At 46.4% G+C, this 110,620-nt stretch overlaps 2 protein-coding genes and 1 non-coding gene across 9 annotated transcripts; 2 read left to right on the top strand and 1 right to left on the bottom strand.

Moving 5' to 3' along the window:
* Nucleotides 1–212: 212 nt before the first annotated feature.
* On the bottom strand, nt 213–54,095 carry GALNT12 (polypeptide N-acetylgalactosaminyltransferase 12). Of its 6 annotated transcripts, XM_049711139.1 has the most exons (11): nt 40,524–40,946; nt 26,763–26,932; nt 21,947–22,136; nt 19,064–19,249; nt 16,200–16,317; nt 14,645–14,821; nt 12,143–12,274; nt 10,111–10,224; nt 4,766–4,912; nt 2,409–2,543; nt 213–973 (listed from the first exon to the last, which is right to left on the bottom strand). In XM_049711139.1, the coding sequence occupies exons 1-11, from the start codon at nt 40,886–40,888 to the stop codon at nt 968–970; spliced, it is 1,740 nt and encodes a 579-aa protein (XP_049567096.1). In that variant the 5' UTR covers nt 40,889–40,946; the 3' UTR covers nt 213–967. The 6 variants fall into 6 exon arrangements, with proteins under 6 accessions (XP_049567096.1, XP_049567097.1, XP_004271523.1 ...); XM_049711140.1 differs by lacking the exons at nt 213–973; nt 40,524–40,946 and adding an exon at nt 54,016–54,095 and having other exon boundaries at nt 2,102–2,543; XM_004271475.3 differs by lacking the exon at nt 213–973 and having other exon boundaries at nt 2,102–2,543; nt 40,524–40,944.
* Nucleotides 29,240–29,312, top strand: TRNAE-UUC (transfer RNA glutamic acid (anticodon UUC)). The gene has a single exon. It is a non-coding gene; the product is annotated as a tRNA-Glu (tRNA).
* Nucleotides 54,096–54,943: 848 nt separating the features above from the next.
* Nucleotides 54,944–110,368, top strand: ANKS6 (ankyrin repeat and sterile alpha motif domain containing 6). Of its 2 annotated transcripts, none has more exons than XM_033431183.2 (15): nt 54,944–55,463; nt 62,750–63,246; nt 67,863–67,907; nt 68,606–68,810; nt 69,814–69,920; nt 71,964–72,112; nt 73,428–73,626; nt 74,413–74,462; nt 77,603–77,806; nt 78,891–79,044; nt 81,123–81,292; nt 90,077–90,260; nt 95,196–95,263; nt 98,401–98,517; nt 108,234–110,368. In XM_033431183.2, exons 1-15 carry the CDS (start codon nt 55,111–55,113, stop codon nt 108,336–108,338), a joined length of 2,607 nt encoding a protein of 868 aa, XP_033287074.1. In that variant the 5' UTR covers nt 54,944–55,110; the 3' UTR covers nt 108,339–110,368. The 2 variants fall into 2 exon arrangements, with proteins under 2 accessions (XP_033287074.1, XP_033287073.1); XM_033431182.2 differs by having other exon boundaries at nt 54,945–55,463; nt 90,074–90,260.
* The last annotated feature ends 252 nt before the right edge of the window (nt 110,369–110,620 follow it).

Below are 110,620 nucleotides of genomic sequence, written 5' to 3'. Positions count from 1 at the left end.
ACTGTGTGTATATTATGTGTGCATATTTTTTCTTTTTCTCTTACTATTTAAAGCAAGACCTAAACCACTCTGTTACTGAGTTTATAACATATAGATATAACATATATGTCCATAATAGCACAGGGGAGGAGACAGGAGCTATACTGATACAAATTTGCTAAATTTTACTCAGATTAACTCAATACTAAGAATGAAGAAGATTGTAATAAATCCAGGAAGCATAATATAATCCCTTAGGGCAAATGCTAAAAAAGTAACTAAAAAATATATCTGAGAATTTAACAGAAGACATTCTTATCCATATCATGCAGATGAGGAAATGAGTGCTAGCAGGTGAAGCAACCTACCCCAGCTGGGGCTGGCCCCCAAGATCCTGACTCCACACAACAGGACTGGAGGCCAATCCATACCTTCCAGTGGGGCAGGTGGAGACCTACCCAGGCTGAGATTCCTCATCCATTAGTGAAGGGAAGATTCCTCAAAATATTGTAAATTGCCTTACAGTCTGAAAATATCTTCCTGGACACCCTGAATATTTTTATTAGTTCTTCCATCCTAAAAATTACCCCGTAGAAACTGCTGGCGAGAGTAAGAGGGATGACTTCTCAAGCAAAGCTAATTACCGGCAGTGTCCAGTGAACACACCCAAAAATGCTTGTGTAGACTCCCAGCACTCATTATGAATTTGATCAGCATTAATTTTCTGTCTGCCTGAACTGTCTTCCTATACCCTGGGAGGGGCTGACACCCCTTCAATGGAGCTCAGACTGACACTGCAGCAAGGGCGGGAGGAGGGGGCAGGGCAGGACTTCTTACCTCCATTACAGGCCGAGGGGGCATCTCACCTGCTTTATAAGTTACCACAATGGAGGAGGGAAGCTTTGGCCTCACAGCATATTACATTTACAGGAGAACTGAGCTGTGCTGGAAGGAGTTCATATCGTATTCCTGCCTGCTGAGGAGCTATTTAATCCTGTAAAGATAAAATAACTAAATTATTTAATATTTATTTTTGAATAAACACCTACTGATGTTTACTGTGCTTCACATTTTATAAAGTGCATTTTTGAAAACAGAAATTTAATGAACCCATACTGTATGCCAGGGACTAAGCTAAGCCCTCACCTGCTCTATGTTATTTAATCCTCACAAGTGCCCCACAAGCTTGGTTTCATTATTCTCATTGCACAGATGAAGAAACTGAAGTTCAGAGTGGTTAAGATGCATCAGATTGATCCAAGCCAGGTGAACTGGATTTGTTCCTGGCTAATTGTTAAACTGCATCCCTCAAAGGGGAATGTGTAAAAAAGAACCTGAGACAAAATTTGATGCTTTTTAATCAATTGAAGTCATGTGTGTCATCTCTCACATCTGACTGACTGCAAAAACAAAGATTGGCAATGTTCTTGCTTTTTTTAAAAAAATCACTCATATTGACTTCATCAAGTTGACAAGATCTCAGAAGTAGATCTGGGATCGTTCACAAATCAGAATTATGAAGAGAAACTGCAGCAGCTGCTGTGGCACAAAATCTATCATGGATTGAAATGACCAAATATTATTAATGAACAGATTTGAAAACTGAATTTCACATACAGCATTACATTTCTCCCTGACACTAATGTGTGATAAAAATTAAAAATGATATAAACATGTTTTAAAGTCATTGTGGTAATTACTAAAAGTAGCCAGCCATCCCACAGCTAGGCATTGTCAGAAGTCTACTCTGTGCAGTTGAAGTTTATATTAGCCCAGTACATCAAATTGTTCCCTTGAAGTTTCAACTTTGGTGAGTCCTCTTCGACTAACATAAAGTTTTGACTATGACAGCAACACATAACCACATAGCATTCTTTATTAAATAAATCTAGATTATCTCAATGACCTGAAGGAATCAATATAATGTTCCAGTGTCCACCTATCTACAATGAGAAAAATCTTAACCCAATGTTTGAGGTATTATCAATTTATGCAAAGTACATTGCATGAGTCTAATTTCCATGCAAACATCTTCATACCTGGGAATCCTTTTAAATACCAAAATAAAATATTTACCTTTTTGCTAAGGGGAATAAAAAGACATGACAGTAGAATATACATCTTGATAGAAAAATAGTTAAAGCTTTTAATTCTCTGAATACCTAGAGTTAACATTTTATGACTACCCTTTGAAAACAGGGTATTTGGGAACAATTTTAAAGTTTTCAAAATCAGTACAAAGCTTATTCACATTTTTATTAAAGCCAACATCACTTTCACAAATCACAGAATGATTTCCTTATGAAAAGAAGAGCAGCCAAGTGTTTGGTGTGTCTGTCTCTGTGCTTAGCTAAGTCTGTTAAACACGGAGTCCAGGGGCTCCCCCCATCTCCTCTAGATGGGCTCCGTAGTACAGTGACACTTCATACCATGTGTTCCTTGAAGAACCATTTCTGATGATCTGAGTTGGTACAGTCTCGTAAGAGTGGTACAAAACCGTCGCTCAATTCCTTCCTCTCAGCCTGAACACATTTCTTGGACTGTACATGAAATAAAGAACCATCCTACAAAAGATAATAGACATTGGGTGTTCAAGATAATTATAAGCAATTCCTCAGAAAGTATCTTTTCCTTAAAATGTGTTGTTAAGTGCTCAGGGTGATTTTTATTATTTCAGAAATATTTATTGAGTAGTGAGTGTCTGCAGGTATGAAGGCAGCCCATGACTGTCTGTGCAGAGAGAGGGCCAGGAGTGTAGAAACGTATGTCATGCTTGTCTCTCCCCGGAGCTCTTCATGGGGTCCGTGACTCTACCGTCAGGGCCGATGGTGCCACCTGCTGGCCATTCTGGGATCGGTCAGACCCTATATCTCACCCTTACTGATGTTCTTTTCCTTCAGGGTAACCAGGACCAAAGATCCTTTATTAATCTCTTCCACTTCTCTTAGGTCAACTAATTCCATCTCTGGTAGTCTCTTTCTCCTATGTATTTAAGTGGAGAATCTGGAAACTTGGCTTTAGTCCCAGCTCAGCCACAGACCGGCTGGGTGAGGGTACAGGTCACCAGAGAGGAAGCTGGTTCTGCAAACAATGCCAATTCCCAAACCCCGAAGGACAATGACCCTCTCTACCGCCTCTCCCATTTCTTCTTTCCCCAACTGTTGTTGAGTTAACTCGGCAAGTCTCTCCCCAAGTTCTGGAGTTTATTTTTTTCCCTCTGTCTCTCTCTGGTGTAAGCTGTACAGCCCCAAGGAACTTCATCATGGTTGAGAAGCAAAAGGGCAGAACAAGTGGCATACCTGTTCCAGGGAAACAGAACCCTTGGAAATAAAATTAGATGCAAAAGAATCTCTATAATATTAATCTGGAAAGCCCTTAAAGGTGCTCATAAGTTGCCTTTAGAATAATGTGAAAGTAAATAATTAAAACTTCCCTCCTCCCACCCTTCTAAAGAAACTTGCTTAAATGGTCACTGAAATTAAAGATTTTTAAGGTAAAATTTTAACGACATTTCAAACCAATTTCATGATTTCTTTTTTTTTTTTTTTACAGTACACAGGCCTCTCACCACTGTGACCTCTCCCGTTGTGGAGCACAGGCTCCGGATGGGCAGGCCCAGCGGCCACGGCTCAGGGGCCCAGCCACTCCACGGCATGTGGGATCTTCCCGGACCGGGGCACGAACCCGTGTCCCCCGCATCGGCAGGCAGACTCTCAACCACTGCGCCACCAGGGAAGCCCCATGATTTCTATCTTGCATTACTCTTCTTTGAGGGCTTACAATGGCTTCCAGTTGGAAGAAAGAAGGGAAAGACAAAACTTTTGGGGTTTACAAAAATATTTTTCCCTATTATTTTTTATATCACATAGACAGCACTATGGTGCCTGGTTTTTCCAGGAAACCTGCAAATTTCGTTGCTAATCATAACACTTTCTACAGGAAAGCATATTCCAACTTCTAATTATACTTAGAATTAATCCATTTATAAGTAGTATAGATGAATCTTTCTATCCCTGGGGCCAGGCTGGGAATGAAAGTTTTCCATTGACATAAAAGTGAACTAATTCTTTCTTCTGAATTATTTTCTTTGGATTTATTCCCTCAAGTGCTTTTTTAGTGAGTCTTTGGAGATGACTGGTGTATGAGTCCCACCACGGGCTTACTGCAAACATGGTAGAGGTAGTGCCTTTCAGGCGTGAAATAACACCCAGTTCCAAATCAACAATGGCTCTTCTGATAGAGAACCAACTCCATCAGAGAGGTTTTCTTGGTTATTATACAAGTAACAATTAATGTCTATAGAGCTTTACAGCTTCCAAAGACTCTTTCTGGCCATACATCTACTCTTCACTAGAGGTAGACAAGGCTGTGATTATTGTCCCCACTTTAGAGCTGGGAAAAATGAGACTTAGACAACGGGAGTGGCTTCTACTTGGATCTAACCTCATGTCCTCACACTTGGCAATTTGTTTCACTCGTTTGAACCCCACATGATCTCTGAACACATTGGCGACAGCGCCTCTTCCCATTCCAGCCAGTCACAGCTTAAAGTGTAAGGAGGACAGGAAGACTGAAAGGGAGTGGACAGTGAGGAAAGAAGGAAAGTGCTATGAGTGCTGGATGCCATGGGATCCCTTGGGGTCACTGTGAAGTTCCTGGTCTCCTGTAGGAGTATGTAGTCTCACATCCCTGAGACTTGCTAGGGACTTGCTTTACTTCTAGACTCCCCTCTGCAGCCCATGGGACCAGGAGTGACAGCAAGGAAGGCATGAGACAGCTCCCTTACCTCCTGCAAGATGAACTTCTGATCCTCTGGGGTGGCTCCCTCGCAAAGATGCATGATGAGAACATCCATTCCGGCCTCCACCGCCACGCAGCCTTCTGGCTGGTGGGTGTTATAGCGTATTTCATTCTGGGACGTGTACTCGAAAAACTAGAAACAGGGCGGCCAACATGTGCCAGTTACCCTCTGATGTGCAAAGAGGGAAGTCTTTAGAAAGAGGGATGAAAACCTGGGGTCACCAGGGCGTGGGTGCTGGGATCCAGCCTTCTCCCCTCACCCACCAACACCAGCCTGTGTCCCCGGAGCACCACGTGCACCTTTGGAGGGGTGCTTAGCAAGCATGAATGGAGGGGCCCTTTCTCATCCTTCTCGTTTGCTAGATTGTGAGGGTGGGGCTGGTTCCTGGGTCACCCCACACCCACTGTGCCTATCCCCAGGCTGTTGCAGAACGGCAGGAAAGAAGATGGACTGGTCCCAGCAGTCAGGGGCTCTCTGTGACCTTGACCAGCCACTTCCTCTCCTTTTCTTCATTCCTTTCCTCCTCCTTCCCCTGAAATATAATGGAGGCAACCATACCTTGGAGACTATAAAAGTTCTGTGCACAAGCAGGCAACAGGACTGCTAACAGGAGGACTTGTTCTTCAGAGCAATGGTTTTCCTACCCTAGTGTGCCTAGGAAAAATGCTGATTCCAGGCCCCACTCCCAAAGAGGGAATGAGGATTCCTTCTGTCTGAGATGGGGCCTAGGAAGCTGCACTTTTACACTTCTAACAAGACACACAGCCACCCATCCACCATGATCCATCCCCTTGCTTCCAGGAGATTCTGACACAGGTGACTGTTCTTAAGGCATATGGAGCACTGCTTCTCAAACAAATCTCCCTGAAAGCTGGTCAAGACAAGAGGTGGGTTAGGGAGGGATGGGGTGGATCTGAGAATCTGCATTTCTAAGCTCTCAGGTGATGCTGATGGTACCACGTGGGGACACCTCTGAGGAGTGCTATTCTAAAGGGGGTTGAAGAACCTGAAAATTTTAAGGCTGTAGGGGTCCGAATTATGAAAGCTTACTGTTGACCATAATGGTGCATAATATTCAAATGGAATCAGGGTGACTCCAGGTTGGAGGAAAACTTGAATGCCCATCCCTCGTCTCCAGTGTCTGACACCTTACTTAGGACAGCAAGGCTTTGAAGGTCCAGAACCAATGCTTTGCTCTCTCCTGCATCCTCCCCTGGGCCCGCCCTGGCGGGTTTGCCTGCTTCCCGGGCAGGGTCCTGTTATGGTCCTCAGAACTTCCAGGTCTTGCTCCCCTGCCCAGCTTGCAGTTCAGCACTTAACCCAGACCGATCTACCTGGGCCCTGACTGATGAAACTGCCCTAAAAACCGCTTTGCAATGTGGCACTACACATCAAATCCTATAATTTCATTTAAGAATTAATTCTGGAGAGACCTTCAAGATGGCGGAAGAGTAAGACGTGGAGATCACCTTCCTCCCCACAAATACATCAGAAATACATCTACACGTGGAACAACTCCTACAGAACACCTACTGAACGCTGGCAGAAGACCTCAGACCTCCCAAAAGGCAAGAAGCTCCCCACGTACCTGGGTAGGGCAAAAAAAAAAGAATAAACAGACAAAAGAATAGGGACGGGACCTGCACTTCTGCGAGGGAGCTGTGAAGGAGGAGAAGTTTCCATGCACTAGGAAGACCCTTTACTGGTGGAGACAGGGGTGGGGTGAGGGAGAAGCTTCAGAGCCGCTGAGGAGAGCGCAGCCACAGGTGTGCGGAGGGCAAAGCGGAGAGATTGCCGCACAGAGGATCGGTGCCGACCGGCACTCACCAGCACGAGAGGCTTGTCCGCTCACCCGCCGGGGCGGGCGGGGCTGGGAGCTGAGGCTCGGGCTTCGGTCGGTCGGAGCGCAGGGAGAGGACTGGGGTTGGCGGCGTGAACACAGCCTGCAGGGGGTTAGTGCACCACGGCTAGCCGGAAGGGAGTGCAGGAAAAGGTCTGAAGCTGCCTAAGAGGCAAGAGACTTTTTCTTGCCTCTTTGTTTCCTGGTGCGCGAGGAGAGGGGATTAAGAGCGCTGCTTAAAGGAGCTCCAGAGACGGGCGCGAGCCACGGCTATCGGTGCGGACCCCAGAGACGGGCATGAGACACTAAGGCTGCTGCTGCCGCCACCAAGAAGCCTGTGTGCAAACACAGGTCACTATCCACACCTCCCCTCCCGGGAGCCTGTGCAGCCCGCCACTGCCAGGGTCCTGTGATCCAGGGACAACTTCCCCGGGAGAACGCACAGCGGGCCTCAGGCTGCTGCAACGTCACACCGGCCTCTGCCGCCTCACGCTCGCCCCGCATCCGTACCCCTCCCTCCCCCTGGCCTAAGTGAGCCAGAGTCCCTGAATCAGCTGCTCCTTTAACCCCGTCCTGTCTGAGGAAGAACAGATGCCCTCAGGCAACCTACACACAGAGGCAGGGCCACATCCAAAGCTGAACCCGGGAGCTGTGCGAACAAAGAAGAGAAAGGGAAATTCCTCCCAGCAGCCTCACGAGCAGCGGATTAAATCTCCACAATCAACTTGATGTACCCTGCATCTCTGGAATACCTGAATACACAATGAATCATCCCAAAAGGGGGTGGACTTTGGGAGCAACTGGAGACTTGGGGTTTGCTTTCTGCATCTAATTTGTTTCTGGTTTTATGTTTATCTTAGTTTAGTATTTAGAGTTTATTATCATTGGTAGATTTGTTTATTGATTTGGTTGCTCACTTCCTTTTTTTTTAATATATATATATTTTTTTCCTTTTTCTTTTTGTGAGTGTATATGTGTATGCTTCTTTGTGTGATTTTGCCTATATAGCTTTGCTTTTACCATTTGTCCTAAGGTTCTGTCTGTCCGTTTTTTGTTTCTTGGTTTTTGTTTTGTTTTGTTTTGTTTTTGTGGTACGCGGGTCTCTCATTGCTGTGGCCTCTCCTGTTGCGGAGCACAGGCTCCGGACGCGCAGGCTCAGTGGCCACGGCTCACGGACCCAGCCGCTCCGCGGCATGTGGGATCTTCCCAGACCGGGGCACGAACCCGTGTACCCTGCATCGGCAGGCAGATTCTCAACCACTGCGCCACCAGGGAAGCCCTGTTTCTTGGGGTTTTTTTGTAGAGTTTTTAGCACTTGTTATCATTGGTGGATTTGTTTTTTGGTTTGGTTGCTCTCTTCTTTCTTTCTTTTTTTAAATTACTCTTTAATTTTTTATTTTTAATAATTTTTATTTTAATAACTTTTTATTTTACCTTATTTTTTTCTTTCTTTCTTTTTGTCTCCCTTTTCTTCTGAGTCATGTGTCTGACAGGGTCTTGGTGCTCTGGCCAGGTGTCAGGCCTGTGCCTCTGAGGTGGGAGAGCCGAGTTCAGGACACTGGTCCACAAGAGACCTCCCAGCTCCACGTAATATCAAATGGCGAAAGCTCTCCCAGAGATCTCCATCTCAATGCTAAGACCCAGCTCCACTCAACGACCAGCAAGCTACAGTGTTGGACACCCCATGCCAAACAACTAGCAAGACAGGAACACAACCCCACCCATTAGCAGAAAGGTTGCCTAAAATCATAATAAGGTCACAGACACCCGAAAACATACCACCGGATGTGGTCCTGCCCACCAGAAAGACAAGATCCAGCCTCATCCTCCAGAACACAGGCACCAGTCCCCTCCACCAGGAAGCCTACGCAACCCACTGAACCAACCTTAGCCACTGGGGGCAGACACCAAAAACAACGGGAACTACAGACCTGCAGCCTGTGAAAAGGAGACCCCAAACACAGTAAGATAAGCAAAATGAAAAGACAGAAAAACACACAGCAGATGAAGGAGCAAGGTAAGCACCCACCAGACGTAACAAATGAAGAGGCAACAGGCAGTCTACTTTCCTGAAAAAACTTTCAAGAAGAAAGTTTTTCTACCTGAAAAATAATTCAGGGTAATGATAGTAAAGATGATCCAAAATTGTGGAAACAGAATGGAGAAAATACAAGAAACAAATACTGTATGCTAACACATATATATAAAAAAAAATATGGTTCTGAAGAACCTAGGGGCAGGACAGGAATAAAGACACAGAGGTAGAGAATGGACTTGAGGACATGGGGAGGGGGAAGGGTAAGCTGGGACGAAGTGAGAGAGTGGCATGGATATATATACACTACCAACTGTAAAACAGATAGCTAGTGGGAAGCAGCCACGTAACACAGGGAGATCAGCTCGGTGCTTTGTGACCACCTAGAGGGGCGGGATAGGGAGGGTGGGAGGGAGACACAAGAGGGAGGGGATATGGGGATATATGTATATGTATAGCTGATTCACTTTGTTGTAAAGCAGAAACTAACACACCATTGTAAAGAAATTATACTCCAATAAAGATGTAAAGAAAAAAGTATTAATTGAGTAAGTCATCTGAAATGCAGATCTGTTGGTGTTTTTTCCCTCTTTTTTTTTTTTTTTCTGACCAAAGATGTCAGTGGCAGGGTTATTTATAGTCACAAAAACAGAGAGAAAGGGAATCAGTTACCTCAACAGTAATTAATATAGCCACACAAAGGAATATCAAGGGGCCGTTAGGAATGATATTCTCAAAGGGTGTCTAACAATACAAGTAAAGTATGATTAAGTAATGGAAATAAGAGACTATAAAACATGTAGACATTATAACAACTATTTAAAATACATAATACCAAGCTCATGCATTAAAAGACATGGGGGGACTTCCCTGGTGTTACAGAGGTTAAGAATCCACCTGCCAATGCAGGGGACATGGGTTTGAGCCCTGGTCCAGGAAGATCCCACATGCCGTGGAGCAACTAAGCCCGTGAGCCACAACTACTGAGCCCGCGTGCCACAACTACTGAGCCCGTGCACCTAGAGCCCATGCTCTGAACAAGAGAAGCCACCGCAATGAGAAGCCCACGCACCGCAATGAAGAGTAGCTCCCACTCACCGCAACTAGAGAAAGCCCGCACACAGCAACAAAGACCCAGCGCAGCCAAAAATAAATAAATTAATTAAAAAAAAAAAAGACACGGGAAGTAAATATATCTTAATTATAATGGTGGTCGCTCTGGGTCCTGTCATTTACTACTTGCTTCTACTTTTTATATTTCCCAAATGTTCTGTGATGAGTATATATTACCTTTATAATAAAAAAAGTCACATATTTAATGCTTTAAAAACACACAGATTTCCCCTCATCTCCCTCTTTAAAGGCCCACACCAATGATCCCTTGAGCACTGAGCGTCCCATTGTCCATTGTCCCAGAGCTTGAGAATGTCAATCTATTAAAGAAGCAGCACCTACCTGGTTCTGACCCATCCCATGACAGTGGTACAGAATGACCTGATGTCCTGTGATCTCGTGTTCATTGGGAGGGTTATAGTCAAAGCAGTAATCTTTTAGTCCTTTGTTCTGGAGCTAAACAAAACATAAAGGTATTTTAGTCCAGATTCCACCTAAGGCTGTGTGGGCGGGTAGATGGAGTAAGAGGAGTGGCTGCCTCAAGAACTGGACTCATTGCTAAGAGCCCCTGCCATTTCTAGTTTTAAAAGTGTTTTCCCATCCTATACCCCAGGCAGGAATCATAAGCTCCATTTTAAGACGATAAACCTGAGGAGCAGAGAGATGAACTCTTTATGGCCTGAGAGCTCATACCACTTCATGTCTCATTAGTGCAGCCTTACTGCTGCACTAGGCCAAACACAGCTGGATTGTCACCTTGCGTACGTACCAAGGAGCTCCTGCTATCGCACATCTGCGAAGGACACCCCAATTGAGAGACCCGGCATTCCACAGATCAGAAGTCCATCATTGTAGATTACAGGAACAGCATAATACAGAGCCAATGATTCACACACAAAGTCACACAACAGGTAAGCGGAGATACCTGAGTCTTGAATCCAGGACCTCAGACTCCAAGTCCAGTACTCTCTCCATCACTCAACATTGCCTAATCTAATGTCATCTCTAAGGTACTTTTGGATCTAAATCCCTTTAATCATTCTAAGAGCAAAAAACCATGGGAGGTTCCATGCTCCTCCTCCCTTCCAGGAGCCTCCAGAGAAAGACTCAAACATCTTGCAAATCCCTTTCTGGAGAGTTTAAAGAACCTCCTTCTGAACCCCACTCTTGCCCCGGCCCTTGTCCACCTTTGACTAGCCTGGTCCTGAGGATAAGACTCAGCCATATAGAAAGAAGAATCCACAATCCACTAGCTCATAAAACACAGAACAGCATGTTCTTGATGTCCCTTTGCTTGTGAAGGAATCTGGGAACAGGAGATGTGAATAATCAGAGCATCTTATAGCTAGAAGAACTCAAACGTCATTAAGCCAAGTTGTCCCCACTCTTGACCACCAAAGAACCTCAACCTCAAATCAGCTCCCTACGTTCAAAAGATGTGGTCTACCAAAGAAACTACAAGAAAAACTAAAAAAGAAGAAAAAAAAGGAGAAACCCCTAAAGATTAAAACAGATTGATTAAGCTAACTATATCAACTTGGTGATAGACATAGAGAATGTTTTGAATGACTTTAGAGCATAGAATGTTTGACTACACTTCCTTAGTGAAATATATTTTATATATAAATAGAGCTGCAAGAAATCTTAAACCTCATTCAGTATTACACTGTCAGTGGGAGGGTGGAGCAGAGAAGAGGGAAAGCAAGAGAGGCAAAATCTTGGTAATTGTAGAATCTCAGGGACAGGGCTCATTACACACTCTCTCTGCATTTCTGTATGTTTGAACATTTTCGTAATGCTAACTGAAATGAACACACCAATACCCTGCTTTGTATTTATCAAGACTTCCAGAATGGAACACAGCTCTTCTGATGAACACAACACAGTAGAAGAGGCCTCCCTAAGTTGGTGGAGTTTCAAGCAAAAGCCAAAGGTGCTGGACATTTTAGTTGACCTCATCCCAACAACATTTCTTTTAGGTTTTTTGAAATAACACAAGTGACTCTCCTTCCCTACTACTGCTTTTGTGGATCCCTGAGTTGGGAATTAGTAACTGGTCCAGTTATTGAGACTTGAAGTCATGTGATAGGAGTTAGTATAAAAAAATAGGACTTGGGAACACCAAGTTTCCAAGCCTCAGTTTCCATCTGTAAAATAGGAGGCTGTACTCACCAATTCTGAGATGCTTCCTGTGCTGACATTCTGGACCTGAGGCCCACAGACTCAAGGGGAGAAGGAAGGACAGTGGATGAAAAGGGGGGAGGGGTGTGGGAGAGGCCAGCTGTTGCCATGAAGGGGTCTTTCTTTCACAGAGTTCGTCAATCAGACCTGGAGGCCAGGAGCACCCTGCCCAGCATGGGCCCACCTCGCTCACCATCCCGAAGAAGCCAGGCCTGTCCTCAGGCACGTGCAGTTCTGGATACACGGTACTCAAGAACCACTTGAAGTCCTTACACTGGAGCCTTGCACGGAGCTGCCTCCTCTCTGTCACATCCCCAAAGGGTTCCTGAGAAAATGACAAAACAGTGAGCCCCTGCAGGCCACGGTGCTTCTATCAAAGCCCCTTTCTCACTCACTCAGTAAGCTTTTATTGAGCACCTATTGTGTGCGTAGCCTGCACGGTGCACGGAGGATAAGGAATGGCCTCAGACATAGTTGCAGCATCTTAGTAGGAGAGACTGCTGCACAATGACATCCCCAGGTGCTCTCACTGCAGGGAGGTGTGGCCAGGTACAGGAAGGAAGAACACAAAGCACCTGCAGATGGGACAGGGAGCTGAATTCTGGGGCTGCACCAGCATCCCTGGCCCCATGTGTCATCCATGAGCGTGTGATCACAGACCAGCAACAAGTCAGTAGCACACATATGCCATAATGTTCTGATTCACCACTGATACCTGAACACTCACTTCCAAACAAAGATAAGTATTCTAGAGGTAATTATGAATGAAAACCTTATATGCCCAATCTATTGAAGTCTAAATATATTCTTCGGATAGTAAGAGCAAAACACTGCAATAATAAATACTTGTAGAAGTTTAGTTTTATGGACAAAACCAATGATTAAGAACTTTTTTTTTTTAGTTTATTAATTAATTTATTTATTTTTGCTGTGTTGGGTCTTCGTTTCGGTGTGAGGGCTTTCTCTAGTTGTGGCAAGCGGGGGCCACTCTTCATCGCGGTGCGCAGGCCTCTCACTATCGCGGCCTCTCTTGTTGCGGAGCACAGGCTCCAGACGCGCAGGCTCAGTAGTTGTGGCTCACGGGCCTAGTTGCTCCGCGGCATGTGGGATCCTCCCAGACCAGGGCTCGAACCCGTGTCCCCTGCATGAGCAGGCAGACTCTCAACCACTGCACCACCAGGGAAGCCCCCAATGATTAAGAACTTCTGAATTATTAAATAAAGCAAGCATCTATTTAGCACAGCAAATGTGCAACCACAAGAGCAATGCTGAGCGCAAAGATAGGACTGTCCCTGACGTTAAACTATTAAAATTTGACAAGTTAAACATTTAACAAAATGGTAATGACAGGAAAAACATTTGAATAAAATTTCCAATTTCTCCTTATTTCCCAGAAGTTCATTCTTTGATGAGAGTCACTATGACCTCATCTTCAACCAAATGTCCATTTCAACACATGGCCACTGGTCATTCAGACAAAAGGTGCATGCAGTGCCCCTCTTACTAACATATTATTCTTTGGGAACCATCAGGAAGAGGGATCTGAGGGTTTTAGACTGGGTGACAGGGAAAAGCAGATGTTTCTACCCTGCAGCCCTGGGCAATGACCCTGGAGCCCAGAGGCAGAGAGAGACCAAAGGGGAGGTCAGGGTGAGGGTCCCGAGGGTTCCACAGAGCAGAAAGAGATCCACTGGGGTGGACCCAGTTCTACCCGCATCAGCTACGAGGCCTTGGGCAAGTTCCTTAAATCACTCTCTCTCTGAGCTTCAGTGTTCTCACCTATAAAATGAAAATTTCAGAGCTACCCTGAAGGGCTGCTATAAGGATTCACAAGAACAGAGTTTCATCAAGTGGCCAGGAAAGAGGTCTTGGGACAGAGCTTCTTGGCTTTCCACGTGGCCCCTTAGTTATGTGAACACAGGTAAGTGGGAACCCTGTCGGGGGTGTGCAGAGGTGGTGTGTCAGAGGCAGTGAGGCTCTTTGCTAAAATGTATTTGTAACCCCAAAATCAATACTTGTGGTGTCTTCACGCTTTCAGTCATTCTAAACCATGACAGTCACCCAACGTGCATGTTCCCAGCTGAGGTCACGTCTCAGCTCTTGTTCTGAAAGCAAGTGTCCTGTTCATGGTCTGTTTAGTGGCACGGTTTTCAGATTGTTCTGCATTGTGTTGGTGATTTCACTGTTTTAAATGGCCCCCAAGCATAGCGCTGAAGTGCTGTCCAGTGTTCCTAGTGCAAGAAGGCTATGATGTGCTGGAGGGAGAAAATAGGTGCATTGTATGAGCTTCACTTGGGCATGAGTTCAATGTAACCAATCAACAGTATATATTAAATAAATTATTTAAACAGAAACACACATAAAACCAAGTTAGGTATTGATCGATCGACAAAAATGTCCACCTGCGAGAGGTTTGCAGGACTCTAACCCTGTACTTCCCCACGAGCAATGGCTCAAGAGTTGGTTCCAAATTCAGTGACTGCAGTGCCTGTATGCAGCATTGACTGCTGCGAATAGTGAGAATCAGCTGTCTGTTGTTACTGTAAGTGAAGGAATAAAGTTTTCCCATACAAGTGTCATGAGCACCCAATTTCCTCTCTATTTCTGGAACTAGATCTACTATGGTAGGAGGACAGAATTAGCTGCTGTTGTTTGGATGCAGCCAGATGGAGCGTGGGCAGGCCGGGGAACTCACCAAGCGGGCCTGGGGGTTGCGATGGTAGTAGAGCTCTTTAAATTCATCCATCCACACTTCAGCTGCGCGGACACTGTTGGCCAGAGCCTTGTTGCGGGAGTAGGGAGCTTGCCTGGGGAAAACGTGGCCAACGTGCGAACACGGGTGTGTCTCCAGGGTCCCCCCGCACTGCCAGATCTGTACACAGAGCGGGTAGGAGGTGTGGGGTGGGGAGTGAGCGGGAAGTCAGCTGCAGGTCCACAATGCCCAGAGCAAGGAGGCTGGACACACGGAGGTCATGGTGAACACTGCCAGCCTCACCCCCCATGGGGCAGGGGGCCACTCCCCCAGCATACTCAGGACACGGGATGCAGTCAAAGAGCAAGAAAGCAGCCTCAAAGACAACTAAGCCATCGGAATCCAGACCCCAAAGTCCATGCACTAAGGCTCATGCGCTTGACTCCTAGGAGCACCGACAGTGGACCTCGCTGGGAACTTACTTATTATGTAAAGCACAGGCTGATTACCTGGTCTCCTAGCCACAGAAGATAGGAAAGCAGCAAGTAAGAAGAGAGGTTTGGAAGGGGGACAGGAAGAGCTTCTAGAGGCAGACAGAGCAGCCTGACACCTGGGGAAGAGGTAGAAAGACCATTAAAAGCACACCCCAAACCTCAGCAGGTGGAGTCATCTGGAGCCTTTGCATGCTGGGGCAAACGGCTGTGAATACCCCATTGTCCCCTGGATGTATGACCAAGGATAGCATCTGGTGCTTATAATGGGGGGGTGGGGTGTGAGTCCTTAGTGGAGGGTCAAAGCCTTGTGTATTAACTCTTAAAGCAGGAAACCATATAAAATATTTGTAAAGTTTAAAATTTTCCATTTAAAAGCACGAACATCGACATAAGGTTTTGATACTTAAAATGCAAGATTCAATTAACTAGAAAATCCACCCAAATGCTTGGGCTTTCCCAAAGGGGCATCTGTGGATCACACACAGCAGAATCAATAGATGGGCTCATTACAAAAGGCAGATTCCCAGTCCCTACCGTAAATCTATCAAATCTGACTTTCCAGAGACCATGCCTGTTAATCTGCATTTTTAACAAGTTTCCCTAACAATTCTTCTATGTGTCAAAGTTTGAAAGTCACTGTGCCAAATAAAGAGGCTACTTTATCAAGCAGTCAAGCAAATCAAGGCTCCAAAACATGGGATCAGGAGGCAGGGACCCGTGTTTTAGTCCAGTCTCTGCCATATACTCTGTGAGTGACCTTCAGCCAGTCGCTACCCGCCTCCGGCCTCTGCCCCTCCTCTTTATGGAGTGAGAGGAAAGAACCAGGTGAGACTTGCAAGACCCTTTCCAGCCCCAAATCTATTAAAAGTGTATTTTTTTAAAAAGTTTACACAAGAAGACAGGCGTGATTACAGGATATGTGTGCCACTGTCATCTTTGAGGATCGTTGGATAAACTGCCAATATGGAGGAAAAGTCCACCAGGCTCTCCTAGCAAATACATCCTTCCCAGAGAGAAAGAGAACAGGTTAAGAATGAGTCCAAATAGAAGACTGGAATACTTACTCTAAATGAGAATTCAAGGTTTTCTCCGCCCCAAACTTCCATTCCTGTATCGTAAGACCCCAGGTATTCAAAATATTTCTTACTCACAGAAAACAGCCCACCAGCCATGGTTGGAGACCTAGAAGCGTGTGAATCATAATTCAAGGTAAGCGGCAGGAAACCATCACAGTTAGTTGAATCCCTTCTCACCACAAGCCTGGAGTCCATTCATCCATATAAGCATACCCTGAGTTCACGTTCTGGGCCTGGTGCTGAACTGGGCTGGAGGCACAGACGTGCCCCATAGCCCCTGCCCTGGGGAAGCTCACAGACATCTCACCAGGCAAGCACAGAGCAAGGTGTGGGATGACTAAGGCCAACCTAGGGCCCAGCGGGAATGCAGAAGCAGCCATGAGATGCGGAGGGGGGCGGGTAGAGCTAAGTTTCTCGGAGGAGGCATGGTCTGCAGCACAAAGGGAAGTTAGCCAAGAAGAGGCATGGAATGGTCCTCCGAGAAGACAGGAGCATGAGCAAAGGCCCAAGGGTGAGAGAAAGCCTTGTACTTCTAGGAGCACAGACAACAAGGAGAGATGAGAAGAGAGAGACCAGGTTCTAAGAGGGTGGCAGAAGTAAGGGTGCGGTGGCCTTGCTCGTGCAGCCCTCACAGATGTCCTTTATGGGCCAGTAGAGGCCACTCTGGCATCTTAAAGCTCCCCAAGGGCTTGAGCCTCTCCTGCTGGAATGGCCTCCCCTGCAGGACCCGCACGGCCAGCTCTGGCCTGCTGCCTCAGCCAGCCCTGTTTCCTCCCTTCCAGGTTCATCTAGGAGATGGCACTAGTTTCAGAAATGGCCCAAGGCTTCCATCCTACCCCCGCAGAAAGCTATAGCGTCAACACACCACAGAGATGCAGAGGAATACATTTTAAAATGAGGAAATATATAACATGAAGAGCCTAACAGTTCAAAATTTTAAGATCCTCCAGTAGTGCTTCCAGGCCTTGACAAAGTATTGGCTTTTCCTGCACTCCAAGCTCTGGGCCAATGAGAACAGGACAGCAAGACTATGGAAGAGAAGGTTCTAGGCTACAAAGCATTTTCATGTGTGTTCATCCTAAAGGCTAGGAAATAGGTAGGGTGGATATGCTCATACCTATTTCACAAGTGAGAAAACTGAGGCCCAAGGATATTACGGGAGGGGAAGGATAGCTGGCCACAGTGTCCCTGAGCCATGTGCGTGCGTGCGTGCATGTGTGTGTGTGGGGGGCAGTTTGTGTCAGCATCACAGGCTGCATATGTGATGCTTGATATGATCCTTCCTACTTGGTGTCTCAGTTTCCAAACCTGTTAAATGAGGGGTTGGGCAGGATGCCACCCCTCAGGGCTCCCGCGGAAGCCTACATGTCATCCTTGAGTCGTCCTCCCCTCATTCCCATTCAATTCCTCCCAATTTTCCAACCACAAAGTCTCTGGAGTCCACCATGTCCCTCCATCTTCTCCTGCACCATCATCTCTAAGCTGGAGGACTGCAACGCCTCCCAGTGGTGCCCCTGCCTGCAGCTCCATCCCCTCCAGGCCCCCACCCCCCACCATGTGGCATACAGCACAGACTTTAGAGAATGCAACAGGCTAAATAAGGTCACTTCCAGCTCAAATCCCTTCAGTGGCTTCTGAACACCCACAGTAAAGTCCAAACCCCTTTCCTTGGCCTTCAAGGCTAGATATGACTTGGCCCCATTCACCTCTCCAGCCCTGTCTCTCAACACCGTCTCCACAGTTGTTCCTCTCCAGCCAGCACTGGGTCATCTCAAGGTCTGGACTCAGGTGGAAGGATTCAGGCCAGCTGCCAAACATGGGTGCAGATCTATGACACCACTTCTGGGTCAATACCCCAGTGATAAAGCTGAAGTCCAACCTCCACTGGCCTGACTCCCACATCTGTCTCCCATTTGGTGCTAAACTTGGAAGGAGAGGAAGAAGCCAGACTATGACTTCAACACCTCAAGAATGAAGGCAACCCAGCACCGCTTGAGCCTTCTCTTCTCAGACCCAGGCTCACCCACTGGCCAAAGCTGGACCCTGTACCCCCAGGTCTACTCATCCCCTGCAGCTCAGAAGGAGCCTGACAGTGTGTCCTCAAAATATTAGCCATGGAATCACCATAGCAAGTCCAGTCCTAGGTATATACCCCAGAGAACTGAAAACAGGCACTCAAACAGACAATAGTGCACCGCTGTTCACAGCAGCATTATTTACAATAACCAAAAAGTGGAAATAACCCAAGTGTCCATCAACAGACAGATGGATAAAGAAAATGTGGATGCATACACAATGGAATATTATTCAGCCATTAAAAGGAATGAAGTTCTAGAAGGACCTTGAAAATACTTTGTTAAGGAAAAGAAGCCAGACACAAAAGGATAAATATTGTGTGATTCCACTTATATGATGTACATAAAATAGGGAAATCCATAGAGATGGAAAGTAGAGTAGAAGTTACCAGGGGCTGGAGGAGGGGAGGAAAGGGAATTATTGCTTAACAGGTATAGAGTTTCTATTTAGGTTGATGAAAAAGTTCTGGAAATATGTAGAGGTGATGGTTCTACAACATTGTGAATGTGCCTGATGCTACTGAATTGTGCATTTAAAAAATGGTTAAAATGGTAAACTTTATGTTATACATATTTCAACACAATTTTTAAAATAAATTTTAAAATATATATATATATATATACACCAATATAAAATCCACATATATAGCAATGATTTTTAATAAAAGTAAACAAATACTCTGGAAAAAGAAAAGAGAGGCAACAGCTAACCATCCCTCCTGAGGGCCTTCACTGACAAGTTGGCCAGATGCGTGCTCAGAGAAGTCAACCCCTGACCTGATGACATCGATGGGGGACCGCATGCGGATCCTCTCCCTCTCGGGAACTACGTGCCACGTGAACACCAGCCTCCAGTCGAAACCGCCAATCTGGGGCTCCCCAGCGTTCCCCAGGTACTCGAAGGTGTTCCAGTCGATCACATCGATCACAGGGCACACCACTGCCAACTCCTCTTCATGGATCCTGAAAACAGTCAGAACAGCCTTCCACTAGAAGGAGGAACATCTGCCTGAGAAAGGCCTGCTTCTCTTATTCCAGGGGTCTACAGCCAAGTCAGCCCTGGCAGGTGAGCAAAAGCAGGCTGCTGGGCGGTGGGGGGAGGCAGGGAGCTAGGACGCTGGCCCTGATATGAAAAGTCCCACAGCTTTAATATTCTGATTCCATCTAGGGATATTCTGGTTAAATTTGAATCCCTCTATATAAGTCATGATGTCAAAATTAAAGCTAAATTTTAAAACGGAAAGCACATTTTCAGTTTCTTCAAGACTGCAAGAGATTTCTTCATTTAATTAAAATGAAACATCTTCAAGTCAAGAAATAATTATCTCCCTGTGAACAGAGATGCGCCCAGACCAAAGGATCTGCTTTGGAGTTAGAAAATAAATTTTAATCCTGCCTCTTATTTACTGTGTAACATTAGCATTGTCACTTAACTGCTTAGAGCCTATTGCCTCATGGGTTACATTGGAAAAATATACCTACTCATAGGTTAATGTGGACTCCCTACAGGAATGTTTGTAAGAGGCTGGCAGAGAACCTGGAACTACTGCTATATTTTTCTTTTAACCTTTTTTATTATTAAATGTTACACGTAGTGGAAAATGTGATAATTTCCTTTTGCAAGCATCAGCTTGTGCGTAGTCTTCAGCAGTTCTCTCCACAATCATTCTTACAAGCCCAGCCAACCCAGCAGGCTTCCGGACTGTGTTTCTTTGCATTTGACAGCACACCAGGAAACATGAACTGAGACTGAACCAGGTGCGAACGCTAGATTTCTCTGGGTTACATTTTGGGGGCAGTTCTCTAGAATTTGAGACCTATAAATCATTAACTTGTGACTTGCAGTCCAGCTGGTTGGAACCACGGGTAGTCTAATTTTTGCAAGAAAGGGAAAAACGGGGGGAGCCTGCACTGGAGTAAAGAATTCTAAATCATGGTTAGAGAACGTGCAGGCCCAGTAGCAGTGGTTACTGGGTAGTGTTTCCTGGCATCTTGTGAGCCAGGGACCAGGGATGCCAAACATCCTGCAGTGTGCAGTCCAGCCCTACACAGCAAAGAATGGTTCTGCCCCAGATGTCAACAGCAGCTTATAAAATGCCAGGAGCACTACCCAGTTGATGTGACAACCAAAAACATCTTCCACTTCCAAAAGGCCCTGGAGGAAAGGGGCTACTGTGCCTGGTTGGGACCACCTGAGGGACAGTCTACACTCCAGTGTCTCAACTCTGGTGCACCCTCAAGTCTTCAGGGAGCTTCTGAAACATCCAGAAGGCCAGGATCTACCCCTCCAAATAGTCCAGGAGTTTTTAAGGTTCCCCAGTTATTTCTAAAGGGTAACCAGGGGAGAATCCCTTTGTCTCCAGGTATGGAGCAAGGACGTGATTATGGGGAATGCTGCCTCGCTCTCTCCAAAGGGTGGGATGGGGTGAAGTGGAATTCTAGATGGCATTAATGAATCAGCTGAAGGGGAAAAGTGCCCCTACCATGACTTTAGACAGGCCTAGAGGCAGCCCTCTGTATGCACAGTTGGGGAAGGGGGGAAGGATGAACTCACTAGTCCGGGTTCCAGAGTGAGCACCTAGCTGTCACTATGTTCTAAGTAATCTCAGAGTCCATCACTGGCCTGAGGAATCCTGAGTCCTTTCTGTGGGTGAAGCTCACCAGAGCTGAGCGGGAGAAAGAGGCAGCAAAGGACCGGGACAGCAGGAAGTGGCAGAGCAGAGCTCAGTCTCATGCAGGAACAGAGGCGAGGGGGTCCCTAGCTCTTTCAAACAGACCCTGACAACCAAGCGTTGGATGCCAAGGGAAAGCAGTTTGCCAAATGCACAGACTCTGATCCTCCAGCCCTTCACCCACTCCACAGGGAGGGGACCAAACAGAGACCCCCCCAAACTTTCCTCTCCCACCCGGAGGAGCTCTGGGCTTGCCAGCTCAGCTCCTGATGCAGAATCAGTAGGATGGAAAGGGAAAGAGAGAACAGAAGAGAACAAAAGTAGGCCCAGGGGTAGGTGGGAAGGTGAGTATAAGAGACTGTGGGACAGCAGAGGAAATATCCTTGAAGGCACAGCCATATTTATACTTTCATGACTCTATAAAAGATATATTAAAACAATATTTTATGACTATATTGGTAAAAAGACAAACAATCTAGGCTAGATTCATTAATATATATTCATTATTATGATATTCATTTTCCATTCTGATTTTAAAAGAAATTAACATAAAATTTTGGGGGGGTGTCCCTTAAAGTTTCATGGGTGGGCCGTAGGTATTGTAGGTACTGCATGTAATAAATAAGTCAGCCCAGCTTGAAGGAAATACACCAAAATGTATACCCTCCAGGAGTGCAATTCTGTGTGACTGACCATATTTTTTTCTTGGTTGATCATACTAAGTTTTCTACAATAAACGTGTATAATAAGCAGTAATAAAAGCAAACACTCATCTAGGACCTCCCACATGCTGGCATGTTCTAAGCACTGTCCGTGTATTAAGTCATTTAACGGCCTCCACAGCCCCAGGAGGTAGGGACTGTTACCACGCTGTTACCAGGGACAGAGGCTTTGCCCAAGGGGCATCTGAGCCCAGCACCCCTGCCTCTCATGCCAGTTTGGTCAGGGCCCCCGCCTCCCCCCCGCCCCCCACCGACGGTCCACGCACCTCTGCAGCAGCGGCTCCAGCCACCCTTCGTGGCACTCGCAGTGGCAGTCCAGGAAGGTCAGCACGTCGCCCTTGGCCGCGGAAGCCCCCAGCAGCCGTGCCCGCACCAGGCCCTCCCTCTTGTTGGCGCGGATCAGGCGGACCTTGGGCAGCCTGGCCAGCTCGGAGGCCAGGCGTTCCTTCAGGTGCTCTGGGGAGGCAAGCGGGACACCGAGGGTCACCGCCACACATCCCCAGCCGCGTCCTTGAAGGGCCTCCCTGTCCCCAAAAGAAGACTAAGTAGACACGAGCCTCCTTTGCTCTGCACCAGGGACGTGCTCACCGCACCCGGAACCAAGGCTGGAAGCCCCTGAAGGCCAGGGAGGCTGAGGTGGAGGATTCCAGAACCACCAAATGCTCCCGTTCAAAACACATGCACATTGAACTGTACTCCTGAAATGAGTGAATGTGTCATGTGGATGTATCTCAATAAAGCTATTACCTCCCCAAATTACCTTGACTTGTAAACATTTAAATAAAAAGCACAAGAACCATCCAACCACGATTTTTCCAAAAAATTGTGTTAATATAAACTTTGTTCATTTATGTTAATTATGCAACACATCATAAAATTTTAATTTATATGGAATTATATTAACATAAATTTTATTTATAATACAATTACGTTAACACAAATTTTCTCAGAAGTACGTTTCAGTTGACACAGTAACAATAATAACAATGGCAGCCAACATGAGAAAGCCTACTGTGCTAATTACAGTCCAAGTGATTCATAGAACTCACATGAGTCTCATAACAACCCTATGAGGTAAGTACTACTACTGTCCCCATTTTATGAATGAGAACATTGATGCCAGAGAGGCTAAGTGACGTGCCGAGGTCCCAGACAAGCGAGCTGAGGAGTCATGATGTGAACCCAGGGACTCTGGCTCGAGTCTGCAGGCTTAACGCTGCCTCCAGAGCTTTCTCCCACAGCTGCCCATCCTTGTTAAACAAATCCAAAACTTGTCAGGAGGACATGCTTATCCCATTTTGTAAGAGAGGAAATGAGTCCTTAAGAGTTGAAAGGATGTGCCCACAGCTAGAACTGGCCCCAGGACTCCCAACTCCACACACGGGCTCTGGGACTAGAGGTCCCGATTCATGCCTCTCGATGGGTAGGTGGAGGCAGGTGAGAACCAGTCAGGTAAAATAAAAATGAGAGAATCTCCCCACATCAACATGGGCTTCATCTCAAAGTCCCCCTCAATCATCAGTGACGGGAAAACTTTGTATAATGTTCTCAGTTGCTTTGTTGTCTGTGAAATGTTTCCCTAAGTACTCTTGATACTCAAACAAGAAACAAAAAACATTCATTGGTTGATTTTTTTTCAACCCTAAATATAACTGCATATAAGCTAATGGCAGGAATAAGGGAGGTGACTTCCCAAGCAAAGCTAATTAGTGGCAGTGCCCAGGGAACACACAGGAAAACTGTGGTGCAGCCACCCAGCACTCAGGATGGGTTTGGTCTTCATCAATTTTCTGTCTGCCTGAACTGTCTTCCCCAATCCTGGAAGGCGCTGACATCCCTCATCAGCTCAGACTGACCCTGCAGGAAGGGTGGGAGGAGGGGGCAGGGCAGGACTTCTTACCTCCAATACACGCTGAGAGGGGCATCCTGCTGACTTTACAAATTACCACGATGGGGAGGGGAAGTCTTGTCCCCCCACAGTCTTGGCCTTACATTTATGGGAGCACTGAGCTGTACTGGGCTGTATTCCTGTCTGCTGAGCAGCTGCTTGATCCCATAAAGAGAAAATAATCTGATATTTGCTTCTGAATGAATACACTTCTGAAACGTTTTTGGCACACTGCCGTTTTTTAAATAGTTCATAAAAGCAGAAGTTATCGCTGAACAAGTGCCAGCAATGGGCCAGACCCTGACGTAGCAAGCTGCCACCTTCATCTCATTTAATCCTCAACAATGACCCTGAAAGGTTAAGAACTACTATTATGCCATTTTACAGGGCTGGAAGGCAAGGTTGAAACTGGTTAAGCTCCTTGCTCAAGGCTATACGGCTGCAAAGTGCTGGAGCTGGGATTCTAGGCTATGCGGTGTGACCCAGAACCAGCGTCTACACAGACATATTTAAAACAACCCTGGGAGGAAAGGAAATGGAGATGCACGCCTACTATAAGCTGGCTGCTACGTGAGGTTCTGTCCTACACATGATCTCATTTATTCCTCACCACAAGTCTTTGGTATTAGTGTAGATAAACCCATTTATAGATTAGAAACTAAGGCTCAGAAGACAAGTGACTTGCCCAAGGTGCCATGACGGGTTATGGTAAAGCTCGCCTAAGACCCCTGACCACAGAATTCAGCACCTTGTAGGCTACACTAGGCCTCAACCCCCAGTCTGGCTTGCCTGCCGCCATGGGGAATGCCAGCTGTCCCCTAAGACTCACTCTCCCCATGCTTTTCAGCTGAGCACATGGACACCCTCCATAGAGACGATGTTCCTAGCCTCCCTCACAGGTAGGTGTGGCCAGGTGACACTGTTCTACTCAGTGGGACTGAGGGCAACTTCCAGGTGTAGCTCCCAGTCCCCTTGAAACCCTCCTGCTGACGGGAGTGAACAGGAGGTGAAGACCCAGCCTGGGCTATGCAGACAGAGGCAGTGCACCATCCTCGAGAAGAAGGAGACTTAGGGCAGGAGGAGCTGGGCCCTAATAGCGCGGAGGGGCCACACCTGCCCTAGACTATTACCCCAGATTTGTGATGTGAGCGAGAAATCAATTTTTATCTCATGTAAATCACTGTTATTTTGAGTCTCTGTGAGAACAGCCCGGCACACCCACCAATTAGGACCTATACACCAGGCTCTGAAGTCAGACAGACCAGCCTCAGAGCCTAAAGCAGCAGATGCCCAATAAGCAGTGGCTCTACCCTGATGGGTGGTCCGGGGTGGTGATTTGGTTTGAAACGGGCTCTAGCAACCAAGTCCACAGCTCTCCCTCTTGCAGGGCCGTGACATTTCCCCTCACTTCAGCTTAGCTGCCCTCACGTCAGCTAGTGGCCAAAGATGTGCTGGCTGACTACCGCTCCATGGACAGGGCTAACCCCAGCCAGGCAAGGCCATGGCAGTCCCTACGCCCCTCCTCCTTCCATCCGTGTCCACCCCCAACGTCAGCCTTGCTCCACAGGGCAGCACAGTTGAGTCCCCAAGACCTAGCGACGTTCCAGCTCTCCCGATAGCCCTCAGGCGGCTCCCAACAGGCTCCTATTTAAGCTAAACCCCTTAGATTGGCCTCCGAGGCCCCACCTGATCTGGCCCCACCCACCCTGCAACCTCATCCCCCAGGTCACCCTCCACCAGCCGGTGGTCTGACCCGGAGAATGGCTGCTGTTCCAGCTTCTGCACCTGCTGCTTCCAGCCCGGCCCCTCTCCCCAGACCTTCACTGCGCTGCCTCTCTAGCTTCTGGCTTAAAGGCTACCTCCTCAAAGAGGCCTCCCTGACCTCCACCCGCTAGAGTAGGCCTGGTGCCCAAGCCCCACTCGCTCTCCTGTTCCCAGTATTCTTTCAGAGCACTTCCTACTCGTGCTGTAGTATAGTATCACGTTCCATTATGGTATGCTATGTTATATTGTGTTGTACTATGTGATGCATATATTATGTTATGTTCTTTATATGTTTATTGACCATCTCCACCCACCTCTCTAGAATGTGACTTTTATGAGAGCAGGGATTTGTCTTGTTTCCCACGGAATCCCCAGCGCCTTAGCACACATTCAGAAAACGTTCACTGAATCATAAAGGGCCAGCCTTGGACTGCAGTGAATTGCTGGATCCCAGGTCACTGGTTAGGTCTGTAGGGACAACAACCACCCTTTCAATGGAATGCCTCTCCCTGGCTTCAGTTCTTCTGTCTAGGCTGCCCCTTTTTGATCTCATCCCAAACTCAACATGTTCAAGGCCAAATGCCCCGTTCCCCTGCCAGACCTGCCCCTCCTGCCCTAAATGGCTTTTCTAGCTCTGGGACCGCATCACCCTTCACCCGGAGACCCAAGCCGGAAGCTCGAAGGTCCGCCTCACACCTCAGCCAGTTTCTGGGCCTGTGGATGCCACCTCCCGGGTACCCCTCCTCCCACCCGCCTGCCCTTGCCCTGCCCTCCCCTCCCACCCGACTCCAAGCCTCCATCTCCTACCTGGGCCACCTCCACAGCCCCCTGGCCTCCCTGCAGAGCTCCCTAGTACCCCATTCTCCACACTCCAGCCTAGAGGGATTCCCCAAAGAGCAAAACTGGTCTCCTGCTTGAAATCCTGCCTTGGCTCTCCCTGCCCTCAGGACAAAGCCCCAACTCCTCAGCCTCGGGTCGAAGGCCTGAGCCCTCTCCCCCCACCCACCCCCGTTCATCTCTTGCTACTCACTGCAGCAGCCAGCCCTCCATCCTTCCTGAACTACTTGCAGATCCTACACAGTCCACACAGCACTGCACCTCTAAGCCTTTCCATATTCTGTGCCCTCCACTTGAAACGCCTCCCTCCACCTTTGCTGTCTGCAAACCCAGCCTTCAAGATTAAGGTCAACCATCCCCTCCTGAGCACCCAGGTGGGGTGAGTCCCATAGCACCGTGTGGTAGAGCCCTCTGCCATCACATCTGCCTCCCCCCACCTGGCTCTGAACTCCCTGAGGGGAGTGGCCAGCCACACAGGGGTGCAGGAAGCCTGTCCTTCCAGGCCTGTTCTATATGTCCCACGTCACACTCTCGCTTCCCAGGCACAGCCACAGAAGGGCAGGCTCTTCCAAGAGCCCACGTCAGGCGCTCACCTCGATCGCTGTAGTCATCTACAAGGATAACTTCTTCTAGCAGGGTGTCTGGGGATGTCTCGAGGACACTGTAAACTGTCCGAAGGAGAGTTGACCAGGCTTCATTATAAAATGTTATGATGACAGATGTCGTGGGCAATTGATCATAATTGTATTTCTTCTCTTTGCACCTGCGAACACAACACAACTTCAGGAATCAAGACCCCACTGTTGACTGTATGTACCAGGCCCAGGCTGGTGCTGGGGATGGAGTGATGAAAGGGACGTAGGTCACGGTCCTGGGGCCTCCCCCTGGGGAATGGCAAATAGCTGCTGGGATGTTCCAGAGTCCCCCGTGTTCCATCAGGAGACCCAGCAGATTCTTTAAAAAGGTTTTAAATACTTAACGAGCTTGAACTGCAGGTGCTGTTTTTAAGCTTTAAAGCAATTTCCAGATTTGTGCAACATGCAAACTCAGCAGAATCAGAAGGGAGGGGGCTGTCACTTTTCCCCGCCCAACAGCTCTCCCATCTGTCCACGCCTTTCCAATCCCTCTGAGGCCTTTGCTCAGACTGCGCCCTTTCCTCCCTTTCCTGCTTGGCACACTCTCTGTCCTCTTTCAAGAACAACTCACCCCGCCTTCTCTGGAAAAGTCTGGGGACACCTGTGTGGGGCAGGTGCTCGCCCCTCCTTGCTCCTACAGCACCTTGCCCACGTCTCCGTTTCAGCAGGTGTCACTCTCCGTGCTCCAGAACTCACCACCACTTGAGTCTCCCCCTACCTTCTCCCAGCACCTTTCCTACTCTGCATCCCAGCAGGGGCTATGCTTTCAAAGGTGATGCACTGAATGCATAAACTGGAACCATGGCTAGGATGTGTGAACATTCCAGGAAGGGCTCTGTAGAGAACACTGACTACCCCCTAGCCCCCATACCACTGCCACCACCCACCCTCCCGTTCCATTCTGAGGCAGTCTCGTGGTGAGGAGGGCGCTGAGCCCACCCATCTCTCTGGGGTTAGGCCTTGGCTGGCAGTGATAAGAACCATTTAGCTCCCTCTTTCTTTGGTAGGGTTTTCTGTTACTTTGCACAGAAGGTTCCAGGTTGACACAGAATTCTCTCCTCAGAGTAATGGATGACAAACTCCCAGTGTCATCCCAGGGAGTAGGCAGTGCCTGGAAATCAGGACATGGCTGACAGCAAGATAGGGGAGGAACAGAAACCCACAAGGGACACCAGAAGGACCAGGGTTTGAAGGCTGGCCTGGCTAAAGGCCAGACCAAGGGATGGGGTGGAAATTCGAGAAGAAGATAAATGTTGAGGCCTGGCCAGCCTCCGGGGGCAGAAAGGGAAGGTCTTACAGATAAGCTAAGTGCAAGATCAAAGAGATGGAGAACCAAGCAGGGTGAGGGGTGAAACCAACATCTATTGACTATCTACCACGTGCCAGGCACTGTAGCAGTGGGACCTGTATCAGTCAGTCACCGATCATTTCCTCATCGCCTACTATGTGCCAGGCACATAGGCAAAGCCCCTGCTTCCCAGAGCTTACAATCAGGTGGACAATAATCAAATAAGTAAACATATCAATAATTTCAGAAAGTTAGGGTGCTATGAAGAAAAGGAGGGGGATGAAAGAGAGAGCAACTACAGAGGAGAGTAGGAAGGGGGAATGGAGGCAACCACAGAACAGGTAATCAGGGAGGGCCCCTCCAGGAGGTGACATTTAGGATGAGGCCTGAATAATGAGGGACCCAGTCCCACAAAAAGCAGAGGAAAAGCCTTTTGTGTACACAACTTATTTCTTTTTTTCTCCTTTTATTTTATTATGAAAATTTTCAAACATGCAAAAAGTAGAGAGAACAGTATAAGAAAGTCCTGTGACCCTTTCACCTAACTTCAGTAGTCCTTAACACATGGTCTTGATTCATCTTTGTCTTCACCCACTACCCCCATCCCAGACTAATTTTAAGCAAAACCCAGCATACCACAGCATCCATAAATATTTCAATATATATATCTAAGGGATAAAGATTCTTTTCATAATGAACACAATATCATTGTAACACTTTAAAAGTTAGCAATTCCTTAGTGCTATCACATCTCCAGTCTATAAGCTTTCATCAAAATTAATGGTGTGTCTTCCAATGGTTGGAAGACACACCATTCTCTTATGAACCAATAAGAAAGACAAATGCTACCAATCATAACTGCAGAATGCTCTGATTTTAAGAGACATCCTAATTTCAGAAATGTTTAAATATTTTTTTTAAAGTGGCTTAGAGCAGCGGTACCCAACCTTTTTGGCACCAGGGACCGGTTTCGTGGAAGACAATTCTTCCACGGATGGGGGGTGGGGGGTGGAGATGGTTCAGGCGGTAATGCAAGCAATGGGGAGCAGCAGATGAAGCGCCGCTCGCTCCCCTGCCGCTCACCTCCTGCTGTGCGGCCCGGTTCCTAACAGGCCCGGGGTTTGGGGACCCCTGCCTTAGAGGGAATTCCCTGGTGGTCCAGTGGTTAGGACTCTGCACTTTCACTGCCGAGGACCCAGGTTCAATCTCTGGTCAGGGAACTAAGATCCCACAAGCTGCACCACGTGGCCAAAAAAAAAAGAAAGAAAAAATGCCTTAGAATTGATGAAATGTAGCACTTTATTTCACTCTCAAAACCTCTTCCTATGTTAGCATTCACTGTTCCTATTTTAAAGACAAGGCTGAGAGGCGGGGTAGCCTGGACAGTTCTCAGAGTGCCTGCAAGTGTGTATGTACTTGGCTGAACTCCTTGTGTCCCTGTGCGATCCTGTCACAGGGTTCTGGCTCGTGCCTTTGACCCTGCGGGAGGCTCAGGTGGGCCATCAGAATCTAAACAAAGATCCCTACATCCCCTCTCCTCAACCAGCCCTCCCTCCTACCAAGAAACAGGAAATTTCTCCTCTCATCCCTCTCAGGGTCTTCTAAGTAGCTCCAGGTCCCTTTTCCTAAGCGCCAGCACAGTTTCTGTAGAGGGCTCTGAGGCTACCCAGGCAGCAGCCCAGGCTCTGCCATCACTGGGGTGGCCTTGCCACATGAATAGGCTTATCTGAGAGTCTCTGAGAGGGGCTGGCTCTTCTCAGCCCTCTTTACATTCTCATGCCTGCTTCATCTGTAGGCTGGAGGCATGACCACGCTGGTGCCCTGAAGCGATAAGGCATTCCCATCAGCCTTAGCCAGCGGGACCTGAATTCTTGGACACGCTGGTCTTCTGAATCACGGAAGTGGCTACTTAGCGCTGTGCTCCACAGAGGGGAGTCCAGCCCACACTCAAGGGGAGGAGAATTAGGCTCCTTCTTTTAAAGGGAAGACTATCAAAGAATTTGTAGGTATATTTTAAAACCACCACACACGAACAGAATGCAGCAGGAGTAACAGTATGTGGCTTCTAAGACCAGGTCATAAGACACCGAAGGTTCCTCTTTGTTCCCTCCCATGGACCATCCAATCTGGGGAAAGCCAGCCACTGTGTAGTGAGGACACTCAAGTGTCCCATGAAGAGATCTATGTGAAGAGGAACTGAGGCTTCTGACAGCCAGGACAGCCCAGACAGACTTTCCAGCATATGATGGGCCATCCTAAAAGCAGATCCTCCAGCCTCAACAGTCCCAATCAAACCTTGAGATGACAAAAAACCCAGGTAGCATTTTGACTACAATCTCATGAGAGACTCCCAAGCCAGACCACTCAGATAACGCACTCACAAATCCTTGACCCACAGAAATTATGCGAAATAATAAACGTTTTTTGCTGTTTTAAGTCATTAAGTTTTATGGTCACACATGCGCTGAAATAAATCGCAAGGAAACTATCAGACAGGCCTGAATTGACATTTTATAAACCAACAGGCCTGTACTCTTAAAAAACGTGACTGTCCTAAAACACAATGAGAGTCTGAGGAACCATTTCAGACTAAAGGAGACTAAAGAGGCAGGACAACTAAATGTCCTACTTGATTCTCAATTAGATACCGGGTAAGGAAGAAAAAAGTTGCTCTAGAAGTTGGGACAGTTGGAAACAACTGATATTGTATACATTTCCTGAATTTGATAACTACCTTCATGGTATCATGAGAGAATGTCCTTGTTTTTAGAAAATACACACAGAAGTAACAAAGGATAAAAGATTATCATCTCTGTAACTTATTCTCAAATGTGTATAATATTATAGGATACATATAGAAAGAGAAAAATTAAGTAAATGTGGCAAAATAATGAGTGGGTCTAGGTGAAGGATATAGAGGATTTTGGCTATTCTAGCAAATTTTCTCTAGGTTTGAATTTTTCAAAATTAAAAGTTTAATACAAAAAGAAGAAAAGAAAATTTTTAATGTTGCAAAGGGTGTACCCAAACACCAAGCCAATTCTGACCTATACGTATCTCAATCTTAGTGGCCCTGTCCAAGGCCCTCTCCTTTCTCACTCATTCCCACTTCTACCAAAACAGCTGCCCTCTGAGGATGTGGAGGAAAAAAAACACTTGTACACTGTTGGTGGGAATGTAAGTTGGTGCAGACTGTGGAAAACAGTACGGACATTCCTTGAAAAATAGAACTACCGTATGACCCAGGAATTCCACTCCTGGGTATATGTCTGAAAAAAACCAAAAACACTAATTTGAAGATACATGCACCCCAAATATTCACAACACCATTATTTACAATTGCCAAGATATGGAAGCAACCTAAGTGTCCATCAACAGACAAATGGATAAGAAGATGTGGCAGAGGGTTTCCCCGGTGGCGCAGTGGTTGAGAGCCTGCCTGCCGATGCAGGGGACACGGATTCGTGCCCCGGTCCGGGAAGATCCCACGTGCTGCGGAGCGGCTGGGCCCGTGAGCCATGGCCGCTGAGCCTGCGTGTCCAGAGCCTGTGCTCTGCAACGGGAGAGGCCACAACAGTGAGAGGCCCGCGTGCCGCAAAAGAAAAAAAAAAAAAGATGTGGCAGATATATACAATGGAATACTACTCAGCCATAAAAAAGAACAAAATTTTGCTATTTGCAGCAATGTGGATGGACTTGGAGGGCATTATGCTAAGTGAAATAAAATAAGTCAGACAGAGAAAGACAAATACTATATGACATCACTTATATGTGGAGTCTAAAAAAATACAACAAACTAGTGAATATAACAAAAAAGAAGCAGACTCACAGATACAGAGAACAAACCAGTGGTTATCAGTGGTGGGGGGGTGCAAATTATTGGACGTAAGATAGGCTCAAGGATGTATTGTACAATATGGGAAATATAGCTAACATTTTGTAATCAATCTAAATGTAAAGTAACCTTTAAATTTTGTATAAAAATCTGAATAAATTTTAAAAATAAAATAGAACAAAATAAAAGAATAAAAAGTCAGAGACAAAAATTGTTTTAATTAAAAAAAGTTGATGAAAACAAAAACAAAAAACAGTTGCCTTCCTCCAAATATATGTTAGAGCAAAAAGAAAACACACACATATATGTATAAGAATATTAATAACTATGTCTGGATTTAATATTCTCTGAGTACTAGACAGGGTGCATAGAAAAGCCACCACAGCCCACTAGAAGCATCAGAAAGAACTGCTTATACTACATGAAAAAAAAATGTGTTTTTGTGAAACTAAAATTAAGATTTTTTTATCTTTAAAAATAAGGTAAAGCTAAAATTTAGTTTCACATATGCACCAGTCCAAAGAGAAATGAGTAGAAATAAGGACAATGAGGTTTTCAAACATGAAATTTATTCAGTTTAAACGAACTGTCCTTTAGTTTGAAATCACATCCTTACTGTTTTGGATTAAAATTTATTTCTTCTCATGATGGAAGTAAATAGGAGAACAAGACAAGCTCTGTTTGACCAAATAGAGTTCGGACTGTATGTCAGCCCCTCCTCAGTGTTTTTGTTTATGTGTTTTCACTGCTGTGCAAAATCCAGAAGTTCAAGGGCACTGTTCTCAAATGTCCAGGTGGGCTATTTGTGTGCTCTGAGATTACAAGATACCAATTTAGCAATATACACTCAGAGCTTTCTTTTTTTATTATTATTAAACATTTTTTATTTTTGGCCACGCTGCGCTGCATATGGGATCTTAGTTCCCCAACCAGGGCCCTCAGCAGTGAGCGCTTGGAGTCCTAACCACTGGCCCCCCAGGGAATTCCCTACACTCAGAGCTTTAAAATGTTCCTCTTCTCATTCATCTCATATCAATACATCTAACAATTTCTCACCCAAGTGAATAATCAGAGATACCCTGAAGGAGGCTTGTCGTAAAAATTTTTCTTTGTAACATTATTTATAATAGTGAAATTCTGTAAACAATTTAAATGTCGGAGGATAAACATTCATGGTTGCATGAAGAAATGCTACATGGCCATCCAAAGCCATGTTTTCAGTATTTAGCAATAAAAAAAGGATGGCCACTCTCTGACGTTTAATCAGAAAAGCAGGGTACAGATCTATAAACAGCATCATGTCAGTTCTTCGAACAACAAAGTGTGTGTGCATGCACTCACACATAAACAGTAAACAATAGAAAGAAATATGCCAAGAATGTTAACAATGGTGATCTCTGAGCAGTGGGATTATCACTGATTCTTATTTAATTCTTTATATTTTTCTGCATTCTAAAATTGTTCTATAGGGCTCCCCTGGTGGCGCAGTGGTTAAGAATCCGCCTGCCAATGCAGGGGACACGGGTTCGATCCCTGGTCCGGGAAGATCCCACATGCCACAGAACAACCAAGCCCGTGCGCCACAGCTACTGAGCCTGTGCTCTAGAGCCCGCGAGCCACAACTACTGAAGCCCATGCGCCTAGAGCCATGCTCTGCAACAAGAAAAGCCACTGCAATGGGAAGCCCATACACCACAACGAAGAGTAGCCCTGCTCGCCACAACTAGAGAAAGCCCACGTGCAGCAACAAAGACCCAACTCAGCCAAAAATAAATAAATTTATTTAAAAAAAATAGTTCTATAATGAACATGCATCATTTTTATAATCACAAGAAAGATTTTTAAAATGCTGAATCATATTTCTTTAGCTTGCCATAGCAAATGTCTTCACTGAGTAATATTTAACATTCTGCCCTCTCCTTTTTTTGTTGTTGGCGTAGTATATTTTCTCCTTTGTTCTTTAAAATATCGCTTTACAATAGCCAAGACATGGAAGCAACCTAAATGTCCATCGACAGATGAATGGATAAAGAAGATGTGGTATACACACACACACACACACACACATATAATGGAATACTACAGCGACATAAAAAAGCGTAAGATAATGCCATCTGCAGCAACATGGGTGGACCTAGAGATTACCATACCAAGTGAAGTGAGTTAGAAAGAGAAAGACAAATACCATATAATATCATTTATATGTGGAATCTAAAATATGACACAAGTGAACTTATTTACAAAACAGAAACAGACTCACAGACATAGATAAAAAACTTATGGTTACCAAAGGGAAAAACGGGTGAGGGAAGGATAAATTAGGAGTTTGGGATTAGCAGATATAAACTACTATAAATAAAATAGATAAACAACAAAGCCCTACTGTATAGCACAGGGAACTATATTCAATATCCTGTAATAAACCAAAATTGGAAAAGCATACATATATATATATAACTAAATCACTTTGATGTACACTAGAAAGTAACACAGCATTGTAAATCAACTATACTTCAATTAAAGAAAAAAAGAAGATAAAACATCCTTTAAAAGCATTCTCCTTCATGAAGTTCAATATATCCTTCCTGAATATCTCTAAATTTGCATCCAGGAAAAACACTTTCCCCTTTTCCTGGGTGATAAAAAGCTGTGCATCCTTCCATTAGGCAAGGGCAGCTATGCATCACTCAGGGTTCCACTTCTGCATAGGAGATAAAAGAGAGCTCAGAACCAAATTCACTGCTAAATCATAGTAAGCCATCCTTTCCTTAACTTTCTGGTATAATCCATGTGCTTTGTAAGGGCAGGGGCTGAACTGTGTTTTCCTCTGTATTTTCTGCATGCTTTGCAGAAAATACCTAGTAATACCTAATAATAATAGTAACATTTGTTGAGTGCCTACTACATGATAGGCAGCGTGCTAAGCATTCTACATGCATTATTCCCTTTAGCCTTCAAAACAACCCTACTGGGTGCGGACTACCATAACCTCCACCAGTACAATATATGTCTATGTATTTTATGGATGTGAATGAATGGGTGCGGCAAATACTTCCAGGTCTTCTTTTATATTATATTTAGGTTATCACATAAACATCTTTAAAAAAATGAAAATTCATATCCTTTGGAGAACAGGCCAGGGAGGTCATAATATACATAGGTGTGTTTTATTGGCCCAGAATGCCTTCTCCTTTCTTCATCTTACTGCACTTTGCTCTTTCAGGAACCATGCCTCCTGCACTCTCAAGCTGTATGGTTTGTGCAAGGCTGGACACACACACACACACACACACACGCATACATACAATGTGTGTGCACACACTTGTGTATACATATGCACATATACACACCCCTCTGGGAAGGTCACATGCCCCTGGCCTGACCAATCAACATTTTCCTGATGAAATCAGTTGAGTCCCTGTATTCAGGGCCCAGAATAATCTGAACCCAGTTCTAATCTCAGACTTTTCTGTCATAGAAGTCAATATATTTTCTTTTATATTTAAGTCAGTTTGCATTGAGTTTTCAGTCACTTTCAACCAAAGAACCCTAACTAATAGAGAAAATAAGTCTTTTTTTAAAGTGAATATAGGACTTCCACTCAAGGCAGTATGAAAGATTTAAAATATCTGGGAACACCTCTTGGTAAAGGACACCCAAAAAATTCTTGATAAAATACTTTTAAAAAATCTTTTAAATGCATGAATCAGCTTACAAAAAAGTAAAAGAAGTCCTCGGAGCACAGGAACAACAAGGAAATCTATGAACCTGGATATTAGAGGTATCAGACAGAGCATAAAATAAGTATGCTGACTATGCTTAAATAAATAAAAGAGGACCTCAAATGAATGACAAAGAAACAAGAATGACAGACAAATTTAACTCAGTATAGACATCTCACAGCAAAGAGCAAGCCAGGGGACAGTGGAATACTATCTTCAAATGCCAAACTATCAACCTGGAATTATATACCCAACCAAACTATTTTTTGAGAACAAGAGCAAAATAAAAACATTTTCAGATAAATAAAACTGAGTGTTTACAACAATAACCTTGTCTACAGCAAGAAATACATGATATCTTTCAGGAAGAAGAAAAGAATCCCAGAAAGATCTCTGAGATCCAAAGATGACCATTCAGGAAAGAATGATGGGAAGAGAAAATGGTAAACATGTGGATAAATGTAAACGAATACTGCATTTTTAAAAATGTCTAATGTGTTGGTTTAAAAAGCAAGACAGAATTAAAATAGTGGAGTAAAATGACATACAAATTGGGAAAGAAGGTGATCAATGTTAAAGCATTCTAGGATCCATAGTTATCGATTAACTTTAGACTTTTTTCAGTTAAATATATACTTTCAAATTTACCACTAAAGATTGGAAATAGATAACTGCCAAATTAATAGAGAGAGAAAAATGGAACCAGAAGGTTCTATGGGTTCAAAAAGCAGTATGGAAAAAAGGGAAAAAACATAGAAAAAGCATAACAAATAGAAAGCATAAGTAAGATGGCATAATCAAACACTAAAGTATCAGTAAGCACAGTAAGTATAAATGGACATAACTATCTAGTTAAAGTCAAAGACTGTGAGTCAGGATTTTTTTTTTAATGATAACACAAAATCCAGCAACATGCTAATTAGAGACATGCCTAAAAGCTAAGTCACAGAAGAAGTGAAAATAAAAGGATGGGAGAAGGTATCATGAAAACTCTAACCAAAAGGAACATGTTCTGTAGACTTAAGGTACTGATTCAAAGAAAGGACGCCACTCTGACAACCACAAGATGGGTCTAGGAAAAACTAATAAAATAGCCTCAGTTTACAACCTTGTCGGGGAAGCAAAGAAACATCAGTCTAATCTCCACACCATGTGTGATGTTTCTCCAAAGGTAATGTTAAGAGAACAGACAAGCAGGCTACCTCTCTGCAAAAAGAGAAATCTTAACCAACTCCCTCCTGCCAACCCCAGCAAGACACAAACACTTTCTTTTGCTGAATTACCTATTTAGAGCTATTTTGAGACTCTTTGCCATCCTAGCACCCAAGTCCTAGTCCTTAAACTCGGATACACACTCTGCAACTATAGCACTAATACGGCTAAAACCAGAGCAAGCGTTCAGGAAATGCAAACACCTGTGTGTATTATTTACACACTTTTCTAACCAGCGGTTCACAACTCCTTGGCAGTGGCAGAGAACAGCTGATGTTCACATGCGTGGCAACCCCATACATGTGCGGTGGAAATGCAGAGCCCCAAGGGCGCTGTCACTCCACCTTTCTCTCCTGCTAAAGAGGTCAGAATGCAAATGAGAATAACAGTATAGGATTATCTCAAGGCTTCCCTTATCTATGAAAACTAAAACTTCATGTAAGTATTGGTACATGATTACCCATCATCACTTGTGACACACCTTGTAACTGACTGTGATGTCACCACGAGTTTCATCTGCATTTGACCTGTAATCAGTCCCCACTTTGTCTAATTCTGGTATTCTCCCACAGCCTCAAAAGCACCCACCCTTAATCTTCGGAGTGAGAAATCCAAAGGCTCTAAGCCAGTAGCTTTCAACACTAGTTGCACATCAGCCTCAGCCTAGGCCCTACCCACCAAAACTCTATTTAATCATTCTGGGGAAGATCCCTCACATAATTTTTCAAAGTTCCCCAAGGCCACAAACCCAGCTATCTGGCTCCCCACTTTGGCCTGCTGCCATCTCACAGTGAAAGTTCCCTCTCCTCACTAGGCTCAAATGAGACGATATTTGTGAAAGAGTTTTGCAAACCCTATACTTACTACACTACCATGCAAGAATTCCTTGTCATCCTCCTCCCTCCTCCTTTTCCTCCTCGATTCAGTGCCGTAACTAATAGAAAAAAAGCGATGCACTAATCTACTGGCATGTGAATTATTAGCCTCACAGAAGGGCCAGGGTCTACACCAAGTCTTGAAGAATTAGAGCCAATACTTCGAAGTGTCTCTATTAGCTACCAAGGCTTGCAGATGCCAGAAGAACCAAGCCAAACAGTCCCTTGCCTATGATAACACACTGATCCCCTGTAGTGCAAAGACTTTGGTTAAAAACATGTGTGGGCCTTTGTACATACTCATGCCTGAATATGTTCTCACCCACTTACCCGTGTGTATATTTTTCAGAATCTATTTCTATACCTGGAAAAGTCTAGAAGGATACACAGCAAAATGTTAATAGTGGTTCTTCCCAGGATGGTAGGTTTATGGATGATTTTTCTTTTTCTTTTTTTTTTTGCTTCTCTGTATATGCAAACTTTTCTAGAGTGAACATGTATTGCTCTTATAATTAAAATTAACAGATAAATAATTGCTTCCATATCAAAAGGGAGGATGGAATAAAAGATCTGGGTTCTAGATCAGCTCTGCCCCAGATCTGTGTGTTACCTTGGGGGCATGGCTTTTCCTCTCTGGTTAGATTGGATGCTCCCTCAGGACCTTCCCTCCTATGACATTCAAGGATCCTAACCACACCTCTGCTTATTAATTAGTTCTAACCCTCCCCCTCACCCAGGACCCCGACTGTGAACTCATAATCTGCCATTCTGGTTTCTCAGGCTAAATCTCAACACCTTATTAGGTCCTCACGCCCGTATGAACTATAATAAAAGTGAGTCTTCGTGAAAGGCCTTGACACTACTGGCTACATCTAAGTTATACCTCAAGGCCTGGCTGGGCTGAGACCGACACAGATGGAGCTCACCTTTCTCTCTAGGCAAGAATGACCCAATAGGCCTTGCTGCAGGAATTAAAGACAGGAGGCATTCACACTCCTTATCACGCTGGGTTTGGATTAACTTCCCAGGGTCATTGCAATAGCAGGAGCTATAAGCAAATCCTGATAGGACACAGAGCAGCTGTGTCACCATGGAGATGGAACACCATACGCCCCACAGGTCATCCACAATGTTTCAAAGAGACTTCACAACCTGGGACAACAGAGGAAGTTGGAACCTGGAAAAGAAAAACTTTATGACCAATCCCTGGACGACTCTTAAAAGCAACCTCCTGAGTGTATTGTTGGCAACAGGGAAGGCAGGAAAAACTAATAAGAACTGAGTACACAGCGTGTTCCCAGGTGTTAGGTGTTTTATTAACTCCTAGGTTGTGTTATTTCTACTCATCCCCTATTTTGCCGACAGGGAAATTGAGGCTCAGAGAGGCTAGATAAGTTGCCCAACATCACAGAGCTGATGAGCAAAAGAGCCACGATTTTATTTCACATGAGCTGGGTCTGAACCCTGATTCTGACCTGAAAGCTTCCCCTAGACCTTGCCTCAGTGAGCACCCTTCGTGTTTCAAGGAGATAAACATATATTCAGCCATTTGGCTGAAGAGGAGGAACTACCACCAACCCCAACAAACAAAGCTCGACTCAAAAAGATAAACAGTAAAAGTGCCTAAGGTAAAAGCATAGGCTAGGCATGAGCAGATCCTGAAAAACAGCAGAGACAGTGAGGTGCAAATCCATTCAAACTTTGCCAGTGAGGGCAGAGGTGGGGCCTCCTCCTGCAGACATTCATGCTCTCTCTGACCAAGGACGCACAGAGCAGTTGCCTAAAATCCTGAAATCAGCACAGTACCATGGGGGCCAGGAGGGTCACAGTCCCCCAAGGCCAGTTCCACCACTTTCCAGCTGTGGGGCCTTGGGTGAGTCACCTGACCTCTCTGGGCCAATTTCCACACCTGTAAAGCAGGAGGGACAAGGAGCAGGGAGGAGTGGCAGATGCCTGGTAGATACAGGAGGTTGCCCACTTGGCTCCAGAACCCCCTCTCTGAGCCCTCTTTCCCTCAAAGTCTTTAAGGAGGGGGCTCCAGCAGGGACCTGGAAGATCCCTACCAAAAGAGGAAAGGAAATAGAAGGTCAGGAGGGCCATCCTCCACCTGCCAGCTTGTTCCCTTCTTACCTAAGCAGTGGGTACAACCCCTCCAGACAGCAGCTCCTATAGGAATTAGGCCTCTGACCACACAGGTTCCAGGACTGTGTTACCCACAGGAGTCAGCTCTGCTGGACCACAGCCAGAAGGAGCCCTTCCCAGCAGCCGCTCCTTCCTGACTTCCTCCACTTAAAGGTCAGGAGTACCAGAGAGAGGGCAAGGAGGCTTGCGACTTCCGACTTGCCCTTCCAGGCACCTTTCATCTCACCTGCCAGGCGGGCCCTCCCCTCCTGGTTGATTCATGGGCCCTGGTGCACACAGGTGCACACAGGTAAGTGAATGAAGCCTGTCTCGAACCCCACAGGTCCTTAGCTTCGCCAAAGCAGGACGTTACAGGCGTAACTGGACTGGGGGTGCCTTTGGACCCAGGAAGGGCACCCAAAGGGTCTCATCTGAAACCTGTCTGCAGATTTGTCAATTTCTGAGATTTTTCTATGTTCATTTTTTAAAACTTTCTCCCCCACCCCGCAGTATGAACACTTTCACTGCCCACTTCCGAGTGACTCAATAAGACGCGAGATCCCCAGGTCTTTCGAGACCCCGGTTCCACCTTGCCACTTCACAGCTGCAGAAACTGAGGCCCGGGGACTCCGAGGGCGGTGCTTCTCCCGCCACCTGGGGACTCACAGAGGGTTCCAGCGCTCGGGCAGGCGGCGGTGCAGCGAGATGCGGTCGCTGAGGTAGATGTTGATCTGGTGCAGCCGCACGCTCTCCTCCTGCAGCCGCAGCTCTTCGCCCTGCAGCTGCAGCCGCACTGCCTCGCCTCGCGCGCCCAGAGCGTCCTCCCGCACCGGCGGCCGCGGCAGAACCGGGTCTCGCCGCCCAGAGCGCGGGGTGCGTGGGAGTCCTGGCTCGGCCGTCCCGGCCCCGCGCCGCGCCCGCAGCACCGAGCCCAGCCCGGCCAGGGCCAGCAACGCCAGCAGTACCAGCAGCGCCTCCCGGCCGCGCCGAAGCCCTCGCGGGCAGCGCCTCCACGCCGCGCGCCCCAACATGCGCCCACCAGCTGCGGCCAGCGCCCGGCGCGCCCCGAGGCGTTGGCGCAGCCAGCGACCCGGATCCCGGAACCGGCGCGCCGCCCCGCCCCCGGCCCGCCCCACCTGCGCCCCGCCCCCTTCCCGCCCCTCCTGCCTGCCGAAGGGGCGAACTTTTACAGGGTCCTCAGGAGGGCTCGCTGAGCCGTGCACCTTCTTGGTGGGCTGTGTGCTTTATTAAAAAGGTAACGGCCGTAAAACCCTCAGCTCAGCGCCTGGCAAGTCGTAAGCGCTCCGTAAATGTTGGCCGAATGCGCTGTGCAGGGCGCTATGAATTTCACTGCCATTATCTCATCTGACCCCTACACAGTCCAATAAGAGAGGTACATTTTACAGATGAGGAGACTGGGGCACAGTGAGGCTAATTTACACCGGGCTATCTCATGGAGGCCTGCAGGCATACCGACCTAAGACATACTGCTCGGATCCCTTGAATAACAAACCCTCCTCTGGCTCCCTATTAGTCGGTAATGTTTCTTATTCCTCACTTTACAGACGCCTCCAAGAAACTTATCAAAGAAATGAACTATCCTCTCAGAAAAACACGCAAACACACCCATGACTGCACACACCCCAGGCCATCCCTTCATGTTAAGTAGCCCGGTTCTTGGCTAGAGGTTTCCTTTGGGAGGACTGGGAGAATAAGGAAGCCACAGGGGTGCCGGAAATATTTAATAGGGTCCAGACTAGAGTGAGGCATGAGGCTCTCTCCAAGGCGGAAAATTGAAGTGTGGGCCAAATAAGCCTCAGTAATCAAAATAAACAATATTTTTCAAAATCAAAGCAAAAAATCCATGACAACAAAATACCAAAATTTTAAAGGCAGAAAATCTAACCCTGTGCTTGCACAGCTCACTTCACTCACCTCACCCTAATCCCAGCCCTGATTCTATCTCTTGATTTTAGTGAGGATTACATGGATAAATACATATGTAAAAATTCATCAAGTTCTTCTTTAAAACCCATGCACTGGACTTATGAAAGTTATATCTCAATTTTTAAAAATAAAGAAATAAAAGAACAAAGAATAAAAAAAGGAGAACCCCTAGCCTCCAGGACAAGTGCTGAAGTCCTCAGCTTGACTGGAGAGACCCCCATAATGTGACTCCAAATTCTGTAATGCCTATCGCCCCAACCACTGGGGGATAGAGGAGGCATGGTTTCACTCCAGGCCTTTGCATAGGCTGTTCTCTCTGCTGGAAATGCCCTTCCCCAACTAGCAAACTCCTACCCATCCTTCAAGACCCTGCCAAAAGCCACCTCCTCCATGAAGCCTTCAGCAATTCCATGGTTTTTTAGGTAAACGTATTTAAAGATCACATCATCCTTTTGTGTATTAGTCAGGGTTCCACAAGAGAAACAAAAGCAGGAAGAGATATATTAAGAGAATTTACTGCAAGAAATTGGCTTATACAATTGCAGAGACTGGTTAAGCAAGTCCAAAATCTATAGGGCAGGTCATCAGGAATGACAGGCTGAAACTCTCTGATATAAAAAGAAGCTACAATCCACAGGCAGAATTTCTTATTTTCTAGGGCAATCTCAGTTCTGCTCTTTAGGACTTTAACTTATTAAATCAGGCCCACCTAAACAATCTCCTTCCTTAAAGTCAGCTGATTGTAAATGTTAACCATATCTATGAAATACCTTCATGGCAACATCTACATTAGTGTTTGATTGAATAACTGAGGATTAAAGCCTAGCCAAGCTGACGTATCAAACTGACCATGTCTAGTAGTTTCCGAGAATTGCCATAACAAACTACCACAAACTAGGTGGCTAAAAACAACAGAAATTTATTCTCTCACAGTTCTGGAGGCAATAAGTCTTATTAGCAGAGCCACATTCTCCCTGGAGGCTCCAGGGGAGAATCTGTTCCATACCTTTCTCTTAATTACTCGTGTTGCCAGCAATCCTTGACATTCCTTGACTTGTAGATGCATCACTCCAATCTCTGACTCCATGGTCATATGACATTCTTCTAGTGCGTTTGTCTCTGTGTCCCTTCTACTCTTCTTCTAAGGGCGCTGGTCATTGGATTTGGGCCACTCTAATGATCTCATCTTAACTTGATTACATCAACAAAGACCCTATTCCCAAATAAGGTAACATTCATAGGTATCAAGGATTAGGACTTCAACAGATCTTCTGGGGAGACACAATTCAATCCATATCACCATCATACTTTGTTACAGCCCTTCATACCCTGGCCTTGTTAAAAAAAAAAAAAAAAAAAAAAGAATGTAAAGGATTAAGAGTATGGGCTGTGGTCACTTTATGATCCCAGAAGTTGGTTCAGTGTCAGACACAGTAAGTGCTCAATTCATGGCTGGCTTTGTGTCTCACACTCACTTAAGTAGGCACCTGTTTGAACTCAGTGGGGAAGTACCTGATGGAGGGCACAGCCTGGTTAAGTGCAGAGAAAAGTTACTCCCAAAAGGTAACAAACATGAATTCTTTAGGTCTTCTTGCTGGAAGGGCCTCAGCAACTCAGTCTGGATGTTTTCAGAATCTGCTCCTAGAAATCCCAAGGGAAAACCATCCAGGAAAGTAAAAAGGAGGCTGACTGGACAGGGCTCCAGTTATTCTCCCTGAAACCAGAGCATTGACACATTTATTTGCTTAATCCTTTGAGCTTCCTTATTAGATCATCGAAGCCTCGTCTCTAATTACCAGAGGACTTGGTAACCAGGCCAAAGGAAGTACGTTGTCCAGGCCCACAGCTGATCAGTAGCAGAACAGGAAATAGAACAGAATAAAAAGGTATGGTACAAACTGCTAGATGTCTGCCAATATCCAATCTTCTCTTTTTCCTTCTCTAGAATCTTTTCAAAAATGTGTTTGTTTCTCTGGACCCATTGTCTTCCAAAATAAAGACTATATTTCCCAGCCCTCCTTGCAACTAGGCATGGCCAAGTGACTAAGTGTGCCACCAATGGGCTATAAGTGGTGGTGTCAAATAGGGCTTCTGAGTAATGGCCTTAAAGGAAACTTCCTTACCTTTCTTTCTTGCTGGCTGGATTGTGGCTATGAAGACTGGAGCTCAAGCAATCACCTTGGGTCATGCACTGAGAATGGTGAAACACCATGGCAGAAGGAGTCCAGTTCCCTAACATTGTGGACACTGAACCAGTCCTGCTGGCCTCCTTCCAGGCTTTGTTTAGTGAGAGAGAAATAAACTTCTATCTCATTGAAGCCACTGTTTCTATGGGTTTTCTGTCTTAGGCAGCCAAGTCTAATCCTCACTGATACAGATGATTAATTGCAAGAGAATTCTCCCCAAATCTGACTCTGATGGTACGGTGATTTTAAAACCAGGCTGAAAATTCTTTGATACTCCCTCCCCTTGAAACAAGGCAGACTTCTAACTGCTTCAACCAACAGAATATGGTAGAAGTGAAGTTCTGTGACTTCTAAAGCTAGGTATAAAAGGCCATGAAGCTTCCACCTTGTTCACGGGACCACTGTTCTCAGAGCCTTGAGCTGCCAGGAAAGAAATCTGACGATCCCGATGCCATCACGCCAGAGAAGCCACAGGCAGACATACAGTCAACAGGGTCAGCTGAGCCCAACCTTTAGCCACCCTAGACAGCCCAGGCATCAGACAGGTGAGTGAAGAAGCCATCTTGAAAGTGGCTCCTCCCCAGTCATTCAAGCCATCTCAGCTATGGCCCCAGATGTCACAGAACAGAGAGGTGCTGTCTTCAAATCCCTGACCCACAGAACCCATGAACATAATAAGATGATTGTTGTTTTACACCATGACGATTTGGGATGGTTTGTAACACAGCAGTAGATAACTGGAACAACTGGATGATTTTAATCAACATATTTCAAGAGGAAATATTACTGAGCATCTAAACATGTGCCAGGTACTGTGCTACAGACTAGGCAAACTACAATGAGCAACTGTCGATGATAAACAAAGCTGGATACTAGTTAAATGGGAAAGACAGATTTGAATCGGTAACATACCATTTCAATAGGGAAGGAGGTCCAGTATGAACTGATTCAACTTTGATTTGCATAGGGGTAACTGGGAGTTTTAAGTAGAGTTGAGGAAACGAAAAATTACAAAGGATTGGTCAGCATAAATGCTGATTAGCCCAGATATGTCTGTTGGCTTGCAATCATCGAAGTCAGGATTCTATCCTCCCACTGAGACTGGCAGACAGAGGCCCTATCCTTCCTGACGATCGCATTTTAAAGGAATGACTGGGGCTTCCCTGGTGGTGCAGTGGTTAAGAATCCACCTACCAATGCAGGGGGACACGGGTTCGAGCCCTGGTGTGGGAAGATCCCACATGCTGCAGAGCAGCTAAGCCTGTGAACCACGACTACTGGGCCTGCGCTCTAGAGCCCGCAAGCCACAACTACTGAAGCCCGCGCGCCTAGAGCCCATGCGCCACAACAAGAGAATCCACCTCAATGAGAAGCCCGCGCACTGCAACGAAGAGTAGCCCCCGCTCGCCACAACTAGAGAAAGCCCGTGTGCAGCAACGAAGACCCAATGCAGCCAAAAATAAATAAATAAATAAACTTAAATAAATAAATAAAGGAATGACTTTCAGGTCCTTGAGAAAGATACTCCTGAATTGTAGGAGATACATACACATCTCAAAGGGACAGAGAAAGGATTCACAATTGTAAGCCCTTTTCAGTAAATGTTCTTAAAAAGGGTGGTCAGGGGCCTCTGGTTAGGTGTTGGACAGAGCAAACAGCAAATTGTTTGGGTAGTCTTCAGCTTTCTCAGGCAGGCACTTAAGGGGTGCTAGTGTCACAGTCTTGGAAACTATGTTAGTGTTTAAGTCTTTTAAGGTGAGGGGAGGCGGGTGGATGAAATCATTTGTGTTGAGAGTCTGTAGTTTTTACAGGCCAAGTTTGAGCCCTAGTCAAGATGAAAGCTCAGAGGAACCTGTCTAGAATTTGATCAAGGAGAGAATCTTTGTCACAAGACAGAGACTTCTGACATCATGGTGCTGAGAGTGTAATGGAATGGACAGATAATAAAAAGATAACTTATTAGAGTTGTGATAAATATTTTGAAGAAGCATTGCAGGGTGCTAAAAGGACTTATACTAGTAGAACCTGGTTTAGTTTAGGGGTTTAGGAAGGTTTCTCTGAAGAAGTTATGTTTACACGGATACCTGGATGTTAAAGTGAGATCAGTGATTTGAAATCATACTTTAGGTTAATCTGGAACTCCCTTTGCTGCTGCCCAGCTCAGGGAAATGAATAGTTTTGTATCTCCTGTAGAAAGATAATGTGTAAACTGGTAAGCTAGTCCAAAGCTTTTTATCAAATATTCTCTATTTTCAAAGGGACCACAGCCCAAAAGTTAAGAAGCATAAGTCTGGTCTGATTCTCTCATTTTACAGATGGGGAGCCTAAGACACAGAGTGGGGAGGCGGTCTTGAACAAGTTGGTGGCTCAGGCAGAGTAGGATCTAACTTGCCATCTGCTTCAATTCACAGCGTCTGGTTACTGGCCTCCCTGGAGGATATGGCCCTTCCATGAGCAGCTTCCCCAGGGCTCCAGGAGGGAGATGGGGTTTGAGGTGAACCATGCAAAGCAGCTCCTACCCAGAACTGCTGCTGCTATCAGACTATAGACTAGTGGGAGGTGACTCCATGCACAAAAGAGAGTCCACTGGTTGGCGCTGGAAGGCAGGTGTGATAGGAAAGTCTTGGAGCTGTGTCTTTTGGCCTCTGTCCAAACACCCAACACATTTAAGATCTGTCAGATTAGAAAACAGACAAGGATTACAACTTGGATCGGCTTACCAAATTGGAATGCTTCCCAACAGAGGCTTAGTTGCAGAGAAAAGAGCGATGGAATTAGGCCTTACAAGACCTGGGTTCAAGTGCCAGGTAATGGATACAAGCTGTCACTTACTGAGCACCTATATGTGCTGTAAACTGCTAGCAGCTCACTTTACCCACTGACAATCTTGCAAGGTTTCTTCTCTGAGGAAACTTGGGCTCAGAGAAGTGAGGTGGTTTATCCAAGGTCACACAACATACAAGGGGCAGAACAAGGATCTGAGGCCAGGCCTCCTGACCCCTAGTTCAGGATTTCCTACCACACACCTCAATGGCAGGCTGCTGTGAGACCAAAGACCAAAGACAGCTTAGCCTCGTGGGTAAGAACACAGCCTTGCAGCCCGCTTGCCTGAGCTCAAATCCCAGCCCCATTACAGATTGCTGTGCAGCCTTAGGCAAGTCACTTAACCTCTTTCAACGCAATGTGCTCATGTATAAAATAGTGGTGATAATAACAGTACCAGAGTAGGGTTTTGGGAAGGATTGAGCGATGTAGTCCACACAGACAGCCTCCCTGGACACAAAGCAGGGTGGAAAGAGCTTCTGCAAGGGCAAATGGAAGATGACTAGTGCTTTGCTACTCAAAGTGTGGTTCTTAGACCAGCAGCATTGGTACCACCTGGGAGCTACAACAGTTTGTTAACAGAGGTAAAGTAACAGGAGTTACTCTGCTTACCCAGAGTAAGTACTATGTAAATGTTATTAATGATGATAAGTTGGCATCCATAGAGGGCAAATCCAGCTGGGACCTTAATTCTTTTCATACCTCTTCCCAAATTGACTAACTTGTCCTCTCCTTGGGTTTCTTGTTAGTTTGAGGAGATAACTTGTTCTTTGACCACACCATCTCATCTGCTGCTCAACCAACAAATAGATTTCTGTAGAAGGCACTTTTGATTTGTCATATTAGCTCCCTTCACAGGGGATCATTACATCCCTTTTAGAGCTTAATAAGTTATACGGTAGTGGTACTTCAAACATTAGTGGGGAAAAGATGGCTGATTCAATTAATGATTGGGGCAACTAGATAAACATTTGGGAAAATAAAGTTAAATGCCAACTTCACACCTTACACCAAAATAAGTTCCAAATGATCTAGAAATGTCAAAGTAAAAAAAGAAAAATAAGAAAATCCAATGATGAAAGTACTGGATGAAAAAACCCAGAGACCATTATGGAAAAGATTTACAAATTTGACTACATAAAAAATTTTTAATTCTGTAAAGCCCCAAATAATGTAAACTCAAAAGACAGAAGACAAATCAGAAAGACATATTTGCAGATGACATTTACCCAGTATGTGAATCAACAGAGAAATAAAAAGAACAAACAGAAATAAAAATGACCAAAGGATTTGAAGACAGCTCCCACAAAAAAGAGATCTAAAATGGTCTATAAATGTATCGAAATATGCTCAACTTCTCTACTTAAAAAGCATGCAAACTAAACTTACTCCAAAATATTTTTTTCACCTATCACATTGGCAAAGATTAAAAAGGTTATTAATTCCAGTGTTGTCAAGGATGTGAATAAACAGGCACTCTTATCCAGTCAGTAGGAATGCAAACTGGTACAACCTTTTGGAAAGCAATTAGGCAACATTTATTTGAAATGTTAATGTTCGTATCCTTTTGATTCTGCAATTTCACATCTAGGAATTTATCTAACAGAAATAGATTCATAAGTGCTCAAGAGACAAGCTTACAGGAAGCTTATCGCAGTATTGCAGGGGTCCCCAACCCCCCCCACCCCCCCCACCCCCCCCACCGCCGTGGACCGATACCGGTCCTCAGCCTGTTAGGAACCAGGCCTCACAGCAGGAGGTGAGTGGCAGGCAGCGAGCAAAGCAAAGCAAAGCAAAGCAAACGAAGCTTCATCTGCCCATTGCCCCCCATCACTCGCATTACTGGCTGAACCATCCTCCTCGTACCCCCCCCCACCCCAGTCTGTGGAAAAACTGTCTTCCACAAAACCGGTCCCTGGTGTCAGAAAGGTCGGGGTCCGCGGCAGTATTGTATATAAAAGCAAAAAGTTGGAAACAACCCAGATATCCATTAATAGTAGATTATAAAATGAAGTACTGCACATCCATACACTAATATGCCAGAGTGTCATTAACAAGAATGACATTAATTCTAAGTGTTTAACATATAAACGCGTTTAAGATGCATTGTTAAGTCAAGAAAATCAAGTTGTAGAGCTGTATGGATAGTATGATCCTATTTGAGTAAAATACATTAATATATAAAAAGGAAAAACTCTAAAGAAATATTCACCAAACCATTAACCATATTATATTTATTTCTGATTAGTGAGATTCTTTGGCCCTTTCATTTTCATTCCATTTTTTTTCAACGAATATTTATTGATTACCTACCACTTGGCAGGCAATGTACTAGATTCAAGGGATATGATGGTAAACACCCAGAGCCATTGATCTCAAGAAGCTTACATTCTGTATTTCTACAACATTGGAACTCTTTACAACACATATTATCATCTTATTAGGAAGATATTTTAAGGTAAATAAATACTCTTTAGAGATTATTTTACTTCCAAACCCTCCTTACCTCCTTTCTAATCCATTGCACCAGTCTCTGATCCCCTGTCCCTCCTTTCCAAACTGTTTCCTCTCTTTTCCTACAACTACCCAACTCACACCCAGTTTTCCTGCCCAACTTGTGGTCAAGCTCTCCCATGAAGCTGTCAGTGACACCCTCAAACTCTGAAACCTTCCTCTGAATTGATAACAAAAGCTCACAGACCACCCTGTTCCACAATCACGTGGGATTCCCTGGGGGCCAGGGGCTGTGTCCCTATCATCCAACACACATAATGTCTGGCACACAGGAGGCACTCAGTTAATGCTGGTTGAACAGGGATTGCGTCGGTGATGGAGGTACACCACTCAGACGGCCCTTCAAGAGAACCTGCTGCAGGGAGAACAGTTGACTAAGAGACTCTAGCTGCTATGCCTTCGGGTCCTCCGTGATATTCTTGCTGAGGCTACAGTTCCTCTGGTTTCTCCCAGTCAGTGACAGAGCATGGGAGGGACACCAGAATCCAGCCATTTCTGTTTGATGCAGGAAGACTTAGCAGACTCCCTTTGCCTGGGGACTCCCCATCAGCCTGGTCGAGTCATTCCCAGAACTGCAGGACAGTCTGAAGCTCTTCCTACCCAAGCCTCCTCCCTTTCCACTCTCTTTTCCCAGTTGTCAGACCTGCATCTGGGTCTGAAGGCTCTCCTTCCCTTTTCTTCTTCCTTCCACCTTTATCCTACACAAGCATTTCTCCCAGGAAAAAAAAACATTATGGCATTTGATTCTTAGAGGACCCAAACCAACATAGGGATCAGTGAAAAGATACTGGAAGAGAATTCATAAATAATAAGACTGTAGATACACTTGCAGAAGAGATTTATGTATAAAGATGTGCTGGATCCATTCTTCCAAACCTTTGTGCACACAAATCACCTGGGAATGGTGTTGAAATGGATTCTGGTTCAATAGGTCTGGGGTGGACCCAAGATGCTGTATTTCTAAGAAGCTCCCAGGATGTACTGATGCTGCTGGTCCAGGGACCAGAGTTTGAGCAGCAAGGTGCTGGAATCTTTATTTGCCCCGCTCAGTCTCTCCTCCCTGGGAGGCTGACTGTGAGGGCCACATCAGTAGGCTCTGAACCTCAGGCTAACAGTTATGTTTGGCCAATGAGGAGCATTGACAAGAGATCAGAGGGCAGGAGGAGGATGAGGTCAGAGGTTTTTATTCCTCTGGGGATTGCTTCCTACTGGGTTGCCATAGGATGGCTGCATCCCTCTACCAAAGGCCCAACTCCTATCAGGTAGATCTCTCCAGTTTTCTCTCTTGCAGAATTCCAGTAACTGCTCTCTCCCTTTCCCCCTTCAGGCCTGGGGTGGTGATGGCTCCCTACTGTTGCCAGCCTCTGAGTACTGCAACATCCCTTGTAACTTTTAGTAAATACTGCCCACGTGTCTGTAATTAGTTCTTTAGTAAATGGTCCTCATTTCCTCAGCCAAATGTGCCAGCTGTCTCCTGCTGGGAACCTGACTGCTACAAGTGCTGTTCAATGCAGAATTTTTTTTATAAGAGCAGAAAACTGGAAACAACCTAATTGTGCATCATTAAAAAATGATTAAATAAATTACGGTACATCTGCTTAATGGTGTTACATGCAACAATTAAAGAGGATGCAGTAGGGACGTCCCTGGTAGTCCAGCGGTTAAGAATCCGCATCGCAATGCAGGGGACTCGGTTCGATCCCTCGTTGGGGAACTAAGATCCCACATGCCGCAGGGCAACTAAGCCCACGTGCCACAACTACTGAGCACTCGGGCCACAACGAGAGCCCGTGTGCTACAACTAGAGAGAAGCCCGCGCCTGGCAACAAGGAGCCTGCACACCACAACTAAGACCCGACACAGCCAAAAAGAAAATAAATATATATATATTTTAAAAAAAGGATGCAGTAGATCTATGTTCATGGAAAGACGCCCAAGCCATTTATTTAATAAAAAAAGGGCGGGGGAATATTCAGAATAGCATGCATAGTAGGAATCCACTTCTTTAAAAAGTAAAATAGTAAAATATGCATTTGTTAAGGCTTGGATTGCATCCCCTGCTCAAAACAAACCTAACCAAAAAGAATGGGGGTGGGGGGGTTCTGATCCCATCTTTTTCTATCACTTGTCTCTGCTCTTCTGTGTGGTGGCTTCACTCTCAGGCAGGTTGTCTTCAAGTGGGGGCAGAGCGAGCCCCAGCCTGGCTTATGACGTCCTGACAGCTGACAACCTTTAACAAAAAATCCTGCACTGAAGGAATTGGAATGAGCTTGGACATACGCTAATCACTGAACCACGTGGACTGAGAGTGGGGGAAGGAGGCTCCCGAAGAGAAAGAGGGTGTCTCTTCCCCAAGTAGGAGAGGCAGGACAGGTGTAAGCAATACAGATCCACTCTAGAGGGAATATTTGTAGTAGACATTTGTTATCCTTTTTGGCTGCCCAGCATGGGAACCCCCTTCCTATGCTGGAGAGTCTCCTACCTTCTGGGGCACACACAATGGAGCCTACCTCCCATTATACATGCTGAAAAAGCTAGAAATGCACTTTCCCAACTCCCTTTCTGCCAGGCAAAACACATGACCTGGCCAGGCCATTCAGATGCTCCCATCTCTGCCTTGGACTCTGAAGCTGGTGACACCAAAATGGGCCTGTGCAGACTCCATCCTGGTATAGGGTGCAGCCTGGCATGATTTGGGACATTGTTCTTGGTTGTGGGGCCTCCGGGGCTGGTTCTCTGGCCCCGTGGGATCTGTGAGCTATGAACAAAACCTCGTATTAAATCCCCTTTCTTCTTAAATTATCCAGAGGGTTAATTTCTGCTGCTTGCAATCAAGAACGTTGATTAATGCCTATAAGTAGGTGTGCATGTTTAAATATGCATGAAATATTTTTGGAAAGATAAAATAAATGTGAATATTGGTTACCTATGGGAAGTAGGACTGGGAAAGTGGGAAAGTAGAGGAGGAGGGAAAAAGGCTTTTGCTTTATGCCCGTTTGTATTGTTGGAATTTTTTTTTTACCATGTATATTACTTTTACAGTGAAACAACTAGTTAGTAAAATATAAGAAAAGACACCTGAATAAATACAATAAGACAAGAAAGCAATTGCTCAGGATTTTCAAGGAACCAAGTCTTCATTAGACATTCAAAAGAAAGTCATCCTCAACTCTGTTGTCATGAACAGAGCCAAATGTGGAAATGAGTGACAGTGTTTGTTTAATTAATTAATTAGTTATTTATTTTGGTTGTGCAACTAGCGGGATCTTAGTTCTCTGACCAGGGGTTGAACCTGTGCCCCCTGCAGTGGAAGCTCATGGAGTCCTAACCACTAGACCACCAGGGAATTCCCCACACCTTGTTTTATTGTGCTTTCCTTTATCGTGCTTCCCAGATGTGGCATCTTATAGACTGAAGGTTTGCGGCAACCCTGCATGGAGCATGTCTACCAGCACCATTTTTCCAACAGCATTTACCCACTTTGTGTCACTGTCACATTTTGGTAATTCTTGCAATATTTCAAACTTTTCATTATTATTATATCTGTTATGGTGATCCATGATCAGAAATTTTTGATGTTACTATTGCAAAAAGATTACAACTCGCTGAGGGCTTAGATGATGCACTCTCTCCAAATGTTAGCATAACTTGACTGCTCAATTCCTTCAGGTCTCTTTGCAAATGTCACATTCTCAGTGATATCTTTTCTACCCAACCTATTATAAAATAACATCCCATCCTCTAACCCATTTACTTGGATTCTGTTATGTTCTATTTATTGTTTTAATAACATTCATCACCATCTGACAAGGTATTTACCTTGTTTGTTTTCTTAAAGACTATTGCACACTTACTAGACTACAGTATAGTGTAAACATAAATTTTACATGCACTGGGAAACCAAAAAGTTGCATGACTCACTTTATTGCAGTGGTCTGGAACCGAACCCGCAATATCTCTGAGATATGCCTGTACCACCTCCCACATGGCCGAAATGATTAGCTCTATTACTGAATCTCACACACTCAAACACTTGCCATGACTCTCCATTACTCACAGAATAAATCTCTAGCACTGAAGCATTTTGCAGCCTGAACCCTGTGTACTTTCGAGACTTTTCCTCATTTTACCCTTCGCCTAGAAGACCTTATCTTCCAGCCCTGCCGGTCCATATCCTAAGGGCATTACCATCTTTGATCTGCCAAAGCCATGACCCTTATTCCTTCCTCATGCCCTCATCAAGTTTTGTTCTGTATTATAATTCTATATACTAGACTTAGTCATTTAACAGTCAAGTTAAATGACCTAGCACCTACCATATGTCTAGCTTTTTGCTAGGCTTTGGGACCATAGCTCACAGTCTGTGGAAATCAATTACCCCAGATCAGAATGTTAAAAGTCTGTTATCGCGATGAGAACGTAGTGTAAAGCAATTGGCTGGCAGGGCTGCTCTCCTTAGAATCTTTCTCTTTCCCTCCGCCTGGATTGCACTCTCTCCAAATGTTAGCATAACTTGACTGCTCAATTCCTTCAGGTCTCTTTGCAAATGTCACATTCTCAGTGATATCTTTTCTACCCAACCTATTATAAAATAACATCCCATCCTCTAACCCATTTACTTGGATTCTTTTATGTTCTATTTATTGTTTTAATAACACTCATCACCATCTGACGTACAAGTTACTTACTTGTTTGTGTATTTACAGCCTCTTTCCACTGTCAGGTCCAGGACAGCAGGGATTTTATTTTGCATCTTCTCCGGGGCCTAAAACAGTGCCTAGCACACAGTAGGCACTCAATAAATACTTGTTGAGAGTAGAAAGAGAATTGGACTATATGTCAGAAGACCTGGGTCCTAGTCACAGCTCTCCCACACGACAGTCGTGTGGGCTTTAGCAAGACACATCCTCTTTAAGCCTCAGGTGCCTCCTCTGTAAATTGGGGGTGATCATCTCGGCCCTTCCCCGCGGCTGACAGCACTGCTGTTAAGGATCAAACAGTGCGTCTCAAACTTTAACGTGCCTCAGAATCACCTGGAGGACTTGCTAAGATACCGGTGGCTGGGCTCCATACTCGGTTTCCTATTCAGTAGGTCTGGGTGGGATGAGAAAATGTGCATTTGTAAAATGGCCCAGCCGGTGCTGCTTCAAGAACCACTGACGAAGAGAGATGATGGTACAGGAGGTGATTGTAGGCCTAACGCCCGTCCCAGACAAGTATGGCACTGATGGCCCGGCAGGACATTCTGCGAGAACAGAGTGGACGCATCTGTTCCTTAATTCAGTCAACGACCATTTCGGAGGCGCCAGGTTAGTGCCGGGTGCCGGAGGGGTCAGCGGCGCGTGCCACAGGCCAGGCCCGTGAGCCCGTGGACTCAGACCCTGGCCCAGTGGTTGGGAGCTCCCAACGTGAGGAGGGCTGGGACGGCCGCTCGGACCTCCGCACGCGGCGGGAATTATTCGGAGCAGCGGGGAGGGCCGCAAGCAGGCGCCCAGAACGCAAAGGTAACCTCGGGAGCTCGGCGGCGGACGCAGCTCGAAACTTCCCGGAACCCGCTGTCCAGCCCCCGCCCCCGCCCCCGCCCCCGCCCCCGACGCCGGCGATTGAGGCGTGCCCTCGCCCTGGGCGCGCGTCCGGCACACAGTAGGCGCGCGGCCCGGCCCTCCTCACGCGGCCGGCACACAGTAGGCGCGCGCGCGGGCGGAAGGGGGCGCCGGCGCGCGGTATCCGGGGGCGGAGCCGGCTGGTTCAGCGGCGCAGACGGACGCGGGCCGCTGGCCGCGATGGGGGAGGGCGGATTGCCCCCGGCCTTCCAGCTGCTGCTGCGCGCCTGCGATCAGGGCGACACGGAGACGGCGCGGCGGCTGCTGGAACCGGGGACTGCGGAACCCGCGGAGCGCGGCGCGGAGCCCGAGGCGGGCGCGGAGCCGGCGGGGCCCGAGGCGTCCGGGCCCGGGGCGGGGTCGGCGTCCGGAGCGCCGGTGCCCGTAGATTGCTCTGACGAGGCGGGCAACACGGCGCTGCAGTTCGCCGCGGCCGGGGGCCATGAGCAGCTGGTGCGGTTCCTGCTGCGACGCGGCGCCTCGGTCAACAGCCGCAACCACTACGGCTGGAGCGCGCTCATGCAGGCGGCCAGGTGAGGGGTCCGGGGCGCCGGGGGATCCGGGGTGGTGTCCAGCGGCCCCCGGGGCGCGGGCGGGCTCAGGCGGCCGGACCTGCCCGGTGGCCCCCCGCAGATGCCCCGGGAGGTAAAGAGTGAAGGACTGGTTCGAGAGAATTGGAATGGTAAACTTTGAGTAGCTTGGGATACGACGAGAAGTGGACGCTCTTTTTAATAAAGTAAAATCCGAATCTTAGAAACATTGGCCTTTCAAAACACAATCTGGAGACAGCAAATAGAATCTTAGAGACTTAGAACCTTAGTGATGTCCATTTATTACTTCTGGCAACAAGGGTTTTCTAAGAACCTACCTACCAACCCTAGCTTGGCGTTCGGGATGCTGCGGTAACCCAGATAAAGTTCCCACTGGAGCAGCTCACATGCCATTGGGTAGGCCAGGTAAAGGAACAGCTTTCACGGGGAAAATTGGGGGAGCTTTTGGAGAGCAGACTCAGTTTCAGGAAGCGGGGGAAGGTTTCTGGTAAGGATGATGTATGTATTCAAGTCGAGACCTAAGGATACCTAAGAATTGACCTGGACGGAAGAAGTGGAAGGTGGGAATGGGGTGATAGGAGGCCCGTGCGAAGGTTTGGAAACCAAAGTGAAATAGTCATTGGTAGGACTGCTAGAACGATGTTGTGGCTGGGAGAGCCTGGGAGTAGTGGGAGATGCACCGTGGCAAGGCTGCGAAAGGTGAGCTATCCTAAGGACATTGGGAAGTAATGGAAGTTTCTAGGCAGAGCAACTGACACAATGAGATTTATATTTTCAAAGATCACTTTCACTGCACCGTGAGGATGGATTGGAGGGGTGAGCTAGAATCGGAAAGGCTGGTTAGGAGGGGATTGCAGCAATCCAGGAAAAGGTGTTGGTGTCCTGGACCAGAGCAGAGATGGCGGTGTGAGAGCAAATCAATGAGTTTGAGATGTCCTCAGGAAGTAGGATGAACCGGACTTGAAACTGGTATAAAGAAACTCTGATATACAGTGAAGTCTCTCACTCCTGTCAGCCAACTACTTAGGTCCCACCCAGTTTCTTGGAGAAATTCCCCAAGGAGGGAACAGAAGTCATTTGTACTTTTGATGGATATTGCCAAATTGCTCTCCATACAGGTTCATTAGTTTCCTATGGCTGCTGTAACAACTTACTACAAAGCCAGCAGCAATCACATCACTCCAAGCCCTGCTTCGTCATCACATCTTCTGCCTCCTTTGCCTCCCTCTTCCACATTTAAAGGACCCTTGTGATTCCACTGAGCCCACCTGGATAATCTCCCCTATCTCAAGGTCAGCTGATTAGCAACCTTAATTCTATCTGCAACCTTAATTTCCCCTTTGCCACGAAACCTAACATATTTACAGGTTCTGGGGATTAGGATGTGGACATCTTTAGGGAGCCCATTATTCTGTTGACCACAGTAGTATTAACCAGTTTACCCTCCTGGCAGCAGTGTATGTGAGTGCCTTTTTTTTCCTGCAGCCTCTCCAACAGAGTATATTATCAAACTTTTGAATTTTTGTGTCTGATGAGTGAAAAATATCTCAGCGTGGCCGTGACTTGCATTTGTTAAACTGAGTGAAATGAAACATCTTTCCATATGTATGAGCCATTTGTTTTTCTAAAAGGCGTTGAAATCACAACATTCTTACCCATAATCTTCTCATTGTGACCCGATTATATTTCATTTCTGAGTTCATTTCCAAGTGTTACATGGTTGTTCTAGTTTAATTTGTATTTCTGGAAAATTTTTACTCTGCATTATTTTCGTCGTTAAATATATCGTTTTCAACTGCTGTGTGATATTCCATCCATGGGCACTACTTAACCATTTGTGGTTTGCTTAACCATTCCTTAGCCCTTGGGTATTTATTTCAGTCTGTAAACACACCTAGGTAACGCATCCCAGTTGTAACACTTGGGCTGTCCATTCACATGGGTAATGCAGTGTTTTATGCACCTATCAGTGTGTTGGGACTCCTTGTCTTAAGACACTTGATTTGTTGCCCGGAGCAGTCTGGGGTGCCCATAAAACCTTTTGGGCTATGGGCCTTACTTCTGAGGTTCCCTGTCTCTCTTAGTGGCCCCATCCACTCTTCCAGGCTTTAAAACTCCAGGTAGGTCCTCAACCAAGTACCCGTCTAGGCCTTAGCATCTCTCCTTCCCCTCTGCGTTAGTCCAGGCCACACATTTATAAGTGGCCTCCCACTGCTGTCTCTTCTTCCAGGTGTGCCTTCTGTAATCCATCCTCTGCAGAGCTTCCAGATCTTTCTGAAATGAATGTTTGGTTGTGCCTCTCCTGTGATAGCTCCCCTAGTCAGAGCCCTTAGCATGGCATTTGAGGCTCTCACATTCGGACCTCTTCCCAAATCCTCTCTTCTTCTTTCCCCCTGGCTTCCTAAATTCAGGCCAAGATGATACCATCCAGGCCTTCTCTTGTGTCTCCCTGCATGTTCTTTGTTTTTGTTTTTTTAAGTTAACGTTTATTGAGCATTTACTGTGTGCCAAGAATTTCGTCTCCACTTTATGAATGAGAATTTGACATTACAAAATCTGCTCATGAGCATTCAGCTCGTCAGCAGATTTGGGGAGTCCAGCCGCAGAGTCCTCACCATAACCATGTACTGGAAACCTCTTCTTCCCCTTCTCCCCTCAGTGAGTGAAGCCCCCACTTCCTCCCAGCTTAGCTTCTTCTGGGAAGCCTGCCATGATATCCCGCCTGTTCTCTGGTCTCTCAGCCCTGGGCAGGCCTCTGCAGTGGTGCCCACCACTCCCACGTTATAGCTGGTCACCTTTGTCAGTGACACCCAAACCTGGCCGTACATCAGAATCATTGGGACGCTTTTCCAAATCAGATCCCTGAGTTCCCTTTCTGGGATTGTGATTCAGAAGACCCAGGGGAGGGACAGGGACTCTGTGTGACACGAGGCTCCCCGGCGACGATTCTCCCACATGGTAGGTTTGGGAGCCACTGACGCGCACCTAATCTCTGAACTCCCACCTGGAACCGAGGAGCCCTTAGTGAGCCCCGGGGGCCTTGCTGAGTGAGATTTATGTCTGCAGCACCTGGTTTGCTGCAGGGTGTCTCAAAGACCCTGATCACCAGTTTTTTGCTGCTAACCAAGTTCTGCAGGATGGTCAAAGTCATCTGATTAATTTCATCTAATGAAATTTAACCTTGATGGGACAGGAGACTCAGAAGAATTAAGCTGAACTCTGCTAACTAATAATTTAACATTTTTAGAGGATTTTCCTTCTTCTCTACAAGTTGGTATTGTAAAATGAGCTGGAATTTGTGGTCCAAGTGTCCTGACTTTATCACTTGCAAATCGAAAGGCTCTGGACTAATTACGTTCCTCTTTTTTCCTCCATTTATCTTACAGGTGCTATTTTGGAAGCGTTAGCTATGACATACTCTCTAATTTACTATGGTAGAATGGGATAGTCCTATGAGATGATGAGAATTGACTCAACCTTTAGCTGAGCCTAGACAGGGCCTGGGTACTTTAAAATTTATTGTACTTCAGTTTGTGATACTGACCATCTGGACTGTCTGTGCTGGTTTGTGCTCAAGCATTCGCTTGCCTAACCTGCCTCAAGAGCTCAGTGTTGAGGAATAATATGTAGGGAGACTTCCTAAAGGATACACAGTTTGTCTGACCCTTGAGTCAGGACGGCCAAGCACATGGTTGTGTGCCGACACGTTCCAGTCCTGTGCTCTTTCTCCTTGAAAGTAGATAGGCCTCAGAGATGGTGCTCCTGGCAGCCACCACTTTCAATGAAGTGAGCATCTATTTATCTTCCCAGCTCTCTGTGTTCCAAAGCTCGTCATTGGATCAGGACCATCAGAGGCCCTGTGCCTGGACTGCACTTTGGTCTCTTGTGAGTGTTTTAGCATCAGAGATGGTTTCATTCATGTTTTTTTTCCTATTCTTAAAATGATAACCTTTGTTGAGCACTTAGTTTGTGTCAAGCACTGTGCTAAGTACTTCAAATGAATTAACTCATTCAGGCCACACAGAATCTGAGGAAGTAGGTACTGTTGCCTTCCCCATTTTACAGATAAAGAATTGAGGCTCAGAGAAGTTAGGTTACTTGCCCAAGGCCACACAGCTAGTAAGAGACAGAGTCAGATTCACACCTAGGCAGGTGCTCCAGAGCCTATGCTCCCAGCCTCTGCTCTCAGCCATGAATCCTGTAACTCACCATTTTCCTCTTGGTGTTGGCCACAAGGAAGCCACTTGCCAAATTTGCTAAACACTAAAGGGACAGCTTATATGGTGTTTACTCTGGCTCTAATTTCACCCTTGGCTTCCTTACTTTCCTTCTTCTGCCCTTCACTTTTCCTCCTGCCAGCGTGGCAGAGCTGGCCTCTCAGCCCAGTGCTTTGAGAGTGGGAGTGTGTGCCAGGTCTTTCAATACAGGTGTTAATTGCTGAAATTAATTGGTAATCATAGCAGCTGCTCAGAAAGCCCTGAGCTTCCCTATCTTCAGTAATTACCTATTAGAAGCTTAGCATCCACAAAATTATCTCAGCCTTCATTGAATCCTTTTATATTTTCAGCCTAATTGAATGACCTCTTGGGCTACTCACGAGTTCAGAAAGCATTCCAAGTGTCAGCATTTCTGCTCAAATTAAGCGCTTTTCCTCCTTTGTGAGTTTGTTTTACCAGAAAAAGTGGGCTTTGGGATTTTAGGGTCTAGGTTCAAGTTTTGACTCCATGGCTTCCAAATTGAGAGATTCTGGATTATTGCTTTCCATTGTAATCTTCAGTTTCCTCATCTGTGAAATAGGCATTATCAGTTTATCTCAGGGCTTACTAAGATCCAATAGATAAAAACAGGATTTTTATCTGTTATCTGCTGTCAGGGATTATGCTAGATTTTATCTCATGCTTGATAACTAAATAGAGAAATCTTTTTTTAATTTTTAAAATTTTTTTGGCTGCGTTGGGTCTTAGTTGTGGCATGCGGGGTCTTTGTTTGCGGCGTGTGGGCTTCTCTCTAGTTGTGGCGTGCGAGTTTTCTCTCACTAGTTGTGGCGTGCGGGGTCCAGAGCGCATGGGCTCTGTAGTTTACGGCACATGGGCTCTCTCGTTGAGGCGCAAGAGCTCAGTAGTTGTGGGGCGTGAGCTTAGTTGCCCCACGGCATGTGGGACCTTAGTTCCCTGACCAGGGATCGAACTTGCGTCCCCTGCCTTGGAAGGCGGATTCTTTACCACTGGACCACCGGGGAAGTCCCTAAATAGGGTAATCTTTTAAAGTTATCTACTCCAACGGAGGATACACCAGTTCTTCGGCCATTTCTGTTGCCTGTCTGGGGACCAGCCTCTGCGTGGTTATGCCAACTGTTCATTCACTCACTCATTCGACAAAATTTACTGAGCTCCACTGTGGGTCTTGTCCTTGGAGAGTGCACAGTCTAACAGGAAGACACAATTATAGAAGGAGGGCCCAGGTACATCAGGAGGGGTGAGGACAGGGGATTGTGTGTGTTCAATTGAGGGACACCTGAACTGATGTGGGGAGATGATCTGGAAGCTGCTCAGAGGAGGTGAGATCTGAGCTGAATCCTGCAGCAGGATAACGGGTGTGCTTAGACCCGTAGACAAGGACAGGAGGGTACTCTGGTCAGAAAGGCAGGATGGCAGAGGCATGGGAGGAGTATAACTGCTGAGTGCAGGTGAGCATGGCAGTACAGTGTGGGAGTTGGGAGGAAGTAAGGTTGACAAAGTTGGCAGGCCTTTTCGGGAAGTGGGGGAGTGGCCATGAGATTTAGGTTTGCGGAATATCATTATGGAGAATGGGCAGGGAGACAGGCTGGGGTTGCAGCTCTCCACATTTTTGCCAGATTCAGTCCACTCTTGGAGAAGAGGCCAGACAGGCCCAGTTCCCCTGCAGCTGGGGAAGCCAGTTCACCAAGCTCTCCCTCTGAGCTCCGCAGGCTGAGTGACCCGGTGCTGTTCAGGTTCACGTCCCAGAAGGTATTTGTAAGTTCAAAACAGAGTTCAACCTTGGCTCTGCCTCCACAGGGAGGAGGGAGGCCCTGGGTTTAGAAGAAGCACAAAACCGCTTCCGTAAAGGAGGGGAACGCCACAAGAGATTCATTGTAAAAGCTGCCTCGCAGATGCAGACCTCATGCCGGCATTACGGTCTTGTAAAACCTGGCGCCGCCGGCCCCTTTCTTCTTGTTGTTCTTGTAGTCCAAGGCTCCTTCCAGCTCTGAGCCCAGAAAGATTGCGCCAACCCCAAACGCTGCAAAACAGAACACTTCTGCCCTCTGGCGGCAGACGAAGGAAGAAATTTTGCTGGGAAAAGGCATCTGTTTTCCTCTTCCTGGTATTAGAGTTGGTGGGTGCATGTCTGTCTCCCCAGCGTCCCAGCCAGGCAGTCGCTCAAGCTTCCCTGGAGAGGGTCTGGCCCAGATCGGACTCTCAGCCGCCAGCAGGGGACATTCCAGCCAGAAGGTGGCAGCAGGCCTCTGGCGAGAGGTGCCCCCACCCGCCTCTGCTGACCACAGCTACGCCACACTTCTTGGCATGGGGTCTGCTGTCTCATCTCGAAGGACCTTCTGTGCATGTGTGTTTGGGGCTGGGAAGGGTAGACGTGAGTCAGACATGGGCCCTGCCTGTGGGGAATGAGAACACAGAGAGGGAGCTTACCCAGCTCTGAAGCAGAATCACACGAACTCTCTGCGATGTGGGAAGCAGCGTGGTGTAGGGGAAAGCGGGAGGGCAGCAGGATTCAGACAGACCTGGGCTCTGACCCTGTGGCTACCTCTCACCAGCTGGGTGACCTTGGCCTGTTGTGTGATGTAAAATGTTTAAGTGATTACAATTGTAATAGCTAACATTTATGTGGTGCTTCCTTTGGCCAAGCACTGTTCTAGGTGCTTTATGTATGTTTTATATTTATATATATTAACTCATTTAATCCTCCACAGCCCTTGAAGTAGATATAATCATATCCCCATTTTAGAGATGAGGAAATGAAGGCACGAAGAAGCTAAAATTCTTTCTCCAGGTAATGCAGCTAGTGGGTGGCAGAGCTGGATTGGAAACTAGACAGGGCAGTGGCTTGCCTTTGTGATGGTGTGTATGCAGGGCCAGCACAGTGCCTGGCAGCAGAAGAAGGCCTTTGATTATAAGCAGCTATTACAACTTTAGTAGTTAATGATTCAATAGTTAATAACTAAATGATTACATGAGCTGTCTCCTCATCACTGCCCCATGTTGAGTGTCACTAATTGTCCATCTTCCTGGCAGATTTGGACATGTGAGCGTGGCACACCTCCTTTTGGATCACGGGGCTGATGTCAATGCCCAGAACCGGCTGGGGGCCAGTGTGCTCACCGTGGCCTCTCGGGGTGGCCACCTGGGCGTGGTGAAGCTGCTCCTGGAAGCCGGTGCCTTTGTGGACCATCACAAACCCTCAGGCGAGCAGGCGGGGGACGGCAGGGACGAGCTCCTGGACGTCACGGCCCTGATGGCTGCAATCCAGCACGGACATGAGGCTGTGGTACGTCTGCTGATGGAGTGGGGTGCAGACCCCAACCACGCGGCCCGCACTGTGGGCTGGAGCCCGCTGATGCTGTCAGCACTCCTCGGGAGGCTTGGCACGGCCCAGCAGCTGGTGGAGAAGGGGGCCAACCCGGACCACCTCAGCGTGCTGGAGAAGACCGCCTTCGAGGTCGCACTTGACCGCAAGTACAGGGACCTTGCAGACTACCTGGACCCGCTGACCACTGTCAGACCCAAGACAGGTCAGGCTGCGCCATCGCTAAACTACCCCCTCGTCCCGCCGTGGCCTCACAGAGGACCCCAGATTGTGTTTAAATGGCAAACGCCGAGGGGTGTCCAAACAGAAGGGCATGTGGAAATCGCAGCCTGCGGGGTAGTGGGACTTAAGATGTGCCGTGGGGGAGAATCAGGCAGGGGTGCCTGCCACGTGCAGGTTCCTGGCCCACCCTCCCTCCAGAGAGTGATTTGGTAGCTCTCAGAAGAGCCTGGAAACCTGCACAGCAAGGCCCCTCCTTCCTAACCAGATGATTCTGGTGCAGGAGGTTCTGAGATCCTTCTAGAATGGGTCAGCAAACTTCTGTAAAGGACCAGATAATAAATATAGTATTTTAGGCTTTGTGGGCCACACAATCTCTGTCGTAACCACTCAGTTCTGCTAGAATGAAAGCAGCCTACGTGATATGTCAAGGAGTGGGTGGGGCTGTGACCAGGAAAACCATCATTCTAAAAACAGGCACAGGGGTGGTTTTGGCAACCCCTGCTCTAGAACAGTGTGCCTAACCTCAGTTGCCAATGACCAGTGCCCAGAGAGTAATTCACATAAAATTTAGCCTCCTTTTCTGTTGTGTTTTTTCAACACCTATTAGTGTATCCTGTTTCTTTTCTCTTTTTGCCATCTTTCTGGCACTTAAAGAGATGTCTAAACAATCCTTAGCAAATCTGCTACAGGACATATGTTTCAAAACCTCTAGTTCATCATGTGCAGTAGAATTGTGTAATGCAGAGTCACACAGCCTCAATACCCTCTGTCTGTGATGCTCTGATTTCAGTGGCAGGCCTGAGACGACCTGGGCTGTAAGGCTGGGCTGCAGCATGTGAGCACGTAGGACTGAAAGGTAAAAATTGGAAGAAAAGGTCATCAGACAGACAGGCTAAAAAGACTTGAAAGTGTTGAAAGGTTTGAACCATCCAAAGAATAGGCAGTAGTCCTGTCAATCACTTTGTAAATCAACTACATTTCAATTAAAAAAAAATTCAAATGGTCAATTAAAAAAAAGTTCCATCAATTAAAAGATGCTGCACATTTGGGAAATGCTTATTAGAAATACACTGTCGGGTCAAAATACTCTGAAATAAACATGTTGAAAAACCCCGTAACAACAGAGAGATGGCGAAAATGAAGAGAACGCCAAACAGAAAGGAAAAAGAAGTAAAGTTTAGGAAAGCCTATCTGGAGCCAGGAGACCTCTTTACTTTGTGCAGATTGGACAAGTGAGGTCCAGAGAGGAATAGAGGCTGGTCAAAGGTCACATACCGGTTAGAAGCTGAGTGACACTCAGAAGGCGAGGGAATCCATGGGAAGAGCACGGGGATGTGACTCCGCCCAGTTGGAGCACTTGTAGGGCCGCTGGGAGCTGGGCATGCTTGTAACTCTCTCTGAGCCTTCCTTTGCCTCTTGTGTAAAATGGGGTTAATGACAACTACCAGGTGGTCATGAGCAGAAAATAAGCTGGCCTCTGGGGTGTGAGCCCTTGGGCTAGAATGTAATAGCAGTTCAGTGTTAGGTCCTGGGGAAGAGTTGCAGTTGGAAGGTAGGGCTCCAGCCTCACACAGGGTATTTTCCTTGACGCAAGGCTGCTGCCCTCCTTTAAGGGCTTTGGTTCCATTTGTCTCTGTAGCCAAGATCGGGACGGGAACTGCCTTCTCATGTCCCTGCTCTGCCAATAGGCAGACTCTTACCTCACCCCCACCCCAGGGAGGTTGGCTTCAGCCACGTTGCAGGTGAGGGAGATCAGGCAACTCGCTCAAGGCCTCCACCCTAGAAGTCGACAGTCTGGAACTTGCACCCTGCCTGTAGCCACTGAGCTGTGCCTCTCGTACTGCTTATTCTCCTCCTTCCTCAGATTTCCCCCAGCCGGCGTTCTGGGGTCTTAGCTCCCCACGTGCCTCCTTAGGGACTGCCCTGGCACCCTGGGAAGGCGATGCCCTCATCTCCTCGAGGTGCGGTGGGGCAGACACAGTGTTGGGCGTGCCCAAGGTCACCCTCTACCAGGATCCACCCAGCCTTGCCTGTGCTGGCCAAGGGACCTTGGACCAGCTGCCTGCGTTCTCTAAGCTTCTGTTTCGTCATCCATAAGTGGGTGACGGGAGTACCCCCTGCCTCACAGGACTGCTGTGACAATCAAGTGAGGTCATCCCAGCCCAGAGGGAGCACGTGAGAGATGCTGGCAGCTGCCTCACCCCTGTTACCGTAGTCATTCTATTTGATGGGACCGGGTCATGGTTACGAGCAGACTTCCCCATCGAGCAGACCAGGGTTTGAGGCTCAGCTCTCCCACTTTGTGGCTGGGCGGCCTTGTTGTATTCATTGTCCCTCCAGGACTCCAGTGTCCTCTTTCATAAAACAGCCATAATAAATGCACTTACCTTGTGAGGTCCTATGAGCTGTGGTAAGATAATGCCTGTAAAATACATACCCCAGTGCCTGGCACATAAAGAGCAGTGAGTGGAAGCTACCAAAATGGATTTTTATTGACCATTCATTCATTCCGTTACTCTGCAAGTATTTGAGTGCCTACTATGTACCAGGCACTGTTCTAGGCACCAGCAAACAAATCAGACCTAATCCCTGCACTTGAGGACGCTGGCCTCTGTAGGCGAGACAGCCAAGAAACAGGAAATAAGCATATTAAATAAAATAAGTTACATAGTACGGTAGATGGAAGTACCATGGTGGGGAAGAAAACAAACAGGGGCGAGGTGGAGGGTGTGGGAGCAGTGGAGTTGGGGCGATACAGGCCACTGTGTGAAATAGGGCCGTTGGGTGGCCCCCTTGAGGTGAGAGTTCAGCCTACTTGCAGGAGCTGAGGAAGTGTTCCATGCGGCCTCTCAGGGAAGAGCCTTCGGGTAGGACAACAGCAAGGGCAAAGGCTGTGTTACTAATAATGACAGATTATTAAGTGAATAACATTAGGCCCCAGCTTTTTTTGTGAAATGCCAGAAATCCACCCCGCATCGGGGCCTTGGAGATCCCCAGCTCTCTCCCTTGCATTAGCTGCAGGACAGGATATCTTTGAGGCTGTAACTGTCCTTGTGACACCCTCCCCACCCCCACTGTGGTTGTTCCTTGGGCTATGGAAGGGTCCCTGGAGTTGCTCTGATACTGATGCAAAAACTGGAGCCTGGAGTGAGGAAAGGACCAGCCCAGGGTCACTGGGCATCAGGCACAGCTGCCCCAGCTTCCTGGGGTAAGACTAGACTGTCAGTGATTCATTTGCACCAGAAGGTTGCTTAGCAACCAACACTAGGGCCAGGTGACACACTCTTTTCTGTCAAAGGGTCTTGGCATGAGAAGGCCCTGGCCCACAGCAAATTAGACTCTTAAACACTTAAAGGAACGAGACATATTTTTTGAAACCAAAACACAATATCATTTCTTAATAGTATTTCAAAGGCAAAATTAGACACTTGGTTCCATGGCCCTGTGTATACTTCCTTGTAAGAGCCCTGGAGTTAACTAGTACCTTTTCTGGGGTGGATGCTGGTCACTAGGAAAGATAACAAAAATTGCTCTTTTTTTTAGAATAGAGCCTAAGAATTTCTGAAGCATTTTACCATCTATATTATCCACCCCTGCAACAACCACATGGTCCCCATGTTAGTGTGTTGTCCCCATATTAATGATGAGGAGACAGATCTCTCTGGAAACATGCATTCAGATTCAGGTACTCTGACTCCAGACTCTGTGCTCCTTGTGCCACGCTGCACCTTCCTCCCAGCTGCCGGAGGGGGCTGATCTGGACCAGGGATTTGGCCCAGAGTCACAGGTTTCCTCCTGCAGCTGCTCCATCCCCCCGGAGTTAGTCAAAGGAAGTCCTACATTTGCACACCAGCGAAGAGCCTGGTCATGAGGATGGATGCTTTCTGACGGGAAGGAGCAGGGTACCCGCTAGCTCCAGCTTCGAGGAAGATGACAGAGAGCAGATGAGGGAGGGGCTAGCCCTGGGTGGGCACAGCAAGGCCCAGCACGAAGACATCAGTTGGGCAGTCGCCTGCTGGGCGCTGCATCTGCAAGTCTGGGGTAGGGGTGACTTTCAGAATCATTCAGATGGCTGCTTATTTGGGAAGGAAAGCAAATATTAGCATTGGCTCTTCTGGTGGCCACGACCATGACCTCCTCTGGGATTAGCTGCTCAGTGTCTCAGGGGTCGTCTGCTCTGGAATTACCTCATGGTTGTACATTTAGTTTTTAGACTAAAAGAATCATTGTTTCTTTTTAAAATCTTCATAGGAATACAGATTTTTCCAAGACTGTACTTTTCCATTCTATCTGAGAAAGGCCATCCCAAAGTTTGGAGTGCCTAAAAATGACTGCTTTATGAGTTGTGGGATCGGGAAATGGTCTGCTCATTCATGTTTTCTGGGCCAGATGACCTCCCACGGTCTGTGTCTGAAGCATTTTCAGACACTCTGACAATAGCCCTTCCAGAAGGTCTGCTGGAGTCATCTCAGGTCTCTGATTAGACTGCTTTTGAGAAGCAGATCATTTTTAAAGCTAGGCTGGGTCGTTACACCCTTGTGACTTTTCTGTTGTTTCAAACCTTTCCGTGGTTAACTTGTAAAATCTTTGTTTACCCAGATGAGGAGAAAAGGCGACCTGATATTTTCCATGCATTGAAAATGGGTAAGCGCTTGAGAAAATCTTTTTGGATATTTAAGAATACAGTGCTATTTTTTTCCAACCTAATTAATATTTATAGTCCTTTCCAAGGCCACCCAGAGTATTTGAGAAAGAAACAGGCATTTTGTTGTTTCCTGACTCTAGTTTCACCCAGGGAGGTTCAGACCCTGGAGTCTGGTAGTCATGCTGTTTTACACACAGGTTCCAGACTGCTCTCTCAGGCCCCCTCTGCCTCTCCAGCTAAATCCTGTGGCTATGTCCTGGCTTTTACTTACCTCTAAAATGCCTGGCTGCCCGCCTACCCGCTCCACTCTCTTTGTAATGAAGGGCTGTTTAGCCTAATATTGCCTCTCCTGAAATAGACACCCCACCTCCAGGAAGCTCGCCCTTATCCTCACCTCTCAGGGAGACCTGAGCTCTCCTTCTGCGTGCTCATTGCCCTTCATCACCATCCTTTTAAGATGTCGGTGACATTTTCTGTCTTTTGGTAAAGCCGTTCGTGTGCTTGCCTCCATCCCTCCTAGACGGAAGGATTTGAGAGTGCGGGCTACCTCTGACTCATCTTTGTAGCCCCTGCGATGCCCCGTAGCCCAGTGCAGAGGCTGGCTTAGCACATCTGTTACATGAAACCACTGGGTAAATGATCCTGCAGTGCCAGGCCCACGGATCACCAGGGCTTCTGCTTCTGCTTCTGTCTGCAGGAAACTTCCAGCTGGTCAAAGAGATTGCCGATGAAGACCCCAACCACGTGAACCTGGTTAATGGGGATGGGGCGACCCCACTGATGCTGGCAGCTGTCATGGGGCAGCTGCCTCTGGTGCAGCTACTGGTTGAGAGGCATGCTGACGTGGACAAGCAGGACGGCGTGCATGGCTGGACGGCCCTCATGCAGGCCACCTACCACGGGTCAGTGCCAGCTCCACTCCCTCAGTGGGGAGGCTAAGATGTCCCGGGCTGAAAGAGGATTCCTGATGGGTTTCTGGTACCGAGATGCTACAGATGAGCCCACCCCCCCCCAATTATGACGATGTTGAGGCACTCAAAAAAGACTAAAAGCCACGCAGGCTCAGTCTATCCTGTATTCCTACCCTTTGTGTCCAGATTTCCTGTTGCCTTGGCACACAATTTCACCTGTGGTCATGAGAAACCATGCAGAAGGAAGGTTTTATACTGAAAGATAAGTTTCAGTTGAGCAAACAGATTAGTTCTTCTGGAGTTTCACATTGGTGTATATAGCAGCCCCCTGTTGCCCCTGTTGGGAATGAACGTCGGCCATTTGTACCACTGGCTTCTCGTCTGATGGTGAGGCTTGTCCTAGCCCTCGTTTTGCATAGGCGTCAGCGTCGACTGGTGCTTCTGAATCCCTTCTCATCCAGTCATCCCTCTGCCCTCCTGGATGCCTCCTCCTTGGGGTGGGCTTGACCAAGAGACAGGGATCTGCATACAGCCTTATACCTGCTCAGTGATCTGATTCCAAATTAGGGGCTCCACCCTTGTCCTGCTTCAGGTGATCAGAGCAGTCTCCTGTATCCTTTTGAAGTGGTTTCTTTCCTCATTTGGTAGGCCTCAGACTTCCACATCAAACACCCTGGCCTGCGGGAGGCTTCATGTTTCAGCTGCAGGAGTCCTGATTTGGGGCTGGAGGGGCAGGGCCTGCATGTGGTCCTGGGGGCCAGTGGTTTTGGGGCAGAGCCCTTGGTTTTTGGTTTGTGGAAGGAACACTCAGGCTTTGATTTCTGTCATGGCTGGCCACAGTGTAGGGAACAAGGGCTGGGAGACACAGCTTTCCAAGCCCTTTTACAGATGCAGAGATGCTGCTGTAGTTAAAGCCACCACTCATGTTGCCCAGAAGCAAGGCCATGATTTCCCTTTCAGTGGGTCTCACTCTGGCTTTTTCTTTCTTCCACAGGAACAAGGAGATTGTCAAATATCTGCTAAACCAAGGAGCTGATGTCACTCTTCGTGCAAAAAACGGGTACACGGCCTTTGACCTAGTGATGCTGCTGAGTGATCCTGGTGGGTTGTTTCTGGAAAAGAGTTTTGAGCCTGCGGGTTCTCTGGCTGGGAATTGAGATAATCACCTGTGATTAAGCACTTGCTTATTCAAGGGGGAAGCCACTCTCAGACTCCCAGAGCTCCCCACACAGCCTCAGGCAAGTCTTCACTCCTCCCAAGGAGGGTGGAGCTGGGACCAGGTAGTCCCTGAGGCCTCTCTCGGCTCCAGCCTTCTGGGAGTCTCCCGGAGGGAAGGCCTTGGCAGACTGCACAAATCCTAGATTGGTATTTGTGCTCCCAGCCAGAAACTGATTGACTCCGGAGGAAACAGGCCCCTCTCACGAGCAGAATCAGAGTAAGCAGTGACCCCCGTGGCTTAATTGTGTAGGTGGAGGCTGCAGGTCAAGGGTCCTGTGCTGGAGGTGTCACCGTTACTAAGCCCCCAGCTGGCACCTCAGACCCTCCCCCACTTTGACAGGCCTTCCTCTGGGACCTGGGGCTTCCAATTAGCCAGCTCAGGGGGCAGGGTCTGTCTTACCTATTGTCTCTCTTGTGACCCCTGAGTTTCAGCCCAGAGCGGGAGAAGCTGGGAGGCCTTCCTGGCCTGCAGGCTCTGAGCCCTGAGCCGGATTCTCAGCAGCTGGCGGTGGAGGGGAGGACTTTTGCCTCCTCAGTGTCTGGTGGAGGGACTCCTGTGGCCTCCCTTAGCTGTGGAGGTGGCAGCCCCTTCCTTACCGCCAGCATCACCTCCCCCGCCACCCTCCCCTCCTGCGGGCCCCACATATCACACATACGTGCTGGTCCTGTTGTATCCTTGGAGAGCAGCGAGAGAAGCAGAGCTGCTTGTAGAGGGGAGGAGCCCGGAGTCTGGGAAGACTTGAGCCCTGCTAGAGAGATAGGGCCCTCCACCCAAGTGCAGCGATCTCACTCCTCTCGTGGCTAGGGTTCACATCATTCAGGATCAGTCTCCCGGGGACCCCGGCCTCCTCCCACACACGCTTTCCTCTGACAGACTCGTCTCTTTCCCTGTGTCTCTTCCCGCTCCCCCCTTCTCCCCCACTCCCTTTCCCAATAAAACAATCTACCCCAATGGATTTTTTTTTTTCCTAGTGGGTTTTCAAATGAAGTTTTTGCCTGAAATTTTCAAAGAAACACATGCTTATTATTGAACACTTGGAGAGAAAAAAAGGAAACAGTCATCAAGAGAAAAGCATATTAATAGTTGGTAGTATTTTCTTCTCAGTCCTGTTTGTTGTTTTTTCAATAGCCTAGTTGAGTTAATAATAACTAATACTACTTAACCTTTCTTAAGCACTTACTGTATGTTAGGAATTACCTCAAATCCTCCAGATACCTTTATGTGGTGGTACTAATGTCACCTCTTAATCTACCTGCAGTTACATGGCCAGGGAGGAACAGAGGCAGAATTCAAACCTCAGTCATCTGGCTGTAGAGCCTGTACTTTTTTTTTTTAAACAACAGCTGTTTTATTTTACTTATTATTTGTTTTTAATAAATTTATTTATTTATTTATTTTTGGCTGCGTTGGGTCTTCGTTGCTGTGTGCGGGCTTTCTCTAGTTGCAAGTGGTCTTCGTTGCGGTGCGCGGGCTTCTCATTGCGGTGGCTTCTCTTGTTGCGCAGCACGGGCTCTAGGCACGTGGGCTTCCGTAGTTGTGGTGCACGGGCTTAGTTGCTCCACAACATATGGGGTCTTCCCGGACCAGGGCTCGAACCCGTGTCCCCTGCATTGGCAGGCAGATTCTTAACTACCGCGTCACCACGGAAGTCCCGAGCCTGTACTTTTTTAAACCCACCACCCCTCTGCCTTCCTGGTAGGACAGGACTTCTGGCTTTTATTTCTGGTTAAGTGGGTTAAGCCCTGCTCACCTGTTTGCCACCTTTTGAAGAGCCAGTGGAGGGGCAGGGACGCCTTGATCCTGGAGTAACACAGGCTCTGGAGCTGTGGGGCTGAGTTCTTAGGCTGATGGGGGTCATCTTGGGCCCCCACCCCATGGCCCGACAGACATATTTGCAGGTAAAATGCTGCCTTTTGTGTCCATAGACACGGAACTTGTTCGACTGCTGGCATCTGTCTGCATGCAGGTGAATAAAGACAAAGGCCGGCCCAGCCACTCACCACCCCCGCCCCACTCGAAGGTCCGACAGCCCTGGAGTGTCCCAGTGCTGCCTGATGACAAAGGCGGACTTAAGGTTTGACTTCTCTTGTCTTAAATGGCATCAGAGAGCCAGGCCAGGATGGGTGAAGCGGGGAGATGCTTGCCGCTTCCTTGTTAACCAGGGCTGGTGTAGGCTGGGGTGGGGGGCCCAGTAGGGGCAGGAAGTAAGCTGGAGGTGAGCAATAGGGAACGGTGGGGACCAGGGAAAACTGGGGTGATCGTAACCACTTAGTGGCCTTAGTCGCTGCTTTGCAAGTATGTGGGTCCATGTTGCCACATGTTCCCATCTTTTTCAGGAGAAGCTAGAAACCCAGATTTTGATGCAGAGACACAATTTGTAAATGTAGGGAATTTAAACTTTTTTTTTTGTATGATGTAGTACTGAGCTGGCCAACCTTGAACACCTCTTCTTCCAGGCCATCTGTCTGTGGCCTGTGCTTTAGTGTGGAAAGTATTTGCTGATTGCACCATTCTAGGATCTCCCTGTGGTCCACAGACCCCCGTCAGCTTCTTCCGGAAACCTCAAAACCAAGCTCCAGTTGCCTATTTCTAAACTGCAAGCTGAATGTTTCTCTTTGAATTTCTTATCCTCCGAGCCCTGCTCTGCTTGTTGGAAATCAAAATTATTTTTTCCCTTGTCCTGGCTGGGGTTCTAGCACCTTCTCAGATCTGCAGACTTAGCATTCTTCTCATGTTCGTCGCTCACTCAGGCCCCTGGATTCTTCCTCACAGTGTTGTTTGCATAGATCTCTTCATTCCTGCCTCACTGCCATCTCTGTAGGCCAGGCTCTCACAGCCTCCCTTTGGCGCTGTGCCAGTAACCCCTGAGCTATCGTGGGATTATGTAGACACCCTAGGGGTGGCACCTGTCCTCTCTTTAGGTGGGAAGGCATCAGCTACAGGAGCAGATGGTCCAGGCATTGGTGTGGACACCCTGACACCTCTCACATTGTTACTGGAATAGGGGGAAGGAGGTTATGCAGTAATAGATGTTAAGGTGTTTGGTATTGCCTCTGTGTCCACCTGTCTGTCCCTGTTTGACTGTAAGACATTGAGCAAATTGATATCCCTGGGTCTGTGTTTCTCTATCTGTGCAATAAGGAGATTGATTGGAAGAGGGTTAGCAAATAGGGTTCGCTGCCAACTCCAGCCTATTGGAAAGGCCCCCTAAGGGCTGGGTCAGGAAGGATTTAGAGAGAACCATGGCTTTTGGGAAAGGGTGCTATGGTTGATTGGTAATGCCCGCAGTGGGCCCAGGAGAGGGGAAGGGAAGCACGTGTGGAGTGTGGTCACTGTCCCTGGGCTAGGTGTTCTTGGGGCATGACCTCTGCTCTGCACTTCCTTGGCAGTCCTGGTGGAACCGAATGTCCAATCGGTTCCGGAAGCTCAAACTGATGCAGACACTGCCCCGTGGGCTGTCCAGCAACCAGCCATTGCCTTTCTGTGATGAGCCAGAGCCAGCACTGGACTCCACAATGAGGGCGCCCCCCCCAGACAAGACGAGCCGCTCTGGGCTCCCCGACGTGACCCCCACGACCAAAGACAATGGTAAGAAGAAGTTGCATGTGTGGTAGAATTTCCAGAATGGTCAAACCCTGAACCTTTTTGCCCTCACCCTCTTCCCTTTGTCCCACCTCCTGGGCTGATGCCAGAGGTGAGATGCTGTTGGAATGTGACACTGGGGCAGAGTGGCTGGTCTGGCAAAGAAGGGACATAATTGCTGTCAGTGTGGTAGAATGGGGAAGCTGGTGGCATGAGTCCCAGGCTCCTGTCCCACATGCCCTGTTGAGAGACCACTGGCCAGTCACTGCCTCTCTCTTGCCTTCGATCGGCGATTTTCCCACCTGCCGAATGTGATTGGTCTTGCACTGACAGTGTTTTGAAATAGAGTGAATTACCAGGGTTGGGCTGGGGGTAGTGAGCTCCCCACCACTGGAGGTATTCAACAGATTGGATGACTTTGCCAGGGCACTGAAGGAGATTCCCACACTGATTGGGACGTCAATTAGATCAGATCCCTTCTAACAGTCAGACTTCCCACACCCAGACTAGATCCTTTGGCACCACTGTTTGAGACAGACTATTGAGCTGGAGGTACCACTGTCTGACCCAGCATGACAGTGGTTTATGGAAAAGCTGAAAACACACTCTAAGATACCTTTTAAGTGCTTTCCTTCTATTCAGATATAGAATACCAATTATTATTAAGTATTTAATCACTCAGGAGAGTTGGTTTTCCAGGATGAAGGCTGACGTGGTCACTTGTCCTCATGCCATGAACTCTTTGTGGGGTGGGGGTGGGGTCATTTCAGGAAACTTCTGTTTGTTTCTCAGGTCCTGGGAGCACAAGAGGAGAAAAGGAAGATGTGTTATTGACAACCATGGTGAGTGTGGGGCTTTTCTAAAAGCATTTCAGGTCTCTACCAATCGTTAGGGGATTGATTTTTAAGAAGGGATGTAGGCGTTTGTCTTTCTCTGTGGTGGTTACAGATGGGGTCGATATCAAAATGTGTAACAGTGGGTATATCTCTGGCACCGAGAAATCAGGACAGATGCCAGCCCTGAATTGCAGGTAAGGCTGTGCTTGTGCTTAGCAGCCAGAGGTAATCCCCAATCATGTTCTGAAGGAGGCAGTACTGAGGACAGGGGCCTTGTAGGCATAGGAATTGATGGGTGACATTGAACTCACCCTTTTGGTTACGGAAAGCCAAGGAGAGAGAAGTCAAAGAGGAGGGTATGTTTCCAGCCTGAGAGAGGCCTCAGTTTCCTCATCTATAAATTAGAGATGTATCAGGATTAGGTTCAGCTATGAGTAACAGAAAATCCCCAAATAACTGGCATAAATATATGACAGCATCACATTTCTGTCAAGTAAGTGAAGTTCAAGACTAGTTTATTGTTCCATAGAGTTTGGGACCTAGGTTCCTTTTACCTGTTGGTCTACCAGCCATGGCTACTACTACCAAGGTCACCTTTTGGTCCAAGATGCCTGCCAGAGCTCTGTCCATTACTACCTCACTCCAGCTGACAGGAAAGATGAGGGAAGAAGAGGTGACCATAGGCACATGCCAGGTGTCTTTAAAGAAGTTTCCTGGGCTTCCCTGGTGGCGCAGTGGTTGAGGGTCCGCCTGCCGATGCAGGGGACATGGGTTTGTGACCCGATCCGGGAGGATCCCGCGTGCCGCGGAGCGGCTGGGCCCGTGAGTCATGGCCGCTGAGCCTGCGCGTCCGGAGCCTGTGCTCCGCAACTGGGGGGGGCCACGACAGTGAGAGGCCCACGTACCGCAAAAAATTAAAGAAGTTTCCTGGAAACTCACACATCACTTTTGCTTACATTAAATGGGCCAGAATTTAGTCACATGGCCCATTCACACTGCACAGGAGGCTGGGAAATGAAGTCTTTGTTCCGAGTGGTCGTGTGCCCATCTAAGTATCAGGTGTGTCTGCTGAGGAAGATATCGAGGATGGACATTAGGTGATAGCTAGCCTTCTCTAACTTAGGGGATGATCTCTCATGGTTGTGGTTTTTCAATGAGATCATCCCCAGGAAGTTCTTAACATAGTGGCTGGCCCAGAATGAGCTCTCATTTATCTACTGTGTGACGTTGGACATGTTACCTCCCTTCTGTGGGCTTCATTTCTCTTCTCTGAAGTGAGAGTCTCCTGGTTGGAGTTGGGCTCAAGTCCCTTTAGCTCTGAGGCCTTAATCTGGAGGCTGGCCAGGAGAGGGCAGTATTGGAGAGAAGAAGGGAGCAGAGGAGCCCCCAAAAGACTAAGCTGCCCCAGGACCTGCGGAGCCCTGACCAGGATCTGCCCGCTCTGCCCTGCTGTGTAATAGGCGTAAATTGGTGTCTGCACACTGACTGTGGGACTTGTACCGCCCAGCATTTGATAATGTTATTAAATAGCAATAATTACTTTCAGTATGAAGACAGAAATGCTGTTATTGAAATTTTGGAAGATGCAGTAAAGTATAAAGAAAAATAAAATTGCCCTTGATCATACATCCAGATATAATCATGATTGACATTTTGTGGCATATATCTTTTGAGTATTTTCCCTAATCATTTTTTCTGTGGTGAATATGTGAATCTGTGAATATGATATCGTGTTATATATAATAAACAAATACTTAACACAGCACTAAGTATGTACCAGCCAAATGCTTATTAAGTATTTGCAGCACTTTACATATATTCACTCACTTAATATCCCCAACAACCATGCCAGGTCAGGCACTGTTATCCTCCCCATATTGTGCTGAACCTGGTGTATTAACAATTTGTCATGACCATCTTTTCTGTGTCAGAAACACTCTTTGGTCCCATCACACCCAATGGCTGCAGGATGAACATTCCATCATGGGACTGTGCCCTCATCTCTTTATCTAAGACTGACCTGCTGGACTTTGGGGTTCCTAGTTTTTCATTGTTTTAACAGCTGTGATGAATACCCTTAGGCAGATGAGGTTGTCGAGGTCCAGAGGGGACAGCCCTTATTCACGGACTCTCAGAAAAGCAGGATAGAGCCAGGGTGGGAACCCAGGATGCCCACCCTCCCATCTTGTTGCTCTCCTGTCCCACCTCCTCATGCCCTCTAGAGGGCACCAGTGTGCCTGCCTGCCCCGTGGCAGATGGAGGATGGCCACGGTGCTCTGCTGAGTGGGCGTTTGCAGCCATCCTTGCGGAGATGCCCACCTGCCTGGCTCCCGAGGCAGGTTTAGCTGTGGTATGCCCTTCCCTGCAAAGCACCATCTGGCACCAAGTTCACTGTCTTTTCTTAATTAAAGTTAGCTTGGACTGTGTGAAAGCTTTTCCTTGACAATCCGCCAGTCATCATTGTGTGGATTTTATACTGACCCCAAATCACATTTTCAAAACTTAAATTGCAGTTAAAAATGTCAGCAGTGGGAGGTGTGGCTGGAGTAGGAAGGACGTGGTGGGATGGGGGATGGGAGGGTTGGCTGGGTTCACAGATAGCCAGCCTGGGCCTTCCAGTACCCTCATCCCCTCCTCCTGAAACCCCCAGCTCTGGTCACACCAGTGTCCTTGCAATTCTGTGCACTGGTCTTGCTCCTCTTGCCTCCAGGCCTTTCCACATTCTCTTCTCTCGGTCTGCAGTGCCCTTTCCCCAAACCTCTCTGTTGTCCTTTGGGCTCAGCTCAAGTGCCCCCCCACCCACAAGATGCCCTCTCTACCTGCAGGGAGAGGTGGCCCCTCCCCTGTGCTGCCCCATCACAGCACACGTATCACCTCTTGGCTACCCCACGACTCTCCATACTCCCCGCCCCTGTTGTGTGTTTCTGCTGTGGACAGATGCAAGAGAACCTGGGAGTTGGAGCAGAGCAGCTGTGGGAATCGCTTGGTTGCTGGGAAGAGAGCTGAGGACATCATGTGGGTTTCTGGCTTGGGTGGAGGGGTAGGTAGTGCTGCCGTTCTCTGAGAAGCAGGGGAAACCTGGAGCCTTCCTCGCAGAGCCGGGAGCCCTCTTGGTGCTTGCCTAACCCACAGCCTGTCTTTTTCAGCTTCGGAATGGAGCCCCCTTCACCAGACTCCCAAGCGACAAGCTGAAGGCAGTCATCCCCCCTTTCTTACCCCATTCCAGCTTTGAGCTGTGGAGCTCGGATCGGTCCCGGACATGTCACAACGGGAAGGCAGACCCCATGAAGACTGTGCGGCCCCAGAGAGCCAGCAGGGGGCAACCTGTGGGCGGCGGGAGCACAGACACCGTAAGTTGTCCAGCTGACATGCTTTACACGTCACCACTCACTGACATTGTGATGTGTTGCAGGCAGAAGGGACCTGAGACCCACTAATCCAGGGGGGCTGAAGCTTTTTATTTTCTTTTAAATGAGTGATATTCTTTTGTCTAATGAAACCCTACCAAAGAACTTAATATGTAAGCAGATTAAAATGTTAGAGTGAATGGAGTGAAAATGGGAGCCCCTCTCCCTGGAACACAGGTTGAAGACCTGATCTAATCCACCCTTCCCTTTAGTAGATGAGGAAACAGCCCAGAGAAGGGAAGTCAGTTGCTGAAGGTCACCCAGCCAAGTTGGGGCGGGGATGCTGGGACCAGAAATCAGGTTCTTGGCCTCTAATTAAGTTCCATACTACATTGCGCAGGTCCAGGACAAAGCTCAATGCTGGGGGGCAACTATGTGTGCTACTAGTGTTTTCTTGCAACCAGAAAGTGTGACTTGTCTCCTTTTGACCGCAGTGGTTTCTGACTTGGTGGCCCTCGGTGTGTCTCTGTGATATACTAAGGTAGTCCGTCCCGTTGTGGGAGCTGATCTCCATATGTGTAGACTGTAAATAACGTAGGTACAGTAAATGGGCAAACCGAGGACAGGGATTTAGGACCTGACCCTGCCTCTTTGTGTCGACTGATTGGAGAACCTCAGGGCCCCCGTCTCTGTCTGACCCCCATTGCTTGCTGCTGCCTCCCTGGACTGTCGTAATACCAAATCACTAGTTGGAGACCAAGGGCCTGGTGGCTGGAGGTACTCAAAAATGGACAGAGTGGGTTTACATTAGTCCACCACATGGGAGCAGGTGGGTGACCTGTAGGAAATGATGTCACAGGTGCTCAGCCTGAGTTAATGGTCGGTCAAGTTGTCAGCAGATAGATGTGAACTGCCATCCCTTGGGGGACTCCTAGCAGGATGAGCACCGGTGGGCAAGGACATGCCAGTGGATGCAAGCACCGGCTGGGGTGGGCCAGCTGAACTCCAGGTACCTCACCACTGTGATCTGTGCATCGGAAGGAATGAACAGCAAACCCTAACTGTGATATCCACCTTGTTCTTGCAGACTCCCGTCAGGCCAGTTAAATTTCCATCTCTCTCCAGAAGCCCAGCCTCTCCTGCCAATTCTGGAAACTTCAACCACTCACCTCATTCTTCTGGTGGCTCCAGTGGGGTAGGAGGCATGAGCAGGCACGGTGGGGAGCTACACAACCGCTCAGGTGGGTACCCAGGCAGGCCACTCCGGGGAGGTGGGAAGACCCCTTGGGGTTGAGGGTGTGAACTGGGGACAGTCCTAGAGACCACTGCATACAACCTGTCTTTCTCGTTGATGTGCCTAAAGGATTTTTCAGTGAATTCACAATTCATAGTTTCTTCTATGCATTTTCTTAGGGCAGGGGAGGGGAAGAAATAGTTTATAATGCTTTATTTTCTTGGAAAATTTTACAAGAAACTAAGAGAAATACATGGTGTTTTTGCGGTATTTAAAATCCTTGAAGATTAAACCTTAGATATCTTCTCATCCTGACCCTTCAATGAACAGATGAGGAAACTGAAGCTCAGAGTGGGTGACAGATTTGCCCAGAGACACACAGCAGATTTGCCCAGGGACAATTAAGACTCAAAGCAAATTGCCCCACAGTTATTTGGGGCTTATTGGCATACTTTCTTTTTCTTTAATTTTAATTTTTTTCACATCATTACATTTGTTTACCATATTCTTTCAGCAAATATTGTTGACCACTTATTAGATGCAAGGCAATGTCTAGGCGATAGAGCATTTAGCAATAAAAATTTCAAAGTCAGTTCTGTAAGAAGTTGTATTCTGGTATAAACAGATAATTTTTTAAAAATCTGATGATAGTAAATACTATAAAAAACCAAACAAAACACCAGAGTATGGGAATAGGTAATGAGGCTGGTTACAGGATATTTTCTGGTCCTCCCCGAGGGGATCCAGGATTAACCAAAGCCAGCTTTGCAGGAAGGCACCCTGCTTTATGCCATTACATAAGGAATGCATGCTTCTTATGGAAAAGCTTGAAAACCAGATAAAGAAAAAAAAAAGTATAATCTCACCCATTAGGGATCATTGTTAACATTTTGGTGTATATCTTCGCCAAGTACTTTAATGCATATTTTTGAAAGCATAATAATAATTTATTAAGCACTTAGTGTATGCCAGGCACAGTGCCCTTTAAATAGATTATCTCCTTCAGTCCTCCAACAACCTGTGAGGTGTCCTCTCCACTTTACAGGGGAGGGAACTGGGGCTCAGGGGAGTTAAATAACTCGCCCAGGACCACACAGCTGCGAAGTAGCAGAGCCAGGACCTGCACGCAAGCAGGCTGACTTCCCAGTGTAGTCTGCTCTGTAAGCTTTTTCCTCTTTGTACCCATTACCATGTTGTAAACACCTCTTTATGCCAGTACACGTGTAGCTACAGCATCTTTTAAATAACCAGACCGCCTTCCACTCATATGAGGTGTCAGTTTTAATTCACCAGTTCCCTCTTGTTGAATGGTGTTCAACCATTCAGGCTGTTCTCGATTTTTGCTCTTGGAGATCCCACTCTAAGTAATGGCTCCATAGCTCTGCGCTTGCCTGCTTGCTTAGCTATTTGCTTAATGTAAGTGCCTTTGAATCAGGGTGGCGGGGGCAGTGGGTGTGCCTGTCTTTGAAGCTTTACACTTTGCCCTCCAGACCTAGTAAGTGCTCTATAAATGTCAGGTATCAGTGTTCTCCCTCCAGTGCCCTCCCGCGCTCTGGATATTATCACTTTCCCCTTTTCCTTCCTAATAATTCAAGGTTGCTGCTAGGTTTGGGGAAACAGGGAGAGGGAACTTGGCAGTCAGGATTCAGTCAGGGAAGCTAACCCCCTGAGTATTATGGAGTGAGGAAGTTATTGGCTCAACTGTGAGAGTAGCTGGGGGCGTAGAGATCCAGAAGCGGAGGCTGGATGATGGCAGAGGAGCCCTGGCGTGGCAGCATGTGGAGCTGCTGGCAGGCGCTGCAGCGGGGCTGCTGGGGGAACCCAGGGCAGGGCGTGCTGTCTGTGCCCGCTGGCGGCTGACTGAACTGGCCGTGGCTCGGGGGAAAGTGAGGACAAACTGGAGCCTTGATGGCCGTCCACCTGCCAGTTGTCATGCACAGTCCTCCTGTGGTTAGCCCTGACCCAGAGCCAGGGGCGGGGGTCTGGGAAACGGGGTTCTGGCTCAGCCAGGTCGGCACCTGATGTCCACCGCCCGCACTGCAGTGCTCTGGACCCAGGCAGTCATTCCTATTCCTGTTTCCTCAGGTGGAAGCATAGACAGTGTTCTGTCCCAGATCGCTGCCCAGAGGAAAAAAGCAGCCGGATTATCTGAGCAGAAGCCCAGCCATCGGTCAAGTCCTGTTGGGCCAGCGCCTGGCTCCAGCCCGTCTGAGCTCCTGGTCTCCTCTGCAGGCGGCAGTGTTCCTGGTGGCAAGGTGCTTGTTCTGTTTCCGTCTGCTCCTCTGACGCTCACAGGTCCTGTTCTAGCATGGTCCACGCCTGGGGAGCACAGGCAGTGCCACCGTCATGGGATAGGACTAAACCTCCCATCTGGCCGCACCTGGGCTTTCTGAGAAGGGTGGCTGCTGAGATCATACCCTGTGCCCTTGGTCTCCTGCACACGTGTGTTCACCTCTCGCCCGATCTCCAGGATACCTGCAGGTAGGAGGGGTGCTGAGGTGCGGTGCGATGCCGGGGTGAGCACTAAGTTCTCCAGCCCTATACTGGTCATCCAGCCTCACACGGCACGTGTTTTTGTTCACTGATTTAGAGCAAAAGGGTTCAGAGTGTGGGTTCAGGAGCAACTGCCTGGGTTCTAATCACAGCCTCACACTTCAGCATTTAGAATGGGGCTGGTACCTGGTATGCCTGTATAAGTGTCAGCCCTTACTGTTGACAGTCGTAGCAGTAGTATTTGTACTCCTTTCTTATGCATCCACTGTCCACATCTTTGGAGCATCTGCTCTGTGCCTGGCACTTCCAGCAGTGAGGATCCAGCAGTGAACCAGGGCTTTGGTGACCGTTCTCAGGGTGTCACTGCAGACACAGCCATCTCACACTGGTGTGGTAGGGTCTGCTGTGGAGAGGGGAGGATGCTGTGGGGCACGGCTGGGTTTCTGCCGAGGCTTGAGGGCGTCAGTGACATCTAGACAGGGCTCTGAAGGATGAAGTGCCAGATGAAAGGGGCAAGGGTGGGGCGAGGGGGAGACTGTCCCAGGGTGAGGGGACGGCACGTGCAGAGCGCCAGAGATGAGAGTGTGGTGTAGGAAAGGAACTAAAGAGAGGTTGGTGGGCAGGACAGAGCCAGGGCCTCACCTCCCTGCTCTGGCACCTTTCCTCCATTAGTGCAGCCCCAGAGCAGTCACCACGTTGGTAGCAAACTGTGGGATTTGCAATGCGTGGAAAACCCCACATGCCTCTGGGAGGGGAGGTCTTCCAGTGTCTTCAGAATCTTCCCCCTCCACCTCCTGAGTCCCTCCTCTGGGGCTGATTAATGGAGTGAGCCCCCAGAGTGTGGGTACCTAGTCATGAGCATGAACTGGCTCCTTTACCAGATGGCTCTCCAGGTGCCCCTGCAGTGGGGCAGTATAGCCCATTTCCTCCTCTGAGAGGACCCCAAGTCCAGGCACAACCGCACTCTTCATCTTATTTTCTAGATGTCTTAAGCTTTTGCCCTGAGAAAAGGTAGATCGTCTGAAGGCCTCACTCTTGGACCTTTGCCCAGAAGTGCCTCCAGAGATTGATGTCTTAATGGATGTATGAGAAATAGTCTTTATTGTCTGCCCAACCACTGTTGGTTATACAACTCTTTTTGTTATTCAAAGTCCCTTACACAGTTGGACCTGTATAATTAGTTTCTTTACAATATAACTCCAGAAAAAATTTCTCTCTATACATTAGCATATTTTCTATTATGTTCAAAATTACTTGTGTAATAGGATTTATGTAATTAAGTTCCTTTTAGAATTCAGCTCTACGGAAAAAATGTCTCTACTGATACTTCGATACATTTTATTTCTTCAGATACTTCGATACATTTTATTTCATCAGATAGTAAGAATTCTATAATTAGCATATTTCACTTTTTGCCTTTGCTGCTAGGAGACTCAGCTACTCATTAAGGTAAATCTGCTACTCTAGAATTTTGATATAGTTTTCCTCTTCTCTGTTGTCTAAAATTTTCTGTTTCTATTTTGATGGTCTTATTAGATGTATTATATATTGTTAGCTTCCTTTAATTGGTGTTGGAAATAGGTAGGCATCTAAGTTATAAATTAAGTTAACTATTACCTCACTTGGATGCACCTATCATTTAATCTATATACAAGTGTGTTCTGATGAAAGGAAATTGTGTCTAAAGATGCATTCAGGAAACAGAAGACTGGGGAAACGATTCAGTTTAATGATCACCTGATATTCTTAACATAAGAATATACTGTAATCCTGGGGAGCTATTTAAAAATTCAGATTACTGGGTTCCACACAGCATAACTGAATGAAACTCTTAGAGTAGGGTTAGGGGAATCTGTTTTTCTCCCCAGGGAGTGTTGCAGCCAGCCCAGCCCAAGTTCTTAGAAACCACTGCCCTAAACCAAAGGACACAGGAGTGGGCTTTCTGTCAAAGGCTCCAGCAGCAAAATGGAGACATGAAGTGCTTTTCAAAGACTGCGTTAGGAAGAATTAGAAATTAGTATTCAAAATATGAGCCTCCTAAATCTGGGTTTTGTACTTTGCTTAAAACAAGCACCACTGCGATGGCGGGATATTTGTAAGGCATGGCTTCTCACATGAAGTGTGCCTTAGGAGACACAGAATTGGGGGGAATGGGATCAGAGTATGCTTCAACACTTCCCAGATCTCAGGAAGCCCAAAGGCCCACTGGGAATATCAGCTTTCTGTTCCCACCCGAAAGCACAGTGGTTTAAAACAGAAGGCATTTCTTTTGCTTGCAGATCTGTGGCTGGGCAGTTTAGTCTTGACTTAGTTAAGCAGTTCTTCTGGTCTGAGGGGATCACTTAGATGTTTGGCTTTTGGCTGGGGTGACCAAAAAAACAGGGCCATGTATGCCCACAGCAAGCTTGGGTATGTTCTAATGGCACTAGTCAAAGGCATAAGTTGAAAACCAATCAAGTAACTAAGTCATCACACCCTCTGTGCAGGAGACCACACAGAGTTACATAGCAAAGGGTATTGATCCAGGGAGGGGTGGAGATGATGCCATTACATGATCAATCTGCCACACTGCGCATGAGAGGAATGGTTCAAATATTTCAGAGCATCCCAAAGTTTATATTTATCTGCTCCCTCCCGAATAATGCTGCACACAAGGCCTAGAGTATTGTGTTTCTTTGCTCTTGGCTGGGATAGATCTGTTTCTTAGGGATATACCAATTACCTTCTGCTTAACCAGAAGCTTTATTATGGAATGTCTGTCTTTATAGAAAAAGCAGAGGAAGAATTCCTTAATAATATAGGCAGCTTATTGACAAAGTCTTTTAAAACGTAAGAAAGGGACTTCTTTTTCCACTCTGGGTTGTAGTTAGCTCGAAGGAGCATTAAAGGCCTAGCAGAAGGAAAGGTGTACCCATTTCCAGGCAGGAAAATATTTGTCCTGGTCTCTACTATTCTAAATGAGATGTCCAATTTTTAGCATAAATTATAAGACGTACAAAAAGGCAAGAAACACCACACTCCCAAGAAGTAAGGCAGTCATCAGAATCTGATGTAGATGTGAAACAGGTGTTGGAATTATGTGACAGGAAATTTAAAAGAACTACAATTAATATGTTAAAGGCTCTAGTGGAAAATTTGAACAGCATGCAAGATCCTATGAGTAACAATTTCAGCAGAGAAATGGAAACTATAAGAAAGAATCAAATTGAAATGCTAGAAATAGAAAACCTGTAACAGAGATTAGAAATGCCTCTGATGGGCTCCTCAGTAGACCTGACACAGCCAAGGAAAGAATCAGTGAACCTGAAGATAGGGCAATAGAAATTACCCAAACTGCAACACAAAGTAAAAAAGAAGGTAAAGCAAAAGAAAAAAAGCAGAGCACCCAAGAGCTGTGAGATAATATCAAATACTCTCACATACAAGTAATTGGAACCCCTGAAGAAAGAGAGAATGGTGGTGCAGAGGAATATATACGTATTTTTTAATGACCAAGAATTTCTCCCCAAATTAATGACAGATGCCAAACCATAGGTCCAGGAAGTTAAGAGAACACTAAATAGGATAAATACCCAAAAAAGAACACTTTGTCAGAGTAATTCACCATATTAACAGACTAAAGAATAAAATGCAGAAAAAGCACTTGGCAAAATTCAAACTCCATTCACGATCACAACTTTTGGCAAATTAAGAATTGAAAAGAAATTCCTGGACCTCATGTAAGATACCTGTACTTAGCATCATACTTAATGGTGAAAGACTGAGTGCTTTCCGCCTAAGATCAGGAATAAGGATGTTGTCTCTCAACTTTGTACCAAAAACTATAGCTAGTGTAATAAGGTAAGAAACAAATAAAAGGTACACAGATTGTAAAGGAAGAAAGAAAACTATCTCTATTTTTAGATGATATGATGTCTGCTTAGAAAACTCAAAAAAATCTACACAAAAGCTCCTAGGACTAAGAAGTGAGTTCAGCAGGGTCTCAGGATACGAGGTCAATATACAAAAGTCCCAATTGTATTTTTACACACTAGCAATGAACAATTAGAATTAGAACAGTTAGACTTTTAAAATATGAAACTTAAAATATCATTTACAATACATTTGAAATGTATTATATGAAAATAAAATTATATGAAAATGTATTATGAGAATGAAATACTTAAGTATAAATCTAATAAAGTATACGCAGAGTCTATAAGTTGAAAACCACAAGACACTGATAAATCAAATAAGCTTAAATAAATAGATATCCCTTTTTTTGTAATTTGATCTATAGATTCAATGTAATCCCAATTAAAATCCCAGCTAGCTCTTTTTGTAGAGATCTAGAAAGTGATTCTTAAATTTATATTTAGATGCAAATAAACTATAATAGGCAAAAGAATTATGAAAAAGAGAATCATAATACCTAGTTTCAAGACTTACTATAAAACTACAGTACAGTATTAGGGAAGGACAGACACACAGGTCAATGGAACAGAATAGAGAGGCCAAAGAATAATCAACTGAATTTTTTTTTTTTTTTTACAAAGGTGCAAAGGCAATTCCACAAAGAAAGGGTAGACTTTTCAACAAATAGTGCTGGAACAATTAAATATGCAGGAATATGAACCTTCACATATTTCTCACAGCTAATTCAGAGATTAACTCAAAATGGATCATAGACTGAAATACAAAATGAAAAACTATAAAATTTCTAGGGGAAAGTCTGTGTGACTTTGGATTTGGCAAGTAAGTTTAAGATATAGTACCAAAAGCATGATCCATAAAAGAAGAAAATGTTAAATTCGACTTTATGAAAATTCATATCTTTTGTCTGTAAGAGACAGCATTAAGAGAATGAAAAGACAAGCCACAGACTAGACAATATATTTGCGAATCATGTATCTGATAAAGGTCTTGTATCCAGAATAAAGAACTCTCAAAACTCAACAATGAGAAAACAACCAATAAATTTAAAAATGGGCAAAGTATCTGAAAAGTATCATGAAAGAAAATATGCAGATGGCACGTAAACATATGAAAAGATGTTCAACATCATTATTTAGGGAATGCTACTTAAAACCACAATGAGACAGCACTCTACACCTATTATTAGACTGCCTAAAATTTAAAGAAAAATTAAGTTACAAGTGCTGTGAGAATGTGGAGCTACTGGAATTCCCATTCATTGCTGGTGGGAATGCAAAAATGATACAGCTGCTTTGAAAAAGTTTGTCAGTTTCTTATAAAACTAAACATACATATAGCATGTGACCTGGCTCTCTCACTCCTAGATATTTACCCAAATGAATTTTTTTAAACTTCTGTTTATACAAAAATCAGTTTGCAAATGTTTACAGCAGTTTTTTCATAAATACCCCAAACTAGAAACATCTCATAACAGGTGAACAGGTAAACTAACTGTGGTAATATCCATGCAATTGAATACTACTCAGCAATGTAAAAGAACACACTACTGACACATGCAGTAACTTAAATGAAACTTAGAGGCATCATGCTGCATCAGACAAAAAAGTGTACATATTGTTTGATTCCATTTATATGACAGTATACAAAAGGCAAAACTATAAGGATGGAAAACAGATCAGTTATTTCCATGGGTTGGGATGGGGGGAGGGGTTGACTAGAAAGAAACAGCACAAGGGAATATGGGGGATGATGGAACTGTTCCATATGGTACTCTGTTGGTGGAATACACAACTCTACGTATTTATCAATACCTGTAGAATTGTACACAACAGTTATTTTTACTGTATGCAAATTTTTAAAAAATCAACCAGGACCTAAGGATGTACGCAGACTATGACAACAGATGTAGTTGTATTACAAGTGAATGACATAACTGCACTGTAGGAGGTGGGAGAAAACATGTAAATGGATATTGTGAGAGTAAAGTAAAGACAAAAAGAACTGTACAAAAGCATTGTACTCTAGTTGATTTTTTTTTTAATTGGGGTATAGTTGTTTTACAATGTTGTGTTAGTTTCTACTGTACAGCAAAGTGAAGTAGAGTTCCCTGTGCTATACAGCAGGTTCTCATTAGTTATCTATTTTATACATAGTAGTGTATATATGTTAATTCCAATCTCCCAATTCATCTGAGGTTTTTTTTTTCTTGCAGGCGTTATGGTGTAGCAGTTGTGAAGCTACTTTACATATATATACCTTTTGTGTACATATACACTTTATATATATACTAGGGTTGAACAAATAAGTAAATATATTATAGATAATGAGCCCAGTTTTTAACTGTCAGAGATTGAGTCAAAGGGGAAATGCTAGAACTAATCCTGTGAGTATTGGATTGGAGTCAGAGGTGTCAGTATGAATCAGTATGAATGTATGCATAAATATACATATATACACAGATTGATAGACATAGGAATATACTTATTGTAGAGCTATGTGTGTATGCATGGGTTAGTAGACTTCATATATTTCCTTGCTCTGTTCACTGAGAGGACCTAGAAGCAGTGATATCCCAGTAGCCATGAGCAACCTACTGTCCAGATTTTGGTTTCTAAATAGCACCCTCCAATAAAAGGGACCAGGGCATAACAGTAGTATTGGATTATAACCCAGAGAATAAATATCCACAAGCCCATGCTGATATGAATAAATAACTGAATAAATAAATCGGGGGAGAAGGAACAAGTCTTCTGTACAGAAGAATTCCAAGTAATAAATGTGGAAGGAATAAGGGAAATAGCAAAACACCATAAGAACATCACAGTAGTAATTGCTCCAGAGAAGATGCACCAAAGAATGTTAAAATTAGCAGGCAAAACTTTTAAGAAAAAACAAAATATTTAGCTCAAAATGTCTCCCCAAATATTAATTGGTTATAAAGGGAAAAATAGTAACTTCACAATGGAGAAACCTGACAGACAACACCTTAACTAAGTCATCAAGGCTAGCATCAGTGATAAGGTACTGATACTTTGTATCTCCTGGTGTGATGCACTGAGAATAGCACATCATCTCAGTGGTCATCAACCTCAAAATCCATAAGTAAATCTAATTATGAAAAATTAAGACACACCCAAATTGAGGGACAGTCTACAAATACCTGACCAGGACTCTTCAAAAGTGTCGAGGTCATGAAAGACAAGGCAAGACCAAGGAGTTTTCACAGATTGGAGGAGACTAAGGAGACCTAACAAGTCAATGCAGCATGGATCCTGGACCAGAATAAGAATCAGTGTAACAACCAGTGATATTTGAGTACCGTCTGTAAGTTTAGCTGATACTGTCCCAGTGTTAATTTCTTAGTTTCCGTAATTGTAAGTCTAAGAGTACTCACAAACATAGAAAACAAATTTACGATTACCAAAGGGGGGCAGGGAGGGACAAACTAGGAGTATGGGATTAACAGATACAAACTACTATACATAAAATAGATAAGCAACAAGGATTTACTGTATAGTCCCAGGAATTATACCCAATATCTTGTAATAACCTATAATGGAATGTAAACTGCAAAAAAACCCTACCCAAATCACTATGTTGTACACCCCAAACTAGCACAACATTGTAAATCAACTGTACTTCAATAAAATGAAGTATTTCAAAATAAGAAGGGCTTTTTGTGTGCAACACACACAAAGGAAAAATAATAAGTGTTCTGTGGTGAAAGGTTAGAAGTGACTGGTTTAAATGAAGAAACATGAAGAGCAGAATGGGCCTTCGTTTGTAATAAGCCACACTTCCATTTTAGAGCTGGTTAACTGAGAGGTTAGGGGACTCAGCCAAGGACACAATATCGCAGCTGCAGGGGCAGGACTAGGACCCGGGTTTTCTGGCTCCTTATGTGCCACTTTTTCCATCCCATTCCCTGCCTCTCTGCTCCAGGGGAGGATTTTCCTGTAACTGTTTTGATAATACTGTTTCTGCTTTGCATGTTTTCTTAAGTAGATGTCATAGTCCTGGTTAGATATCTTGTTGAGTCAAATGTCCCACGTGTTCCCTGTTGTGGGTGTCTGTTTGAATCATGTCTACCCTCCAGGTGATGGCTTATGTATTTGTCTTATTCTTTTTTATTTTTTTTGACTTTATAATCAAATTTATTAATAACCTCTGGAAATAAGAAAATATTACACATTTACACAATGAAGGATAAAGGCCTTTCTAATCTACAGACATACAGAGACAGATAAAGAGGGCTTATAGCTTGGATTCTAAAATTTCAGTCACAGGTCAAGAGTAAATGCAGAAACCCCAAATCTCACCAGTCCTGGTATGAAAGTTGTTTTCCCTCCCAGTGGGCAAAGGACTCAATTGATTTGGGCTCAAAATTGTATTTGTCGGGCTTCCCTGGTGGCGCAGTGGTTGAAAGTCCGCCTGCCGATGCAGGGGACACGGGTTCGTGCCCTGGTCCGGGAAGATCCCACATGCCGCGGAGCAGCTGGGCCCGTGAGCCATGGCCGCTGAGCCTGCGCGTCCGGAGCCTGTGCTCCACAACGGGAGAGGCCACAACAGTGAGAGGCCCGCTTACCACAAAAAAAAAAAAAAAATTGTATTTGTCTTATTCTTTTCAGCAGAAACTGGAGACGAGCAAAAGGCCTCCGTCTGGAACTTCCACTACCTCCAAAAGCACCTCCCCCACGCTCACGCCTTCACCTTCTCCCAAAGCGCAGGCAGCCGAGTCCTCCGTGTCCTCCTCCTCATCCCACCGGCAGTCCAAGAGCAGCGGGGGCTCCAGCAGTGGCACCATCACTGATGAGGGTGAGTCCCCGGGGTCCTGAAAGCCCACCCTTTCCTCTTCACCATGGTAACCTAGCAGCTGCCCTTCTTTGCTATAGCCATCCTAGTTCAGGTGTTTTATCATTTTTTCAGTCAGACAAAAACACCTGTCTTTCCCCTTCCCTGATTCTACCTTGTATTTTTGTCTTCATTGAGCTTACATACCTAAAAGGTGTGTAGTAGTTTTTGAATGTAGGTGAGTTTTGTTTATATATACAAACAAACACCCATAGAACTGCTTCTCCGACCCCAGTTATGTACCTTTCTCTGAACCTTGTACGAATCAGAACTCTGTCAGTTGCAAGGGATGGAATCTCCACTCAAACTGATTTAAGCAAAAACAATACCAAAAACTGATAATTTGTTGGCTCATATAATGGAAATATCTAGGGTGTTCTTCAGGTGTGTCTGGATCCAGGTGCTTAGGGAATGTTTTTCTCCATGTCTCAGGTAAGCTCTCTTCAAGTAGTGGCAAGGATATACCCAGCAGCTTCATGCTTACTTCTTCCTACTAACTTAGCAACCCCAGCAGAAAGAGTGCTACTTTCTTAGTAGGTACAGCAAAATCCCAGGGGTAAAGGTCATTGTCCTGTCTTGACTATATTTATAACAACTTGGGTTGTTTGCCCATCCTTGACTATCTCTGTGTCCCCAAGGGTGGAGTGTGTCTGCCTTTGGAGCCAGGGTTGGGGTCAGGTCTGTGTGGATTGGGAGAGGGAGAGAAGTAGCTCCTCAGAGGAAAATGGAAGTGGATGGAGGGCAAGCAAAAGCAGGAGATGTAACCAGGAGAACGTTGGAAGTTGCATGAGTGGGGATGATGAGGAAAGGAAGATGGACCGGACGGCCGGGCAGGGGTGGAGGCTGTGCAGTGAGGCCCCAGATAAAGATGTGAAAATATAAAAGATAAAGGAGAGAAGAAGCTCATCCTTTACAACTGCCCTCTGGTGACTCCTGGGAGCAGGGATGGGGGAGGAGGGAGCAGGGCTTTGATGAGAGATGGGGCCCAGGCAGGTGCAAATCAAGGAGTATAAATCAGAGAGGGGAGGAAACTCTCATTGTGTGTGTGGTCCTCACAAGTGCATTTGCAGGCATCTTGCTGCAGCTACTGGGAGGGAGTGCAGAGCAGGTTCTGCCCAGCAAGTGATAAGTTGAAATCAACTGCACAGACTCTGGTCTGTACTGAGTTGATAAATGTACACTGCCATTGGCATCCGCTTTATTTGGGGCTGCTTTTATTGTTTTGTGATATCTAGTGCAATCATTTATAAAAGCTTCAGAGATTCACTTAGCAACCCCATTCCTCCCTAACTGTGTTTTCTCTTTTTTATATAATGTTTTTTTCTTTTTCTTTTCTTTTTTTTTTTTGGCCACACCATGTGGCTTGTGGGATCTTAGTTCCCCAACCAGGGATTGAACCCAGGCCCTTGGCAGTGAGAGCGTCGAGTCCTAACCACTGGACGACCAAGGAATTCCCCCTAACTGTGTTTTCTGTGTGGAGTCTTCATTTCCCTACCCATGAACTCTCCCGCCTCAGAGGCTTTCAGGAATCTAAACTCCTACAGTTTCAGTTTGGGATTTGTACCCCACCTTTTTCCAAAACAGAGTTGAGACAGTCATCAGAATGCACTGTCTATGCCCACTTTGCTCCCCTCTCATTCATTATTTAAAAAAAGGTTTGCAAAGCCTAGTTGGGATAAAAACAGGAGGACCTGACAGCAAATTCTTTTTAGATTACCTTCTCTGGCTTAGAAAGCCTAGTTTTCCCTCCTGGGGTTCCTGGGTCCCGAGGCAGCCAGACCCTTGTCCTTCAGGCATTAGATTATCACAGACCAGAGCCTGCAATCTATCCCCAAATAGCCATTCTTTATGATATTTTTGTGGGAAATCTGTAGCCTCAGTCAAGGACTGCATGCAAGCCTTTGCCCTGCTCATCCTCCCACCTGTGTCCATCTGTTCATTCCTCCTGGAGGAAGTGGTGGGGCGGTGACGACGTGGCCTTCTCAGCCTCACATTCCTTCTATGAAGGTGACTGGGGTAGGCCCTGGGTGCTGTAACCTGTGCCAGTGTCAGCATAACTCATCATCAGGCTGGGGATTCAGATACATTCCACATAATAATATTAAATGATTGTAACGCAAGGTGGGATCAAACGTGTGTGATCAGCAAGGCACAAAGCACCATGGCAGGCTTCACTGAAGAGTGGCCCTCGTGCCGGGCCAGGAGGACTGAGAAGAGTGGGGGGCTGGGAGCCGGGAATGGTGGCCCAGAACCGATTGTTACATTTGTAGGAAACAGTTGAGCTGGCAATTAAACACAGCTGTTTAAAGTCAAATTACAACAACAAAAATATGTGTAAAAAAAAGACAGGGACTTCCCCAGCGGTCCAGTGGTTAAGACTCCATGCTTCCAATGCAGGGGGTGTGGATTCGATCCCTGGTTGGGGAATTAAATCCCACATACTACATTGTGCGGCCAAAAAGTTTTAAAAAATAAAAATAAAAATGCTTAAAAAAAAAGAAGACAAAAAAAAAGTCAAACTGCATGAACTTATAATTAAGCTGATTATGTTACATGTAAAGGTATGTGGCATTTAAAACAAAATATATTATTTACTGATTTTTAGTGCGTTTTACTAATACCTGTTCTCTTAAGATTCTTTATGTCTCCTTTATCTACGTGGTGGGAATACTGTGTATTGATGTGTTACTGCTGTGCATCTTTCCCAATCCCACTTCCAGGAACATGATGTTGGTAGGTTGAAATTGACCACAATGGGGCATTTATACCACGAAAATCAGCAAATACCCACTAGGGCTTGATTTAATGTTTTAAAGAGCATCTGGATGTCATCTAGACAGTGACAGAGACAGTGTTAATTATACAGGTTAAACTTTAACTGTTTAACCTGTTATATTGAAAATAACATTAAAAATTGAGAAAATATTCTTCAAGGTTTTGAAAACCATTATCTGATTCGGCAAAGTTGTTCACATGAAGTTCCAACGTATGTCTTCATCATTTCATTTCATCTCGCATGTTCACGTAAACGGAAGCATTAGTGAGCCTTCATGTAGGAGCTACACTCATTGGCTGTGTCTTCAAGAGTAAGGCAAAAATCAATGAAGGCATTCAGTGAGACGCCTGAAATGCAGTGAAGGCATTGGCTATATGGAATTTATAATACAGAGTATTGTGTAATTTATTATTGTATGTAAATTGTGCACACACATCCTTAAATCAGTAAAATCATGTACTTACATACGTGCGTACATTCCCCCTCCCAGAAATCCAGTTGTTAAACATTTACCAGCACACAGATGTGGAGAGAGACTCGTGGAGGGAATGACAGCAGCAAAGCATGATAGGCGTCATGAACCTATAATAGATTATGTGTGGACTGGGACTCGTTTCATCTCATACATCCTATTTCATTAGCACCTCTTCTGCGAAGCCTGTCCGGTCCCTTGGGCTGGTCAGCTGTCCTCTCTGTCCCCAGATCCCCTTATTCATGCGCCTCACCATAAACTCATTACCAGTGGGAGAAGTGGCAGAGCAGTGTGTGTAGGAGAAGCCTGGTAGCTAAACCACTGTGTTTGAATCCCTGCTGTGCCATGGACTAGTGGTGTGACCTCAACCGAGATATGGTACCCAGCTTTCTGTGCCTTCCTCATCTGCAAATGGGGACAGTAAGAGGGTCTACCTCATGGGGTTGTTAAGAGGAGATGCATCATCCATACAGGGTGCCTGACAGTGAGCACTGTGCATCAGCTGTCATCCTCTTCATTATATCTTCCCAGCTACACTGAGTTCCTTCACAGCATGGACGTTTCCATCCTTGCATTCCCAGTACGTAGTAGGCACAGTAGTAGCCACTGTTGAATGATGAATGAGTGAATAAAAGGACCTCTGACCTCCTAACCTCCAGTCCACTCTTTTGTAAGCTGCCCCCGCTGCCCCAGGACCTTTGCACTTGCTGTTCTCACTGTCTGGATGCTGCCTGGTGCTCTTTGCCTTGATATCTGCACAGCTCACTCCTTCATTTACTGCTCAAATATCTCCTTCTGAGAGGCCTTCCCTGACCGCCCTCTATAAAACAACATTCTCACATTCCCTGTCAACCTCCCCCACCCTGCTCTGTTCTTCCTCATTGCCTTGAGCCTGACAGCCTGCTTATGGTCTGCTTTGGTCCCTATTGAGCCCCCAGTGCCTAGTCTGATAAATCCTTATCGAATGTGTGAAGGAATGTTTCTTAAAGCCCCCACAGATGCTGCTTTTGTCTCCTTTATCTTCCCTGCTCTGATAACTTGATACTCAAAATTTTCTGTTTTCCCCTGGTCTGTGCCCATCTGGCTCTGCTGTCCCATTCAGACACGCCCTTCCTTCAGGAAGCCCACAGCCTCCGAACGCTTGAGGCAAACCTTGACTCTGGTCTGAAGCCCACCTACCTGTTCTCTCCAGTTCTTTCTCTGTCTAGCTGAGGACTGCTGGCATTAGTGTTTACTGCAGCTATAGCTAACAACAGTCAAGAAATCATAATTAAAAGTTGTTCTGGGACAGACGGGAGGGTTTTAGTCCCAGCAGCTAGAACTCCAAGAACTTCATGGTCCCGCCATTGGAGAGTCAGCCATTGGAGCCTGGCCATGAACTGCCCCCACATCTTCTGTCTTCATAGCCCAATATGGGGGTTTTGGCAAATGCTGAGAGCCTGCCCTAAGGGAAGATTATGGTCAACAGGTGGCTCGGGACCCACCTTCAGCTTCATCCCCAGGAACGCAGCTTAGATTTCCTTTCTGTGTTGGGGTTTCTGGTAGAATTTCGAAATAAGATTACCACTGTTTTATGAAAGTTTGAAGATCACTCTTGATACATTTTACCAAATGCTAAAATATCTTATTTTACATTCTTTCCCTCTTGAAGATGAACTGACTGGAATCCTTAAGAAATTATCACTTGAGAAATATCAGCCCATTTTTGAGGAGCAAGAGGTAAGGATGTACTTTTTTGTTGTTTTTGTTTGTTTGTTTGTTTTTGCGGTATGCGGGCCTCTCACTGTTGCTCCGGACGCGCAGGCTCAGCAGCCATGGCCCACGAGCCCAGCCACTCCGCGGCATGTGGGATCCTCCCGGACTGGGGCACGAACCCGTGTCCCCTGCACGGCAGGCGGACTCTCAACCACTGCGCCACCAGGGAAGCCCAGGATGTTCTTTCTGAATGTCAATTTATATCTTACCATAAAACAGTTGTCTAAATATGTAGGTTGTCATCCTGTAAGCCTAGATTGATATTTTTCACTGAGATAGCTGAGGCAATAGAATTCTTGTTCAGCACATTTGGTTCAGTTCATAACAGTGAAATCCTGGGGACCTTATGACTTGTTTTATTATAATAGACTTGTATAATTTTGAACTCTGCTCTCTCTAGTGAAGTTTGTTTCTGTCCTTCTAGTTGAAGGGGATTGCCTGGCACGTTCTTAGGTTTAAAGCAGGTGAAAAAGCAAATCCTGATGAACCTGTGTTCAGTATCTGGATGTAAATAGTCTGTGTTAGTCTAAGAGGTTCCTATTTGCTCTAAAGCGCTAACCGTCACATTTTTAAAAATTACTGTCCTACAGTTTGGCAGTTTCTCAAAATGTTTAGCAGAGTTACCTTATGACCCAGAAATCCCTCTCCCAGGTATATACCCAGGATAACTGGAAGCATGTGTTCACACAGAGTGTTCATAGCAGCACTATTCTTAGTAGCCAAAAAGTGGAAACGACCCAAATGCCCCTCAGTTGATGAATGAATAAGACGTGTTATCTCTATACCATGGAATGTAGCTAGGCCATGAAAAAGAAGGAAATGCTGATCCACACTACAACGTGGATGAGCCTTGAAAACACTGTGCTAAGTGAAAGAAGTTAGTCACAAAAGGCCACATATGGCATGGCTCCATTTATACAGTGTCCAGAATAGGCAAACCTATAGAGACAGACAGTAGATTAGTGGTTGCCAGGGAATGTGGGGAGGAGAGAATGGGAGTGATTGCTAATGAGTATGGGTTTTCTTTTTGGGGTGATGAAAATGTTCTAAAATTAAGTGTGGTGGCGGTTGCATAACTCTGCACTAAAAATCTTTGAATTGCACACTTTAAATGGGTGAATTGTATGGTAGGTGAATTACGTCTCAATAAGATGTTAAAATTTTTACTGTTGGCCAAATAAAACTCCTCAGTGGGCCCATTAGCCACCAGGGTGTAATCACTGGCTTAGAACATTCTGGTGCCCAGTTTAGCACATGACAACTGTCATAGTTATTGTAGCAATCACGAGAGTCACTCATTGTCCCCAACAAGCTTGAGACGCAGTTGAGGAGTTTGGTTTTTTTTGGGGGGGGGGGGTAATACACAGTATATTGGCATTCAAAGTAAATACAACAGATCATGTTTAAATTTAAAAGGGTCTGCCTCCGAATAAAAGCCAAAAGCCATTATAAAAAAAGGCATTGTGGTTGTGAAGAAAATCCAGTCTCTATAAAAATAATTCAAGCTAAATTATGGCAAGAGAAATGTTCCTCACTGGGCAGATGAACTCAACCTAGTCAGTTTGATTTAAATATTATTTAACATTTTCTCTGTTATTTGAGAAGGCAGAATTATTTGGTCATTAGAATCTTATCTAATTCATAAATTCCAAAATCTGAGGAGTTTGTATTTTTGTTCAAGAAACAGTAAGGGGTGCTGTGGCTTTCTTCCTTGGTTTGCTTTTCTGCCCTAACCAGCCTGTCCTTCCTGCCTCCTTGATGTCTTAAACTTCAGTGGCGATTGTTCTCATCGTCAAAAAAATCTTTACTGTTTGCTGATGGCTGCCTGCTTTTATTTTATGCGTTCCGTGCTTTCTGAGGAGCTGGGTGTGGGGTCTCTGCCACAGGTCTGGGATGGTGGGGGAGGGGAGTATCCAGCAGGGCCGGGGGCAGGTGGTTTCCGTCAAAATCATGTCACCTCTTCCTTGATCCCGTTAGCACCTTGTGATCTGTAAAGTGTCCGAGGGATTCAGGGAGCTTATCCGTTATCAGAGGGGCCCTTTCTGCATCTCAGGGAAAGCTTGATGTTGGATAAGGGAGCAGACCCTTCCCCACTAACTCAAACCTGGTTCAAGATTTTTTTTTAAATCCAAGAAAGTAAAGTGACTATTAAAAGAGATCAAGACAGGGAAGAAATTTCTCCTGGAGCTGAGGCCTAGGCAGGGATGACAGAAATGTTAGAATTTCTCTGGCAAAAACCAAGGATTGAACAGCTTTGAGATGCCCTTTTTTTTCTGGTAAAAACCAATGGCCCTTCTTTCCTTTATTGCTTCTGCTTGTTTATTTTCTCACTCTGTCTTTCCACAGTCTGCATCTCTCTTGTCCTTGGGGGGGGGAACATGGTGAGTACTGCCACATACTCATATTTTCTGTGCAGTATCGGATACTGTTAAAAGTGCAGCAACATTGGAATTAACTTTCTAGTACCAAGACTTGGATTTTTTACCACTCGAGTCACCCAGATTACCGTCTCAGAGACTTCCCTTACTTGTTTCGTTTTCAGAGTCTTTCCAGAATGCACCGCTCCTAAAAATCCCAGGCTTAGAGCTGAGGAGAGTTCGTTTTTTTTGTTTTGTTTTGTTTTTGTTTGTTTTTTATTTTATTTATTTTTGGTTGCATTGGGTCCTCGTTGCTGCGCGCGGGCTTTCTCTAGTTGTGACGAGCGGGGGCTACTCTTCGTTGTGGTGCGTGGGCTTCTCATTGCGGTGGCTTTTCTTGTTGCAGAGCACGGGCTCTAGGCATGCGGGCTCAGTAGTTGTGGCTCACGGGCTTAGTTGCTCCGCGGCATGTGGGATCTTCCCGGACCAGGGATCGAACCCGTGTCCCCTGCATTGGCAGGCGAATTCTTAACCACTGCACCACCAGGGAAGTCCTGAGGGTTCGATTTTAATGATGTTTTCAAATAAACTTTCAGCATAAAGCCAGGACTTGGAAGTAGTAAATCATAATTAATTCATTGCTCATAAGCACTAATAGCTCGTTATCGTGATAGTCTGGTTGTGGTTGGGGAAAAGGGGTGTGGCGCCGAGCAGATAGCAGCCAATCCCCCTCTCTCTCCCCAGGTGGATATGGAAGCGTTCCTCACGCTCACCGATGGCGACCTGAAGGAGCTGGGTATTAAGACAGACGGGTCCAGGCAGCAGATTTTGGCAGCGATTTCTGAACTGAACGCAGGCAAGGTATTGTTCTCAATCTTTTTTTTTTTTTTTTTTCCTGTTTCCAACAGCTGAGAGCTTCACTAGGATCCTCGGCCCCAGTGTTCCAGGGACCTTCATGGTCTGATTTCATCTCTCCCCCACACCTGGTGGACGACAGCCCCGCTCATACACCTCTCATGACCGAGGGGTCACTACCTTTGAGTATGCCTGTTCCTTTTCGAGATCTCTCTTCCCATAAGGTGGTTTCTCCTTAGATTTGGCTAAAACATTCCCTCCGGTCATCTCACCCCACCGGGCTGGGTTTTGCCCTCCGGAGCACAGTGGAAGTTGATTAAGACAGGCCTCAGGGTCAGGCCGACCTGGGTTTGAATCCCAGCTCCTCCACTTACAGTGACCCTGGGCAAGTCACACCCTCCTCTGAGCCTCGCTTTCTTGTCTGTAGGGTGGGGGTGATGGGCTCGCTGCCGGGACTAAAATGCTCCGCAGAGCACCTGGCACACAGAGATCTGTCAGTCAGTGTTGTTGTTGTTGTTGGCATCCTGCATTTTTGTCTAATGTTCAACTTCTGTTTCACCAGCTTTAGAGCTAAAGATTAGCAATGCCTCCACCCACCCATCCACCCACCCAAAGGCACATATGCAAAAAACAAACAAGCAAACAGAACACAAGAGAAGTGAGGCACCACTCACTCTGCAGACAGTTGTACAGTCGCTCTTGGGCTATTCACATTCCTCTGCCTTCTGTCTTTTTCCCTAACGTGGGCTGGATTTCTTTTGGTCTCTTATTCAAGCAATAACGTATAAATACTTGCATACCTGTTGTTCTTTCACACTTAGCCGAACAGCTCCCCACTTGTTGGACAATAGTGACAGGTAAAATCTGGGATTTGACCATTGTAAATAGTACCAGAATGGACATCTCTGCCTTTTTGCTTTTTCTGCTGTTGTTTTGTTCTTCAGGCTGTGTTCCACAATACAAGGTTATGTTAGCGATTGTACCATTTTATGGTTCTTTCTATATATTGCCAGGTAGGCGCAGAAATATTAAACAGACCTGTAGTGACAATCTCAAGTAAATATCCACGTAACAGTTTATCATTCACAGATCACTGTGCATACCTTTCCTCAGTTAATCCGGGAGGCCGGTACCCTCACACTCTCCTCGTGCAGCCCAGGAGCAGAGTCGGGGGCAGGGAGGGGGTCCTTCTCACTGGTTCCTGCAGCATCACACTGTGTGGAAGCAGCTCCTCCAGCCCTGTAGCCTCGCCGGGTTGGGGGCTGGTTTTTCTGCCATCGTGGTCGTCACTGTTTTGCCTGTGTGTAGGCTGTGAGGTTGTCCTTCAAAGTGATGTAGTCGGCATTGCTTCAGGCATTGCAGGTGTCTGCAAGCCTAAGCATTTTCCTGCAGGTCTTTGCTGTGTGTTCTTTCTCCTCTGCAAGTGGCCTGTTCCTAAACACTGCTCACCTGTCCTGGGACCCTTGCTGCCTCACTTTACAGATAGGGAAGCAGAGGCTCCGAGAGAGGCAGTGAGCCCCAACTCGGAGACCAGCACCGTTTCTGCCCTGCCCTTAGACATGAGCAGCAGAAGGTGGGCAGGTCTCGGCTGCTAGGAAGGGTTCACCTAGGGAACGGAAGCCTCAGGGTGGCTTACTGCAGGTGGATCACCTGAAGCCAGCACTAAATTCTTCAGAGCATTGATTTACTCATGAGAAATCTCCCTTTAACTGTCTGCCATGTCCCAGGCACTGTGTGGGTGTTGAGCACTGAGTATCACTCAGTGCCCAGCATTGCTCTGAGCACGTCACATCTAGTCATTCGTGTAACCCTCACGAAAGCTGCTGAGGTTGTTTCCAGTTTACAGATGAGGGAACTGAAGCACAGAGAGATCAGGGAACTTGCCTAAGATCACACAGTCAGTAAGTGGCAGAGGCAGGATTAGAACCCAGAGTTTGTGTCCTGGCCTCTCTGCTATCCTGCCTCGGTATAATCCACAGGCACGGGACAGGCAAATTGTGTTGTGAGAGCTCCTGACTTAGAGTGGGGACTGGTAAGGCAAGGGCCTGGAAGACATCCCCGAGGAAGGGCAGGAGGGCTGCAATGTGAAGGAAGACAGGAACCACCTGGCAAAGGGGTAGAAGAAAAGTGCAGACCAGGCAGAGGGCAGCACATGTGCAAAGACCCTGCAGTGAGAAGATGTGTGGTGCATTTAAAGAACTAAAGGAGTGGCTGGAGCATGGAGAGAAAGATGCCTGGTGTGAGGGGAGGCCAGAGGGGACAGAGTAAGGCTCTCAGGGTGGTTGAGGGTGACCCAGTCAAGTGTCCAACGGCTTCGGGGTGGGGACTAGGTGAGTGATGGTAAGGAGGCTCTGGCTCAGAAGTTAGGACCCTTCCTCCTCCTGGCCTCCAAGGGCCAGATGTGTGAGCCAAGGGGAGGAAGGAGGTGAGGAAAGCCAAGCCTAGGCCAGTTGAGAAGGACAGAAAAGATTCTAGATGTAGGGCCAGTGAGGACCTCGGAGGGCATGGAAAGACAGGAGCTAGGTGTCCCTGGAGCCTGGCCTGGGGCTTGGTAGATGGTAACCGCTAATGCTTCTGGAACCTCTCCTCTGCCCTCAGTGGTTATGGCCTCCTTGGTCCGGAATCATAAAAAGAAAACAGACTGGGTTGGTTTGCAAATTTTAGGAAACTGTCATCATCAGAGTGGATGATGTGACATCTCAAGCCCACTCCAAAGGAGGACATTTGTCTTAAAGTCTGTACAGGCCTGAACATTTTTTTCTTTAAGTTTTCTCTGAAATTCATTGCCCCCCTTCTCCATGTTTCTGTAACAGCTTGTATCCCATACTAAGCGGGGCCCCATCAAGAGGAACATCCGCTGGTGGTTGTCTTCGTTCGGGCTGCATAACAAAATACCTAAACCAGGTGGCTTGTAAATGGATATTTAATTCTCAAAGTATGGAGGCTGGAAGGCTAAGATCAGGGTGCCAGTGGTTGAGTTTGGTGAGGGTCCTATTCCAAGTTGCACAATGCCACCTTCTCATGTGTCCCCATGTGACCCATAACAGAGAGAAGCCAATCTCTCTTATCTCTTCTTATAGGGACACCAATGGTGTCATGGGAGGCTGACCCTCATGAGCTCACCTAATTCTAATCACCCCCCAAAGGCCCCACCCCCTAACACCATCACATTGATGGCTTAGGGTTTCAACACAGGACACAAACATTCAGCCCAATACCGTGGTCTTCCTTGGGGGCCCCAGCTGATCATCTCCCAACTGAAAGATCCGGGTGCATCCAACATGCCACGCCACCCATGTCCTCCCCACAGGTAGCATCCACCCTGCAAAGTCAGGCAAACCCACGTGGAGATAGGTGCAAGGGGAAGGGGCCGAGCTGAACTAATCGCTGGAGAATGGCCCTATTATTCAAGGGTCAGTAGTGCCAAAGTCCTGTGGAAATGAGGACTGTGTGTCAAGTGCATCTTAGAGCAAAGGTATGATTGGGAGACGTTGAATATCACAAAAGCAAGTGTATCTTCCCTACTCTAGGTTACCATGGCAAGTCTGTGCTGGTTCTTAGAAAGAGCAAAGAACTTCTCAGGCCGAGTGTGTCTTCCAATAGCTCTTTGGACGCCTGGGGCCTCGGCTCTTCTGGGCTGGACCCGCCTGACCCCGACTCCTGTCTCCTTCTTGATGGCTCTAGGGCAGGAGCTTCTCCTAATGTTCATCCTCTTTCTTTCGAAACTGAATCTTGGCCAAAAGGGTACCCATTGTGGCTCAAATGCTCTGTACACATTTGAAAACTCAGGACACTTGGGAGAGGAGATGCCCAGCTTTCCTTGTCCCCTCACCCCCATGTCTTTCTAGCTGTGGTCCACAGCATGCTGGAGGGTTGTGGAATCAATTTAGTAGTTCATGAGTAGCATTTTAACAAGCAAAATAGAACAGAGCAGAAAATATCAACGTTCTTTGCAGGTAAGAAGGCTAAAGCTTGTTTAAGTTGTATGGATTTACATGTAACAGGGTTGTGATATAAAATATATTTCATACACAATCAAAAAAGTTTGAACATTTTAGCCAAAAAAATTTTTAATAGATCTTTAATAGAGTATAAATGCTTCACAATACTGTGTTAGTTTCTGTTGTACAACAAAGCGAATCAGCCATATGCATACACGTGTCCCGATATCCCCTCCCTCTCGAGCCTCCCTCCCATCCTCCATATCCCACTCCTCTAGGTCATCACAAAGCACCGAGCCAGTCTCCCTGTGCTATGCTGCTGCTTCCCACCTGCCAACTGTTTCACATTCGGTAGTGTATATATGTCGATGCTACTCTCACTTTGCCCCAGCTTCGCCCTCCCACTCCATGTCATCAATTCCATTCTCTATGTCTACCTCTTTATTCCTGCCCTGCAACTAGGTTCATCAGTACCATCTTCTTTTTTTTCTAGATTCCATATATATACATTAGCATACGGTATTTGTTTTTCTTTTTCTGACTTACTTCACTCTGTATGACAGATGGGTCCATCCACCTCACTACAAATAACTCAATTTCGTTTCTTTTTATGGCTGAGTAACATTCCATTGTATATATATGTGCCATATCTTCTTTATCCGTTCATCTGTTGATGGACACTTAGGCTGCTTCCATGTATTGCAAATACAGGGAAGCTATTGTAAATAGAGCTGCAATGAACATTTTGGTACATGACTCTTTGAATTATGGTTTTCTCAGGGTATATGCCCAGTAGTGGGATTGCTGGGTCGTATAGTAGTTCTATTTGTATTTTTTTAAGGAACCTCCATACTGTTCTCCATAGTGGCTGTATCAATTTACATTCCCACCAACAGTGCAAGAGTGTTCCCTTTTCTCCACACCCTCTCCAGCATTTATTGTTTCTAGATTTTCTGATGATGGCCATTCTGACTGGTGTGAGATGATATCTCATTGTAGTTTTGACTTGCATTTCTCTAATGATTAATGATGTTGAGCATTCTTTCATGTGTTTGTTAGCCGTCTGTATATCTTCTTTGGAGAAATGTCTATTTAGGTCTTCTGCCCATTTTTGGATTGGGTTGTTTGTTTTTTTGTTATTGAGCTGCAGGAGCTGCTTTTGACTTCTCCATCAAATCTGAATGAGATCCTTGCTGGGTAGAGTAATCTTGGTTGTAGGTTTTTTTCTCTTTCATCACCTTAAGTATATCCTGCCACTCTCTTCTGGCCTGCAGAGTTTCCACTGAAAAATCAGCTGATAACCTTATGGGGATTGCTTTGTATGTTATTTTTTGTTTTTCCCTTGCTGCTTTTAATATTTTTTCTTTGAATTTAATTTTTGTTAGTTTGATTAATATGTGTCTTGGTGTGTTTTTCCTAGGGTTTATCCTGTATGGAACTCTCTGTGCTTCCTGGACTTGGGTGACTATTTCCTTTCCCATGTTAGGGAAGTTTTCAACTATAATCTGTTCAAATATTTTCTCAGACCCTTTCTTTTTCTCTTCTGGGACCCCTATAATTCGAATGTTGGTGCATTTAGTGTTGTCCCAGAGGTCTCTGAGGTTGTCTTCAGTTCTTTTCATTCTTCCTTCTTTATTCTGCTCCTCAGCAGTTATTTCCAGCATTTTGTCTTCCAGCTCACTTATTCGTTCTTTTGCCTCAGTTATTCTGTTATTGGTTCCTTCTGGTGTATTTTTCGTTTCAGTTATTGTGTTGTTCATCTCTGTTTTTCTTTAGTTCTTTTAGATCTTTGTTAAATATTTCTTGTATTTTCTCAATCCGTGCTTCCATTCTATTTCCAAGATTCTGGATCATCTTTACTATCATTACTCTGAATTCTTTTTCAGGTAGATTGCCTATTTCCTCTTCATTTATTTGGTCTCGTAGGTTTTTACCTTGCTCCTTCATTTGTGACATATTTTTTTGCAATCTCCTTTTTTTTTTTCTCTTCATGAGTGGGGTTGTATTCCTGTTTTACTGGTTGTTTGGCCTGAGGCTTCGAACACTGGAGTTTGTAGGCTATTGGGTAGAGCTGGATCTTGGTGCTGAGATGGGGACCTCTGTGAGACCTCACTCTGGTGAATATTCCCTAGGGTCTGAGGTTCTCTGTTAGCCCAGTGGTTTGGACTCGGAGCTCCCACCACAGGAGCTTCCGCCCAACCCCAGGCTCGCAAACCAAGATCCCGCAAGCCACATGGAGTAGCAAAAAATAAAAGGGGCGGGTTGGTGGGAGGCCTTGGCTGTGGAGGGCGGGGCCTAAGCAAGGGCGAGGTTTGGGCGGTGGGTGGGGCCAATACTCAGGACCCACAGGGCTGGAAAAGGCCCTGGGGGCTGTGGGGGGTGGGGCTTAGGCTCAAGGAACAGAAGGGACACAGATGTGCCCCCCACCCCTGGTCTCAGAGGGCAGCGGACCTCACCTGGGAGCCCAGCAGGCTTTCTGGGCTCGAGTGGGTGGGGCAAACTCCCTCCCACCTCTCCTGCTCCTCCGGTCTGGGAGGGCCCCTCCCGCCTGCCTCTCCTGATCTCCCTGGCCTCCCTCCTATGCTCCCAAGGACCTGTTGGCCTGGACGGGGCATTGGAGGGCAGGGGACCCGCCTGGGAGCTCAGCAGGCTCCCCGGCCCGCGTGGGCCAGGCGATTGCCCTCTGCTCCTCTCATGCTCTTTCCGGAGAGTCCCTCCCACCTGCCTCTCCTGATCTCCCTGGCCTCAGGGGCGCTGATCCTGTCTGGCCTTCACTTCTCCTACCCCCTCAGTCCCCCTACATCCTACCAGTTCACTCTCGGGTTCTTCCCGTCTCCTTGGGCATCAGTGTCCCCCACCAGCGGCCGGCAGGCACCCTAGTTGTGGGGAGACGCTAACTCTGCATCTTCCCACACTGCCATCTTGACACCATCTTTGCCTCCTCAAAATTTTTTTTTTAATGAATATTCGCCCAAAACCTGGCTCAGCCATAAAAATATCAGCAAAGCAGCGTGGACCCTCAGCCTGCAAACTATTTGACTTCCAGGTGAGCCCACCCCAGTATCCGGGTTGTGATGTATACTCAAGTCAGCTTATTAGTCTGTTAGTTTCAGACAAGTGCTATATTGGAGAAGGTTAAACAGAAATGATGGCCTGAGTTTCACCTTTAGTTGGTCCTAAAGCCATTGCTTCTTTCCATTCCCATTTTTTTGTGATTATTCAAAGTTGTGCATATTTGTCTTACTAAATTTGCACAGTGCCAGAAAGGCGAAAAAAACTTTCAAAGGAGTCACGATCCAACTACCCAGAGGCCAGCACTGTTCGTATTTGGTGAGATCGCTCTGCAGTGTTTTGTGCTGAATGTTTATGTGGCTGAGATAAATTTGGATCTATAATTTTATATTCTACTTACTTTGTTTAACAGTAAATATATGCAGTTACCCATGTCATTAAGAACTCTTTTAATATAATAAAATAAATTTGCAAGGATGTACTAAAATTATTTTTTTTAATCCCTACTTGTTGGATATGTAGATATTCCAACTTTCTATAAATAGTGCTACAGTGAGCAACTTCGTGTATAAGGCTTTCTAATTATCTCCTCAGAATAGACATCTAAAAAAAGTGAAATTATGGAGTCAGAGTCTAAGTCAAGGTATATGGTACTTTGTCCTGAAATACCTTCCAGCAGGAGCCAGTGAACACCCCCACCAGCTGTGGTTATAAGTTCCAGTGTCACCCTTGCCAGCATTGGGTACTACCAATTTGCTTTTTAATTTTTATTAATTTGATAGGCCGAGAAGTATGCCTTGTGTTGGTTTGTATTTCTTTAACTACTAGATAGACTGAACATTTTTTCTACTTTTAATGACCATTTGCTTTTTTTCCTTTTGAGAATTATCAGGCAGGTCCTTTGAAACTTGGGGGTTTTTAAAGGGCAGTTATCATTATCATCTTCAATCAGGTGTGGATGCAGGGAGTGATTATGGTTTTCATCATCTGCGGCTCCCTCCTGAGGTTAGGAAGCATAGTGTGCTGGAACCCTGTCTCGCCCTGACCTCATTTCTCAGGCAATTAAGGCTAAGGTGGTGTCTAATAATGACATGGTTGTCATTCCCTCTATTTATTTTTTAGCCCTCTGCAGTTTGCACAGTGTCACCCCGTTCATTATCTCAGGTTGAGCCTCATCACAGCCCCAGCATGTGATACCATCCCCCTTTTACAGATACAGAAACTCAGCAGCATGGGGTCATGCCTGGGACAGAGTGAGTAGTGGGTTAGGGATTCGGGGTCCTCTGACTCCACCTCCCCACCTCCAATGCTCTGTCCTCTTCCCTGCTGCCTTTAGGTGTGTGTTGATGGAATCCTGATGGCACTTTCCCAGCTGTCTTGGAAGAATGACCTGGAAGGATTGTGTGAAGGGAGACTCTTCTGCCCTCCCAAGTGTCCAGGAGGCCTCGTCAGCACTAGAGGTCTCTGCTTGGGGATCTGGAAAGGGCAGTCCATGCAATAAAGGAAGAGAAAGTTTAAAGTCTAGGCTCATTCGGTAGAGTTTTTTATTTTTTTTTCCACTCTTGGCAGAAAACAATCTGCCAGAGATTATTCAGTTTTAATTTGCTTTACATTTTGACCACATTTATTTCTTAGTTTAAAAAATATATGTTTAGGGCTTCCCTGGTGGCGCAGCGGTTGAGAGTCCGCCTGCGATGCAGGGGACACGGGTTCGTGCCCTGGTCTGGGAGGATCCCACATGCTGCGGAGCGGCTGGGCCCGTGAGCCATGGCCGCTGAGCCTGCGCGTCCGGAGCCTGTGCTCCGCAACGGGAGGGGCCACAACAGTGAGAGGCCTGCGTACCGCAAAAAAAAAAAAAAAAAAAAAAAAAAAAAAAAAAAAATATATATATATATATATATATATATATATATATATATATATGTTTAATCTACACTGCTGTTCTCTGAGGTCAGGATATGCTGGCCTCCTGCTGCCCACCCACAGCCCAATGTCAGCAGCAACCATCTGAGGTACAATTATCATCCTCGTTTTATAGATGAGGAAATTAAGGCCCAGAGAGATGAAGTATCTTGCTCAAGGTCACCCAGCTAGTAAATGGGAGGGTTGGGATTTGAACCCAGGCTGTGTGATTCCAGTCTCTTTTCTTCACCTCTATATATCACTGCCTCTCGCCTACGTATTCAGTGAAGATGTTCTTTGGGCTTAAAAAAACATCCACATCCCCCCTCTTTTCCCATCTCAAAATACGTGTGTAAAGAGCAGCAACTAGGAGGGGGGTCTGCAAGGATGGGGTGAGAAGTGAATCACTGTGAAAACGAATCTGTCATCTTTTGGACAAGGGGGAGTAAAGGCAGTTCAAACTCTCACTCTGTATCAGAAAGTTCAGCTCCCTCTGAAGTCCCTGGAGATACGAGGGCTGGAAAGATGCACAGGGCAGGGTAGGAGACGTCCCTTCCGGGCCGAGTGACCCAGGGCAAGTCATTCTTGCTCCCTGGGTTCTACTGCCCTTCCTCATCTGGGGAATTGGACCCCTGCATCTTGGGGGCTCTCCAGCCCTGGCATGCTGTGTTTGTGGGTGCTGGGGGAGATTCTGACTCAGGATGTTTTTATTAAACTTAGTACTCTTTCAATTAGGTAATTTGTTTTCCCCAAGACGCCCATGGGTTTTTCAAGTATGAGTTAAACGTTAACAGCACTGTGTCAATTGAATTAATGGTTAAAAGATTTAACAAGACTTTCTGTGTCTGTTTTCAATTTCCTCCACAGGGACGCGAGAGACAAATTTTACAGGAAACCATTCACAACTTCCACTCTTCCTTCGAGAGCAGCGCCAGCAACACCAGGGCCCCTGGAAACAATCCCTGTACGTGACCTTCCTTCCTGTGGTGACCAGCGTGAGCTTGCTGAATCTCAGTACCCCCTTCACGTGGCCGGTGCTCCAGCCACCATCAGACCTTCCCCATTCCCTGAAACACACTATGTTTTTGTCACACCGCTGTGCCTTAGTCCTTCTGCCTGGAACACCTGTCTTCCCTTCCCTTCTGTAGTAGTTGGTGATGCTTGTTGCTATAACAAACTCCAACACTGTAGAGACTTACTCTCCCATACAATCCAGTATGGCTGCATCCGCTCGGCAGAAGCACACGGTGATTCAGGGACCCAGCTCCTTTCATCTGTGGCTCTGCCATTCCTGGGGCCTCAGAGGCTTTGTTTCTGGCTGGCAGAGGGGAAGGGGATGGTGAAGAAGGCACAGCCATTTCTTTACTGCTTTGCTCTTAACTGCTCACGTTCCATCGGCCACTCATAGTCACGTGGCCCCACGTGTAGTCGTTGTTCAGGTAGTGGCTTCACAGCAACAGCTCTGTACTTAGATGGGGGAGCACATATTTTGGCAGAAGGTTAGCCACTCTTCCACATCTTCCCTTAGAACTTCTAACTTCTCCCTAATGGTCCAAGTCACCTATCAAATGAAGCCTTTCTCAACTCCCTTACACAGAACTAACTCCTCCAGCCTCTGGGGCCCTTACTGCTCCGTGTGATAACTCTGCTCTAGCACTTCACTGCACCTGCTGCAGACAGTGTACAACAGCTGTTCAGGATGTATGTGTTGAATGCGTACTTCTTTCTTACAAAGGCAGCCTTTTATGTAGGAAAAATGGCGAGGCCCAAGGTGTGATCTTGAGGGATCCCTTTTCCTTCCTGGCCTTCAGTTTCCTTGTCTGTCATCAGGCAAGACAATGCTCTGATATTCCACGCTGCTCACCCCATATCACAGTAGGGCTTTTCCACTTTGAGTGGGAGCAGAAGACCCTGATACATTACATTGTAGAAGGACTTGGATACTCACATTTTCTAGGCAAAGAAGTGAAGAATTTAGAATTTCTTCTAAGGCTACATTCCTCAGAAGGGAATCAGCCTGTGTAGTTTTCTACCGTGTCATATTCTATGAAAAGGACTCTGACTTTTGAGTCCAGTAGGTTTCTGAAATGTCTTCAAGTGCGTAATTCATTCGACCAGCACCGCTGGGTGCTGGGGGTGCAGAAATGAGTCAGAGCCAGTCCCCACCCTTGAGGACCTGGACAGCAAGAGAAGAAAGGAATGGTGGTCCCAGCCTCGAGGGGCAGCACGGAAGAGTGGAGAAAGCGTGTGCTCTGGACTCAGGCTCAGGGTTCTGGTTCAGCCCTGCAGCTAGCCAGCTGTGTGGCCAGGGACGGGTAAGTTGGTGCTTAGAGCCAGCGTGCGTCAAGCACTTGGTCCGTGGGACATGCGCAATGGATAGCAGCCTTTGCAGAGTTCTCATCTTTACCGTGAGCTCTGCCTGGCCGCATGCTGGTCTCCTTGGGAGATGTGGCCTCTCATCTCTCCCTCCCCCGGCCGTGAGTGCCCATTCACCCTCTGCTGGCTTCTAGAGGGAGTCCTGACCATGTTGCCTGGAGCCTCATCGTGTTCTCCCTCTGTCCGTTGATCCAGCGGATGCTGTTCCTCCTTCATCCTCCCATCGTCCCACCCATAAAAGCCAGCTTCCCACATGACTGGAGAGAAGAGGTTTTGTTTTAGCCATCACTGACAGACACCTTTATAAATGTTCCTCGCATCCCAACCTTTTTTAAGGAGACACAGTCATTGAGCACCTACTGTGTGCAGCAGCTGGAACCCAGTGTCATCTGTCCTCACCAGAAGCCTGGAGGCTGGCATGGTTTAACCTCATCCTGCACGCTGGGGAAACAGACACGGAGGACTGGAGCTGCATGCCAGTTCCCCAGCCCGGAAGGAGTAGAGCTGGCTGAGAACCGGATCTAGTGGGCTCTGAGCCCATGCTTTTGCCACCAATTCCTATAGACTCCCGGGGCTAGAGGCACCAGGGATTCTCGCTGTTTTAATGTACTCATATCTTCAGAGACTATCGATAGGCCTAGGGTTGTTTGCCCCTGAAATACACATGGGCCCCTGAGTTAGGTGCTGTGAGGTTTTGTGCCCACTCTTTGCTGTCCTCCTGGTCTTTTCATCACCCCTGTATTTGTGCAGCTTTCACTTGGGTAAGTTTGATTGAATCCCTGTGATTGAATGCCTGTGATACACAGGAGCTGTGCTGCGGGTCAGCATTCCACAAATGCACACCTCCACAATCTCATCTAATGACCCCAGACAGAGCA

The sequence above is a fragment of the Orcinus orca genome, chromosome 6 (assembly GCF_937001465.1).
Source record: "Orcinus orca chromosome 6, mOrcOrc1.1, whole genome shotgun sequence".
In the NCBI taxonomy this organism is placed as follows: Eukaryota; Metazoa; Chordata; class Mammalia; order Artiodactyla; family Delphinidae; genus Orcinus; species Orcinus orca.
Note: the sequence above shows the minus strand (reverse complement) of the source record. Positions and strands in the feature narration are given on the sequence as shown.

Bases quoted from the DNA above. Each gene is read 5' to 3' on its own strand.
- ANKS6 (XM_033431182.2), top strand. From the start codon at position 55,111: ATGGGGGAGGGCGGATTGCCCCCGGCCTTCCAGCTGCTGCTGCGCGCC. The intron at 68,811-69,813 runs GTCAGTGCCAGC...TTTCTTCCACAG, and splicing joins ATGCAGGCCACCTACCACGG to GAACAAGGAGATTGTCAAAT. The intron at 90,261-95,195 runs GTGAGTCCCCGG...TCCCTCTTGAAG, and splicing joins TGGCACCATCACTGATGAGG to ATGAACTGACTGGAATCCTT.
- GALNT12 (XM_049711139.1), bottom strand. From the start codon at position 40,888: ATGTTGGGGCGCGCGGCGTGGAGGCGCTGCCCGCGAGGGCTTCGGCGC. The intron at 19,250-21,946 runs GTGCGTGGACCG...GACTGTTTTCAG, and splicing joins CTGGAGCCGCTGCTGCAGAG to GATCCATGAAGAGGAGTTGG. The intron at 10,225-12,142 runs GTGAGCGAGGTG...TGTTTTGTTTAG, and splicing joins GGCCTGGCTTCTTCGGGATG to CTCCAGAACAAAGGACTAAA.